This window comes from Patagioenas fasciata, chromosome 16 (assembly GCF_037038585.1).
Source record: "Patagioenas fasciata isolate bPatFas1 chromosome 16, bPatFas1.hap1, whole genome shotgun sequence".
Lineage (NCBI taxonomy): Eukaryota > Metazoa > Chordata > Aves > Columbiformes > Columbidae > Patagioenas > Patagioenas fasciata.
The window spans coordinates 8,228,838-8,373,016 of NC_092535.1; the positions used below are offsets into that span (position 1 = coordinate 8,228,838).

General features: G+C 44.8%; 1 protein-coding gene and 1 long non-coding RNA gene across 11 annotated transcripts; both read right to left on the reverse strand.

The window, feature by feature from the left end:
• Positions 1 to 17,095: 17,095 nt before the first annotated feature.
• On the reverse strand, positions 17,096 to 30,774 carry SLCO4A1 (solute carrier organic anion transporter family member 4A1). Its single transcript, XM_065849821.2, has 11 exons — positions 29,820 to 30,774; positions 28,785 to 28,875; positions 27,821 to 27,942; positions 27,411 to 27,522; positions 22,832 to 22,986; positions 21,976 to 22,171; positions 21,220 to 21,385; positions 20,451 to 20,623; positions 20,029 to 20,093; positions 19,342 to 19,490; positions 17,096 to 18,530 (listed from the first exon to the last, which is right to left on the reverse strand). The coding sequence occupies exons 1-11, from the start codon at positions 30,613 to 30,615 to the stop codon at positions 18,381 to 18,383; spliced, it is 2,175 nt and encodes a 724-aa protein (XP_065705893.1). The 5' UTR covers positions 30,616 to 30,774; the 3' UTR covers positions 17,096 to 18,380.
• Positions 30,775 to 50,231: 19,457 nt separating this feature from the next.
• Positions 50,232 to 111,166, reverse strand: LOC136108426 (uncharacterized). 10 transcript variants are annotated; one of them, XR_011741640.1, is made up of 5 exons: positions 111,003 to 111,166; positions 110,464 to 110,622; positions 53,658 to 53,737; positions 52,177 to 53,416; positions 50,232 to 51,513 (listed from the first exon to the last, which is right to left on the reverse strand). It is a non-coding gene; the product is annotated as an uncharacterized lncRNA (long non-coding RNA). The 10 variants fall into 10 exon arrangements; XR_010652391.2 differs by having other exon boundaries at positions 52,177 to 52,359; positions 53,072 to 53,737; XR_011741644.1 differs by having other exon boundaries at positions 50,232 to 50,421; positions 51,433 to 51,513; positions 52,177 to 53,737.
• Between the last annotated feature and the right edge of the window lie 33,013 nt (positions 111,167 to 144,179).

Here is a 144,179-nt window from a genome sequence, read left to right on the forward strand (position 1 = left end):
GGAGAAATAGAACCTATGAAACACAATAATTAAAATTAAAAAACAATACTAGAGTCAGTGTGGCAAAATCTGCCTCATTTTGTTTGCACAAGTTATAATTTTAGAGGGCAGAAATACACAACAGTACAAAATCAATGCACAGTGATGTGCAGTGTTTCTCCTACATTGCATATCATCAGGAGGAAAAGGGAGAAGCAGATCCAGAGCTGCTGCAACACCTTGTCCTTCTGTCCCAGTGGTATTGATCCTCATCAGAATGTGCTGGAGAAGAACTGCTCATGACGACAGTAATCATCACCGTTCTTGTTATCTTTTTTGGTCACGCAGACAGAGCCCCAAGATGTGCCGATAATGACAGCAACTCCTGGTAAGCATCTTCGATTTTCTCTTTGGGAAGTCACAAGTTTTGTTGTTGTTCTTGAAATACATTATATTAAACTAATTACAAGGCGTATTAGGTTGAAATGTTACCAGTTCATGGGGAGGGGGTGCAGACAGCCTCAGTGAGTGGCCTGTCTCCATTGTATCTGGGATCGGTGGCCGGGTCCTGCCCCATGCTGGCTCCCTGACTGCCCAGACCTGCTCCAGAAATCAGGAATTTCTCATTTTTGCCACCTCTCAGCTAATTCCAGGAGTTAATTACCAGACACCACCAATGTGCTTCAACCTTCCCATGCCACCACCTAAACCAAAATAAGTGGAGAAATAGGAGGGACAAAATCCATCCCCTTCCTCTAACTCAAGGTAAGTCTATCTTCCTGTCTTGAGCTAATTATTACAGACTGTGTTTATGTGGTTTTTTGCCAACCTAGAAAATAGCAGCAAATCCTCATGCTTGGTTTTGGCTTTGAGCAAACACCTCAAACAACATCCCTTGAAATGGTCCCATTGCTTCAGCCCTTGGGTTTGCTGACACCCTGGTGATGATATTTGGTCCTAAATGGCTTAAATGGTGTTCGGTGATTTTAAGTCACCTTTCCTGTGGCTCCAAGAGCAACCCCCATTCTGGAGTGTGATTTCTACCCTGTCACAGATGAGTGAAGTCAATTTTGTGTGATTATAAGCAAAGAAATGCTCTTGCTTTGGAATAAGGGAAGGAGTGAGCAGGCAGCTCAGTTTGCAACAGAACTGCAGGTAACCTGCTCTTCCTGCTTAGAGCTGCCATTACCATCATTAGGCTCAGCACCAGCAGTGCAATAAGGCAAATAATCTTGGATGGTATTCATAATATATGAAAATACCATACATAACGTGGTTTGGCCAACACTTGTGAATTTGGGTCCATGGTAAGAACAGCAGCTTTTCCTTTTTCTCCCCGTTTCTGTCCAGTGAAGATATAAATCCCTATGTTTATAACAAATTCTGAGCATGGGGTGAGAGGATGTTAAATGTTAAGTATTTAAACTAAACACAGGAACTTCTGCTATTCAGACAGAAACCCACTCCCTTGAGATGCTCTTTTGTAGGTGTGTTTAATGGGATCAAAAGCAACATTGAGGCTGCAGCAACACAACCACAGAGCTGAAGCTGAAGCATCTTGGGTCACAGGTTTTGTTTTGGGGTCCCAGTTCAGCCTGTGGTGAGGTGTATCCATTCCCAAGGCAGCTTCATGGTATAGAGATTAAAGTTTTCTGAAGTACTTTTCTATAATTACATGCTTCTTTTTAAATTAAATGCTTGAATAAGTCTATAAATTGGCTTGAACTAGAAAATACTCCACCTATAACCACAGTTTGCTAGGAAACAGGGAAAAAAAGGAAGAGCTCAAGCAAGTGCAACTAGTGTGAGCATAAAGAGGGGTGGGAGAGAGGAATTGAGTGTGAATATATATTACCAATAACTTACATTTATTTTACCCTCACAGAATGGAGAATCCTGAAAATAAAATCCATGAACAAATGAAGATAAATGTTCACTTTCACTTGAACAGTGCAAATACTGAAGAATATCTAAAAAAAGATTTAGATTTTCCAGGTATTCAAAGGTTTTGTAGGCACTGTCAAATCTGATTTAAGTTGATGAACAAGTTTGAATATTATATATACACATGAATCTTATAAGCCTTGTGTCCAGCCTAAAAAACAAGACATTTTTAAGCAGCAGCCTAGAAACGAGGTCTGTACAATCTTCTCACATTTGTTTTGGAAATTTGGACAAAAAAGATGTTCCCCAGGAACCGCAAGAAGGATTTGCTTGTGGGACAGAGGCTTTGCTTTGGGAATAAAAACCATGTCAAGAATCTTCATATAGGAGCAAAGAAGATTTACACAGCCTCAGCCACGGATGCACAGATCTGGTGTAAATTAAAAGACAGGCGGAATCCCAAAGTATTTTTCTTTAACCTGGAAACACAGCCGCTAGCACAACCACTTCTCTGTGCTTGTGGCTGTTGATTTACTCATTTCCTCTCTGATAACACGAAATAAATTTGAAATAAACTCTCCTTTTGTGCATCTCAGACAAGTAACCACAAAGTTGGGAAGAAACGGGCCACATCCAGACCTGCAGATCACTGAAACGTACTGCTCAGGAAGATGCAGGTAATGCAGTGGGGGTCCCTGCTCAGATGCTTCTAATGTTGTTAAGGATTTTTTTATAAAATCGATGAACAATAGCAAGACAGACTCACGGGACTGTCCGTGCTGCAAACACAGAAACAATTGGTAGGAAGGGAAAAAAATAATTATCTGATAACAGATGGTGTCCCTCTGCTTACCGTTCATAAATGAATAAAAATACCCCCAGGCTCACAAAATCTCTTGCTTTGCTGCTGTGTCTGCTGATTGACACTTCTTTGAAGATTTTATAATGAAGATTTTAGAATCAGCCTTGAAGAGGAGAACAGAGAGAATGGCTGAGCAAGCAAAGGGGTCGGCTTGCCCGTTACCTGCAAAACGCTTCCTCATGCTTATTCCTGCCATGGCACAGCCAGAGCCGGACCCAGTGCCCAGGAAAATGCCACTGGGTTATTGTCTTGCTTCTGCAGCTCCTAGTGGCTGATGGAGTATCTGGGATGCTTCAGCCCATCTGCACAGCAGCCCAGAGGGCTGGGAATGGTGTGGCTGGGCACTGGTGGACATGCAGCTACTGCAGCTTCACATCTGGGCCATCTCCAGCTCTGCTCCAGGATCTGGACAGGCTTTACCAGTTCTCCACTGCCATCTCAGCTGCCCTTTGCTACTGGGCATCGTGTCCTGCACATAGAAGGGCAGGAGGACAACAGCTGTGTTCTAAACCAGGAGCTGAGTTTGCTGCGTGATGATGAGAAGCCACATGGGAATGTGCAGGGGATGCAACCTGTGATGGAGCAGCAGCGGGACAGCGCAGCCTTCCCCAGCAGACAACACACATTTTCCTTGCAGGAGGCTGGAGAAAAAGAACCCAGGACCAGCCAGGCTGTTTCTGTTAAACCAAAGCCCTCGATCCAATCTGACACGTTTCTGTTTTGGCTCGTTTGAGAATTCAAGTGCAACCTGGGGCTGGAAACACAGCAACTGCTAAAAGGCTTGTGATGTTGCTACTGTTGAGCTGGAGGATGTTGAGAGCCCAGGGGGGTCCCTGACCTGTAGGCTGCAGTCCCCAGGAGCTGCTCGGCTTTGTCCCTGCCCTTCCCAGGGCTAAAAGGAGATGAAACCTCAGGGAGAAGTAGCAGAGCAGGAAGGGGCGTCATCCCCAACCTGGGGTGGATCTGTACGAGAACTCCAGAAAGCAAAGGCGCCTTTGTGCTCTGACTTCAGTCACTCTGCTTCTCATCTGAGAATTAGATTAATTTAACCCATACATGGCATTGCGCCATAAAAGGTGTCCCGCGGCAGCTGTGCGGTGCTGTGTGCTCGGGCAGACCTAGTACAGGCAAAGACACGTGTCCACCTAGGCTTTGTCCCCCATTTCTAGAGATGGGAAGATATGACATCAGGATTGACCAGGATGTTGATGCTATTTAATTTTCAGACTTGTAAAAGTGGTTACAAACTTGAAACTTTGTTTGACTCGTGACTAAAAGCAACATATGATTACTATAACATTTGGATCAAAGTATCAGTAAAAAAGAAAAGCAGCATATGAGGCAACATATGGTAAATATGTATTTAGAAGCACAGAAAGTAGACAAACTCATTTGGGTCAAGATTTAATCAGATAATGTTTGGTTTAGACTCAACACTAATGCTACTTGCAAAGCACATTATATTGGAATCAGTATTTAAAACTCTGTTGAAGGCAAATTAAAATGAAAAACAAGAGAAAAAAAAGGAAAAAAAAAAAAAAGTGGCAAATTTACGGCATGGTTCATTTATATTTCTTTGGCAACCAGAAGATAAAGTGTAATTAATCTGTACACACCCACTTTCTCCACATGCCTTGTAGAAAGGGCTGGCCTGGGTATGTGTGCATATGTAATGTTGTTAACAACTAATTTCCTTTTGGTTTCTTCTTCTTTATTCATTAGTTTCTGTATTCCAATGAGACCTACAAATATCATCTAAGACTCTGATAAAGCTCCTGAAATGGAGAAGGAAGGTTATGGCAATACTGGAACTCTTCCACTAAAAAGTGAAGGTCCTGGTGGTTCAAAAGGGGCTGGTGGCTCCTGTAGGTTTTTAAGCATAACATTTTCCCCAAAAGCCAATGAATCTCAAAGCACAATTAGCACTGTCATGGCTAGGGTAGTGCTTTAAGAGCTCTGTGGCCCTGGAGACGTGATATCCTCTAACGCTTTTCCAGTGACTGTAAAATTTCCCAATTCCATCACTACATGTCTTTTGACAGCCTCGATGAGCGTATGCATATTGTCACTCCAGCATTCAAAACACACTGGCCACATTCAAATCTCTTTTATTCAGGTGGAGACGATGGAGCAAAATCACTATCTGCAGGGTGTGAAGCAAATCAGGATTCATCCACAGTTTTTTCCTCAGCCAAAAAGCTGTAGCTTCTCATGAATAATACAAGACTTGTGGGACACAAACATGAGCATCCCTGAGACTCATGGTGCATATAAACTGCCTCTGTGTCCTGATGTGGTGATTCAGCTCTGTTCTCCAACACTCCTTTCTCCCCAGGACCATCACATCGTAGATGGTCCATTGTAGTGTCCAGAGCTGCAGCTCTCCCTTGCCGCAACCCAAGTCCAGCCACCAGCAAAGCCTCTCTTGAGGCTCTTTCCACCCCCTCCTAATTGAAATGGTATATACTTTGTGACTTTTCATTATTCCTCCATTTGACCTCAGCCAGGACGTGATGAAATATTCACAAAAACCTCTCCCACATTTGGTACAGAGTGCCCTATCCAGTTTGCATTAACAGGTATGATTCCATTCATTTAGTGCAAACTCAAGGGAGAACTTAAGGACATGGTAAAGATCATGGGAGAGGGCATCAACTGCATAATGGTTAAGACCCAGGACAAGTGATTTCTGAGCTGGTCTTTGAGGATCAGGTTTAAGTTAGGATCAGGCCTCTGAGGGTGTCTCTGAATTTCCTACATATTCATGACTCTACACATGAGAAAAGTTGACAATTTTTACCCTTAGAAATGGAAAGAGAACAGTTTGAGGTTTACTCCTCTCTTAACAAAGGCACCAGGTGGCTGGCGGAGGAGCTGTATGACTGAATTAGCAGCAAGCGGAGCAGAAGGCAGCGGAGCTCTCGCTGAAGGAAGCCAAGCAGATGAAGCTGCGGGATGGAGCCCCTCCAAGTGCTGAGAGGAGAAAAGAAGAGGGACCAAGCTGGTGAGAAAACCCTGGCACCTCTTCCAGTCACAGAGACCTTAAACACTCTTTTTCTTACAACTGTGAAACCATCTCCTGTCAAGACAAGTGCTTTGCCTCAGCCTCTATATTCTTTCCTAACAACTGCTACTGTCTGTAGGACAGCGATTGCAATAACTCACCTGGGAACGATAATCCATTAAAACATATGGCTCCGCTCCTACACATCTGCTCGGATATGGCAGCATCGCTTCTCACGCAAGATCCTCAGTGAAGTTGGAAATGTGCAGCAGTGGTTCATGGGTACCTATGGCTTTGGAGGAAAAAAATCCACTCTGCTGGTTTTTGAACACTCTCTCCTAATTCCATCAGATTATGGTGTTAGTGAGGATAGGGGAGCAATAAGATAATGCATTATCTTTTCAGGCTTGGGGGTATTTACTACCCTCTTTTTCCGTATATCACAGAGACACAATGTGGTTTGACATGGATATTGAGAAATAACCCTGAGACTGCGCACAAGAAGCTTCTCCTGAGTTCTGGGAATAATTAATGTGTTCCTCCATTTAAAAAAGACAAATTAAAATAAAAGACTTCTCGGACACCACGTGTTGCCTCAGAGAGTGCTGTCAATAGCCACAAGCCAGGAAAAACAATTACTAGAGCATTTTCCCTTTCCTTCTTGGTGCGGATTCAGATGCATCCCAGCAGCACCAGTGATGACTTCCATTTGCATTAATAGCACGGGATGTTTGAACACAGTTCTCAGGGCTTCACTTTCGCTGAATACATCAGACAGCACAAGCTTTTCCCAAGCAATTGCAGCCCCCATGAGCTCTTCAGGAGACCCAGAGGCTGAGTTTATCTCATGATTTCTCCATTTTATCCTCACGCGTGTACATCTGTCATGCTCACCCTTCATAGCTGCCATCTCAGACTGGGTAATCCTCTTTCAGTCCCTTTAATTAAAAGGTCACCTTCCGAATACAAGTGAGAGGAGCCCAGTGGTCCACTCTGCTGTTTCTACGAAACAAATTAGCTGTGAAGTTATGACTGGGAAATTCAGCATCTCTCAGCAATGATGATAAATAATTACCATTTCACTTTAAAGTACTCTCTTGTTCACCCATGACAGCAGCAGCAAGGAAAGGGAAAAAAATTGAGGAACTGTGAATGATGATCTTAATACAACAACGTTATTGTCAAGTCAATGAAGCCTGAGAACAAATTAACAGACTTGAAACACAAGCAGGAAAAAAAAAATGGTAAGAGGGGAAAGCTACATCTTCTTCCCAGCAGGTTCTGCTGCCAGTTCGAACTGACAGGATCAAAAGGAGCAAGGCCTGGGAATATTCTTGCATTATAAACCAGGTAACTGCAGTTTTGGGCAGGTCATTTTGAAAGTCAATCTCTCTTTAAATGTTCAAGGACCGGGTGAGCTGGCTTTGCAGGTAAACACAGTGTAGACCATACGTCCTTCATCAAAAAAATCCTGGTTACTCTTCTCCTGCCCATGTGCTACCAACCACGAAGTCTCATCTGTGAGGTCCTGGGTGAAAACGCAGCAGGTCAGCAAGCAGGGATGGTGGAGAGGAGCGATGCTTACAGCCTCTCCTTAGCAGAAATGAAGCAGGCAGAGGAGGACTACTAACAAATATGGCAAAATGAGTAGTTAAAGCCACAGGGGCAACTTCATAAAGCCTCTGGCAATTTGTTGCTGCTTGCTAGAGTTCCCTCACTGCTGTTTCACAGTGCTGGCTGATTAAATTTTGCTGTCTGGTATTGAGTCTAAATAATAACTAATAACTTACGAGGAGGTCTTCTAATAAAGCGTGCTCTGTTCCTGTGATTCACTCAGTGCAAAGCGTTGGGATCACTGCCTGCCAGACTGGGGGCAGTCAGCAGGGTCTGCTGCCCATTTTCCTTAAATTCAGATACTTTTTGAGTCCTACAGCAGGTTTTAGCTCTTCCAGCTTCCATGCCTGGTGGCAGAAGATAGCAAATCTGCCGAGAAATGGTGCAAAAATGTCTTATACATTGCCTTTTCCCAGCTGACCCAGTGGGAACCCCACCAAACTTCTCTCCCCTTCCACCCCATGCCGGGTGTATTTGAGCCCAGCAAGGGTGGGATGTTAAAATCAATTTGCTTTGATGCAAACCACGTAGCCGGTTTGTAAAGGTAGCTCTGAATTCCCCAGATTGAAACGCACTCAAGCAGCTTTGGTGCAACTTCAGCTTTGATGATCCATGATCAGACGGGTGAAGCAAACTGCCTGTTTCTCCTCCAGACTGTCAGGCAGTGATTTTCCCAGCTGAAGTGCCATGTGTGTATCCGATATGCATGAAGAGCTGTTTAAGTATCAGTTGCCAGAGCCTGCCAAACAAGAAATAGATTTGCCTTCTACATTCAAGTGAATTTTTAATTTCGTCAATCTTGCATCTCTTATAACATGTCCCCCTGTGAAATGTGTTGAATGCAGATAACCAGGCGTAATGTATCCTCGGGGATTTGCAGTGGCAAGAAAACAAGCTTGATATTCACAATGAAAAATGTCAAGTAGTTTTGTGCCACTTATAGTATCAAATGATGATGGTTTTTGTATTCTGTCTGTGGAGAGCATGACTTGGAAAAAGCTAGACTATGTGAATTTATGTACGTGTGTGTTTATTTACTGCAACCACTGATCAGATCAAGACAGCAATGAGAAATCACAAAAAAGCCTCATCATTTTCCCTACACACCCCAGGACTTCTTTTCTTTCTGTATTTCTTTTCCCCCTTCTAATTACAGTGATGATATTGCCCAAATGAGCAGCTGAGAGCACAGCTCACAGCACCACGGGCAAACACAGAGGAAAACCTTTGCAGGATCAGGTGCGATGGCAGCGAGACAAGTGCCACCGAGAACTGGCAAGGTGCTGTCACAGCCAGGAGGAAAAAACACATGGAATGTGGGGAATGTCCTCTGTTCCCTGCAGCTACAGGATTCCCTAAATATGTCATGATTTGGTTTTTTATTCTTTGTAGACCATAATCTAGCCACAGCTTGGAATTCAGAGCACCTGTGAAGAGCCTGTGTACAGGGAAGACACAGTGGGTGGAAGGTTTACCTATCAAAGGGAATTAATCAAGAGAAAAGCAGCTGAGGAACTTAAGGGTATGGATGAGTAAAAATGAGATGAGCATTTCTCTCTCAGCTGCTGGTTTCACCATGTATTTTCTGGTATTTGGTATCTTCTTTAGCAGGAACAGTACTTAAAAAGCCCAAGTTTTTGGCAGCATTTGGGTCTGATACAGTTTTAACTTAATCTACCTGGTCTTTGTGTTATATTGAGTCAAAATGTAGCTTCGATCTCACCTTGATCTTCTTCAAGGTAACTTCCAATCTGGGTCTATTTAATGTCATCATCCAGGCTTTTAACACCTAATTAGCCAGTGGGATGGCAAGAGGATGCAGTTTTAGGCTTTTCCAAGTGTTGATGGTTCTAGGAAGAAGAGGCTGTGGGAGATACATTAACCCACAGAGATATTCACAATTGCAGCATCTGAACTCCGTGTCTTTATGTTTGTAAAGGAAAAAAAGCTTCAGGCAGTGAGCTGGTGAATGCTGGAGAGCAGAGGAAGGTGAAAAAAAAGAAGAGTCCATCACATTATTGATGTCAGAGCAGCACACAGAGAAAAGGTTAACATGAGTGATATCTCGCTGGTGTCGTATTAATTGCCAGCTTTCAAGTATTCCCTTCAATTGGCTGCAGGTAGGAAAGGATATATTTTCACCACTTCCAACAGCTGCTTAGGAGTTTTAATTATATCCGGCACATTAAGAGAAGCCTAAATCAAAACACTTGGCATGGGGGAGGTTAAATGTTGCTCTTTTGAAACTTCATGTTTAGATTTATCTCTATAAACAGGATATTACAGAAGCAAATGTGGTAATGCTGGGTGCTATGTTCCTCCTTAACCCATTCCAGTATTTGCATGCTCTCAGTTACTTTCTGCAGTAATTACATTTGTTTTGTCTTTAATTCATAACTTGATCTTTCATTTAGTGTTTCTTTCTTTGTCTATAAATGTGTAAGTATATTCCCACTCACGGTTCTTGCAATGCACAATATAAAGCAAAAACCTAATGCCAGAAGGAAAGCAAGGTGGATTTTTGCAGTGAGAAATTTCCGTAAGAGGCTGACATTTGAAGAAGGATTTGGGTGCCTGAGCATATAACATCTGCTACTTTGGACCTTCTACGGTATCTGAAACATCCCCGAAAGGGCTGGAAGACGTGACAGAAAACCTTTGGGACACCCACACCCTCATGGGAACTGTGGTCTCTGAGGTTGGCTTAATAGAGCACACAGAAAATCACGTTGTCATGGCAATTATTCCTGATGTTGAGCAAATCCAGGGGATGATAAAAATCTCCTGTCTGTCTTATTTCTTTCAGGGATTTTGGGAAGGTGATGGCAAGAGCTAGTGGCCTCCTTTGTGGTGTGAGAGGGGCAGATGCCTGGGGATGGTTGTCCCTCAGTTTGGGCTACACAAAGGATGCTCTGTGCCCAGAGACCAGGGGCACCGGTCCCACAGCCTGGGGGGTATAAGCTGCTCAGACTCTGTTTCAATCTACCAACCGGATTTGTATAAGAATTCCATGAAAGTTGGTAACTAAAGCTCTCAAGAGGTAGAGGATTTGCTGTGATCCTGGGCAGGATAAGCTAAGACAGTGTTTCTTTAAATACAAAAGCTGGCATAGATGCAGGCAGGGACCCCCAAAGCCACAGTAGCTTTGGTTTAGGCTGAAAATAGCCCAAAAGATGTGTTTTGAAAGAAATGAGCCTTCAGGTCTGGGATGTTGTGCTTTTTCCTAAGTTGCAGAGGTAGAGAGAGAATTCGTGTGTTTTCATATTAATATTGTCCAAGCTCTGGGTTTCATCATGGTGAGCTCCATCACTTTGGGAATGATAACCCAGAAAAATAAAAAACAAAGATTAAACTTTCATAACACGAAACTGCTTCCTGGCACTGGGCAGCATTTGCAATGGGATCTTTCTTTAACCTGTTGAGCTTTTGGTTTCTCTGTCCTGCAAAATGGAAAGGGAAGACAACACCCAGGAAGGCGAGTGTTGAAGAGGAAATGTGCAAAATGTAAGGAAAAAACCAAAACAAAACAAATGCCAAACTAAAGTAGCAGCAGCCTGGGAAGTAGATTCATCAAGCAGTTTATCTGTGAGTCAGATCACAATACAACCAGTCTGGGTGCCTTTCCCACTGCTTCCCCTGAGAGAACACGAATGCAAAAATAATTCTGTAAATAGAGTTATTTGCAAAAGCGTCTTAGAAGTAACTTTTTTTTTCCCCTCAAAGAAACAGGAACAAAATTCAACAATGATTATGTAGAAAGTGAGCTTAAAACTCAATCGGCTGCATTTTTTTTTGCAATTTTTTTAACATGCATTTCTGAAGAACAAACCCGAGGATGAGCTGGCTGTGAGGAGATGCTGAAGCACACACAGGCTGTGCTGTTTGTTTGTCACTGTTCCGGTGTGACCCAGATTCACAGGGGATTTGTCACTGCTCCAGGGGACAAGACCAAACACCACCAGGGAAGGCAATGCCTCGTCCACAACTATGAGGGTTTTTATATCACTGGCCTCACTCTGGGCTTTCATTTGCCCTCAGGTGGGCCATGTGTAACTTGTGGACTATTTTCTGCTGCTGGGGAAAGCAGGCCCAGGTAAATACAGCTACAGTCTGCTGGGTAACATGGCAAAATGGTCAGAAAAAGCAGCCTCTCAAGCTGCCCACCTGCAGGTTTAGCCTCATCTAATTTTAAACTTATGTATAGGTGAGAATACCCATGCAGAATGGAAAATCTTTATGATAGTTATGGGATAGGAAAAAGAAAAATATCTTGCTCCCTTTTGCTGCTAATGAGACAAAATATAACAAACCCTCACTTTCCAAGACATTCTGCTTATTCTGTGCTGAGTGCTTTTCTCCTGTCATGTCCCCCCGTTCCCCTCATCACTAACAGTCATACAAAAATGCTAAGTATTTTACAAAGAAACGAGATGTGCCTTCTAGATAATGCAACATATTTGCAACTTCAGGTGCAGAGGCATTCGCAGCTACACAGCTCCACTAATGAGAGCAACCTCTTGCTTAGTGGGAATGTTAATCAATTAGACACGCAGAGCATTAATGATGTTCCTTTTGCCTAATTAGATTAGGAAAACATGGTTATAGCCACTTCTCTTTTTTTCCCTTCCAGCTCTCTAGCTCATGCCTCCCAAGGAGCATCACCCATCTGGCTCTGGGATGCTACAGAGGGAGAGATTTCCCCAGACACCACTGAGATGAGCAGAAGACCATTGTGGGATAGATGTGGGAAAATTTCTAGTTCTCCCTTCAGCTTTTCAATTTTTGAGGCTGAAGGCAGAGGTTTAGCAGCTCGTCAATCTGCTCTGCGCTGCAAGAGGGACCCCAAGAGCCCCAGCACCCCCAGAGCTGGAGCACGTGGTTCAGGTGAATCTCGGGGAGGACCAGATGTTCCCCTGCTTCTTGAGCATTTGCAGGATTCACAGGGAACGTAAAACCCAACTGGGCATTCCCATCAGCCATCCCACGCTGAGCTACCAAGATCTTCATGATAATGGTAATAACAGGGCTATGAAAAAATGAGATGAGGCTTATCTGGAAGAGAAGAGCATCATTTGATTCAGAGCTAGACAAGAAGCAGATAAGATGCAAGAAATGCTCACAAGTCCAGAAAAATACTCATCTACAAAGGTGTGTGATCCCTGAAAAACACTGATAAGGTGTCCCGGTTCTCCATCAGTTCTCTTCCTGATTATCTGATCCACATAGATGCAGGTGACACACTGCCTAGTGCTCAGTTCACCAGTGCAGAGAGAAAATGAAAGAAATATGCCTCAATGGTTAATAAGAGAATATCCTTAGCATAGATCCAAATGAAGTGTTAAAAGGATTGCACTAAACCAGTTTGCTCATTGGGAATTATAGATTATTATGCAAAAAAAAAAAAAAAAATTAAAAAAAAAAATAAAAAGCTTTAATATATTGTCAAAGAACGATTAACACCACATCAGAAAACCCAGACTGAATTTCTTTAGCAACTTTGGCCATTTCTCAGGAGAAGCGACTATTCAGCACGGGGTGCAGCAAGTCTTTAAAAGCCAGTTAGATGGTAATTCCCCCCTCTGTTGAGGAGCAAAGCTTTGCCTGAGATTTTATCGTCTTTCAAAGCATTGCTCCACTTGAAAGAGATTTTGTATTTTTAAACCAGACTGCAAGAATAGTAAGAGATCAGATTTTTTCATATTAGTTTGAACCAGGACACACTAGTATGTTGAGCATCCATGTCTAGAGCTACAGTTTCTATAGTTACTAGTGCATTAGTGTTTCACTGAACTACTGCAATATCAATTTTATAGTGGCTCTGCTTCCCCCTTACTAGAAGGGTAGGTCTGTAATGAGAGTTTTTGCGGGACTTATCCCACTGTATAAACTTCTAGGAGGTTTCTCAGGACCCGACATTAACTGACAGAACATTGGTAATCAAGCAAGCAAGATGTAATATAACTGAAATTTTTCATGTAACATGAAATTTAGTCTTCTGTGTGCCTCTAGGAAACTGGATGGAGGGTCCTCAGCCAGAGAAGAAATGCAGCACCTAATTCAAAGGAGCAGAATAGTCTCCTTTTCATCTTCTAAAATTGCTTTGTGCAGGTCAACATGAAAACTTGAGGGAAGACAAGAAAATTTTGGCGTTTGTTCTGTTCCAGAGGGAATTATTTTCACTACAGAAAATGCCAGCATACTCTTCCCCCTTGAAGTGTTGGATAGAAATCCTGTGCCATTTCCCCAGCAGAGCCCCAGCTGCCCCACACATCTCCCATCACCACGTTTGCTGGGCTGTGTCTGCCCAGGTTGGTAAAACACACACATTTCCTTTACTCTGCCACTCTTCTTTATTGCTACTTGGTTTTAAAGCAAGCCAGAGAAATTATTAATTATGAGCCTGATCCAGAGCCCACCAGGCTCAATAAAAGGTTTTCTACCGAGTTCAGCTGGACCAGAGCACCCCGGGGTTATTGCTGTGCTCCAAAACAAGTGTTCTGTGCAACCGCAGGAAAACTCAGGTAGGCTTCGCTGTACAACGAAAACAAACACGGATCTCCTGTGGGGATGTAAAGATTTCATCCTCCTGTAATTCAATTATTTTTTTCAGTTCTGTTCCTCATACTGTGTCACTTAGTTGACTGCAGTCAATTCAGTTTCTGTCTGAAGCAAGAGGAAAGTCACATCAGAGAGGTCTAACACTGTATGGGCAGAATAACACTGCTTGGTCTTGGCTACCCAAGGGAAAATCTTGCTATGGGGAGAAACAGCAAAGAAATAATCTGTGAACCCCTCTTTGTGTTGCCCGAATTGCTCTGGTGTTGCATGTATCCCCCTGTCAGCTTGTGGCAAGGCAGAGATTTCTTCCCTCCTCCCCTATCAGCCTTTATACCCTTTTTTTGCAACCCATATTTTCCAAAAAGCCCAGCAGCTCCACTGCCCAAAGTTTTACCAGTGATGAGGATGGAGCTGCGCAGCACCAGTCTCTGACCTGGGTCATGCCCTGGGGCTGGGGGGCTGGTACCCCCTTAGTCCATCACCCCCCAAACACTCCTCAGTTTTGGTTTCCAGCTTAGAGACAACACAGCAACGATGGTGCACGAAGGTAAAGGGGGAACAGCACAGGTTACCCTCCAAAGAGAGGTAAATAACCTTTTAATCTTTTTAGGGTCTGTATGATGGAGCCATGCACCACAGAGAAGGGACGGTGCTCTTTGAGGAGGAGGATTTATCTTCACCTCACGCAGAGTCAGGCTCAGGCTGACAGTGAGCGCAACTATGGTATTCGGGGGAAGAAGAAAATCAAAAAGGAAAAATATAAAGCAAGAACTTGTCTTTCGATTGACAGCTCGGATCTCTCCATCCCTGCTTGGGAAGGCTTCAAATAAGAATTTACAAGCTTTCGTAAAAATAATACAGCCGGTCTGTGTGGACCCTCACCTGCTGCATCACTTTCTGATTACAAATAATATCTATTTTTCCTGGAAAAGGTCTGTTTCCAGATGCTAAAAGCTTACGTTGGATCGATCTGGATCTTATAAAATATATTTGCGGTTTTGTTGGTGCAAATCTGAAATTCAGTGCCCTGCTCTGCCTTTCTCCTTTCCATAAAGCAACAAGAATACATCAACCAGCACAGCGATGCTGGGCCAAGCGCTGTCCTGCTGTCTCCATTGCCATCTAGTGGCACTGGGGCCATGGTCCCCACACAAAACCCGAGCGACCCACAGCGATGGGCTGAGGTCAGGAAAAGGCTCTTGACGCCCTGAAACAAAAGAAAAAGAAGGGGTTTCTTTCTTTTGATGAAATCAAAACACGTTTGGTTGGTTTTGTATATATATATATATATATATATATATATATATATATATATATATACACTCACATATATATATTTCCTTCCTGAGTTATATTACCCTAACTGTAAAAAGTGAATTATCAGTATTTGCTCCTGTTCTTGCCTATGGCAAGGCCAAGAGGGCAGGAGAAGCCAAGGGGAGACATTGAGGCTCTTGTGCACTCCCAGGTGTAGAAGAGGCCACAGCAGCAGGAGCAGGGGAGGAAGCTCAGCAAAACCATCTGTGTATCACATTCAAAGCTTTTATTTGCTGTCATTTCAAAACCTCCAGGAAGCTTCCAAACAAGGTCCACACTAGAGAAAAAACAGCTCATTGACTGTCTGGGTTTTTGTCTACAACAAATAATGTTCAGTTCTTCCTGCTTGGACTCCCTTCTGGGTGCTCATTTGTTTTTCTTCCCTGTGGCTTCTCCTCAATACCAATCAGTGTTTGTTTGTATTCTTTAACAACATGAGTCACTCCTTAAGCAAACCATAGGTGACACAGGACTTTAACCTCGTTTGTGTAGTGTAGGTCTAGGGGAAACTGAGGCTGTTGAGGGTTGGTCTGTGAATGAAGGAGGGCAGCAAAGGTATTACCATCCCTCTTCAATTCTTCTTCCCCACCAACCAAAATTCTCATTTTGCTTCTAAAATCAATTATCCTCAGTCTCAGAAGGAAATGTACGTCAGTAGGAGACACTGACCCACAGGATCTCAATGTCACCTGCTGTCCCACCAGTCAGACGATTGCTGCCCGCAGCTCCTGCATCCACGAGGGGCCTTGTTATCACCACGATTTAAGCACAAACCTAAATCCAAATGCTCCTCCTTGGAGGTACCATGACCTGTGGTGAAGCCTGGATCCCCATGGGGTGGCCCTGACCCCATTGGCAGGTGGCATGGGCTGCCCTGGCAGCACAGATCCAGTCACCCTGCCGAGAAGAGCAGCTGGGACAGGGTGACAAAACACACACACAAGTAACCTGTGAAATACTGGTTATATTTCTGTGTTTTTGTAGCAATATAATACTTCATATGAGACTGGGAAACACACTTTCAGATATTTTAAGTTACCTGTACACCTGCATAACCTGTTTACAGAAAAGGAATGCTTTGTTGCTGCTTAGTTAAATCCATGACTTACTAGTCCCACAGCAGCATAATAAATGTCCAGAAAGCCACCAGCTTTTCTTTCGCTCTGGAAACGACACACTCAGATAAAGCTCATTTTATAAACACTAAAATTGCATTGCAATATCCATCTACACACCTCTTAAGAAAAACTTCTACCTTTCATAAGTACACCATACACAAAGTATGTCCTCAAAATACATTCATGCATTTTCCCCATCCGAGATCCCTGCTTGTACCCAGGGTGTCTGTATGCTGGGAAAGGCAATCGCAGTCCTGGAGACCAGCTCGTGTTTGCAGGTGGCTCCAAACCCAGTGGGAGGTTGTGGTGAAGCCTCTGGTGTCTGGGTGATGTTGGGGTTAACTCCTGCATCAGTGTGTCTAATCCTGCCTCCCTGGAAAAATGGGGCTCTCCTGCACACTGTGCCCCAAAGCTGTACCAGTTGCCCATGTTCAAGCAGCCAAAGCCACCCTCCATCTCACACCCTGAGCACTTCTAGATTTTCCAGTGGTTACTTGAGATGATCAAGATGATAAAGGCTGAGAACTGCAGGCTTTGGAAATGGGAAGGTCACTTCCTTTGGGCTGTGCTGGAATGGGATCTGTGTATGGAAGAATCTGCTTTCTTGACCATCAACCTGAAGATGGACCACGCTTCCAGCACCACAATCCCTGTCTGCAATGGGAACAGCTTCACCTCTGCTCTGATAGTTGGTCTTCTGCTAACAAAGGAGACAAATGCTCATCCTGTGTCTGCTTATGAAAGCAAAAATATACAAAATATACAAAGTAATTCTAAGGAGCAGCTGGCACAATAGAAGCGTCAGTTTTGCAGCTCAGTAATGTGGGTCCCATCCCTAGGAAGGTGGTTTATATCTATACAGTGTAGACTCCAGGGGCCACAGCCCCTTGGAGCTGTACTGATCTCGTGGCTGTACAAATACAGGTAGACTAAGCACCAGCCTTACCTGATTTGGTGTGAGAGGGAAGCCAGACATACACCTACCCAAATTCCACTTCTCACCCTCAGAAAGGTCCCGGTCAATATTGCAAGTGCACATTCGAAGGTCGTTTTCGGAACACTGCCCTCTGTATTTGCAAGCAGGCCAGTTCCAAGTCAGCATCCCCTTTCCACAGGGCAGCCTGTCCTTAGGGTAAGCTAGCCCTTAAGCTAGAGGTCCAGAGACGAATTAAATTCATTCAGACTTTTCCCATATACCCAACTTCAATGTCTTTACAGAGCAACCGAAGAGAAGCATTGCATAGATCTGTATCTCATGTCTTCCCGCCCCCCAACAAACAGCCAGAAGTTCAAGTTTTGCACAGTGCATTACAAAAGGCGTCACCTTTAAATAACACAAGAAAAAAAATGAAGTGTCACCATGATGTAAACCCTGCGATGGAATGAGGCAGTGAACGTACAATGCTCGGCAGCTCTCGGGGATGGCTGCCTGTAGTGTATCGATGAATTTGCCTGACAAATTTCCTCACAAACCCATCTCCCAGTGCACAGGAATGTGAATTTGCATAACTAGATAACCTGCTCCTGAACAAAAGGAGCAATGCCGTGTCACAGGAAGAAGGAGGACACTGCCGGGGCTGTCTGCTTTGCATACGGTAGTTTAAGGGCCAGTTGTCCCCACAGGACAGCAGGGCTCTTCCCAGGCTTAGGAAGTGTCAACAGGAATTTTGCTACAGTTGGCTTCACAACTGAGATATTAAGGCCCAGATCCTCTGGTGGTTTATACCCCACATGTTCCATTGGAGTTACCGGTGCTTATTTCTATGAGTGGAGAATGCGGTCCTTGCTTGTCACAGACAAAGAACAAAGCTACGGCAGCCCTTTCTTTAAATAAAATTAAATAATTGCATATGGCATCAGCACACAATTTTAAATGTGCTTCTGCTATTAAGAAAATAGCAAGCACACCAGTGGTTAATTAAATTATTTATCTTGAACCAAAAAATGTTATAATATTACTATTAATTTAAAACCCCCTAGGGACTGCATAACATCTTCTCATCATATTTTTGAGACTGAGAAAGTCAATTCAACATGTGCAGCGCTATATATGCTCTTCAGCCGACAACGAAGGTTTGTGTTCCTGGAGGTCACAGTTGCCATTTTCAGACGCACCCGAGCTGCCCGGAGCTGATTCTGTTGGCGGGGGTTTGTAGAGTAAACAGGCGACTATAAAGAAGGTTGTCCCAAGTACCTGCAGCCATGAAGACATCCCGTTACTCTCCACTTCCCCCAAAACCAGGCACCCAGCCCTCATTTGGGATGAGATTTGCTGACCAAGCTTTGGGGAGGGGATGATGCTGAAGGCCAACCTGGGCAGCAGAACCAGCGCACAGAGCCAGAGAGGGGAAAAATCTGAATTTAGCCATCCTATAGCAATGGGAAAGTGAGAATTTGGAAAGGTGTTGAGTCTCACATGGACACCTGGAGCACAGAGCTCTGTGGATCGACACCACCTGAGGCATGTGCTGGAAGGCTTTTAAAGGCTCTTTGTCACAGCAACTGCTAAAAACTACTGTACAGTGCAAGTAGTTGTTCGGGAGCATTAAAATGATGGTTTTCAGCCAATAAACAAGAAATACACAGCTAAGCTCTCTTATTCTCTAGCAGTGATCCAGGAATGGTTATTTACAGCCTGCCCATAATGCCATCCCTCATCCTCAATAACACGCTGCAGTTACATATTTTACTCTATTTCTAGAAAAAAATCACTTTTGTAACTGTAGAGAGAAAAGGAGACATTTCATATGGTGCAACAGAAGCTGTAAGCCTAGAAAGTAATAGGAATTTAAGAGAATGATGGTGTCTGGAGCACCATTACCTGGCAAGAAGCAAATGGAGCTTTTGCCTTCCCTGAGAACATTTAGTGTGTGACGGTCTAATGGGTTGCGGGGGGGGGGCAGATCAGGACAACCCAACTTTGTAAAATTCCCTCCCAGAGCAAAACGCTGTCCCCTAAAGACCTGTCCCCTTTATCAGAGGGCGAAGTTCACAGGCAGCATCACCTTGTAGACCAGTCCAGCGATGAGGGTGTATCGACTCATGGCTGAGTTCTGGTAAACGTAGCAGGAACCTTGCTCGCCACACTGGTCCTGCCAGAGCAGGCAGGATTTATCAATCATGGACCCAAAGGCAATGGGGCCAGGGATGCCTCCTGCAGGAAGAGAGAGTGGACCTTCAGATTGGGCAGCCTCTATGCACTGGCTTTGCAAGATGTGAGGTGTTTGCAGAAAAGCATCAGGCCCTTCTGCCGCTACTGTGATTAAGCAAACTCATCCCACAACATCTACAGCCGTACCCAGAGCCGCAAGGTACCCAAAATACACTGAATTTCAAGATCTGAGAGTTCAGCGGGTCTTTGGACCTCCCTGACCTACATGTCAAAAGACAGGCACAGGAGCCTTCAATGCCCCTGCCCCTTTTTTCTTAAAATAAGGACATGTTTCCTGGACTTTGCTCTTCAACGCCAGCGGCGAACGTTACAGGTCCTTCATTCAGTTTGCAAACCATATGCAAATGGAATTAGGTTTTTCTGAATGACAGCAAACAAGAAAAAACATCCTCCTTTCAACACCATGTGTCCTACCCCCTCCTTTTCCAACCAAACCTGTTTTATTCTTAGGTAACAGCTTGGCACATGTTCCACAAAGCCAACAGACCATACCCATGCCCAAATTCACTCTGTTCCATACCTAGTGTTCGGACTACAATCCACTGGATCCCGAGTGCGAATGACCTTTGCCTGTCGGAGACACACCTGGGGAGCAAAAGGGGATTGTTTAAAAATACTGCCAGGCTGCATGGCACCTCTCCACCCCGCAACGCCATGTGCTTGGGTCCACCATACTTTGGACCTCCATCCCCTCTGGAGATCAAGGTTGACCCCAGTGCAGTGTCTCCCCACCACTGCCGCAAACTGGGACACACACATGGGTGCCCAATGACAATGCTAAATTTGCTTTCCCAGCTAGACAGAGCAGGGAATCAGTCCCGATGTCTCCAGGCTGTGAGTAACAAGGTGGTTCCCATCACACTGTCCCTATGGCTTGAGCCAGAAGGACAAAGAGGTGGATTCTTGCAGTGTTGGTGGAGGATAAAGTGATCCTGTGCTTACCGCAGAGTGGCAGTCAGAGCAGGAATGCTGCTCAGGAAGGTGAAGAGGATCACCACGAACATGAAGAAGAGGAGCAGGGGCCTTTTGGCACATGAGGAGGTGCATTTCCCTGCCTCTGCATCGCCAGGGCTGGGCAGGAGGGTTTTCTCAACGCAGCTACACTCCTGATAGACCTGGGAAGGAAAGGCTGGTGGGCGCTTTGCCAAGGAGAGTGTGGTGACAGTCAAAGTTTTAAAAAGAAAGAAATTCCAGGAGGGCAGGAACCAGCCGGTTTTTGTCCTGGAGCGGAGTGAAGCAGAAATCAAGCTGCATTGTTGACACACCTCTGTTTCAGAACAGGTTATTAAACAAGAGAAATTAACTTTGTCAGGCAGCCCTTGAATGCTAAATGTCACAATTACCCTTCTTAAGCCTTTGTCTATCTCTACAAGCAACATGCTGGAAGGATGAGGAGTTGCATCATGTGCACTGAAGACTCAAAATAAGCACTGTGACAGTAATTAGGTGCCTACCAAGCTCTTTATCTGTTTGGGTGATTTACCACAGATTTCAACACAGTTTGACCCAAAGTGAGACAAAACCAGTTGGACACATTGAGAGAGGCAAAGCAGGGTATCATCCCAGGTGGTGTCTGGGAGCATCCCTCCTGCACCGAGCTTTTACACTGATCTGCAGCAAAGCTCAAACCTGTGGACACTTTTGCAGAGCCAGCCAAATCACTCCAAAGATGTGTCACCGCCTTGTTAATACACAGTGCTGTCAGACATACCTTCTTGCCATTCCTGAGGTTTTTGGACACTCTTTTGCAGCCGGCATGGCAGGGAGAGTAATACATAATGTCATCGCTGCCACAGACAGGGCTGTAGGTCTCCTGTAGGCAGTGACACTCGGCGTTGCAGGCGGCTGTCAGGTTGAGGTGGCCACCAGGCAAAGCACTAAGGAAAACATGGGAACGGTCAGTGGAGAGACACTGAACAAAATTTTCCAGAAGGAAATGGGTAGAGCAAGAGGATGAGCAGAGGGGACAGCAGGACATGTGGTGGATCCCCAAGTAGCATAAAGCCAGATGTTGGAAGGGCTTAATCTCATCCAATTTTAACCATGAATAGGAATTGTATCCTGGAGCTGTCTCTTTGCAGCAGCTACCAAAGGAGTTTAAGTGACCAGCTCATAGGGAGACACCTCCACTTGGAGAGGAGATTCCCACTTTCCAACCAATTTATCCCACTGGATAGAGATGGGGGATCCTGTGAAGGAAACTGAAGAGTGGAGCATGTCACACTTAGTGCTCATATCCTCTCCCTTCATAATGGGGGAGCCTCTTCCATAAACCCCAACTAGATGCAAAAATTAGGACATTTATATTGAGTCTCAGCCTCAGTATCTGTCTGTAAGACTGACTGCACATCATCTTGCATCCCAAACAAATTCACACATGACTACCACCAGCACCGTGTATTCAGAGTTATCCTTCTATTCTGACCAGGGTCATGCAGCACAAGACAGATGGGATGATTGCTATTACCTTCCCTCGTACATCTGGGTTACTCCTGCCATCGGCATGTTAGGGCAGTGAATAAAAAAAATGAATATAGCCAGCAGACTTGACACTGTGCAAAGTAAACATAATTTGATGATTCCTGAACAGCGGAGTTTAAATTTATTCACGAGGAATCCTCCCAGGAATGTGCCTCCCCCTCCGGCTGGCACAACCAGATAACCTGAAAAAAAAAAAGGGGGAAAATAAAACATAAGTTTAGAAATGTCAGCAAGGAGTTTTTGTGTCTGAATACATTCACTGCAGCATGTCTGCATGAGAATAATCCCTTGGTTGCCATGTGGACTTTGCTACAGGAGGTGGTGCTGGTAACACCCTGGGTAACATGGTATGAGCCTGGTCAGGCAGCTTTTCCTACCCAGAGATCTTAAAACAGACTCTTTAATGAGCACATCATGAGTATTGATGCCTGTTGGACACCACTTCTTCAGTCTATAATATGAGAATTAAATGAGAATCTTCCCAGTTTGGGGATGCTGATGAAATACATCCCCCAGTTCAGACATCCCTCATTAGAAGAGACGTTTAGTTAATGTTTCCTGGTAATGCACTAAAAGGAACAGACCACAATTATTTTGCCTTCCTCTAGAGGGTAACAGATCGGTACAGAAGTGACACATTTCTTCTTGATGTCAGTAGACACAGCTCTGAAAACACACTTGGTGCAGATGTGCTGATGCAAAATGATCCTAATAGCTGAAAATAATAACCACTCTGTAAATGGACTGCAAAGCTTTTTTGTTTCCTTTCTAAATGAGCTACAGTGCTCTTGTATTTGTAGGCGAAATGGGAAAACATTGCAAAAAAAACCTGGTTTCCTTACCAAAAAAGGTAGCGGCTTCAGAGGCACTTAAACTAAACTGAGACTCCAGGAACTTGGGTCCAAATGTGGACATCCCAGCAATGAGGGTGGCTTCGGTCGCTCCCGCTAAGCAGAGGAAGATGAAGGTGGGGTTCTTCAGAAGCAGCAGGACTGATCTGGGAAGGACAAATACACTGGAATTGAACCACTGTGGCATATTTTGATTGTAGGTCTGTCCTTTATCTTCAAGTCAGAAGGACCACACGTAAGATGCGGCAGCATCCCATCATGCTGCATCTCTTTGAAAGCAAAAAAGCAAAAGCAGGTAATTGGGGTTTGAAAGAGCAGTGAGCTCCAACACTTGGGCTTATCGAGCCCTGCCAGCCTGCACAGTGTAGATGCTGGTGCTTTGTGGAGATGGTCTCCATTGCAGGAGGGGATCAACAAGTTTGCCCTCAAACTCTGCTCTAATATATAATGTCCCTCATATGCCAGCTTGATCTGGCTCTTGCTCCTACTGGGAATTGTTCTATCTTCATTCCTAAATGGCACAATACTGAAAGGACTCTACTTCTCACCAAATCTCAATGATTTCAAGGTTTTATTGATCCCTGATGGCAGCTATCTTGGGAATTCTATCTCAACCAAGATCAGGGAACAATGTTGTGTTACATCCTCAAGCACGCACATGCTACTCATAGGCACCATGTCCTCGTGAGAATAACAATCTCTGATAACTGTGGATGTTTTGTAGCTCAGGGGAAATACCAAGCAAGCCTTTCTATATGGAGGAAACACCTCCAAGACACCTTATATCTCACTGGAAAACATAAAGCAATCTTTCTCTCTCAATTTAAGCAGTTTTACTTTAAGTTTGATGTACAAGTTGAGCAAATACATTTTATTTTCAACCCACCGGGATTTAGTAGAGAGCCATAGATATGCCTGAAAAATTGCCATGTGTCATTTATATGCAGAAAGATGATCCAGCAACAATTCCATCTCTGAGACACAGAAACACCCTCAGGCACATGGAATGGTCTCAATTATCTTTTGCTCTCTCAGATATTGGACTAAGAGGGTTGACACTGCTTTGCAGGGAGTGTTTTGTAACAAGCCTGAAATTCTGCTGCATGAGTTTCCCCAAGCCTGGCCTGACCCAGTCCCACAGATCATCCCATTTCTGAGACAGGCACAAACCCATCATCCCGCAGCCATGGCAGCGACAAGGATGCCATGAGATGCTCGCTGAATTGAAAGGCACAGCCACTTACCACCTACTGCTTTGAAATCAGAGAAAACCTACTGTATTAAATGGAGGGAGAGATGTGCTGAGGCTCAGCACCAGATTTACACAATTTTACCCACAGAACGTGGAGAATTTCATTATACCAAAACAAAGAAGCTGAAAGACAGAAATACCACGGATTCTTAGACGTTGATTACAGTGGGCTTTATACAAACCATTGCCTAGCTGTTGGGATCAGTTTAATTTACTAAACTATTTTCCAGGAATGATCTTTTTGACTGTGCTTTATTTGGAAGCACAAAGCCTAATACCTTAGTGAGAAAACACTTGTCAACCTTGTGGCTGAGGGAGAAAACGTACAGTGCCTTCAACTACTCACAGTTCAAGTGAAAAGAGAGGAGTTGTCCCCTGGCAACAGTGTGATTTCATCCCTCTTGGCCAAAGGCAACAGGTTAGACTTGCAGGTAGGAAAATGTAGAGGAACTCCTTTCAATGCTAAGAATAAGAATTTACTCATGTAATTTCATCTGTTTGTAGACAGAAGATGTACTTGTGAGGAGCTACAACATATAAAACTTTACCAAAGTCAACAGGGACCTCTTCACTGCTATCAGTAGGGCTTCAAACACACCAAAAACCCACTTAACTCTTGAACAGTCTTGGCTGCCTTCAGTTCTTGCAGCCAAAGGGATTTTCAGGAGGCTCAGCACTGCCAAGAGAAGAATCCCACCATCTATAAAAGCCTGACCCTGCAAGTCTTTTCTGATATGGACACACACAGGTGCTGTGTCCTCACGTAATTGTTCTGCAACAGAGTCCGGCCACAAGCTAACGAGTCAATAACAATAGACAGGTATTTATGCAATCCTACAGCATGTGAACGGGGACATATCCAGCACATAAAAATGACACGTACTGTCAACACCACCAAGGGAGCAGGGGGCAGCATATATGTCCTGCAGGAATGTAAACCAGCCTCCCTCTGTATAAAGTAGTAAAGCCACGGGGCAAACCGAAGCCCCATCGTGCCAACTAATCCAAGAGGGATGAGTGAATTATTGCCCATGGTTTCTCATATAAAAGATCAGGGCCCAACAGACCAGTGAGTTATCCCCACAAACTCAATCCTGTAGCTCACTAGGACAAAACTTCCTTTCCTGGCACAGCTCTACGTGTCTTCTGTTTGAATCCCTCTGCACTGACAGCAGGGGTTATTTCATGAGATCAATCATATGGAACCAGAGAATGGAAAATGCTATTTTATCAGGCCTTTTCAACCCAAGAATGAAGACAGAAGTCTCTTCAGGGCAGAGGATTAAGCTGTACTGGCCACATTCCTGTAAGCTCCTGCTCTTAGGCAGCACTGTGAATACAGCAATTCATTAAGCTTGCTTAGAAAGGACCTGACAGCACAGACTAGTATTTTATTTCATCAGTATTTCTGCTTATCTTATTGAGAATTAGTGTCTGTACTGTGAGAAAATGTGTAGCACTCAATCCCTTACTAAACCAAAAGCAACAGTGTCCTCTGGCCTTGCTCTCCAGCCTGGCCCACGTGTCCCCAGGAGCCGCATGCACAGATGGGATCTCCTCTTTAATGCAAGTTTTCAGAATAGCAACCCTTTAAGGCACTTCCCTTTTATTAATCAAAAGCAGGGAACACCAAAGTCCATCAGGCTTTTGCTTCCAAACAAAAACACACTAAGGTCTGGACTGATCTGAATTATCTGATAGGAGTAGCCCACCTTCCGGTATTTGTTCTTCAGAAACAAGGGGTGAAAGAAGCTGGTCCTGGAGGAGGACTGTATCCATACCTGCTGTCAGACCCCTGTTCCTGAGGAACAGTGAGAACTTCATTCCAGAGAAGCAAGAAAAGCATCAACCACTGAATTTCCTCCATCTCTGCTACCCTGTTTGTGTTGGTTTTAGTCATAGCCTTATCATTATTTAAATAAAGGTTTTGATTTTAATTTCCGTGCAGAGATTAAGCCATGACCTCGGAAAATGGCACCCAGTCAAGAATGCCATTTAATAACAGTATTGAAATCTATTCAATGTAATATTCTTCATAAAACCGCCTTAACCCCTGGTAAACTTCCTAAGAAATCTCCAAGAATTTCAGCCCAGCGTGTAATGTGGCGCTGACACAGCACAGAGCGGCTGTTGCTGAAAAGCTCATCCTGAGCACCTGCTTCAGCCCTTCTCTGTGGCACGACGGCAAACGCCACAACTAAAGTTCAGAAGTAATTGCTGGCAGTGGCACAGGGTTTGGCAGTACTGAGTGCTTCCCTTTGCGTGGGGCAGCCGCCTCACATGGCTGCAAACTCCTCCCTAAGAACAGTCACAAGAACAATGAAAAAAAAAGAAAAATCCCCTTATTGACTGCAGGCTCTGAAAGGAATCTCTGCGACATCCACAGCTTGCACACCAACTAAATAAAGTTGTAAATAAAGCAGCACCTCTCCCCTTGCCCTTATTCCAGAATCATAAAATCATTCAGGTTGGAAAGGATCTTTAAGATCATCGAGTCCAACCACTAACATCATTGTCAAGTTCAGCTCTACACCATGTCCTCAAGTAGCATATCTACATGTCTTTTAAACATCTCCAGGGATGGTGACTCCAGTGCTTCCCTGGGCAGCCTGTTCCAATGCCCGACAACCCTTTCCTTGAAGAGATTCTTCCTTATACCCAATCTAAACCTCCACAGGTGTAACTTGAGGCCATTTAAACACAACTCAACACACACAAAATACAAATCATAAAATATTTCAAAGATCCATAGCAAATGTTTCCAGGATAAAGTGCCACATTTTATTTTGGCCACTCACTTGTTCCCACCCAGGATCCCTTTAAACCACTTCCTAACCAAACCTCCTTTGGTACCAGTGCCCTTACTCACAGCACAGAGCCAAGCAGTGGCCCTGTGATTAAGCACATTGCTGTGTCACTGCTTTGCAAGAGAGATAAGAAATAGTAACACAGAAATGGTGGCTGGAAAATGCAAAAGTAGAATAAAAGAGAAAAGGAACTGAAAGCTACAGTGCAGGATATCTTGTGCCCTGGAACTGGAACAGAGCTGTCAGAATCAAGGTATTGTTTACTCTCTTTTTTCATTAAAAGGACAGAACATGGACCTAACACAAACAAAAACAGAGGAAAGGAAGAAAAGCCCCAAGGGGACTGAGAGGAGGGGATGCTGGGAAACACCCAATTGGGCCAGGTGAAGCCAGAGACAAGAAAACACGTAGAAATTATGCTGCTGAGGAGAGAGAATGAGACCACAACGCCTGAGCATCTATCACCTCAACGCTGGCTCCCTTAACCCCATGCACTGGGTGGATTTCTCACCGAGGCAGATCTTTAACTGTTTTCCCAAAGTCCGGATCTGATGCTTTCTTATGGCTCCCATCCTTTAGCTGATGAGCCTCTGACACCCTCATAACAATGTATCGCTGGGATCCTGAAAACGAAAGGCACATGGGAACAAGGAGCATGTGAGACACAGGATGCAGATGCAACCGAAACGGTGGATTTGCAGGGGGAAAATACAATGTGACATTCTCCCTCTGCCAACGCCTGCAAGGGAAGAGCAGGGAAACAGGCAGCTGGAAAGACACGGGGGTGAAACCCATGTAGGAATTCAAATTTAAACACTTGAAGCTCTTCCTCTGCCCCTGTGTCCCCAGCTACAGGCATGCAGAAGGATGCAAACCCCAAGGTGAGCCCCAAAACAGCCCAAATTCTCTTGGGCCATGTACCTGGGAGGCGCTGGGGGTACCCCAGGATGGGGATGGAGATGAGGAGGGAGGCAGCTCCGGCCCCCAGGAAGCCAATCCACCATGCCCCCACCCACAGCGTGTTCTCCGGGGCGATGTCAATCCTGTAAGAAATTAAGCCGAAAGGACACCGGGAGAGAGGTGGCGGTTTGGAGCGGAGCGGGACAGCTCGGCATGTCTTTTGCTGAAGCTGGCAGGGGCTGGGGGGCACAGTGGGACATCAGCGAAGGAAACAGAGCTCTGGTCTCTCCCATGGTGATCTCCCGGGGATGCCACGTCCATCATCCCTCCTGCCACACCAAAGCACTGCCTGCCTTATCAGAGAGCATAACACTTAACAAGCCCCAGAAACTACATCCTTTAATTCTCCTCTAATCTCTGGCTAGCACATTCACCTCTCCCCATTTCATTTGTGCTTTGGGGCTTGTTATGATCCTTATTCCACCTCAGAGCCACCCTTTGCAAGAAAACTGGTAGAAACAATTCATTCCATCCCCTGGAAACTCACTGCCCCTTCCTAACCCATTTATCTGCCAAAGAGCCTGTAAGGAGATAAGAATAAATCACAAATACACAGAAGCAAGGAGGGACTAAAGCATCCCGGCTGGATTACCAGGAGGATGAGCAGCACTGCTGGCAGCGTTGCCTCATGAGGGAAGTCATTCAGAAAATTCACCTGCTGCTCGCAGCCTCGTTAGCGCAGGCAGTGCAGCGTGAGGAAGGATTTAAGCTGACAGGTTTGTCAGCAATTTTATTCCAGCAGCAGCACTAATGCAAACCACCCTTCCAGCCTCTGCACCCCTGCAGAAACACAGCTGAACTCCATGGGCATGTTTCCACCCAGCCACCAGGTCATTTCTCCAGATTGTTATTATTGGTTTTTTACCCCAAAGGAAATATATAGCATAAAGGAAAAGGAACAAGATTATTTTTTTTAACGACTTACTCTCTGCCAATTTCAGTATAAATATTTAGAAACATTCCTCCTACCAGATAACCCGCTGCAGGCCCAAGGATTGCAGCAGTGTAGAAAACAGCTGAAAGGGAAAACGAGCAGTGTTAGACAAATGGCAGGATTTCAGCCAGGGATGCTGCGGAGCATCACTGGTACCCAGCATCCCCCGCCCCACCGCAGCCTGATTCCTTCCTGGATTTGGGATGCTCAACCTCCTGGCGCCTCACACCCCTTACCCTAAGCCACTGAGAGACAAAGCCAGACAGTTTTAACGAGAGAGACGTTTTCATCCAGCCTGGGAATTTTTATAGCAGGGGGCAGGTAAAATTGGCTCAGTGGAAAACCATATTTATGTAGTTACTGTTTTATTCTTTAGCAGGGATGCAGCTGAGCCCACTGCTGGTGTGATGAGTGGCAGAGTCGTCTCCTCACTGACAACACGCAATGTCTACACTAAACACGGCATCACCAGCACTTATTTGGGTTCACTGCTGTGCAGAGATCATCAACTTACTGATAATCTCCTTGTGATCTTCTTCTCTCCCTGCACAGCCTTCTGATTCAACAGTATGGGCAGACTGCTAAATTTTGAAATTGCTACAAGGTCAGCACTTTCAGCAATTTCACCCAACAGGACTGTAAGCATATGGCAATTGCTGAGTGATCAGCGATACAGAGCAGAGGAGTGAAATAAACCTCTTCTCTTGGCTGTGCTTTGCACCAGCAGCATCTGAGCAGCTCTCCCCAGCCAGCCCCGTGCCGGGAGCAGGAGGCACCTTCTGATCTGCAGGGCGTGCACTGCAGGAGTGAAAATACCCAGCTGCACTTACAGTTCCTGTCTGTAAATAATCAAAATCACCCCAGCAGCTGCCACTTCCCTCTGATTACCACCTCACCCATCATCAGGAACAAAAGACTGGGAGGACTTCTTTGTGAAACTGCTCAATGTGGCCCGTTCAGTGCTAAGGCAGCTGGACCGGCTCTCCCTCCCATCGCCCAGCTGCCCCCCGCCCCGGCTGAACTCACCAATGTACACAGGGGAGTAGTTAGTCTTGACGTTTTCATCTAAATAGGTGACGCCGAGCGTGTAGAGCGGCGTGGCTCCCATCCCGTGCAGGAACTGCCCCAGCATGAAGACAAACCTGTAGCTGGAGAGGCTAGAGGCAGCCTGGGCGCAGGGCAGGCTCTGGTTCCCTCCGCACACCCCCACCTCCGCCGCCGAACGCGCCTCGTACCGGCCCGTGGTGAAGTGGGGCAAGGCAAAGAGCAGGGAGCCCAAGCCCATGACTAGTACACCCCAACCCAGCCAGCGTGGCTTGTGGCCGTTCCCCCCAAAATAGCTGACGAAAGTCAAGCAGACGCAGGCGGCGATGTCATAGGAGCTGGCGATCAGTCCGCTCTGGTAGCTGCGGAGGTCGAAGCGTCGCTCGATGGAGGTGATGACCGTGTTGATGAAGCCGTTCACTGTCATGCCTTGCAGGAAGGAGGCCACGCAGAGGAAGAACAAGACACCCTTGGAGGTGTTGAAGAGCTGTAAGCACCCAGGGGTGAATCCGCCCCAGCCACACGCCAGTTCCGCCCCTTCGGCCGACACGTATTTAATCCCTTCGCTGAACTGGGGCTCCTCCTCTCCCGGGGTGGTGGAGCAGAGGGGTTTGGCACAGTCAGAGGGGCTGGGGACACTGGAGGATGCGGTGCCATTGCTCAAGGGGGTGCCGCAGGTCCGGCCGGCATCACTGGGAGGAGGAGACAGGCGGGAGAAGTCGAGTGTCTGTGCAAAACAAAAGCCATTTTCTCCAGTCGAATTCTGGGGCATTGCCATGAAGGGGAACACAAGAGTCAAGTGGCAGGTTGAGGTGGTGTTGGTGGCTGAGGTGGCTTCGTGGGGTAGCGAGCACCTGCCTACCTGGGAGATGCAATTTTGGGCGCTTACATCAGCAGCGTGATGGCGAGAATGTCTGAGCCAGAACCATTCTGGCTGATCTGCGAAGAGAGAATTTTTACACATGCCTTTATATCAGACCTTTCTTTCTTTTTTTTTTTTTTGTGTTTTGTTTTGTTTTAATGAGTATTAGCATTTCACTGCACAGTTCAGCTGGATGTGTGCCCTCCGCCATGGGGGGTCTTGGTACCCCAGGTATTGGGCACCATTAACATCACAGAAAAGAACAAAACATTCAAGACCATTAAAAAAAAAAGTCAAGTCTAAAGGCAGTATCTGTACCAGCTGAAGCCCCTTATCCCTCCTCTAAGAGCCCCTGGCTAGATGCTGGACCCTCACAACCTTCCCCTGCAGGGAACAGCACGCACAGCTACAAGTTTCCCACTGTTAAAAGTCCTTTGGTCTCTTTTTCACAGTCTGCCAATAACAGTTTATAATTATCCCGAAAAGTTTCCACAGTCAGATTGGTTTTATTCCAAGCCCTCGGATCTGTTTACAGCTATTCAGTAAAAGCCTTTCTATAACTAATTAGACTACATGTCATTTCAGAGTGAGCTGGAGGGCAGAGGCAGCTGACTCTAACCTGATTACTGATGCCAACATGCCTTCTTTCAAACGGTTCCTGCGCATCCCAGCACCTGATCATGCCAGCAACCAAGAGCATTTTTTCTTAAATGCCTTGGCTGAAATATAAATATGAAAACAACAAGGTTCTCCCTTGAATGTTGGACTTATACATGCAACAAATGCTAGCCAAGAACCGTTTTATTAGAGAGCATCTTCAAAGCACCCTGTGTTTCCCAATATTTTTGCCAATAGCTGTTCAAGAGGTTCCTGAAAAATGTTCCTCTTGAAATGTCAACAGGCCTCATCAATAGGGAACAGGAAAAACAAGCACTTGTTTCCCCAATAAAATGAACCTTGTTCAGACCACTGTAACCTGGGAATATCGCTGCCTTTTGTGAATAAATTAAAACTCACCTGTGTGTTGCTGGGAAAACTCACTGACATTTGCTTGGTAGATAATGGTGTGCACTGATGTGCTTCCCTGTACCAGCGGCTCTCGCAGGCACCAGGGCAGGAGGACTTGGCAGAACATGATGCTTAAAGCGGCATGCAGGTCCTGCTCCCAGCCCAGAATAAACCACTTGCTGCTTTAAAGATCAGGTCAGCAGCGCTACCACAGGTCTGGCCCTCCAGGCAAGTTAAACAAATGAGATTCACCTCTCATTGGCAAATAATTCTATCTTCATTACCCTGTCTGGGGAACAGACTGCACAGAATATTTCAGGATCCAGATTTTAGTAGGAATTTGGTGATTGCACAAGGGCAGGGTGAGCTGGGCATCCAGGAGGGCACAACTTTTACAGCCCATGCTGAATTCCTCCAGGTAACTTGTACTTTTGTTGGCTGAGTATAGAGCAGGATGACTTTGATGTGTAACATGTAAACGCATAAACTAACTGCAGGCACTGAATTTTTGCTGCAGAGACAGACTGTTGTAGTACGCTGGCACAAAAAGATAACGCTTAGGATGCAAGACTATATTTTTTCACTTTTTCATCCCTCCAGCATTCTTATGACTCTTACAGCGCTAAATCTATTTCCTCATCTTTGGATGCAATATAGGAAACAATAAATAAGAGTGCCTTAGCACTCCATTAAAGTCAGATGTGATTATTAGGTACTGGATCAGGCTCTAAGGCATAGAACTGGTCATGTTACCCCAGTGTAAATCAAACACGCCTCCTGCACAGCAGCCAGCTGCACGCTCCCCATATCAAACATAAGTCTGATCTTATATTTGACCACTTGGAAACAAGGTTGCTTGGCTGACGACTGACTCTGCTATCACTGATTTTAGTAGATTAAAAAAAAGCCCATTACTGTTAATCAGCTGATGCGACCAGGAGCCAAGAGCTCCCCAACCGGGGCAGTTTCACCCTGGAGGAAACACTCCAACTGCCTCTTCACTGGCACTGTGTTATCTCCTCTGATACTTCATTAATATATATTGATACTTTAATATTACACGAGTCAAGGAAGAGATTACAGCTTTTCATTCAAGTTTTCTTTTCCTTGAAGAACCAGGAGTCTGGGCCACCAGACCCAGGTGATCGCATCATCCTCCCCTTTGACTGTGGTCACCCTTAATCTTACCCTTAGTCCTACTCTTAGTCCTAGCAGTAAACACGGGACGAAACACTCCCAAGAAAGCAACCAGGCTTTCCTCCAAGTGGCAGATGTTTCCCCTTCTCTACCCCCAAATCTTAGGTCCTGGCCATGTCCCAATGGACCTGGGCTAACAACTCGTACCCAGCAGCTCTGGGCAGGAACAGGTTCTGTCCATCAAGCTGCTTTTCATCTCTCAAAGTGTTTCTAAACCAGCAGTGACACATTCACTGGGAATATTAGCTTTCAGAGGAGCCATATGCCACTTTAGAGGACAAAATATAATCTTAAGTGAAAAAAAATCCAACCAACTTCATGCACTTCCTAATCGTTCTTATTCATCTTATTCATTTATTGCTTCCCATTCATCTGTTTTTAATGACTCAGCTGATGATTTCTTGTTTACGTTGAATCAGGCCCAATGCTATTATCTCCCTGCTATAGATTTACTCATTTTGCTGCAAGATTTTAACTCATCTATTTTTCCCTCTGTACAGCTGGTTCCAGACTGCCAACGTTACCAAACCAACACAACAAAAGTAGCAAGGCAATGAAGGCAGATGATTTGTATTTCGTCATGGAATTTGTAAAGACTTCCCCCAGCTAATATTTAGCATTAAAGCAATAATAAAACTTACAAGCTTTTCATCAGGTGGTCATTTAAAAAGTCACAGGACCAATTAAAAACATTTTGTGTCTCTGCTGAGGACTGTGATTAGATTAATGTTTCAAATTAACTCGTAACTGACATGCAAAATAATCCCATTTGTTGAAGCATGCCCAATAATAGTTAATCTTCCCTTTCATTCTATGGTTTTTGACTTTTACAGGGTATTATTGCGGCAAAAAGCATCTATTCATAACTTCTGCTTTCTATAGCTGAACACAGCTTACAGTTTATGAGCAGGCTTAATCATTTTTTCAATCCTATGGCATACATGGAGATATTTACTAAGGAGAAGAATTGGGGGATTAAAGAATGATCAGAAAATGCACTGTAAACCAGGGAGGAGCAGCCCCAGGTGATGCTCTGTAGCTGCACTGGGTGCTCTATGTTATTCTGCCCAAAGCATGAGTGAATCTGACCTTAGCAAACAGATACTTTGACTTTGGGGAAAGTCAATATCCCGGTATTAAGTTCATGCTACTTCAGAAAGGGACAAATCCATCTGGGTTTGTACATTTAATTTCTCTTGGTAACACGTACTGAATTTTTCTCAGATAGTTTGGCTTCAGAGGATTATCAGTATTACTTCTCTCGTAGCTGATAAACACCATATGGATCGAGTGTAATCCACTCGCTGCTTTAGGAATAGAAAAGCCTGCCAGAAGTGAGATAAACCCACGTCCTCGTCCTGTGAATGGGGCTTGTCCTCAGGGAAGGGAGATAAAGCACAGGGTGATCAAGTTGCTCACATACAACATTGAATTGTTTTCCTGGCAGCTGAGGAACTTTCCTCAGCTCACACTAAGTGCGAACCCTGGGTTTTTTAGCACGTTTTAAAAAAACATCCCTTTGCTTCAGCAATATGAAGGATGCTGCTGTTGCTGGGAGCAGCATCAGGACCAGCCTGGAGCCTTTCACAGGCAATTCCTGCAGCAACAGCATCATCCTGCACACACGGAAACATTTCAGGAAAGAGAAACACAGCTAAAGATCAGCAAGTTGATCACATACCCACCGCTGTCGGATACCAGGAACACCTTGACCCATCCCTCCTGTCAGAGACCTGGTTTTCCATAATTAGTCCTGCCAGACTCTGAAGCATGGATGACAGCAGCAGAAGCTGGCTTTAAATTATCACATGAGAAAGGATATATTTATAATTAAATACATTCCAAATAGTAAAGCTTAGCGCTCACAAATCCTTTGTATATTTTCCAAGTACTTTCCACTCACTGGCAAATTAACGCAATAATATGCAAGAAACCAGGAAGGTGGCTTGGATAATTTTCAATTAGTTGCTTGAAAATGCTTTGAAGACAAATCTAGCCAGATTTTCTGAGCTTACTTATTTGTTCCAGCTTATCTGTGCAAATACAATTGGCTGCAGCTGCCTCAGACCATCTTTAAAAACTCACGGTGCCAATGCACAAAGCAGATTTAACCGAGCCGCTATATTCTGCCATAGCAAAGCTTAGCCAGACAAAAGCTTCTTTTATGCTCTGATACCTAATTCCTCTCCTTAATGTCACTCTTGCTTTCATATCTTTCTCCTATCCACAAGTCTGACCAACGACAAGAACGTTTTCATGCTGGCACCGTCCTGTGCTCTCCAGCTACTGTTACTGCCCGTGGAACTGGGTGTCTCTGGGGCTCTTCCAGCGCAGATGAACCCCCAGCATTTCCCCAGCATCCAGCCCCGTCCACAGCACGCTGTTATTTTCCATCATTTGGATCCTTACAAACCATTTAAGGATGTTTAATTTTCAGGCTAATGTTTCTGCATCAGCCATTAGTAATCTTTTCCCAGTGATTACCAGTTAGTTCCTTTAGATATCCCTTCTTTGTTTCCACGCAGAAGATGCAGATTCAGGCAAATCCTCTATGATGATGAATGAAGAATGTGACATGCAATTCTTTGCTGCTTCTAAAGATAGAAGCAATAAAAATGCAAAAAATGCAACAACCTACATTACACAATGCAAGGTTGTCAACTACAGGATAAATATAACAGAATAATGCTGATATCTACCATGGTTTACAGGAACTTGCTCTTCTTCATCCTCCCAGTTTCAGTAGTATGAAGGTAAAAACCAAAAGGTCAAACCAGAGGAAATGATATCATGGAACTTTGTGAAAACCATTCCACAAGAAGGATTTGGCACAAATAATACGAGGCCTTTCTGTAGTAGGTAGTGGTTAATATAATACAGAATTACTGCATCCTCCTCATAAACAGAGGGCAACAGTCATTGCTGGAGTAGCAAAGCCTCCAAAAGCTTTTCCACTGGCTCTTCTCCTACATCGCTGCTGGATAACAGCCTTTTCATTGAGATACCTCCTTCATCTGGCTTTTTCCTTTTTCTTTTTTCCCCACTGAATGATCAATTCATGTATTACACCCGGCTGCACTCTATTGCAGGGGAATCTATTTTTGGCTTGATCATAAGAGCAAAAGCAGAAACACAATTGTGCTTGGAGCCAGAACTATTTATATCCTAACTCAGGCCACAGCCCCCCTATTCTACAGTCACCCATTCAAAAAAACCCAGAGAAATCTGCACATTTCCCCACTTGTTTTTCCCCTGAGAGAACCCGCTGGACCTGCCCTGCTGCCGATTGCGAGCGAGGAGCTGTCAGGAGTGGGCATCGTTCCTTCGCAGGGTCTTAATGCCTCATTCCTTTCAAATGGTCCAAATAGACCAAAATTTGGAGATCAAATAGAAATCTTACATCCCCAATTTCTGCTGCAGCATGAGAAGAAATCTATGTGAAATCCTGAGTCATTATGAAACTCTGTAAATGGAAAGATCTGGCACAGGGCAAAACCTCCACGCTGTCTCTTTTTCACATGCTGTGGACAGAGTTGGATCTCAATATGCAAATTACCCAATACTTCACTTTTTTTTTCTGAGAAAAAGATTGCCTTCCAGCCCCCATTCTCCAAAATTAGTTGACTTTCTGGGAAAAATGGTGTATCATGGGCTTGTATTGCTCTACCGGCCAATGACAGTCTTTAGTTTGAGCTTTCTATGACAAGTTCTCCAGTTCAACCCTGTGTTGGTGGGCTTGATGCCCAACCATTCCTCTTAAATCAAACACCACGGACCTGCAAAGAGTACAAGAAAAGAGCTAAATGCATCACGGAAGAAAGAAACTTGCTGATCATCAGCATCCTCTGCAACATTCAACATCCTCAGTGAGCATAAGAGTCCGTGAGATGTGTGGAGAGTGGCAACACATCAAGTGGAAGCACGGGAGAAACAAACTACAGGAAGGATTCAGCTGAGGGAAGAGTATTTCCTACACAAACCCAGATCAGCAAGTAATAGCTTCCCCAAAGAGCCCCCGGAGCACAAGCTCACTGGTGCACACCGCTTAGTCTGGATCTTGTTTAACGTTCAGTGATGCTCGTTAATCCTCTTAGGTATTAGTCTTGAGATTCCTGCCAAGCATGGGAACAGCACAGCCTCCCAGACAGCACTTAAATGAACTCACTGCTTGAAATGGGACATTTTGCAGGATACAGTAGAACTCCAGCTGTTCAGGGTTTTTTTGGTTAACCTCAGATTAGTACCTAGGAAGTCACTCCAGCATGCAAAATACAAAGTTAAATAACCCTGGTTTCTATATCTCAGGTAACTCCCTAGGAAGTAATTTTGCATTAAGAGTGGGATTTATCCCTCTTAATTATTTGTTTAAAGTTGAGTACCTAATTAGAGCTAGACATTCTCTTGCCCCACTGCCAGGGTATCATTACATCCAGGTTATCTACAACCCTCGAGCTGCGTCTCCACAATCACTAAATCACCCATTACTGCAGATATGATCTGGCGCAGGAACAGGCACGTAATCATATTTCTGTTGGATTAGCCAAGCATATTACTCTGAGCTTATTCTGGCCTTATGTTGGCTACCACAATGCAAACAATATTTGATCTAGCACAAAGCCAGGTGGTGCAAAATTAACCCCTTCAGCACAAATCTGATGCAGCCCAAGGGAGTTTGGACAAGATCAGTGCATGAACTTCCAACATTAACACATCGTTAATACATTTAACTTCTCATTTAGCTATAGCTTTATTCAGCATGACTGTAGATAAGGGCAGCAGCAACATCCATTGAAGCTTAAAGAACATTTTTAAAATAAGTATCAAGGCCTCATGTTCATTCTGAAATTGTTGTATTTTCAGGGAACACTAGTTAATTTAATTGTGTTAGTTGCAGCATCTAAGTTTCCAGGCACCAAGCACTTTCTATTCACCTTCCAAAGATGAGCTAAACCAAAGCATCATACTTCATCCTATTTCACCCACTTGGACTAACTACAACATCAGCTTGCAACTAATTTGCATTTGACCATGCAACACCCTAGATCTTGACACACTGTGGTATATTTTGGGATTTCTTGGAAGAGGGCACATCCCTATTGTGCAATCGAGAGGAAATGATGATCACTTTCAAAGGGATGACTTCTCTTCACTCTCAGATTCAAAATCCCCAAACTAGCACCATAACCACAAGCTACAATTACGACAACTATGAGATGAAGGGTGGGAACCCAAACCCAAAGCGAAGTGGGACAGAGCATGAGACAGGACTTTGGCAGCATGCAGAGCTGCTGACCACAGCCACCGAGGATGATGGGCAGAAGAAGCCAACCTGAAACGGCACCTTCCTTAGGAACCTCAGGTCTGTTTCAATGGTGAGTCCTCGTGCTGCAAGTTCCTACAGTGGCTACACTAATGTAGAAAGCACTGAAAATCTCAACGATGGCCACAACAGTTTGCAAACCGGCAGGCAGACCTTGGCTGCATCTTAATAAATAAAAATCCCTGCTGATGAGCAGAGATGAGATTCCCCTGATCCCTCTGAGAGATGCTGGTGGCAAAATGCTGAGCAATACTGTTCTGCACTACCAGGTCTCTGGAAGAAACCCAGCTCAGCATGAAACAGCAATCTCATACACACATAAAACAATACACATACTAATGTATAGAGAAAGGTGTGCACACAGGTGAGCAGAGGCCCTTTGCAAGCCATCCCTCTTGCAGGCTGGCACGTCCTTCATCCGACAAGGCTCAATCAAGTCCCTAATTCATTCTTACTGCCAGAGAGCAAATTGCTGCCAAATGGTGCTTCTTCCTGAGATAACGGAATAAACAGGCATATAATGTTCCCATCGTCAACCCAAAACATCTGCTGGAATTCAGAAGGGTTTTGCTGTCCATGTGCAATGTGGAAACAGCTTCTGCTTCGTACCCTCCTTTTCCTCACACGAGAGGAATGGCAGCCTTAAACACAGATTTACTTGGAAATCTGAAAATGGCCTTCAAGGAAATCCTGCTTCTATGCAGGTTTTCATTTCTGGCCTTCTAAACTTTCCTTGCTAAGAACCTATTTGCATCCTACAGCCCCTGCCAAGGCGCTACAAGAAACGGACACAGCGCCATAACCTTGGTCTTGGTTATCAGCTTGAACAAGGTCACTGAGGACTGGTTTTGACCAGTGTTCCCCAAGAAATGATAACTCAAGGGAATAAAAATTGGCTGGTTTGTGGTGGTAGGCAAGGAAGGGTTTGGTTTTTGTTGTTTTGTTTGTTTGGTTTTGTTTTGCTTTTTGGGTTTGTTTATTTTACTGCCTCTTGAAAAAAATAAGTAATGTTTTAAATTATTTTAAAACGAGAATACTGGACACAGATGATCAGTGTACCACAGGCTGGATAACTACTTTTCACTCCTTTTAATTCACTTTCTTCAGCCTCTTAAAATACTCTTTTCAAGGTTTGACCAGGGTTATAGGGGGACTCCAAGAAAACGCTGATTCTGTTGTAACCAAGACCCACATTGGGGCCTAAATCCTCCGTGAGACCGAATCCACTCCAGCAATACAAAGATGACTGTAAAGGCTGCTCTGAAAGCACTACAAGGAAATCCCTTTTTGGGAGGAAATCTTATGCTAACATAAAACCGCATGGCACCTGCCCTGTCCTCAGTGATGCTGCAGCAGTGCAGGATCAGATCGGTTATGGGGACAGGCATTAGAAAACCCTTCCAGCCAAGCCAAGATAGAGCAGCCTCCAACACGGGCTGAGCTTGTTTCCTACAGCGTGTTTAAAGCAAAAGAAATCTTTAACTGAATTTTCAAATCTGATTTATCTGGAGTACGTTAAGCTAGAAAGATTGATGTGATTTTCCAAGGAGAGGCTATGAGGGAAGAGAAAATCCAACAGAGCTGGTGTCCTTCAGATGTTTTAGGGACTTTTTAGTTCTCTGTCATGGGCTGGTACTATTTATCAGAACTCTAGAATCTAAGAGTATTTTTTTTATCTCTTTATGCTATCTAGAAAAATAAGCTCCTAACTCATAGCATACCCAAACACTTGAATTCATAAATATGAAACCATAGCTATAAAAATGCCAAAAAGTACTTTTTCTTGGATTTTTTTCAGAACATTGTGAAGTCAAAGTATTTTCTTGTGGGAAAAAAATGGTGTTAAAAAGTGTTTGACCTTGCTTCCTCAACATGGAAATGACACTCTAACTCCTTTGAACCACTGGATGATGGTTAAACAAAGCTTGTTAGTATTTAGCTTTCTTTCTTGAAGCAACAAAGACAAGCTCCAAGAATTCAAATGACTGAAGATTATTGATGCCATACAGTAATACACTTTACCCACTAACATTAGTGATCAAGTTCAGTGTTAGTGCAACTATACAGACATCAGGGGAATAGCACAAGAGGAGAAATGGGACTAGTGTCTCCCCTGCTCCAGGAATTCCAAAAACTGCTGGAAGAGGTCAGCACTCTGCTGGACAATGTGAACAAGAATAAGCCAAGTGTTTCCCAACACTAACGTATTTCTATCACTCATAAAACTCATTTACAATCTAGAAGTGGAATGCCGCTACTTTTGACTGCAACAACATGGTAGTACTGCAGATTTAGGGGTACTCCTGCCTGAAGAGAGATTTAAGGTTAGAATAATGTTACTCTGTTAACATTAAACACTTCACTGCCCCATCTCATGCTCTCGGCTGTACTAACGAGAGGTCTTGACGCAAAACCTATTAAAGTTAGCGAGTCGCTCTGAGTACTCGTCTACAATCACTCATCACAGCTACTGAAGCAGGATGGATACTTTTGTCTAAGTCTCATACACCAGATGAAATCCTTGACCTCTCTCAGAGCGTTTTCCCAGAAAGCGTCCACAGAAACTCTTTGTTCCCACATCCCCCAGTTCAGCATCACCACTTGCACACTGGGAGGTTGCTCAAGGTCAAGATGGAACAAAACTAATTCTATCACGGGGAGGTCAAGCGATGAATCAGTTTTGAAAAGGAAGAGTGGCTCCAGGATAGGAGCAGCTCTTACATCTAGAGATGCCATGGCCAGAGAGGGCTGGGACAGCTGGGGACCTGCCGAAAACCAGGCACGGGCAGAGCCGAGCTGCCATGGACCCAGCGGGCAGAGCCCCCGATCCCACCCACGGTGTGGTCTGGGCTACTGCTGCTCCCAAATCCTGCTCCCCTGCAGATAAAGTGGTTTTTAAATGTAGGAAGAAAGCACAGCACATTTTAGAGAGGCCATCGAAATCAAGACAGTAACACCAATGCAATTCAGGGCAGCCCGCATCCAAAACACCTTGTGCGTGGTTAACAGCTCCAACACATTGCTTTTACATGGCAACCTTGGTAAAATCCAGAGGGGGAACCTTTCCCTTGAAATCATACTCAGCATCTCACTCAGCAACGAGCTGTCAGCTCTGCTAAGTGGTTGCAGAGTCTTGAAAAGTTTTTCTACCATTTGCTGTTGCATTAATGGGATTCTGCAAGATGTGAATGTCCCATGCTTTGAATAATCAACTCATGGGCAGCAGCTCAAGGAACCAGGTGAGAAAGACAAGCAACCCAAATGGTAAAGCAGCATACTTGGCATAAAAGCACCTTCACCTGCGGGTAGTGACCAAACCAGTAGGCAAAGGTAGGTTTCTGAGCTTGCAACGATCAATTGAAAGAAAAGAAACCAAACCAACTGTTCAGCGATGCTTTTTGGGGCTGGACTGAGTGAAATAAGCAGTGTAAAGCAAAGCCATAATTCACTTTCTGTGCTACACCAGGGTGTAAAGCCCCAAATCAGAGAGCAGGATCCTCCCCGGGATGCTCTATGCACAAAAGAGATTGAAGCTGCCTCAAGGAGTTTGAAGTCAGAAATCATGAGGCACGGAGCAGCTGGATGCTGATCTCTCTAAGCCTGTGGATATTTCTTTTGTTAGTGGCTAATCCCACCTTCCCTCATGCCCGTAAATCTCTCATCTCTGTGCAGATTTCTAGTAAATCTCGCTCAGGTAGTTCCTGGTTTCGCTGGCCAAGAAAATCCAACCCTTGCAGCAATCGCCGCTTCCCGTCTCACTTGTCACCCCAGGGCTGCACTTCATGGTTTTGCCACTGTCAGTTTGTGGGTTGGACCCACATGTGCAGGGCGAATCGAGGCAATATCGGGGGGGGATGGCTATTTCACGGGGCATCTGGCGAAGCTGTTGTGCCCGGACATGCCAGCAGGTTTTGGCCGCAGGTGGTTGTGGTCTGTCCCTCCCCAGCGCACAGTGCTGCTGCTTCAGTTTCTCATCATTTTTGGTAGCCTGCAGGCTAGACCTCTTTGCATATAAATAACCACTTTTTTTTTTCCTTTTCATTATTTGACTAACCCTCTCTCCCCACCGTTTCATCTTTTCCGTTCTTTCTCTCACGTTTACATCTCCAAAGATCCCCTTTGTGTTCGCTCCCCCTCAAAAACTACCTTAATGCGTGTTTTTACAACCAAGTGACACTATAGAAAGTAGGAGCCCAGAAATCAAAAAAAGGAGATGCCAGACGGGGATAACTTCACGTTTGCAGTGTGTTGCCTGGTAAAACCAAACAATCTATAAAATGGTAACAAAATGCTGACACAACAAACTCAGGTGATTAATGCCCGCTTGTGCCTTTTGAGCTCTCAGAACTGAAAAACACGTTTTTATTATGAGAATGCTTTTGATTCATGTTATCTGAACAAATAGGTTAGTAGAAGTATATAGGTCAGGCGATGAAAGCCGCCTGCAACTTCCTCCTTTAACTTCAGTTACTACCCTCCTGAAACAAGGACCATTTCACTACTAACATACTTTCTACTTCTTGTAGGCATCACTTTGCCACGACACTTTACTAGCTTTTCTTAGTTTCTGCCTTTTCTCTGCTGCTTTTTAATTTCCCATAGAAAGGTAAGGTTTTGATAAAAGGGAAAGAAAAAAAAAATAAAGCATACAAGCAAGTCAGTTCTAACGAATTCCAGTTACAACGTGGTAAAAATACCGGTTCGAAGCATCACTGGAGATGACTTGCAAATGGAAAATCTCAATGACTTTGGCAATTTTGACGACTTTTTCCGCCCCCATTGAAGCAAGACGGGCTTTCCCCGCCGCGCACCGTCACCTCCTCCATCAAACCCCCGCTCCCGCACAAAGCCCGCACGCCCGGGGCCGGAGCGCTGCCCGCCGCCGGCCACCCCACCGCTTACCCGGCCCCAAGACCCCCCAAGCACCCCACTCCCCGAGCCCCCGGGCCAACCCCATCTCGGGGCTTTTCATCCCCCCGCGGATGATCCGCGCCCATCGCCGCCTCCTCGGGGCTCCCCGCGCCGCTCCCGCAGACACGTGCGGCACCGCCCGGTGTGTCCTGCCGGGGTGGGGGGTGGCTTTCCCGGGCAGCCCCCGCCCCGCCGCGCCCCTCCATCCCTCCCGCAGCCCCTGGTACTGGTACCTGCCGCCCGCCGCCGCCTCTGCCCCTTTCGCCGCCGCCCCCGCGCTCCCAGGCCCCCGCCGTGGGGGCGGGCATGCCTCCCTGACGGACGGGTGCTTTGTCCAATCGGCTGCGGATACGGGCACGGACTCGGCCAATGGCGGGGAAACTGAGGTCAAAGCGAAAGTGGGGGTAACGCGGTGGGGGGGAGAGGGAGATGGGGAGGGACAGGAGAGGGGTGGGTGGGGGAAAAGGATGATGCCGGGGGACACAGATGGGAGCAGGGGAGAGGAAGGGCAAGGAGAGCATCCCATGTTGTGGGGGGAAAAAGCGGGGAGAGGAGCCCTAAGGGGAGGATGGGGAGAGGGATGGGGGAGCGAGAATAAAGGGGTAAGGAGAGAGCAGGGCTAGGAGCAGGTGCATCCTGAGAAAAAAGCCAAATTTCCCATCCCGCTCTGCACCTGGGGCCTCACAGCTCCCAGGAAGGGCTCGGGCTGCCCCCTCGTCCCGTTCCCCTACCCGGGATGCTCAGGGAGAAATTCTGGGATACACCCACGCACCGGACCCCGGGGAGAAGCCGTGCTGAAAGGAGCCACATCCGCGGCTGTGCTGGCAGAGAGCAATGGCGAGGATTTAATCTTTACTTCCAGCTATTGCAACGAGCTGACCTCGCATAAAAGGAAGAAAAAGTCCAAGAGCAGATGCATGGGTATTATTTTATCTGGGGCGTAAACACAGATATTGTGGCATTATCTTTATTGGTGCAATATAGCGCCAGACGCTATCGGGCTGGGCACATTCAGGTTAATGATTGCGGAGGAAGTACAACTCACCTAACACATCAGTGTGTTATCAACATTATTCTCATCCTAGATCTAAAACACAGCACTACACCAGCTTCCAGGAAGAAAATTAACCCTATCCCAGCTGAAACCAGGACAAGGAGCTGTGTAGAAAAGCTGTGGGAACACACCAAACCACTTTGATTTGCATTGACACATTTGTTTGGGCCCTTTTTCTCCGCTCTTCAGGGACTTGGTGTCACAGTGGTTGGTTTATAGGCACAGAGGGGGCCCTTGGGTGGTTACACGGATGAGGGTCTGGACCAGCACCCACACCTGAGCATTCTACACCCTTCAGGGTGTAAATCACCCTGGCAGGAAGAATCTCAGCAGATGTGACATGATCATGCAGCTCTCATGTGCCTACCAGAGCAGCTTTTGCAACCCCCTTTGCATTTCTTAAAAGGGCTGTTTCACGTCACTTGGGAATTTGGCCTGTTTCTGCATGTTCAGAGATAAATAATTCAGGCACTGTATGTCTAGCTCTTTAAAGTGCAATCAGCTATCCATTATCCAAAGTGCACGGGATAACCTGGCTAATGGATAACCCCAGCTAACACCGCACAAGGCAGTGAGGAAGGAAAGACACAGCCCAAGGTGTGACATCCAGCCACCACGCTCAGCCCTGCGGTCCTTGCCTCTGTTCAGTACATGTCTGCACTGTCCCCACAGCTGCTGTGGGGGCTCAGGGACCCACAGGTGACCATGAACAGGAGCAGGAGCCAAGGCAGAAGCAGAATCTGCAGTTCGCTGAGCCTCGTCCCAGGCTGTGGCAACATGCTGCTCATATCTTCCTCATCATTTTGTCCCGTTCTTGCTGTGCCCCTTGGAGTTGGAGGTGGCTACTTGCAGGTTTTGCTTTCACTTATTGTGCTAAGTTGTTGAATTAGCTTTTAAAGCAAAATTACATATGGGAGAGCCTGCTGCTTGCAACATGCTGCGGTCAGGAAAAGCAGGAAACATTTTCTCCATGGACACACACTGGTGTTGCTTTATTACGTATGAATAGCTTCCTGTACACTGGGCATTGTTTTCACTGGTGCTGTACAATCACTGATGAGTAAGGCCCTGTTTCAAACCATTTCTATTTTAAATAAACAGGGTGGAAAAGAAAACAAATGTGCAAAGGTGAAGCAGTGCACCAAAAGCATCCGAGTTGGGGAAACCCCCCATATTTCCCATCCAGCCCTGCCAAGCTGCATTCATCTCCAGCTCTAGCTTCCCTGTCTGGGGCTTGGTGGTGGGCACAAAGGTTTTGGAAAAGATGAGGCCACCTCTACCCTGTCCATCCTTAGAGCTGAGAGTGATCAGGGCAGTGATGGTAATAAACAATGACAAGGAGACTCTTATCATGCTAGTAGTATAACTACTAACATTATTATCACTATATTATTGTTATTATATGGGTTACTATTCCGTCAGGTTTGGGAGGCTCTGATCATTTCAGTTTGACTGAAACCCAGATTTTGTGGGTCATGTTAACACTTGCAGATACACCTGCAATGATTTTCATTCAATATTTCACACCAGGGTGGATTTATGATGTGTTGTACCTCTATCAGAAACTTTGGGAGTGTCAGGAGCTCTGGGCTGCCATTTGTTATAAATCTCTAGAAATCATTAAAACTCTGGTTTTAATGAATGCAAATTTAGTGCCACAGAAGGGAAGTCAGTTGGCTGGAGGCTCCCTCAGCACTGGAATCGCTCCATCACCAGCAACTGCTGAAAGATATTTCTTCAGGTTCAGTCCTGTAAGTCACATGGGGCCTGAGATGATCGTGACACGCTTTGGGCTGAATCTGTGCAGATACAAATTGCATGAATGCCCATCAAATGCGATGTAAGATCCACAGAGCTGACTAGGAAAGAAGGGCAGTTCTTGTATATTCATCATGTAAAGTCTGGTTGTGGGAACATTTACATTTTTAATATAGTTGAGTGTGCATGTATTCAGAAGATTAGGTTAGCATAGTATTAAACAATTTCTTTAAAGACATAATGTCTAATACAGGTTTCTGGTGCCTGAATGATGATTTCCTAAGATCGCTGTTATAAATACTTCCATGATTCACATCTCCTGTTGCAGAACAAGCAACAGATCTCCAGGAAGGAAGTACAGAACTACTTTTTATTTCTGAAAGAATATTTTTTTAGGTTTTTATTGTAACTTTAATCTGAGACAGAAATTCATCAACAGGAAATATATAGAGCAGTGGCCAGTGCTGGCTTGCAGTGGGAAATGCGCTTCTGAACATCCTCCCTGTGATTTTTACCAGATTTTGTGTTATTCCGCCTCGGTGAGACCCTGTTGGTTTTGCAGACTGGAGCATCAGAACCTGTCCTGCTCAGCGCTCCAAGCTGTATTTATTATTGTGAGAGCAAATGATCCTGTAGATGAAAGGACGAAGTGGAAGGCTTAAAGCAAACTCATGCACAGCTCCTGATGGAACAGTGGCAACTATTGCTGGAGGGCATTGCAGAACTGAAAGTGTAACTATTTGAGGAAGGATTAGACAAATTCATGGGTGACACATGCTCTTGTGGCTGTTAAACCAAATTGTCTCCATGCAAACCTCTAGTTCGGGATGTCCCCAAGGTGCTGATGGCAGTGATCCCTCCCTGCTTGTCCTGCTCTCACCGTGTTATGAACCAGCCAGCAGCAGCACTGCAATATGTACCTCTGGGTTATCGGGAAACGGGATTAGGAACTTCACTGCTGAGCATGCACAAAATGTGATGTCTTAATTTTAAGAGAGGTAAGAGAGAGCCCTAGCTACTTTTTGAAAGATTCTGGAAGGTCCTGAACTCTTTTTTTCTCAGGTCTTTTCCACCAGGCGATGTGCAGACACCACAGCCTTTCCCTCCTAAGACAGAAATAGAAGTGATTTCTTGCACTCCAATCAAGTTTTATTTGAATGAGATATGACACCACATCTGCAAGAATCGTGGAAAAGTCCAAAGATGGCATCATCGGAAGAGAAAGCAGGTTGCAGCTCAGTGCAGCAGCTGCAGGTGTCTTCCCATCAAGTCTGAACAGGACGTGGCATCTGGCAGCCCTGAGTTTGCATCAAGGTCAGTTCAGGCTTAGGAGTTAAAAGGGATATTTTGACTGTAGTGATGATAAACACAATATTTTTGTAATTGTTGCTTTTTGGCTGAAAGCAGCCCAGATAAGCAAAGCCACACCGTGGGAGTGCATGGTCTAGGTGCAGGTTAGGCAGTGATTTTACCATAAATAGCCCCCCGGCCGTGTTAGGTTTCAGCTCTGCCGCTCTGGGCTGGTTGTCACTGCTCGAGGGGCTCCTTTCTCTGTGCCCCCATACTGCACCGTGCACAGGAGCTCCTGAGCTGGACATGGGAGTCCTACAGAAATGCAAGCAGTAATTTATAATAACAATAATTACAATCCAGACTATTACATGGGTCATGCCTAGCTCAAAAAATTTAAATTCTTTGAGCGTAATTAACCTGCTAAGTTCTTATTTAGCAAGGACTATAAATTGTGGCCTGTCTCATGAGATGAGGGTTAGGAAAAAATACACTCTGCACTTTCATGGGTCGCTAGACCCAGAGCTCTGCTCTGGGATGATGATCACCAGCCCAGAGAGCTGTGGGTGCAGCTGCAGGAATCCCCAGGCTTGGAGAGAGCAAGGGCAGAGATGTACCCCCATCCCACTTTTTCTCTGCTCAGTTCGCTGGGCGGAAAAAAGCTATGAAGAATAATCAGATAAAAAAACACATAAAATGAGAAAAAAATCTTTCATGGGCATGTGACAGCTCAGAATTCATTGCTTGGTTGTACTAAGTAGTGATGCAAGCGGGAGCATGGAGAAAATCGCCAGCACTGTGGGCTTTGCTTCCTATTCACTCACTGTGCTTCTGCACCGTGTCTGATGGGGATATTTACCCTTCATTTAGCAGCAGCACGAACTCCACCGTGCCAAGAAGAAGCACGCTGAGCTCTCGCAGGGCAGGACAGAGGAGGCAACGACTCAAATCAGGTCCCAGCGGCACCCGTGGAGCACGGGAACTGGTGTAGAGCGTCAGCACAAGGGTTTGGGCTTTAGCTCCAACCGAGCTGCCACAGTCAACACAGCGTGTTTGCACAGCAAGAGGAGATCATGTTCATCAGAGCAACACCCTTCCTTTTTACATGTGTTTTTAAAGTGCAATCGCCATCGAACTACCCACTTAACCTTAGTTCACTCTCGCTAAGACACTAGAGAAAGGTTGTTTTCAGTCACCAAAGGTGATGAAAACCCAGCATTATAACTGAAGCATGAACTTTTAATGACTTTATTTCATAATCTTTTTGAAGATACCTGTTGAACTAACCAAGTCTTTCAGCTCTTTTTGTTGTTGGCTTTACGTGCTGGCACTGAATGTTGCTCCAGATCTCACATCCTGTGCTAATTGCTCTGCCCAATGCCCCCTGCAGATTTGGGTAAATATTGTCATTGCAATGTGATGAAGTATAAACACTTATTGACAGTGTATATAATCTGCCCATGTAGCCTGGGAGATGGTGATGAACATTGTGTGTTTGTGAAGAATATACTCCAGCATGATATGTAGCATGCTTAGTTAGCCGTATTGGAAAGATTTCCACATAGCTATTGATTTTCCAGTGCTGTAATTAGTCCAGAGATTACAAACACAGAAAATACTGCTCAAAAAATTGATTTTTTAAATTGTTCGTAGCACCAAAACTACGTCGTCACTGCGAAGCACATCACATGCTTTCTGCAGAGAAAGACTTTGAACTTCGGAAAAATGTTGCCCCTGTAAACACGGAAAACAATTCATGTGGGTAATTCTGTTGCTATATCAGGTGAGGCCTGGATCCCACTAGTTCTGGCTGACTTTGAAAACCCATACCTGTTGTTCCTCTTGCAGGATCAAGGTCTAGAGGAGAGATCAGACTCTGCACCTGCAAGACCGCATCGTGTCCCCACCAGAGCTACCCATGTGGGTCAAGGTCAGAGCAGGTGTCACCCATCCCTCGTGGTGCAGAGCCCTCCATCTGGGGGTGCCCCAGTGTGCTGGGGCCTGTGTTCACCCATGTAATAATTTTTGCTTAATTTTTGCTCTTAATCACTATCACCAAGGTCCACACGGATGCTGTGAGCCAGCTACCGAGAGGCTCTGCCTGCATCCTACATCGGCACAACATTTCTGAGCATGGCTGCACCAGGATACCAGTTGTTTTGTAGTCCCTCTCCCCAGTTAGTGTTTTTTTTCTGGTTTTTAATTCTCTTCTAGGATGGCGAGAGGGAGATTAGAGAGGAAGAGTTGTAAAGACCAGCAGTATAGCAAAGCAGGTCCTGAGCATTTGAGATTTTTTTCCCCAACACTTGCTTACCCAACGTTTGGCATCTGAGGAGCACAGGGAGCAGCAGGTGTCTGGCCGAGGGCAGGAACTTCTGCCACAATTGTCCATGGCCAGAAGCAAATATAGGAATAACCATCTATTAGAGACAACCTATGGCTGCTCACACCTTCATCCCACAGAGAGGGAGGTGAGGACCAGCCCTGGCCCTGCTGCAGCAGGGGATGTTCCCAGATCCACTGTCCTGATGCTGCTGTCACGCCAGGCTCTGCCCAGCACCCAGAAGCTGCATTTGTACAAGAAAATAGATCCTGAACCTGCCAGATCTGGAATGCCTATTCTTTTTTATCATTATTATTTTTTATTCCAGGCAACAGATGTCTTTTTTCTTCCTTGGAGGGGTTTTTGGGTCCTCCCCAGTGAGATGCACAAGCCAGACGGTTCTTTGTGCTGGTGACTCAGTGACCTCATTGCACACACACAGGGTGGGGTGGCTGTTGCTTGTGGAAAATTGGAGTAGTTCTGTCCAGTAAAAAAACCCCAAACCAACCAAGCTTCCTCTTCCAAAGAAGCTGTTATTTCTCTCTAACAGGATAATGACAGCTATTTTCTGTGAAGGCAAAGCCAGGAAACCCCATCAGAAGCAACAAGGGTACTGCAGTTAGGGAGTTTATTAGAATTATTTCATCTCATTGCCCAACTGTGCCGGGCATTAAACAAATCAGTTGCATCACTTAACCGAAAAGCTTGCAAATTAGGAAGGTCTGGCAGACAACACCCTCTTCCCCCCCCACTCCCCCAAGAAGATAATTTCCAAATTACAGGAATTACATATCCTGCTGTATTCACACAGGCAGTTGGAGAATTTGGCTCCTATGAGGTTTCTTCCAGGACCTGTGAAATCTCAGGAAGGAAGAAGAGATTCATTTTTAAAAGACCAGAATCTTATAATAATAAAAATTCTCAACGTGGGCAATCTGATTTGGTTGAGAAAGTTCTTCTGCAATTATATAATTTCCAAACATTCCCAGTTACAGTAAAACCTCAGGAACTGTCTCAGGAGATGGGAAGTGCTGAAGTGAAAGTAAATTTAACAAGATTTAGTGAAGTAGGTGCCTTCCCCTCCCTCACCTGCAGCAGCTCCCGAGGCGACTGGAGTCAGACCAGGCACAAATTCTCCTCCTGCACATGCAATCATTGCACCAGCCCGTTTTTAAACTTTGCAGGAAAATGGTATTGCTTGGAGTACCATTACACAACAGTCCTATAGGAGAAAGGAGTGGAAGGAGGAGGAGGAGAAAATGCTGCTTTATTTTTACCTCCCATAAAAATTATCGGGGTCACCCACCTTCCTGGGAAGCAGAACTTGGGGTGTAGATGAGAGGAGTGAATCACAAGCGCTTTCACCACCTCCCTCTGCTCTACAACAGGTGTACATGAAAAAAAAATGAGGTATTTCACCCCAATAATATTTCTAGTCTTTGTATAAGTGTTTCCCCCTTGCAATAGGGCAGAGGGCTACTGCTGGATACCAGTAGTGAGGGAAAGCACCGGACAAGTGTTAGTCTCCCCTAACTGGGCATTTTTGGGGTGAGGCAATAACTAGAGATTTTGGGGGTTGCCCACGACCCTCCCGAGGTGGGAGGATTTGCGGGGTGACCTGCGGGCATTTCTCATTTCTCATCTCCCTTCGGAATTCCTACCGGGATGAGGATGGGAGCAGCTGTGTTAGCCCAGTCTCACTCTCCCATCTAGTGGTAAAACGAGGAAAAGTGGTCCAGGCGGGGGTGGGGGGGAGTGGGAACAAAACAGCTTTCTGAGGCTTTTGGAGAGGACATTATTCATTATTTTGGGTTCAGTAAAACACACCTTCCCCAGCATGCTGGGATGCTGGGAGGTGGGAACATCACCAACCTGATCCAGAGAGAAACAACAAAGTGCAAAAGTGTCTCCGAGTCCTTCCCTGGGTTCAGTGGGGCTTGGGGGGCCCTGCTCCTGGAATAAACCACAAAGAAGAGAGATCTGCACACTGACGAAAACACCCCAGGTAAAGTAGTTTGGACCTTGAGCAAAATAATGTCTTCTAATCCTCTCATGATGGGTGAGAGGCAGAAAGCTGTAGAACAGCATGAGAACTGCATCTTCCCAGAAATAACCTCTTAAGTTCAAATAACCAGCAGCTCCGTGCAGCTGCCCCACAGCCACCCCACATATGAGCCCCATGGTCTTCCCGGAAAGGCCTCTGCGGTCCCCCCGAGATAGTGAGGGGGAGATGCAACCTGCAAAGGCTGATTGTACAGAGGAGGTTAGGAACCCCCAGGCATCATGCTCAGGAAATGCCCCATCAGAAACGTGAGCTGGGGCTGTGCTGGCTGAGCCGGCGTGCAAAGCCCCACATCTCAGCCATGCAACAGCCTTTAAAACCTCTTCTAGGAGGTGACCGAGGGAGGGTGAAGGATGGCAATGTACATTGCTTTGAGATCTAAAGCTGCGTTTTGTTTCAGCCAGACAAGCAGAACTGTGTGGGAAGGGTTTCACCTCTCCCACAAAACTTTAAGATGCTCAAGGTGTTTCAGGCCCAAGAAATCCCAGTTTTTCCATGAGGAACTGATGCAAAACCAGCTCGGCCATTGACTAACCCCAGGGGTTGTTGCTTACCCCATGTTGTGGGGCTCAGGTCCTGCGGTCCTGGGTTCAGGATGCTGTGATTCCCACACTGGTGTCCAGAGCTCGGTTTCAGAGACCTGAGATGCAGAATGGATGCGCTCTTACAGAAGATTTGTGTTCTCATGTCAGATTGAAGAATCGTGGCATTTCCTGGGAGGTTAGATGATGTTTCATCTTCAGCAAATAAGGTCAAAAGCAGAAGAGAGGGAAAAAAAAAGTAATCTTTCGTAGATCAGCTGTTTACAAACCCCAGGGGTGCAAGTGCTTGGCTCACGTTGCTGTTCACACAAAAATGCTTTCCTGGAGCAGCACGATGCTAAAATGGGCTTTCCCAGAGTGTCACCCTCATAGCCTGCAGCGTGAACAGCCTCAGCCAGAGAAAGGTGAGTGTGGTACTCATTCCCAAAGTGTCAGATTATAAAACCAGAAGGTGCTGGGCAGGTTTGGGAGGGCAGGAGTCGGTCGGGTGAGATGGCAATTTTCTCTCCAAAGCAACACAGTGCTTGGTGGGGGGGTTCTTCAAGCAGCACCCACATGCTGCTGGAGGGGGGTGCAGGTTGGACCCAGCATGGGCAGGAGCCAGTGATGGGGCCAGACCACCTCGAAGGTGTGTGGAGCCCTGTTGGTCTGTGCTCACTGGGAGGGGACGTTGTTGGGGTGTCCACAGCATGGCTGGGACCAGGCTGGGGTGCAGCTTAGCTGCTGCATCCCCCTAATACTAGGAATGTCGGGAGAGGGCAGCCTTGGCCACAGATGGATGCGGTTGGGAAGGCGAGAGGCATCTGAAACTAACCGTCCTGGCCCAGCCAGAGCCGTGGTTTTACAGAAAAGCTTAAATGAGAAAATATAAGTGATGTCCTGTGTGGTAGGTAGCTGAAAAATGCACCTTTCACTCATGAAGATGCTGCTGCTGCCAGGGGTTAAGTGCTGTCCTGCCTGCACCATTGAGGTTATCCCGGGATGGGACTCACACAGCTGAGCTGATGTGGTGAAAGGGCTCCTGGAGCAAGGTTGGCCACAACCTGCTGCTCCAAAAGCTCTCCAGAAGACTTGTAGATACATATCATGTTTCCCCTTTTCACTGCAAACTCCTTTTCATGCAGCGCAGACCAGCAGGCTCATCCATTTGGCTGCAATAGCACCACGTGTGACCAGGGACCGGGATGGGACATCCTGGGCTTGCATCTCCAGCGGTGGCCCTGCAATCCCTCCCTGGAAAGCGTGTTCCCTGCTACAGCAATAAAAAAAAGGTTAATGAAAAGACAAGCTGGAAACATGGAAGCACAGTTAATGCTGCTGCTGTGATGCTTCATTTGAACTGTGAAGAGGAGATAAAGTTCTGCCTCCCATTAGAGTTGTCACCGGGGAAAATTATTCCTTCCTTCTCTAAATGGCATTGCGTTGTTTCTTCTTTTAAGCTGGCTGCTAACTTGATGTCACAGTCTATGTTTTCATGAAAATAATCTCGTTACCTGGCAGTGGTGGTACTCTTCTTCCAACCTCACACCCCCAGACAAGATCAGTACAAAAAGATATTAAAAAACAGATTCACCTAGGAAAGAAAAATAAACAAGAACTGCTCTTAGTATGTGAATAGGTAATGAAGACCCACTTAGCAGTCTCTGCATACTCATCAGCTCCAGCAGATGATCCTTGATTGTGTGTCTCCAGCTACTTTATTCTTTGCTCATTATACCCAGGTCAAATGAAATGCACACAAAACCGTGGCAGAAATGCTAAGAACCGATGGAGATGGCCATAATGGCGACCCATCCTGACTGGAAAATTACCAGTTTGGTTTTTTTACAGCCCATTGCATGGAGCTATTTCATCAAGCAGCAAGAGGTACGTCACTTCTAATCACCAAGGCTGAGATCCAGCTTATCACACTGTCCCATGTCTCTTGTTAACAAGAGATGGGTCTGAACAGCCATGCTTGAGAGACCCCTTGGATAAACACTGGGCACACATTTTGGGGGTTGTTTAGGATTCATCACCACACTGAGGTGCTGGTGTTGCCCAAAGGACACGGGGATGTCTGCAAGGGCTGTGGCTGAGGAGCGAGGAGAGTGGTGGGTCTGCTGAGCACACAGCTCCTGGGAGCAGCTCTGGCAACAACTCCTACCCTCACCAGCTTCTGCACCTCCCTTCTCTGCCCAGAAGGACTTTTCCCTCTTAGGAAGAGGTTTTCAACCAGCTGTTAGAGTCCTGTGAGGCTTATAGCAAATAACATACATAAATACACTGTAAGCTATATAAATATAGGGAATCCTCTAACAGGATTTTCTTCTTAAGCACCGTAGGACACCGGTTTCTCCCTTGCCTGAAACCAAACCTGGAGGGCTCAGGGACTGCAAGGTGGATGAAGTTTTAATACTGTGTTTGCTAATAACCTGGAAAAGAAGAAAAGGAACAAAAAAAAAAGTGGACTCTGCTGCAATCTGGGTTACAGTGCTGTAAAACTACTTCTGTTTCTAGATGTCTGATCCAGCCCCGAGACCTCAGTGCCGATGGTTACTCCTAGACCTTTCAGTCTTCTTTCCTCTTATTCCTAACCCAGTAAACCATCCTCTTCCCACCAGTTCTGGGTCAAAAGAAAATATTGTTATTAGGCTACCTCTGGTTTATGGTCTTTTAATTATTTCCACCTCTGTGATTACACTGATGAGCTAACTGGTTTCTAAGGGCTGTACAGTAGCTCGCATTAGGCTTTCGTTAATCACAGCCTTAGCTAGTCTTGTTAAGAGCCTCTGATTTTTTGCATTATGATTTGAAATTATTCAATGCGAAAGTAATCTGAAGGGGGAAAAGAAGTCAATAGATACAGACACCATCTTCTCCACCAGCTTGGCAGAGCGCCTCTCTGATATATTTAGAAATGTTATGATTTACAAGAGCCCACCAACCATTTACTCAGCATTTTAAAAAAAGTAAGTTTGAAGTTTCCAAATCACAACTATTAAAGGCTCCTTGTCACTTTCTTTGATTCGAGGCAGTTGACTGACACATTCAAATAGGATTAAAAAAATGAAACAAGTGACAACACATCTCCTTCATCCTGATATCTGTATCCAAGTACTTGCCACAGCTACACCGTCTCTTCATCACATTGCAAACCCAGGACAACACAGAAATAAAGATCTAAGAGGAGGTTAAGCTTTTTCTGCTGGAAAAAACATTACTCTGACAGCTCTTAAGACCTTCCTGTAAATCCTGATCTATGGAGACTATTTGATGTGCTAAAGGACTTCTTAAAATAATCAAAATTAAGAAAAAAGCCGACCACATTGGGTAGCTTAAATACATGCACAGGAGAGTGTTTGCCACTGTGGTTATGATCAAAAATAATAATAGAAACTTAACTGGCCTGGAAAAGCAGTTCCCAAAGAAAAGGGCACAAACAACAAGCCAGGGCAAACACAGGAAGCTACTAAAGAGTCTACAGGAGAGCCCTACTAAGTCAAAAAAGGTACTTAAATGCTGTTACCCAGGCAGAAATCAGCACTTTGCTCAGCTGTTTGTGACCTTCATCAGCACCTTCAGCACAGGTGCTGCTGATACCGTTGGTGAGCAGCTGTGTACCCGCAGTTATCTCACACTGGTGTTCAAAACAGGACAAACTCTGACTATCCTGCTTGCTCATGTGGAGGACAGGATAACGGTACCACACCGGCATTAACTAAACCAGACCTTGAGCAGCAGCTGCAGCATCTCAGCTACTGCAGGAGGCTGACCATTGGCTCCTGTGGATCACTTTTTTTAATAGCAGAAACCTCTCTATTTACTTATTTTCCATCTTTTCAGTCTCCAACCAGTAGTCTTCATCTGCTGCAAAGCTGAGCTCTGAAGGATGTCTGGTCCAGCTGCAGCATGTTGCCCTTCTGGCATGTCAACCTGGGCTCTGTGTGATGATGCAGAGAGAGGCCAAGGCCCAGTTCAGTGAGATGCTTCAGTGCAGTATAATTTTAGCGAGCACTAAGCAAGAGTTTTCTAACAGAGGAGACAAGGGTGATGTTGCTCTCGCCTGCCAGGGCTGGCTTTGAAAAGGAGGGAGAAGCAGGGAGCCTTCATTTCCTGAAACTAAGAGGCTGAAGAGCCCCTATGACAAGCAAACCATTAAGAAGAAAAAGTAACAATAATGCAGAGCAAAATATTGCTTCAGGGAAAAATTTCTGCTTGGTTTTAGCACAGATGTTGATATTGCACACTCAGAAATGGCTGTGTGGAAACACATTTGCAATGTGCTATTAGATGGTGCACAAAAGCAAGAACTGTGTTTGCAAGGGAGAAATTAAAGCATTTAAAAATTAAAAGACATTTAAAAAATGCTTTCTAAAAGGCAGTTTCTTCTCTGAAAGAGAAGTTATGAGCAGGCAGACTGAGCTTCCCCAAATCACAAAACCTTAAAACCTGAGTCTTTTGCTACCTTGAAACACTTGTCCAACAGGTCTCTGCAGACAGGAGCTCTGGTAGGAACCAGCCACCGCCTCTGCAACCCGCTGCGGGAGCTCCTCTGCAACCCAGCCTTGGCTGGGGGCTCCTGCATCACCTCATTTGCAAAATGTGCATTCACGTGTTCGGGAGCAAACCTGGAGTGGGGGGAATCTGCAAGGTGCTAAATTTCCCCAGGGCAAGCCCTTCCCACGCTGGGAGCAGACACCCATCCTGCCTGAAGTCTGCACCGCTGGAGATGCTCCATGTGTAAATTCAAAAGAAAGTGGATCCATCCAGCGCCCTTAGTACCTCCACATGAAGATCTCACAAAGCATAAGGGGGTGTTTTTCAAATGAATGAATGTCATCATTTGCAAACTCAAAGCCCTTGGGAGGGGGGGATCCTGAGCCCTGTGGGATGAGGGGCCGCAGGTTGAGGCTGAGCAGAGTCTTTTGGGCATCGCGCACCTGAAGACAGCACACAGCAAAGCTCGTGCGCCACATGGAGGTGATCGCTCTGTGCTTTGCACATTCCCTATGTGCACCGGGCTGGGATTTTTCATTTCATCCATAATTCATATCTTGCTGCAGCGATTCTAAGAGGCACTACAGGACCTCAACGCTGGTGAGAACAAGGAAAAGAGAGAGATGCTTTTCATCACCAGACGGTAGAGTGTGGGTCCAATGAGCACCTTCACTTTATCCCGAACACCCTGTAGGTAAAGGTGTAAATAGACAGTGAAATAAGAGCTGTGATTTGGGGCAGGATGATTTGTTGGTGCTGAGGGGTGCAAGAAAAACCTCTGCATTGCACAGGGCCAGCCCGGCTCAGAGCTGTGCATCCCGGCAGACCTTTGCTTTTGGGTTGCTGGGAGCCGAGACTGAGGATGGCTATGAAGAAGGCTATGAAGATGCTATGAAGATGGCTACTGCAAATCCAACACAAGCCCCTGTTCAAACCTCCTGTCCTGGCTCTGTGTGCAGCCCGGACTGACTGTGCACGGCAGCTGGCAGCACAGAGATGCTTATTCCTACAACCCCGCGCCTTTTTTATATGTGCAAATGCCACCGCTAACTAAACTCAGCGCCAGATGCCCATGCACTGTCTGGGGCCAGGCTGCTTTTCTTTTTCCCCTGGCTCCAGCAGTGCTGAAGGGTGACAGTCTCTGCTGTCACTGTGGATGGGGAGGTCACCGTGCCACTCCGGCCGGATCACGTACATCAAACAGCCTGCGCTCACTCCCACAGCTATAAAGCTTTCTTCTGTAACCCCCCTGCCTTTCCTTTCTGTAATACACAGAAAAACCCAGTTTGTCACAAATGAAAGTGTTTCGCAAGATTAAAATGTAAATGTTGTGCTCGGCTTTTCAGGGGAGGTTTGATATTTTACTTGTGACTCTGCGAGAAAATAGATTTTTGATAACTGCGTGGAACTGCTGCTGCCCGGCGCTGCTGCAAACAGCCAAACCTTAATAAATAAACCCTCTGTCAGCCAGCTCTGAAAAACCAGCTTGCTGGTGGTTTGGAAATTCAAAGCAGCCTCGCACAAGGGGACTTGTAACTACAGCAGCATCTCTGTGACACCTGGATATGAGAGGAGCGGGGCTGCAGAATGTTCTGTTTGGCACTGCTGTCAGCAAACACTGGATATTAACTTTTTATTGTGTTTATTGACTTGAAAATTTGGGGAAAGGGCCACGTCATGTGTCATGCTTTGCACTGTCACCCATGAATACCAGGATGGGACACTGAAAAGGAGTGTGAAAATAATTCACACAAAATTCCTGCCTGGTTTGGGTCCGGTTTGCAGCTTTGCCTGGCCGAACCCAAACCTAGGTCCCGCCCAAGACAATGTTCTTCCTTATCTTTCCATGAAGGATCCAGATCTCTTTTCCTCTGGTCTCTGACTCTGCAGAAACTCAGACCTCACTCACCATTCACAGCTTTGGCTACATGTGAACAAATACACTATGGTCTGTGAATTATCCGGACACCTTCTTCATCCAGACTGATGGAAGCACTGATGGACTTCAGGAAAAAAAATAATATGGAGTGTTATTTAAAAATAAAAATTAAATAGGAGTTAAAATAATAATTATAAGATCAAAATAATAATAAAAATATTAAAATACAACAAATAATTGAAAATAATCTGCTGACTTTCTGCTGACCATCAAAGCTCTCCCACCAGTGTGGCTGGAAATGAGTTACCTGCATTTTTGCATCCCCAGTTAGCACACATTTAAACAGTTGAACCTTGGTAGGAGAAGGTCTTGGCTCACAGCTCTCAGTTGAAAATGATGACCAATATAAATATTCACAGCTTTGTTACCAGAAAGCGTCATGAGTTTAAATTAACCTTTCTTGCATAATACGTGTAATAACCTGAATACAACTGCTGCACAAATTGAGCAGCAGTGCTCGGAAATGATCAGTAAGTCACGAATCACTCATAGGATTAATTTAGAAAATAATTTCAAACAATTGAGATATATATGAAAATGAACAGACCACACATTAGTAGAGCTTGAGCCTGATCTGTAAACTTAGCTACTCACTTTTTATCCCTTAAGTAAACTAGGAAGAACAATGTATTTATAGCCTCTTGACGTAAGTAGCCTCAGTGAAATATTGTATGTAATAAATATTCTGCCGTCTCAGAAAGCCTATAGGACAAAGCGCTACCAAGGTGCTGCAAAGGCAAACTCTGCGTGGTTAATGTGTCTTGATGAGCTGCCAGCCAGCTGAAAACATTGAGAATGAGCGAAAGCAGTGAAAACACAGACTTTATTAATATCGGATAGAGCTTTATTGAAATAACCACAAAGCAAGGTCACTGAATAAGGTCTTTTGCCTTTCAGCTTTGCGTGGCACCTTTAGTCGTTCCTTCCAACCATCACCTTGCAGTTTGGTCAGCCTTATCCCAACGTTTTGTTGTTTGTCAATCATCTTCTCCATTGTTTTTTTTCACCTTTTCATTTCTAATGTAAAGATCATAAGATCTCGTCACTTTTTCCCTGACCCATGCTGCCAGCATTACTTTTTATGGAAATACAAATTACACGCCGCATCCGCATTAAAACAAAATGTGTTCATCACCATTTTTAAATAAGGATGTCATTTGTAAATGCTTTATTAATAATTAATGGAATTATTACTGGGTGCAGCCACATTCTTCATCCATGTACTGTAAGATATGTTGTAAAGTGCATTAGTAAAAAGCTTTATAGATGAGGATATGACAGCCCGACTGTGAAGCACATTATGTGATGTACTGTAGCCTCTTGTAAGAATCTTTATGCAAGATTTTAAGCTATCAGTCAGCCAGGGGCTGATTGATAGAGTAAATGTTAATAATTAATAATAGGATAATGTTGATAACTAATTAATAGTAAATGATGAGTATGGATTTTTTTAGTTAGTACTATGCTAATATGCATTATTCACTGAATCATAAAATCTCGTTAGAGATGAGAAAGTCTCTCCAGCTTTCTCTGTGTGTATCACTGATGAGTCAATGCTGCTCTTTCCTACCATTTCTGAAGCAGCTCTTTTCATCCAGCTTCCTGCATGAAATCTATAGGTTAAGAATTATATTCTAAACCAAATTCAGAGCTCTGAGGATGTGCTTCCCAGAGTGATGTGTAAAGTCACGGCCTTTGGGACATGAGTACAACAAACCTGCCTGCTTCGGGCATGGGAGACCTGTGATCTGAGGGATCCTCTGCTACATTTACAAGGAAAGAGTTTAAACTGAAGGATTTGCCGCTGAAGATTTCTTTCACCTACATATGGCATCCTCCAGCAATTTAAAACCATCAGGCATACTTACCTTACGGGAAGGTTCATGCACTGAGGAGCAACCGGTAAAACAGGTGGGGTGTAAAGATGGAGAAAGTTCTGTGGAGAGCTGGAAGGTGGCTCAACGGTGATGTCATTTTTTTTTTCAGCTGACATCACCGTTTTTTGTGTATGCTAGACAGAATGGAAATGGGCGCTGAGTCACGCCGGGTGAGAAGAATATCTGTTTGCCACCGGATGCAGACTGCTCAGAGGATGTGAAATGCCAATAGCTGCCTCAGAAACCGGGATTTAGAAAAGGATATTGTGTAATGGCCCCTGGGATGTACTGGATTCAAACATTCCCAGCAGGGAGATCTCCCCTTCCCCACCCTGGCAGCAGCTGTCTCCATCACCCGTCTCACGGCTGCCCTCGCAGGACCAGATATATAATTTTGCCTTCTCCGGTTTCAAAGACTAAGATGCAGGAGAGCTCCTTCCTGGTACTCAGCTGGTTTGTAGATAACCTAAGCCAAAGGCATCAAATATACGGAGTTCACAGACATTTTCCTGTCATCTTGGTCTCTGATGAGGAGGGGTGTGCTCCATGTACCCCCTGTATTGATGTTTTGATTCCTTAAACCATGATAAAACCCACCCATCTCTCTGATAGTCTGCAAACACAGCTTATTGACTAGTGTGAGAGTGATGTTTATGCAGAGCTAAAAAGTGATAGTGCTGGAGCTCTTGTGTTAAGGACATTAATATCAGGAGCTTTTTCCTAGAGAGATTAAGTCCTCAGAGCTGATCCACAGATTACCTTTCCCATCCTTCCTCCCTTCCCCACCTCTCAGATTTTGTGTTTGGCTTTTCAACGTTTTTAGTTCAGAGAAATGCGCAAGCACATTTTCGGGTGGATGTCACCAGGATCCACTTCCTCCCGGCCCACAGACAGTCTGTCTCTTATCTCACTTACATTAGTATCAATTATTTACAGCAGGAATGCTAAATCATGAAAATGAAGTTGCAGCAAAGCTCTGCCTTGGCTAAGTACCCCATGCTGGTTGCAGTTTCCCAAGCCCCTGTGCTATTTGTACTTGGCCTTGTAGAGCACCAGCCGTTAATTCATTCCCCCTTTCACAGCCGCAATGGCCATGGACCCACAGCCCAGGTTCTTCAGGGGTTAAAAATCATGTATGGGGTGTGATGGGCAACATGTCTATAGAAAAAGCTTTTCCACAGTGATTGGGTTTTGGAGCAGCACAGCTTCATGTACTTGCAAGATTTCTTTTTCTTCTTTTTCCTCCCATTTCCACAGAGATTTTCTGACACTGTGAAGTGACGTTGGGAGGAAGGAGACTGTCTGTCCATCCAGCTGGCAGGTGATGGAGCTGATGCCCCAAAGCAGGGTGCAGCCAGCCTGCCAGGGAGTTCACCACCACTTTGCTGCACCGCACCAGTATTGTTACCATTTCCCTCCTCCTCCTTCCCACAGGTATAATCTATCTTCTGGGAGACCATAATTTTGGGGAAGAAGCTCCTTCCACACTCATGGCAGCCAGTGCCGGGAGGTTTGAATGAGCTCTTGCATTGGCACACAGTCAGCGCTGAGCTCCTGAAACGACTGAGGGCAGAAGGTTTTTTTTTTTGATGAATAGTATTTAAACATGAATAATTAAAACCTCAGTTAAATGGGGATGTTATACAGCTTAGGGCAGTATAAATACAAGTGTCTGGGCTCTGTTCTTATCTTTACTCTTTGGATCCAGAACAGCAGAAGTACTTTACCTCTGTTGGTAAGTGCAGCACTAAGTGAACTGATGCTTTCACCCTTGACCTTGGAACAGTGCCTACATTTAAATTTCCAGTAATTCTCAATATTTTTCAGATAAATCCCTGCCTGCACCAGAGAAGCTGTCCTTTCTTAGTTTTGGTTTGACTGCTTACCCAGCACATTCCCACTCTGCTAGTTGCAACTCAGGAAAGTGAAAAGAAGCCCCGAGAAAACAGAAAGAACAAATACACTTTTTGAAACATGATTGTAAAGACTATTCAGAGAGCAAGGAGTGCTATTTTGGGCAGATACAGGGTTCACTCATGGAAGAGAGGTATGAAAGGGAGAACAGAGAAAAGGAAAGGTGTTTTAATTTTAACCTCCTGTGAGTCACTTCATTAGTCCTGAACCTGTTTGACTTTTTTACTGTTATATCCACCCGTTTATTTTCCCCATAAAACTAAAACTAGATCGATTGCCTTTGTCTCAAAGCCCTTTATGTGTCTTGGCGCCCAGGAACAGTCCTACCATTAGCAACAGGTCTAATTCAAATTGAATTTTTGGGAAACAGGAACAGTTTGAAGCAGACACCAAGCCGACCTCCCCATCTTCCTCCTGTTCCCTGTTTAACCTTCATCTATTACATTTAAAAGAGAAATTGTATCTATTTATTTTGAATATAAATGAACAATGCTATCTATATATATATGTACATTGTGTGTCTCTGTTGTATTATGTATCTACACACTCAATAACCATGTTTTGCTGGGGATTTAAATATTAGTCTTCAAAAATCCAGGTCTAGAGCACTAGATTTATTTGTATGAAAATATACCCTTTCTTGCTTAAGGAAGGATATTAATTATAGATGCAAACCCATAAATCTTCTGGCTTTAGGTGAGATATTTGCTGGATTATAAATATGAATTGGAGATGAAGGTCTTGCTCTTATTATTATTACTATTATTATTACTTACTGGTTATTATTTTCTATATGATCAGTATCTTCAGGTGGGTCAAACATTGCTGGGGAATGGGGAGCTAAACCTTCAAAGGGTGCACACATGTTGAATTCATTAAAAGGTTTTCTATCCCAGCCTTGCTCTCTGCTGCATTTCACAGTCTGGTGAGTCATTAAACACCCTGTTCAGGTCTCTTTCCCTCCTCTCCATCCTGCTTTTGGTACCTCATTTCATTGTACTGCTTTTGCCAGATCATATCAAGCTCCCTAATGTTTATTAATGATGTCCTGTGCACCCTGTTGACAATGTGCTATTGTTTTCAAGGTTCTGCTTCAACACCAGCCTTGGAAAGCAGCCAAACACGGAGCCACCGGGGACCCCAATATCATCCAGGGCTTTGTTAGAGGGGACGATTTTCTTCTCTGCCATTTATTATGGTAGATCTGGGAACATCAGTAATAAGCCACAGGCGCTTGATTGTCCAAGGAACCGAGCACCCAGAATACCAAGTGGAGGATTTGCTTCAGGGAGGATGTGACAACTTTGATGTGACAACTGTGGACAGTCCTGATGCTGCAGCACCTCCCAGGGCAGGGCTGGTGGAACCTCACCATACATCACCCCAGAGCTGGAGAACTGAATGTCACCAGTTAAATCAATACCAACAGAGACTGGAATATGTTGCAGTGGATCTCACAGACTTTACCAAGTGCTCCAGAGCCAGGAACACCTGTTAGTGAGAGTTAAATTGAAGATTTCATTGAGGACCTCAGGGATTGCTGCATTTGCCACTGTTTCCCTGCTGATCTCTGCTGCTCCAGCCACGTCGGTTGCTCTGTGGTCCATTGAGGACCAAACAAATCCAGGTGACAAACACGAAGGGCTATTTGCTTATAAGCATTAGTAGAAGAAAAATGGATGGAGTTGGGATGATGTCCACCAGGAGGGATTCCTATAGGCAACTCTGGCAGATGGCTGCTGACCAAAGGAAAGCACATAATGGGATTTCAAACTAAAATCATATAGCGCCCTATCCTGAAATTAATAGGACCTTGTATGTCTGAACTGTAAAGACAGGGCACTGTGTAAGGTCTGCTTTTTTTGAATTAGACTCCTGTGCTTAAATAAATTAAGCAAGCTGTCAGTGTATTAAATGATTCAATGCCTTCTTTGGTTTTTCAGTAGAATCCTAATGAAAACACTCTTCAATATAAAATGCTGGATAAATTAAATGGTGAAGTGTTTTAATAAACGGTCTATCGTTACAGTGAACTACATTAAACTAGTGTTTATCTCTATGGTAATGATGTTGCCCTGGCTTTAAAACAGTTTCTGCTGGTTCAGGTCTTTTCTGACAAAACATAAACTTTGTGCCTAAGTTGTTCAGTTCAAAAGCATCTGCACATTTCCTGAGCCAAAACCTGCAAGCAATGGAAATCTTGTTGTCTGGCTAACATGGACCTGGATTAAAGGCATCTTGCAGACTGAATTGGAGCTGCTGAAGAAGTTGCTGCTGATGCCCTCTGTCCTGAGCAGGAGATGCAGAAGGAGGCACAGGGTCAGCTACTGTTGTCAGCAGCATCCTCCAGCACTGCCTCCTCCCCATTAATTAATAATCTGGAGGATCAGGTCTGGCTCTTGGGTGCTGGTCACAGTGGCAAAGGTGGCAGGTGATGGGGACAGCAACGATGGCTTGAATCATGCCAGAGCTGAATCCTGCCCAGCTCAGGACCCAGAGTCCTTGATGTTGCTCAGCATGGAGCTTCTTGGCATAGGCAGCAGGGGCGGATGAGACAAGGTCCCAGCCTCCCAGCTTCAGGTACAAGGACCAAAACTTACAGCTGGGTAGATTTTGCTGCCAAAGAACCAGAGGGAAATCACAAATCAGCTGTGGAGAGGCTTAGAGTTCTTTCTTTGCTGATCTCATTACAAGTTAATATAACAAATTACATCTCTTGTATATTCTTTATATAAGGTAAAGACCTTCTTTTAAAGGTAAAGACATTCCCAGAAGATAAAGTCACTTATATATAAATCAGTTACAAAACAACCTTAATTGTCCTGCTTTGGGATATCAGTTCTTATCTAAACAGCTTCACCCATCACAGTGTTTCTCTGGAAGGAAATTTTTTTCCTGACACTGTTTCCAGCACTTGAAAACCCAGAAATAATATCCACATACCCAAAGGAAAAAAAAAAATAATATATATATATCTATAGATAGATAGATAGATAGATAGATATACCTGTTTGGTCCCCAGTGCATCTGGATGCACAGTAAGATGTCAGCTGGGGCTCACAGACCAGTCTCAGGAGAAATCAATGGGCGGCTCCTGGAGCTGCCCAAGTGAGGGGTCTGCACCCAGAGCTCCTGCTGAAGAATTGCCATGAATTTCAAAGAATTCCATGACTTTCCAAGAATTTCACCAGCTCCCAAAATAGAGAGATGATGTGTGGGGGAGCTGCTGCAGAAAGTCCCACCATGCAAGATCACGTCTCTCATTCTGCTGTTTCCTGGGCTCAGATAAGCCTATTATCAAACTACACATTTTTACTTACAGTTTTAGTAACTTTTAAGGAATACAGATGTGTCACATCCCTGAAAAGTCTATCAGACTAAAGCAACAGATGGTGATCAGCAGTATTTAACTGGATCACTGGATCCTTCGTGTATTTGCTTTTGGCTGCTCTCTTTGGCACTTCATTTTAGTTTTTTTTTAATAATGGAGGGGTATGTGCTGAGTTTGCTGGTTTGATTTTATAGTACTTTTCCAGCCTTTCCACTGGCAAAGATGAAGCCATAATAACCCTGAGGTGTCTATGTGAGTCTCCAGCAAGGCCAGATCAGTAACTCTGAGAAAAGGGGGCTGTCCCACTCAGTGCTTGGGGATGATGACTTAAATACTTATTATTAGGAATGCTATAACACCAAAGACCACCCCATCTGTGACATGTGAGTTCCTGTATGTTGTTTCACAGTGATCTTTAGTGGATCCAGAATATGACACAAACAAACAAACAAACCCAACAACAACAAAAACAAAACAAAAAAATCACTATTATTTTGAAATGGCCAGTGGTAATGAAACTGTCTGTTGGGAAGTTTCCCTGATGTTACTTCTCCCAGTTTAAAAAGCACACCCTTTCCAGTCTGAATTTACCCATGTCAGCTTCCAGTCACTGGCTCTTTTTATAGCTCTGTCTGTTAGATTGAAGAGCTCTCTCTTTCTGCGTTTCTGTACCCTGTCTGAATACATCTGGATTGTCATTAAGCCATCCCTTAACCTTCTCTTTGTTAAGCTAAGCGTATTGGGGTCCTTGAATCTGTCACTATAAGGCATGTTTTGCAACGCTTCAGTCATTCTCGTGTGCCCTCTCCCATTCATCACCATCCTTCTGGACACGCAGACACCAGAAATAGCTGCAGTGTCCCACTAGATGTTACACGGGAGATATTTCACTCTGCTATTTTATCAAGTTTCCAGCGTTGTGTAAGAGGATCCCTCCTCCCCCCCAGTGAATTCCTGCTTCCTAGAAGCGTGGCTTCAAGTATGCCCACATTAAACTTGCCTGTATCTGGTTTATGAAAGATGCAGATCCGAGGAGAAGCCCAATCTGCACGCTGACCGTGGTCCTACTCCAAGTCTCATCAGCAAACTTTGATTGTAATGAGTTTTGATTTTCCAGCGTTTGCGAAAAATGATGAACTGAAACAAAGCCACTTGGGATGATTCTCTGATATGTTTAAACATATCAGCGGGGTTTTCATCCGTTTAGCGCCTGCAGTGTTGATTTTACATTGTTTTAGCTTCCTAATAAATGAGGCAACATTAAGTCAAATGCCTTGCAGAAGTCAAACGTAGCAGTGTTGATGAAATGTGCTAAATCAATCAAATCTATAATCACATTCTTGAAAAATTATATCAATTTCATTTAATAAGATCTATTTTCCATTAACTCATGTTGATTGTAATTAATTATTCTCCTTAAATTGTTATTAATCAAGTCCCTTATCAGCTCTTTCATTATTTTTCACAAAATCAACATCAGACAATCAGATTTATAATTACACAAGTCATCCTCCTCATTGACGTTTGTGCGTTGGCACAAAGCCAGAGCTGCTTCGGGCTTCTGGAAAACTCCTGGCCCTGCAGACGCTGCCGGCCCAGGATGGCTTTTAAAACTCCCAGGCACTGAATATTGATGGCTGCCTATCACCAAAATTCCTCTAGCTGTAGTAGCGGCTGTTTAACATCCTGAGTCGGATTACATCAGGTTACATTGCTACTTCACTTAGCTTTTTTTGTCCCCAAATAGAGAAATTAAATATTTAGCGTCTGCCTTTTGTGCATTCTTTTTTTAATGTCTGCTATTCTGTCTGGACAACTACTTTTAGTCTCTTATATCTAAAGAGCACTCCCCTACTGCTCTCAGCTCTGCTGGCCATGGGTTTCACCTACCAACCTTCTGCTTGGGGCTGGTTTTCATTCCTCATTATCCACTTTCCCTTCCTTTGGGTGATTTTAAACTACTCTCACTCCCCTTTGAACTATTTTTAACCAGAACAACCTCCTCTTTCTCAATGCTGAGGCTTTACTAGATTCCTGAGAATCCAGAGTGCTTTTAAGCAAAGAGTTGCCAAATATCATTCATGTTTTCTGTTAAAAATCCTCCAGGTGACCTGGCTTATGATGCTGATAACCAAAGGGACCTACTCCCAGCTCAGGCTTTCTGCTGTCTGTGCCCAGCACGTATGACTGAAATGGGGTCACCTTTGTGCTGGCTGTAGCTAGTTTTTGGATCTGTGATCAGTTCTCCAGTTGCCCTGATGATCCTGAAGAGGATCCTCCTGGTTTTGGTTAGGAAATCACCTTCTACGACATTTAGAAATTCCAAAAACCATCAGCGTGAGCCCTCCAGCTCACATCACTTTAGGTTGATGTTTTCTAGGACAGCACAGGGAAATTTTCTTAATTGTTACATAGATGTGTGACTAAGGAGTCCATGAGATTTGATGGTCTAAAGAAGCATCTTTCGGCTTTTATTTGTGTTTGAGGTCCCTTTCTCTTAAGTTTCTAGCAGTGCCTGGAACACGGCAATGTCACTTTTGATATTGATTGCTCCTCCTGCACCTTCTTTGCCCACTCAATTCTTTCTAAATAGGTTACAACTATTGATTTTAATATTCCAGGCACATGGATTTTCTCCCCAAGTTTAAGTCATGCTCTCCATATAGAATTTGCACTCATAAATTAGTCGTTCCCACTTATTTTTTTTTATTGCTCAGACTCGCTGCACTGCTGTACAGGCAATTAACGTTCTTGTCCTCGCTTCCCTTCGTGTGTTCATTAGCTCATGTCTCAGCATCTTCATTTTCTTCCTTGTGTCAGAGATGGGGATGGATTCTGATGGATTTCCATGCTTCTCCATGCTCTCCAGTGCCTGTTCCAGCCCATCAAGTCCAAGTTTCTCTTCCTCCAGAAAGGCCACCAGCGCAAAGAACTAGGAGGAGAAACACAGCGGAAGGGAAAACCTCAGCACAACCACCACCAGCTTCAGCCCAGGTGCATCCCAGGGTCATCGTGGCAGTGGATGTAGAATGATTCAGAAAACAGTCTGTCATACGTCTGCTTCAGACGACCTCCAACTTCCTGATTTCTTCTGGCAACCACTGTCCATATTTAGCTTGACCTGCTATCCTGTTCCCCAAGCACACACAAACACTTTTACTGGGTTGCCACAAAAACATCACATTTGGGGAAGAATCTCAATTGCCTTTTGTTTCCTGGGGTGATTTCCAGCAGCTTTTGTAAACCTCCGTGATGGGGCCTAAGCCAAGAGAGAGGAAGGACTACGCTTAGGGCACCAGTAGATGTGGCTGGAGATGTGAAGGTTCCTTCTCATCTCCTGCCTTTGCCATGTACTTCAGGCTGGTGTTGGCTTAAATCCAGCCCAGGCCAAGCTGTGCTGACCCCAGAACACACCTGTGCTCATTTTAACCATTTCTGTTGGAAAGCAAGAGAAAAACAATCAACCCTTTTCTTGCAAGCCCTAAAGAGTTTGCAGCCAAGGGTTGGAAGAGAGACTTCTGATGGTTTTGAAAAGTATCCCGCCTCCGTGTTTTTTTTACAGCTGGTGCATGTTAGAGTATTACAATTACAGAATCACTGTTTCAGAGCAAAACCAAACCACAGCTATTCTCCAGATTCGGCCCCTGGTGGCCTCAGTGACTGTGGATATGTTTGTCCCTGCTCTTGAAAATAGCCCCCTCCATCTTCTTTGATCCGACAGAGTATTTAGGGCCAAATCTGTGAGAAGTGGAGAAGCATGAGAGAAGAGAGCAGAAAGTCTGTAAAATAAACAAGGTACAAAGTGCCTCCAGGTTGCTCTAAATTATGCATCCTTCCTAGTTGGAGTTGTTCAAGGTTGCCTTTTTCTTTGAACAGCTCCCCTCCTGCAAACTCCACTTCGTTTTCTGGGATAACTCTGCTGTGGGTTTATGGTTGTTTTCCCTTTCCTTTCCCTGCCTTTTAAGCAATTTCTTGGCTACCTTTTAAAATTCAGAACATGATGAGTGAGGTACCCCCTCAGCTGAGCAATGGGGGAATGGGAAAGGGATAAGCGGTTGGTAAGAAGTCAGTGCCTGCTGTGGGTCAAACGTCATTTCAAGCCCCTCACTCTGGTTTCCCCCTGTTTGAGCCCAGGACAGACGGACGGTGCGATGTCTGCACGGACCCTGCTCCATCACCTGTGCAGAGCCAGGAGCTTCGCTGGGACAAACTGGACAAACTGGAGCTCCCTGCCTCTTGCCAAGAAATGTGGAGGCTGTTCTGGGAAAAAGCCTGAGCTGCTCATTTCTTTAATGCGATTGGCGCTCGGTCCAGTTATGAATTTCATTTTAAAATTGTAGCTTCCTTTTTTTTTTTTTTATTGTTATTAAAACCTCTAAATTTCATTAGTTTGCACTTACAAAAATAAACCTGGCATCAACTAGTGAGCTCTCCTGAGATTGTGTCATCAATTTAACCTGCCACTGAAGCAGCCCCGTGTCACGCCTGGCACGGTGACAGCACCCAGCTTCAATACTGCGGCTGCCTGCAGTCACCTGCCCTGGTGGGCTTTTTTCATTAGGAACTTTGGTTTCAAGGTTCCAGGGGGAAAGAAAAAGAAAGGAAGTTGATTGTAAATTTAATTCCTGCATCTTAGTCATTTCTGAATCATGGGTCATTACCCACACATTAGTACTGCTAGCAATTTTTCACAGGGGCTGCACCAGTGACACGGAGTGCGGCTGCTGCTTCCTGGAGCATCCTGCCTGCAACCCGTGGGCATTTTGGGGTGCTGGGGGGCGCACACAGCCTGTGGGCTTGCTGGTTTTTCATCGGGTAAACCACAGAGGAGAGACAGAACTGTGGCGGCCCTGAGTGCCAGTGTAGCTGATAGCATATAAATGTCCTGGGAGTGGTGACTTCTGCTGTATTTCACATTAAAACACCTTATTGTGTTATAAAATATCCCAGCTCCATTTCTTATCCTCTCTGCATGCTCCTGTTCATTTTTAACCCTTGCATCTAGGCAAAGCTTCAACACTTTCAGGCTTCAGACATGTGGCCAAGGACTCATCCAACCCTAAGAGAACAAGTGCTATCTGTCGCAAGCCTAAACAGAGGTTTTCTTTTAATGGAAAAGTCACGTGTGTCTTGCAGTATAAAAGATAAATCTGTGAGCATGTGAAAAACCTGTCCTGAGAGGTGCTAGGCTGCCCATGCTCAGCATCAGCCAGGGTCGCCCCAACGCTCGCGATGTCAGTCTGTCCACAGGCTTGACAAACAGCCCGAGGAAGCTGGCTCCTTTAATAGTCTTCAGGGTTTGTTATTTATAGCCCCTTTGAATAAGTGCAGCTGATACTTAAGATCGGCAGATTTAATGACAGCGAACTGGCAAAAGGCCAGGTCTGCAAAGAGTGCCACTAAAAGTCTTCTCCGCCATAAAATTTGTTTAATGTAAGAAATCATGCCGTGCAGGGTTTTGCCTGCCATTTTTATAATTAGCAGGTGAAATCTCCATTTCATTCCAAAGAGCAGCCAGCACTTTATGGGGATGTGGTTGTCTCTCAGTGGTGGCTTCAAAATTTATCTCCACATTCGGAAGGGCTGGTTCTCTCTGTCCCGGGGGAAGGGGACATTTCCCACCCCAGATCTCCTTGTGCTTCCCCAGAGATGTGGGAAACAGAGAAGAGCAGCAGAATCCTTGTTGAGGAGCTGCCAGCCCATGCTGTGACAGCCCTCATGAAATTTGACCAAAACCTCATCAAACTAACCAGAAAAGCAGGTCCTGGTCTGGACAGATGGGAGCTGGGCAGTTTGTGATCTACAGACACGCAAAATGCATTGACACCACCACACTTTTATCTCACCTTGTTGATATTCGCTAACTTGACACCTTTCACTAAAGGGCCATGTTAGATTTTTGCAGCTCTTCCCACTTTCTAGAGACGTCTCTATCATATACAAAATCCCCAGCAAATTACCTCAAATTTAGGGGGTTTTATTCCCTTTTTTTCCTTCCTGTAATAGAACAGAAATGAGCATAGTGGTTTTGCTTACTAACCACAGGTTTGCTCTCTCAGAGGGATCAGTACCTTAAAAAGCTATGTATTTGGGATAATAAAAAGCAAGTAAAATGCTAGCAGAAATCAAAGGGTTGGAAATCCCATCAGGTTTTACGTTTAGCTATACAGATGCATTTCAAGAACTCTCTGTCTGTGATCCAGATACGGCACAGTAACAAGCTGGTCGCCCACTTTCTCTTCACTGTGGCCACCCATCCAGCCTCCTCTGCCAGTGGAAGAGCAGAGAAATGGGTCTTTGCTCATCTTATTTTCTGAAGATCCCTCTTGAGATTTGTCCTCTACCTGCACACCTCCGGAGCAACCGTCACTGCTCGCCCATGTCCCCCATCACCTCTGTCCCGTGGTGGCACATGTGCCTGGAGGAAAGTTTGGAGGAGACAGGATTATTCTGGGCATCTTTATGGAAACAGCTTTCCCTGGTGTTTGAACTGTATATATCTTCTGGAGCTCCTGCCATCTCAGCTATACATAGATTTTGGTCCAGCTCCCTCCCATTACAAAGATTAACTATGGGAGAGCCCCGGCCAGCTCCATGATTTAGATTACCCATTTCTGTAATAGACCGATCACTTGCCCGGCTGCGAGATGGGCTGATATTTATAGACACACTCTGGATCCCAGATAAAATGCTGTGTCTTTAGCTGAAGATGCGAGAGATGATGAGTGTCCTTCCCGTGGGATGTGGTTTAAAGTTGAGATACTTCAGGAGTGTCTTAATGTCCTCCTGACATGGGACCTACATTCGGAGGAAGCTTTAAAATTAAAAAAGGCAGAGGAAGGAAAATAACTGGGTAGATTGTGCTGAAAAGGTACGAGGTATGGCTTTTCACTCTGTCTTTTTTTTTATTTTATTTTTAATTTTTAGGCTTTTCCTATCACATATTCCCTCCAGGAGGATGAAAAATTGAAAGAGCCCAGCACACAGTATCGCCTCCTCAGATACAAGCAAGAAGTACAGATATAGACATTTATTTACTGGCAGGAGGATAACTCCATCACACAGAGAAGTGAATGTGTCTCATTCTATTGCCTCTGTGCCCACAGGGCCCAGGAAGTTGCAGGGGGAGCTGCCAGCATGGGGGGTTCCAGCACTGGGAAAATGAAGCTTGTGCCCTTACAAGACACCGTGTGCCCTATTTCCAGGTAACAACCCATTTTGAAAGAGGCACCTTGCTGGCTGTACATGTATTTAGACCTGAATTTCACACTTCGTTACTCCTAGTGCTCCCTGGAGGGTCCTTTGTGCTGCTTGGGGGGGATTTGACCTTGGGAGAGGTTTGCTGGTGCTGGTGGGATGTCTGCAGGCTGTGGCTGGTGATGTCCCCTGTGACGGCAGGATCCGTGCAGTGCCCGCCGGGATGCTCAGCCATCGGCTAGGATGCGGCTGTGAAACCCTTTTTGGGACAGGTCGGTGCTGCTCAAGTGCAGCCAGTTTTAGGCATTTAGGAGCGATGCTCTGGCATGGCTGGTAGATGGACTCTACCCTGACGCATCATGGTTCACAGGGCCGGGAAGCTTGGCTTTTCCCGGAACACCTTCCTTGCAAACACGAGTGAGAGGTGTTTGTGGTGATGTGATGAGCAATGGAGGCTGGCAGCAGTATTTTGAGCCCCAAAAATGTCTTTCAAGATTTCAAAATCAACTGTCAAAATCCTCCAAGAGACCTGACGCCCGAGCAGCCAACGTGTAGCAGCTTCGGCTACCTTTGTTTCAGGACAGTGACCCTTTCTCCTGCTCACAGTTAATGCTACAAATCCAGAGGCTTTCCCCCCCCCAAAAAAAATTACTCAAGTGAGTTCCCTGCACAGGTCTCACCCATGATCCAAACCCAGTGATCAGGAAGGTGTTTTTCCCACTCCATGTGCCCTGGAGCGACATGAACCAACCTGCAGTTGCTCTGGAAGGGACCAGGAGCTCCCAAAAGCATTTCAGAAGCTTTCTAGGGTGCATCCCACATCCTGTGCAAGTCACTGACGCAGTCTGAGTGTTAGAGATAAATGGCTGCATCAAAATAACACATTTGCAGACCGAAAGTGATTTTGCTACAAAATCTACAATTTCAAACAGTAGCACCTGATCAGAGCATGTTATGCTTTGCTAGCATACAAATTATGAGCAGAAGAGGGCATTTCACTCAGTAAAGCTGCAAGGTTTGAAATAACCTGCATTTTTCTGGCCCAAATCACTAATTGCGAATTATTCACCCAGTTCTGGTAGGAAGTCCCAGTTTTGCTGAACTAAAACCAACTGTATAATACCCTCTTAGCCTACTGGGCTTATCTCCAGAGCTCAAAGCTGTTCAGCTTCTTTGTCTCTCTTTTCCCTCTCACTTATTTTCCATATGATAAATAATCATAATAAAAAAATTAAAAACAGAATAGGACAGAAATTTTCTCTTTTAGTGAGCAGTTTGTTGGGGCATGGGGGGAAGGCTGAAGAACCTGAGCTATTCTCAAGAATGCCACTCAAATTACAATATAATTGTCTGAAAAAAAAAATAATCTGGCAGCTAATTCTGATTGCAGCGCACATTTCTGTGCCTGTGACAAATGATTTCTAAAGTTAGACTCAAGGACACCAAGCTTCCAAGAGGTCACTCGTCTATGGTGTTTATTTTATTTGCCATACCAAAAGAAGTTTCAAAAAACTTAATTTAAGGGGGGGTGGTGGGGTGGTGAAAAAGGAAGAAAAGCATGGATGATCTGAAAAGATTGAAGTGTTTTGTTTTAAAAGGACTGATGCTTGGAGCCATAAAGTATGAAATACAGGAGGGAAAGCAGATTTGGGGCTAACCTACAATATCACATTAGACTTTAAAGCTGTTCCAACAGACTAAGCATTTGAGAAAGGATCGGAGCTGTTTGTGATAAGTTGCTTCTCTTATCGGCAAACTGTCATCTGTCTTGAGTGAGAACATTTTGTCCACCCTACCAAAACAAGTCAGAAAAACTGGATAAAAACAAAAATATAAATCAGAATGGTAGCTGGGAGCAGAACTGAAACGATGGCAATTTCCTGGCAAGGATCGCTGTACAGCTAAATGTCAGATGTGGCAGAAAGAATTATACTTTCGACTTGAGGTCAGGAATTATGTGTGAACATTTGGTAGCCAGAGCCCCGGCCAGCACAGCCACCGTTGGACCCACGTGGCTGCTGGTGACAGCCATGGTGGCTCCATGGCAGCGGTGCTGGTGAGCATCGTGGCTGCAGCGCCCTGCCATCACGGTCCTGTTGGAGGTTTTGCTCCTTCCCTGCCCAGTTCCATGTCACAAAATGCCCCCTGGTTTTGGCAGGGTCTGCGCTGCTGCCTCAGAAGCAGAAGGTCGTGGTCCCTGCAGCTTGCTGAGGGTCTCAAGGCATCTTGGTGAGCAGAGCTAAATATTGCCAGAGCCACCCAGCCCTTTGCATGGCTCCCTGCCAACTCTTTTCCATGGGATAAGTGGCTTGCAGATAATCAAGAATTAAGTGCCTCCCGGGCTCTTTCTAAATCTGATCTGCTCAGGTCAGGGAAAAGCGCCAGGGTACGACCTGCACCTTGGCAGCGATGACTATGGACAACCCTGTGGTCCACCCTCCCCTTCTCAGTCCCGCATGGACAGGCATTTAGCTGCACCCATAATTATTAGTGTTTCATGTCCTCAGGGCAGGGGGACAGTGCACGGGGATGTCACTGGTACATGTGTGCCTCTGGAGGATGGAAAAGTTTATAGGGACATGGGCACGATATCACCGCAGCACCCTGGCATTTGAGCCGGAGGCAAAGCAGGGTGTCGGTGTTAATCATCTCCCAGGCAGAAGTTCTGCAGCCCGGGAGGGCAGACATTGCTTCGTGCTCCAGGCATGCACCAAATTTAGACAGGGAGCAGCGGGAGGCCCAGGGACCTCGATGTCCAGGGCAGCACGGGTGGAGGGGAGCCAAGGTGCAGCCGCCAGCCGCTTCCCCATGCTGCACCTGACGCTTGCAAGTCTTTTTCTCCTTCACTTCAACACATTTAACACCGTGTTCCCACTGCAGCAGCCAAGCTGATATGACTGAAGGCAAGACCTGAATCAGATCCCAAAAAAATCAGCTATTTAGATGCACCAGAGCTGCTGCGTTCTCGACAGCAGTTAAACCACAAGACACCCAATTGCAGTTTGGAAACAGAGGTACAAGGAGGGGAGATTTGGAGACACACTTTTACAAAATCACCGAATGGGAAAAGACAGATCCCAGGCAGAAATGAGGCGTGTGGTCTGTCATGTCGTGAGTGGTAAAGACATGGCAATGTCAAAGGCTTGGGCAGCCTGGGGTGGGGAGCAGTATCTTGAAAGCAGGCAAGGAAGGAGACTTTTCTCTGCCCCTAGTAAATCAGCAGCTAAAGGGAAACCACTGGAAAACTCCCTCAAACCCTCTGCAGGTGGGGAAGGGGGAGCAGGAGTTGTTGAAAGGGCTCACAACCCCTGGGACCAGCTCCCTGCCCAAGCTGCCCCAAGGTCACAGCACCTCAGCACCCAGCAAACCCCTTCCCCTTGAAATTTAAAAAATATTTATTTTTCATTTTGCAGCAGTTTGGTACTCAAGGTGGTTTATAACAATGGGACTGGGATAAGGGACAATAATTTGTTCCCTTTTAGAAATATCGCAATGGCAAGGGCATCGAAGCTGCACTTTAACCAGAAGCTGCTGCGAGGCTGGTACAAACTCATGTCGTAAGATTATAATTTAATGCATATTTTGTTACAAGAGGAGGGGCGACTCAGGCAAGGGTTAATCAAGGCTGTGCTGTGCACCCAGCACATATACACTGCATTTTCAGCAGTGTGGGTGCACATATATATATATCTCTCTCACATACACAGGTATTTATTTATCTATGGCATGTGGGCTGGGGAGCAGACAGGCTCTCCTCTCATCACAGTGGGGTGTGGGATGCCACACGAATTCTCTCCATCGTTTCTCTGGAAATCCTGGCAAGCCCAGGGGAGCCTGCAGTTAATCAGCACCCTGTCGCTGTGCACCGCTGCGGGCAGCCAGGCTTCACTGCGGCGTTTCAGGAAACCCTAGAGCTGCCATAGCACAGACAACCACATTCCCCTCAGCGTCCCAGGGACATCTGAGCACTCAGCCCCTCATTGGCTTTGTCTGCAGGGTCCTGGCTTTGTTAATGAGACCTTCTAGTCCCATTTACAAAAGCTTTATTGGCTTTTTTTTTCCATTTTAATTTCCTAACATCATGTTTGGTGCAAAAGAGCTGGAAGATCAGCCAGGTCACAGCCGGTCCCTCTCTGCCATCAGAGATGCAGCAGAGCTGAACTTCTGCTTTGGTTGCTTTTGGTTGTGTTGTTTATTTGCCTGAAAGGATTATCATATTCCCTGCTTGTATTGTACCACTGACAATAAATCCAAAGCAACCAGCACCCGAATTTTTGAAGAGATTTCCTGAAGGGAATGTCAATTACCTTTCCCTTCCAGCACTGCCGACGTCCTCTAGCACTTACAAATCCTAGTTATATTTTGAGAAATGCAGCCACTTGCTCTAATTATTCAGCCTACACTCTAAGGTGAGCAAAAGAAATATTTAGTAGGTGAACTTGAAAAGGCGAGGGTGGTTTAAATTGGTACGGCTCTGTGACTCCAGGCATGAAGAAGCACAACTCCTAGCAAAGACAGTCTCTGTGTATGTGACGGTTTGCATGTGAAGAAGAGCACTGTAGACTGACTCTTGAGGTCTCATTTTGGGTGAAATTCCCATCTGTGGCAGCTGGGATTGCTTTAGCTGCTAGGGATTTTATAGAGAAAATAGTGCCATGACCTGGATTGGTATTTCTCCCTCTGCCCAGAACAGTTATTATATTTGAGCCCACCGAGAGCTTTCCTATCAGCTTTGGAAGGGGAAACTCCAGAGCTTTTGGGTCCAGAAGAGGATGGAGGAGACACTTCCTTCATCACCACAGGGACTAAAGGGTCATCCTGGTGCTGGTATAGAAATGCAGGGAATTCCCTGGGGAGGAACTGTCCTCTTCTGCCCTTGGGTGACATGTTGCCCTCACAGCCTTTGTCCTCCAGGTTCTTTGTCTCACTCCATCCCAACCCCTTCCCCAGATCTCTCTTCATGGGCTGCCATGCTCCTTCCACATTTAGATGCCAGTCTGTCCTTGCGCATTGCTATTCTCCACCCCTCTCCTCAGCTCAGTGTGTTTCAAACACAAATGGTTTGTCAAGGTGCCAGGATCCCCTAGTGGAGGTGAAGGTTGGTAGATCAATGCCATGAATGCCTCCCAGAGCAGGAGCATCTCTGCACATCTTGTGCCTGGACTGACGGGCCAGCTCCAGGACTCGAATGTGCCGAGGACCTTCCCTGCAGCAGCACTTCAAGATTTGCCGCACCTCGTCTGTCAGCTTTATTCCGGCACTTGGCTCTCCCCTGGGTTCATCAGCTCAGCTATGAGCATTGTGGTGTTTGGGAGCCATCAGCCTTAATTACCTTTTAAATCTCATTACCTTCTTTCCTATGATCCCCTCTTTGCTCCTCCTTCCATCCTTCTGTGTCTGCAGGCAGCAGAGAGCTTTGCCTCTCCATGCAATTCACTGTAGGACCATCACCTTCCCAGACAACTTGCACATGAGCCACACAGGATTTTCACCTAAATCACCCCAAAAGCAAGGACAAAATCCAAAGTTCATCACTCCTGAGGCCTAAGCAGACCACAGACAGTGGCACCAACTCAAGAAGATGCAAATGCTTTTGTAGAAATGCCTCTGCCAAGAACATGCCCCATTGCTGACAGAGGGGTCAAGGGATTCCCAGGGATTTCCAGCCTGGTCCCATGGGAGAAAGAAGTGCTGTCACCCTGACACACTGAGTCTGGCTCTTGTGGTTCGTATTATTTGTGAGGAAATCAAGGAGTCCTTACTGGGTGTCATTAGTCTGCGTTTGTAAAGTCATACCCAGACAGCAATCCGGCTATCTGCAGAGAGATGAGGAGGATAATTTGATTCCATCTTTGGAAATGTCAGACTTTATGAGTGAATAAAATACATTCCGTTTGCTTCTGTTTATCAATATTGGGTGAAAAAAGAGTAGAAATTTCTTATAAATGGGTAGTGTCAAGAGGGGCAATCTATTTGTTACCCCTAGCATATACCCAGCACTGCCACAGCCACAGCTACCTCTGTGTAGTGTGTAAGAACCACATAAAACAACAAAACAAGGCACAGACGGAAGAAAATAACCTCTCCATTTATAGTTACAGGTAGGTCTGAGACCTGAAGTCAATAATCCGGAGTCACACAAAATAAGATGGTCTCAAGCCACTGCAAACTCTTGGTTTTGAAGGGAAATGTGAAGAATCTTGTAAGGATGTGCTCACCTGAGTTCTGAGCCAAAGGCAAAGCAGAGACCTGAGACTGAGGAAAAGGAGCCCTGTGCCCTGTGGAGCAGCAAGCCCTGTGGCCAGGGCAAGGGGGACAGATGGGGCTGGTCCATGGACGCACAGGTTGCTTATGTGCTCGAAATGCCGAGCTCAAGCCAGGTAAAAATCTGGGTGCACAGAAAGGATGCAGCCCTTGACATCAGGGTAATGGTTAAGGGAGAGGTTTCAGGGAGGAGAATAGAATAGCGGTGAATGAACTTTTCAGATAAATTATAGCTAAAGAGGAATGAAACATTATAGTTTCAATTACCGCTGTGCCCAGCCACGCAGGTAGTAATTCAAACAAGAAACAATTGGTGGATTGTCACCCTCAAATCAGACACATACCATTTAATTCCATTTACTGAGGGTTCACTGACTGTATTTTGAATCAAATACAGCCATTAATGTGCAAAGATCTGAAAAATGCATGTGTCCCTTCTACAAATGTGACAGCGAGACACTAATTCCCGTAAAACCCTTTTTCTTCAGGTTGGGCTGTTCCTATTGCCTTTAGTTATGCAGATATTACCTATTAAAAGTTTTAGTATGCCAAGCTTGTTCTTTTGAAATCACTTGTGCCTTTTTGTTCAGGGCAAAGGAAAAGACAGCCAAATCCAGTCTTACATTCCGTCATCCAAACTTAGCAAATTGACTTGAATGCAGAAAAATCTACTTTCATTAAAACAATTAAATCCTTACTATTATTTCAGTATCTGGCTATTACAGCACAAATATGAATCATCAGTTACAGGAGCTAAAAGCTTTCGGATAGAATTGTTCTAACATCTGTCCCAAGCAATGGGCAGAGGACGGATGACGTGCACTGGGCATCTTCATGGGCAATGCTACTGCCTAAATAAAAAACCTGTTGTGGTCTTAAAGTGAATATTGTTGTGCTGCCTTGCAAGGGGAGTGGGCAGCATGGTGCTTGGGATGAGAAGATCTGGCACTTTCCCCAGGTGATGCCTTGTCCCCTGCATGGCCATTACGGGGTGTCTGTGACCCTGCCTGGGGTTTGCATCATTTGAACCCTGCAATGGCACCCCAGAAACGTAAATCTGTGCCCTCCCTCATCCAGGAAACAATTTAATGAGTGAAGTGTCATGATGTGGTGGAATGTTTCTGGCACAAAGATTTTGGGGATCATCTGGAGCACTTTCGCTTTCCTTTTTAAAATAAAACCTGCATGTATCCTGTGTGTCTGCACCGTCACACACTCTTCATCAGGCCATGAAGTGTGTTGCCTAATAAAACCAGACCTTTTCATGAAACTGCATTTGCCCTTCTGATCTGGTTGAGATTGCATCAAAGGGCAGATTGCTTAAATATAATTTCACTGGTTATTGAATGCAATATGAAATTTCAAAGGCTTTTCTCCTCCTGCTCTTCACATCGTTCCAGGTCACACTTCCCTACAGGTGCTCCCTGGTGACTCAAGGACACTTCCAGGCAGCAGAATATCAAAGGAGCAGGGATGGACAGGCCAGCTCATTCTACACATTTTAAATTGCTTAAAAAGACCCAGAAGCCGTTTTGCAAAGAGAGTCTGTGGCAGGGACTGAAATCAGAGCTCAGCATGTGGCTTAGACAAACACAGTGGTCATTAGTGACTGTTGTCATTGTCACACCCGTGTAGACTGTTAATTCAGCACAGGAGTCATTAAAAACAAGCCTCAGTGGAGAGAGGGTTTTTTGTAAATGCTAGATGAGTAGGCAAAAAGTGAAGAAGACCCTCAATATCCTACATTGCCCTGCTTGTATGTTCAGAACAAAAACTCATAGGAATTTGCTGGGGTCAGGATTAGGCATGAATTATTTTCCTATGCAGAAAACTGTTAAAACCCAACCCTGGTTTTCCTCACCCTGTAGCCGAGCTCAGCTCACCAGCCATTCAGGAGGTCCCTCTCCTCCCAGAGAATGTCACCATTTCCAAAGCTTCCACCCCAACTTTTCTCCTGCGATGGAAAGGTGATTTCCCTGTCCCCAGTGCTTCTACCAACCTGTGCCATCAACTCGGGGGGACATTCAGCTCTGTTACATTGAGTGTGACTATTCCCACATATCTGAGAGCACAAGGATCAGTCTGGTCCCAGCCTGAGCCTTGGGGCTTTAATTGCCTCTGAGCTCACAATTAAAGAGCAGCATCCGCTCTGCTGCATGGGTGTCTCTGGTAGAGTTCCTCCTACCAGGTGCTTTTAATTTATTTGTATTTCCAGCAGCGATAATTGAGTTATCAATTTTGTGCTCTTTTGGGCCAGAAGCAAGGAGATCAGAGAGCTATTTTATACACCTAATTATAGATTATTTCCCATAGGTATAAAACCACAGAGAGGCAGATCCAGAAAATGTGCCGTGAGGTGCTCTGTGTCCTCTTCGTCCCTACTGACTTGTCCCCATTACTCCCTGAGACTCCAGTCTGAACATCCTCAAGACAAAACAGTAGTCAAAAGCAAGGGATACTTATTTCCCACGGGACAATATCTGTCCTGACCCTAGAAGAGAGCTGCTTAAAAATCAAATTCCACTTAAACAAACTGTTGAAGCCTTTGGCACCTCATAGAGTTAGGCTGAGATTTATTGCATTTCCATGCAGTTTGGGTATAATCTGGCTCATAACAGCGACCTGCGGTCCTGCTGAGGAGTGAAAAACTTGATTTTCTTTCCCATTTCTGGTTTTTGGGGGGTTGTGTTTGGTGTGGCCCTTCATGACCTTATTACGTCCCCACTCCCTAGGACCTTTGCAGTACTGCAAAGCCATCCTCCATCCGTCCCCGGAAGGTCCCAGCTGCCTTCAGCATCCGCAGATCAGCCAGAGCTGCCAGGAGCACATTGCAGTGCACAGCGAGCACTAAAGTCCAGCAGATCCTATTTTTATATTTACAGAAAGAGATGGGAATCGTCTGTGTGTTGGTATTAGGTTTCTGGTGGTGACACGAAGAGGCCATCCAAGATGTATGAACCAGCAAATGTACTGCAATGCACACATCACATTTGTTCTCTGAGTAAATAGATATTGTCTAGGGTACATTACATCTGTGCTTTCATGTTTAATTTAATGTAAGTGAACCGCCTTAATTTCTCTAAATTGTAGTAATAAACATAATGTTAACAGTGATATTGCTAATAATTTATTTTGCAAGTGATTAATCAACAATGAACTATTTTAATTACCTGTTCCGAAATGCCAAACTCTAAATGAATTACATGTCATTATATGAATTCATATGTGTATAGATATATACCCACAAACTTATATGTGAATTCCAAGGCTAATTAAAATGAATAAACCACTGGATTTGGTGAATTCATAGAGCAGAGGGGGGATCTGCACTCCCCTGTTCTTCTGCCTTTTTGCATTGCATCCTCAGCACAAAGGGAATTAGATTCCAGCACTTTATACAAGTCATTTGTGCTCCTGAAAAATATATTGCCCAGAGAAAGCAGCCAAGTTCTTGGGTCCCAGCCCGCAAACAGAAACACTGGTGCATGGCGTGGGGAGGGTGGTGGCAGAGTGGGGCTGTTCAAAGTCATCACTGTGCTGGACCTGCAAATATTAATAAAGCCAAACGGGAACTCAAATGGGGGAGAAGGGGATGACGCAGATTCTGTCTGCTCAATTGCAACATTGTTCAGAGGGCAATTTAGGATGAAATTTACAGATTAGGGGCACAACTAAAGAGCTTTCCTTTTTTCACCTGGCACTGGGGCTGCATCTAGAGATGTTACAACGCACAAAGCTGACGGCGCTGGGGTATTTAGCAGCCAGAGAATCCACACGTGCCCCAAGACGAGGCTGGGCAGAAACAGGAGGCCACCTCTTTGCATTAAGACTCAAGCACAAGCTCTGAACCAAGAAGTGTCCAGGCACCCAGCACTGGTCTGACCAGCACCAGTGGTCCCCAGCGGGTCGGTGGTCCCCGTGGCACGTGCAGCACGGAGGGGCAGAGAAATTGCAGAGGAGGGAACCTTTAACTGAGGAGTGGGGAGCCAGACAGTCCTAAGGGCTTGTAGCATCAGTTTCAAGAACAGGATGATTAATGAGAGCAAAGGCATGAAGGAAGCAGAAACTAAGTAATGAGACCTTTATTTGATACATAATACTGCTGGGGTCTTCTATAAAGAGAATACCAGACGTAGGGCTAAGTTTCACTGGTTTGGGAATGCATCGGGAAGGGGGAAAGAATTGCTGACTTTGCAGGCAAACGCCTGGGCTGTGCACAACCGGGGCTGCAGTGCTGTTCAGAGTAAGCCTGGGACATGCTAATTTGGTCGTATATTTTCAGATGGTGGAAAGACACCCTGACTTTTGATTTAGAGTGCTGTGCAGATCTGTGCAATGTGTTTAAAATGCGGCGTCCAGAGCCTGATTCAGTCACCTGATGGTTGAATTCCAGCTGGGAGATGAAGAAGCCATTATATACATAACAAGAACTTCCAGCCAAAAATTACTTATGTTTTCAATTGAAGGAGAAGAAGTTGCTGATAGTTTAGGTATGGATGTCAGAAACACAGCAGTTAACAGCAGAGATGAATGAGAGACTGGGAGGTGATAACTTAGATAAATTGGTGTCTCATCCATATTAAGGAGACAGCTCATCCTCTGTTGCTGCTGGATGACATGAACAGTGGAGCGTCTGTGGCTACTAAAATACATTGGTCTTAAAGTTAAATCCCCAAGAACCATCAGAAATAAGTCTCAGAAGCCGAAGCGAGATCTGATGCACACTGCAAAAATATGCAGTCTGTCAGAGCACGCTGCTCTCTCCATATAACTTCCACCATTTGTGGGACAATTATAGAGAAAACGATACTGTGATCTGTAAAGCAGTTCCTGGAGTGGTTTTATTCACTAACTCAATGCTATGCATAATCATTGCCAGCAACATCTCCAGAGGTGTGTGCATAATAGAGAGACATCAAGTCAATGAGTCAAAACATCAGAAAATAAAATTCAGATGAACATCGCATTCAAAAATTATATCATCTATCATTTAACACTGTCTGAAGACCTCCTCATTGAAATAATACTTCTAAATCAGAAGTTACCCCAGGCAGTAATCCCATATTGCACCGTGTTTGGGGTCTCCCAGGAACTGGGGTTTTCTGCAACTTGAGCTGGCTGCCAAAGAAGGTGAGCTGGGGGTATAAGCCCTACGGGGATCTTTAAATTGAAGCACCCAAAAGTCTTGCAGAGGGGAAACGCAGGGCACTGGGAGGCTCTGTTCCTCTCATGTACCCACTTCAAAATCTGCCAAAGTCATCAGGGGCCCCCTAGAGTTACCCATTTCCCTTGCTGTGTGGATGCATATAATAATTTTTATTTTAAGACCCAAATTAGCCTCTAAAGAAGGCATTGTATCCAAATGCAAAATTAATTCGCCCTCACTGACATTACACTTCACTGGATTAGATCCTTCATTCCTCATGTTCCAAAGAACCCATCGAGATAAGAAGTTTCCCCCTTTGAAAATGCAGGTCTGGAAGACCTTTAAATCCCCTGACTAAATTCTTATCATGCCGTTTTCCCAAAGCACCATGTATAGCTTTGTCTCTGCACTGCAGCTTGAAAAGAACAATTCCCTGCAGATGTGCACATCCAAGGCCAGTAATATCTGCTCCTGGATATTTCGACAGAGATATCACAGCATGGACCATAAGGTAAGTATATATACACACACACACACACACACATATATATATGTACATGTATATATATATAAAAAATATATATAAACACATATTTTTTTCTAATATAGATACACACATGTATATCTTAGAAAACAAGCCGTTTTTTCTAGGCTTGATTTTCTCTTAAACAGTATGAAATCACAGTCTATCCTGTTGTACTAAAGAATGGTAAAAATTTACCAAGTTATTTATAATACCCCACAAGTTCCTAGCCGTAGGCACAGGGACGATGATCATTTTGTTCCCTGCTTTTTGCTACCTGCCTGGATCTCCACAGCGGCAGCAAGCACGGGACCTTGGTGGTCCCAGCTCACGTGCAGGCAGGTGTGGGTGGGAAGAGCCAAATGATATGTAATGAGTGCAAGTTGCTCCAGGGTGTGAGAATGAACTACGAGCATCTCTGCTGGAAGCAGAATCAGGAACCTGGGTGAGCTTTGCCACTTCGGCAACAAATCACCGGGTGTGCTCAAGGGTTCATTTTTCATTGGAAAACACGGCTGAACCGAGTACTTTGCTGGTTATCTCTTTATTGCTCATCAGGGTTTCTTTGCCCTTCATTTCTTGGAAAAGGCATAGTTCTTAAGTGGGTTGAAGGGTGAACTCTATGAAAAAAACTAACCCACCTCTTTAATCCAAAAGGCTTCAAACAGGATTCATTTTGCTCTCTGGGAAAATCTCCGTCTTCCCAGCTCACTTGCCTCCCTCTCTCCCCAATCTATCTAGGTTGCCTTGTCTGTACCCGAAGGTATGCTTGCCATCGTTTGAAGAGGTAGTCTCCTCTGAAAAATCAATAGTTAACATTGTCTTTAAATAGTCTGACATTTACCTTTACTGCAGTTTTCATTTCTTTCTGGGGTTGCTCAGACATTTGTATTACCCATGTACACTCCTTATTTCTCTCCTGCACTGACCAGGAGCTTTTCAAGAACGGCGATCCTGGTGGTGCAGCTCACAGCCACAAATAAGAAGACTCTAACAAGATAATTGAGAGGACTGGAGCTCATCTTTAATTTATGGAAAACATCAAGTGAGAATAATTACAAGCAAAAGGGTAGCATAAATCCCTGAAGAAAATATATCTTGAATGTAGTTTTCCCAACAAGCAAATCTGAATGCTGGCCCAAAGGTCAAAAATAAAAGACTCTGAGCTTTAACCTCCCAAGCCATCCACCTTTCCTTTCCCCTCTTGTCAAGAAATTGTCTGGGGGTTCATTTAGAAAGCTGCTTGTTCAGAGTAGGGCCATTTGCAATCTGGGAAAGTTAAGCAAATTAGTGGAATTATTAGGTAAGAGGCAATTCTCCACAGCCTGCAAAGCAACCACTTGTTAAATTAGCTCACACGAGAGAGTTGCACTGATCGAATGATGCTTGCAGTGTTTGCAGAGACAAGGCTGTGCAGGCGTTTTCTTTGAAATAACATTGCTGAACTCCAGCTGAAAAATAAAAACAAAAAAAGGGGGAGTTTGTGCAGATTCCTTGGCAGGCTGAGGCAGGCTCCTTGCACAAATGTACTGGAAGATGCCTTTGTCTTTTACATGAATTCCTGCTACACAGTTTCTTCTGCAATACAATAAGAAAACTAACGAAGAAGAAAAACCCAATATCTTCAAACTAGCTACTTCTAAAAATAGGAAGGGCTGCAGGAGAGCTGATGCCATGAGACCCCTGGAAGCAGGTGGCTCGTTATGCCCGCTCTCCTCTGGGACTTGTAAGGACACCTGGAGTTCTGCAGCCTCGCTATCCTGAGATGATTCGGGGAATGAATCTTTCGGCAGCAGAAACAGAAATCAGAGTCCCCCAAGAAGCCGAAGGGAGGGTGGATCACACATGGTTTCTGATCACCCAGTCTCATTTTTATACACTCTTTGGCTATTGATTTGGTAGTTTTATACTTTATGTACTGCACTTAGTGCAAAAAAAAACCCCAAACATTAACCACATAAATGTACTTTATTAGTGGGTCTCTGATGGAAAAAGTATGTCAGTTTTCCATTTAAAAGATGCATCAAATTAATCCACTCAGGAATTAATTTGTCCATGCTCGAAAACCTATTAATACCCCACATAAAAATTTCCAGTGTCAAACTGTGTGCTGAACAATCAAAGTTTTAAAATGAAGAAAACATAGTATTTGGAAGTCTTCAGCACTTCCACTAGAACGGAGCATGAAATGCTTATCCTCAAAGTGAAGTGGGGTTGTTACACCAGGGTTAACTCCAGCTTTACTCACTGGAGGTGATGCTGTCTTGGTAAAGTCATGGAATTGCATGCATCAACATCAGCACAAGCAGCAAACTCCTAGGCTTTTCCAGCCTTAGCCTGGCTCTTCACAAGTGCCAATCCTGACTAAATCATGGCCCAAGACACCTGCCAGCCTCTTCCTCACTGCAGCACAGGGTCCGACAAGATGTTATGAGCCCAAAGACCTGGTTGTGGTGAGCGTTGACCAGGTCCTGCAGTAACTCCACCAGCAGATCGATGGGGAGACTCCAGCAAGCTCCGGCTTCTCCGCAACCCCAACACGGGCAGAGCTCCCATGGACATAAGGGGTCATTTGCCAGTGGGTAATCTGCAAAGTCAGGCTGTGTGTATTTACTAGATGAATCCTCTGCAGTTGCTGGAGATGGACCTGAGCCACAATGCAGAAGCTCTGGATCCATCTTCAACTTTCCTCCAAGGTTTAAGAGGTAGGGGGTCTGGAGTTGGGTTAAATCTCTGCCCAGCTGTTTCCCTAAATCCCCTTTTTTGATTGACTGCTTCACACTCCATCATCTGCTTTAACATGAAGAAGGATACAACTCTTAAGCCTCTGCAACGGTAGTTTTGAGGTCAGGATCATTGGACTTGGGAAGGGCTGGCACAAATGCCCTGTGCCACAAATGGTGCAGTTATTGTTTGGTTTTTTCTTTTCCTGATTCTTTCTGGGACTGCCCCAGCTCAAGGGGTTGTCCCAGGTTTTATCCTTCACAGCCTTTTTTTGCTCATCAAACCATGTTCCTCACCACAGGAAGATGGATTATGCCTTTACTTTCAAGGTGATTCACTTTTCCCCCTAAATACTTAACAACTAACATGTTCCACTCCTCTTTTCTTTGTGTAAAAACCCCAGACTGTCTTGCAAAGATAGATGGGGCAAACTAAGTAGGATTATTGTCCATCTGGGAATATCGCTGCCATGGTATTAGACAAAAGTCTAATTATATTTCATTACTGTGTTTCATTACTGAAGCACGGAGCATGCTGGAATTTCACAAAAGAGGAGTTTTAGCACAGGAAGGGAGAAGAGGCCTCAGGGTTGGAAATTCCCCTTTAATTCTGCGGGAGTCCCTGCAATGGAAATCTATTTTATTAGACAGCTCCCAGCCGTTGGCACTTGGAACCAAAGCGATGAGCAAACCTCGCTGCAGCAAACAGGCAGATCAGCTCAGCCCAGGGCACTACCAGCCCTGTTAAACCACCCTGCGAGGGGACACAGCTGCTTTTCCTACTCTTTGAGTAAAACTATGATGGCACAAAACCAGGAGCTTTGGCAGCCGATCTGGGGAGCAAAAGAGATAGAAAGGAGGGCTGTCATCTTCAGAGCAGGTTTTTAGGGAAACATGGACTCGTTTCCACCCACAGCCATGGGCAGGAGCAGACAGTGTGACCTGACTATCCTGCCATAAATTGTCCGGTAAACGAGTGTCCCTTAGCGAGGGGGTGACAGATGCTGGGGGAAGGGGAGCCCAGGAGCAGGAGAATGGGCTGCCTCATGAAAGGGGGATAGAAATGAATTCCTTCCACAATACTGAGGAGGGACTGCAGGATAATTCATTATTCGGTCCTGTGTGGTTGCAGCATGGGGACACACACCTCTTACCCCTGGCAGGATATCAGCTCATGGCAGAACATTTGCGCATTGGGAAATTGTTTCAAATCTCTCTGTCTCTCAATCTTAATCTTCACCCCCCCCCGCTTAACAGTGAAAGGAGAAAGCAGAAGTGATCTGTCATGCACTGCACAAAATGATTTATGGAAGGGGGAGTGCAGAAAGAGCTGGAGGCAAATGTTATCGGAGGGAGGTGCTAAGTGATGTGAAATACTTGTCTCACATGGAGGTGGAAAAGAAGTCCTTGGTGTTCAGTCTCTTGTACCTTCAAGAGAAAAACTGGCCGTGCTCTGCCTCCATCACTCAGTTATTCAGCCTGTTGTAGCCCACCTGTAGCAGATGGTGCTTTTCTGCTCAGCCCCAGCTCAGTGATGCAACCCTACTTTGCAGCCCTGGGATTACACAGAACATCACACTGTTTATTTTTGGTGTTGTACAATAAGACAACTACCTCTAGACAGCAGAGATGCCTGGGTATACATTAATATCAAGAGCATAAGCAGATGAACATTAATATAGGATGTCTGTCTAAGCCAGGTAGATCAATTACATAAGAAAATAATTTTCGTGGGGCATTGACAAGGTATTTCCTGTATAATTACATTCTTCCAAAAGGAAGAATTTTATGCCTTGGGAGAAAAAGGAGGACTTATCTGCACCCAAGGCTGGGGTGTTACTACAGCTCAGCAGTGCCGCAGTAACTGAAGTGATGCAGGAACCCGCCACATGCTGTCTGGCCACATCAAACACAAAGTAAAGGACGTTTGCTTAAACCTCAGCCAAAGAAGTGCACATGGACATGTTTCATCGTGTTGTTGCAAATAGTTCAGGCTTTCACCATTGCAGAGCTCACTGGGGCTGGGCAGCAGAGGAGCAGCCTGTGCATGGGAGCCGAGCATCCTTCTTCTTGTCTTGCTCAGATGTGCAGAGGATTCCATCTTCCAGCCCTTTATTCCTTTGGAAAACAAGTGCAGCACATCTCAATGTTTATGTAATCCACACCAATGTCCTACGGCTATCATATGCATGATTATGTCAGTCATTTTTAATTAGGGGTTGTGTCAATAGTATTGACATTTTCATCGCTTTGGGGGGAAGTAGAGGATATTTTCCTGCAGGTGAAGTCCCCTCTTTTCAATTCTCTATCCCTCCAGCTGCGCCCACTGTACAAAAGGCCTGTGCAGCTTATTAAAAAACATACAAGAGTATTAAGCCCATACTCTGTGCAAGTAAATTACAGCGACTTATGCAGCACTAGACTCAAAGAATGCAGAACTGCAAATTCCCTCCATCCTATGGCAAGATTTACAATCTTGTTCTGAGTGCAATATTTATTATTAACAGAGACCCTGGTAGGACCTGGGAAATGCTGGTGGTCCTGCCATGAAGAGGGTGCATTCCATATCTTGCTGGGAAGTGGAGTCAGACATGAACAGCTCAAGCGAGTCACTGCACTCAGTGATAAACACACTGCAGGAGCCATCATTCACCCAGAAAACAAGGGGAAGGCAGATCATTCCATTTATTGGTCATAGTTTTTCAAGAGTCGATAAAGACCCACTAGAAAACGCCTGGTTAGTAGCAGGATTATATATACTTTTTTTGTCTATCTCAAAAAATACTGTTGGCTATACATAACACCAGTAGAAGGTCTGTCTTCTGCCCAATACGTCAGGATTAATCTTCTTCCTAGATGATGATCCTGGTATAGATGGTGCTCACATTGTACAGTTTTTAATGTCTTTAACCATCTTTAGCTTTGTATCCTGATAGCCCCTTCAGGCTATACGTCAATGCCATCTGGGAGGAAAAGAAGAGACTTCTGCTCAAGCGGTAATGTGGATCTCTTGACTAAAATTGTGCTTCCTTTACTTGACAAACTGTCAGCACAGAACAATTATCTGCCTTTTGGTTTGCTTGTCCTGTCTTTTCTCTCCTCTCAGAAAAAACAAAACAAAACAAAACAAAGCAAAACAAAACCAACAAAAAACAGATGAAGGAAACGGATACACGTCATAAAGCTCCATGGACAGAATCCAAGTGACCTGGTTGCTCCACCCATAGATGTACTTGCAAATGTATCAATGGTTAAAGAGGGTCTTTTCTTTACCACCTCTTTTGATACCTCCTTTTCCTACATTTGACTGATGAATGGACTCAGGTCTTTGGGATAGATAATGTGTCTGTTTTTATCTATCTTAAGTCCTGTATAAATACGGTGGATATCAGAGTATTAGTGTATTTAGGCTGATGTGTTTAGCAGCTCTAGATTATGAATTGCTCCTCAAAATAACGTTTGCATTTGCCAGCTAAGGTCTTTATTACAGAAGAAGGTCAAGCAAAATGGATTATTCCTGCTAATTATTCGCTGCTATTTAATATTTGCACAAAAGGTTTGCAGGTCTGAGTCCTCAGGATTGCCTTGTTTGAGAAGCTAATAGGGTTTCCAGGAAAGTAGCAGTGGCTGGTGGGCCATCAGAGCAGCCTCTCAGAGGATACGGAGGACAATTAGATTTTATGCAGTTAAAGGGTGGTTGGCTAAAGGCTTATAATGACTTAGCCAGGACCTGATCCTGAGGTTTTCAAAGTCAGCGGTAAAACTTTCACTTAGAGCTATGCTTTAAAGGAAACCAATTGAAGCAGATCTGATTTTCAAACCATGGGCAGGTTGACGACCTGGGCAGCTCAATTTGCTCCAAAACCCTGCTGTGGCATCAGGAGGGACTGGCAAGTGAGCAGGGCTGAAACACGAACTGTTGGGAGGGATATTTGTTATTTTTTGGCCCTTGCCTTCAGTTTGTGCCTATATGTATCAGCAGTTCCTACAAAGTTCCCCTGCAGTCTACCTGCTTGCCTTCTGATTAGGCCACAATAGGCTGTATTGTTATAGAAATTCCTTGCTAAGTGAATTGAGTTTCCCATTCCATAAACATATGTTTAGACAATAAAACTATTGGCAGAAATCTTCAAGCATGGGTGCCCGAAGGTAGGATCCACATTTAAGCAGCTAAATACACGGCCCAACTTTTGTAGCCCCTGTGTATTCATATTTCCTCTGGCTTCAGGAGAACGGGAAACGTTCCTGCTATTCATGGCTCAGGTGGCTTTGGGGGTACCTAAATACGGATCATGCTTCTTTAAGGTGAAAAACATTTACATTCCACGGTTTTGTTCAAGTCACGATGCCTCCAGCTTCCTCATTTGACATTTTTTAGTAACTTAATTACCATTGCCAACGAAGAATTTTAATAATGGTGGCGCTTACTTTGAATGCAGCCCTGGGGAATGAGAGAGAATAACCCAGATTGCAGGAGCAGGAGAGAGGAGCGTGGTATTTTGGAAAGCCAGGCCACAGCCTGCTTGAAGCATCTGTTTCTACTCAACCTTTTCCTCTAGAGTCCCGATATCATCCACAGCCCAGACTGCCAGCAATTAGGGACTTGTGCTGAGGATTCCCTTTCCCTTGTGCTTTCGTCTCCATCCTCGTTCATGAATCCTGGGACAGACAGCCACAGCATCAAGGTGGTGCTTGTGGATGCTTTCACTTGATGCTTCTGAGATGGCAATTAGGAGGTGGGTTCGGGTAGCTCTCAGAAACCAGCGCTGCTAATTGCAAAGCAAATAATTGGCAGTGATAGAGTGTGCCAAGACATGGGCCAGCGGCTTGTAGCTACAGAGGTGGTGGCTACTGGGCTATTTGGCCAATGGCAGAGCTGTGCTGTGTGGCCACAGCCGGAAAGCCCCAAGCATCCTTACTGCAAACTGGCCCCGTGCTAATGCGAAGAGTTGTTGGAGCTATTCACTTGCCTCTCTTTCCAGGCACCAATGTCAGTAAATGCACATTGCAGCATCTCTTCTGTTAGGTTAAGTCAAAGCCCTTTTGAATTTATTATTGGGTGTTTGGAAAGAGGTTGTGCTTGTGAAAACTAAATAAAAAAAAATCGTGATGTCTTATACATGTTTTGAAGAAATCAGCTGGTGGTATGAAGGAAAATATCCAAAAGTTAATTTGTTGTTTCCCACTTTTGCACCCAAATTAAAAAAAAAAAAAAAAAAGGAGGAAAATTTCTGATCAGTTCTGAATACCATAGCCTCTCCTTGTTGGTGTATTTACACTTCAATACTGACAAACCACAGAAAAGGCAGAAAGTAACAGAACAACTTAGAATCTACATCTTCCCAGCAGCTCCCTGGAAATGTATCTGTCGTCACTGTGGTACAGACCCGGGCTCAGCAAAAGGGGGTTTCACCATGGAAGATGGTCTCGCTGTGTGGCAGCTATAGGGGCACTAGTCACATTTAGTGAAGTTTTGACATCTTAGCAAACTTTTCAGAATGAGCATTGATTGCTGCATCCTGAAAGAAAAAGCTGGTGAGCTGAGCTCTCAGCTCTGCACATGCTCTTCAACCTGGATCTGTTCTCAGGCAGAAATACTGGGTACATGCCTGATCTAACTGAAGTATGTGGGAACAGATAATTAAATCATTTTTAAAAAATAATTTCAAAAACCCCAACCACGTAGACTTCAGTAGGATTTCAGCATGGATGTTTATGCACTGTTGCAGTGCAGAAAAACGAGCCAGCAGAAGCGAGTAGGCACCGTTTTCTTTTTAGCCAAGGAAAGGTGCTCCTGCAGTAACATTGCTCCTGATGTCTTTGCCTTTTAAATACCCAATGGCATTAACATTAGACGCATGTTAAGCCTCAGATCCAGCAAATAGCTCCTTATCTTAAAGCACACGAATACTCTCGGCCCTAGTGAGAACAGTTAAATGGTACCTAAAGGACCAGAGACATGGAGTCAAGTGAACCAAATTTCTGGTGTGTAAAAAGAGGAAAATCTCTGCACCGTCTCATGCCAGGGGTTAACTTGGGCCAGCTGTCGTTAAGAAGTAAAGACGTGAGTAACCTCACGTCAGACTTTTGCATTCAAATGGCTCATTATACCAGCAATATTCATGGCTTGTGATAGTCCTATAGATTTACAATGGTTAGGAAAAGATGACGTTGGGCTTACTTTCCCACCAATCATTATTACATGGGAAAGTAAGTGATTTTCTTTATGTCCATTAGCATGACATTAGTGCTTATAAGCATCAGACTGGGATAGACACCTCACAAGTCTTTTAGGTCAATAAAGTCAAATTGGGAACCCTTTTTTAGGATCAGAGCTTTTATCTCCCAAACAAAACAAAACAAACAAACAAACAAAAAAAAAAAAAAAAAAAAAAACAAACAAAAACCAACACATTGCTGGCCAGTACAGGCTGTGGGTATTTGCAATTTGGGGCAATTAGGAAATAGCTGTTATTCCCAACTCATTTTCTGCTCTAGTAGCCCCACTAATCCCCATTTCTTCACTAGAACTTATTAAATGAACAGCTCGGCGCATGGTATAAAACACAAGGAAGGAACTTCAGATCAAAACCTTTATTCTTCTTTGCAGCAGATGAAACACTGAGGCACAGGGCTCCTGGGTGGGTGTGAGTGAATACATACGAAAACGCACAGCATTTGCAGTTGAAATACACAGTCCTGAATTGCAGCTGAGATCAATATAGGAGGATGATAGAGATTATCAATCTTGAGTGGTCTCTGTTAAGGCAGAATTAACTGGTGACCACATAATGATGCAGGCTCAGCCCACCAGTTTAGAGCACAACTGATAGATCTGCAGATGCCGGTCATCATAATTTCCTTATCGGCAGCATTCACGTGGCCATTTGTCTTCTGCTACCTGAGTTGCCTCCGTCTGGTTCAAGTGTTTTATCCTCCAAGGTGCATCTGAGAGATCAATGCACAGCTACAGCTGGTTGAAGGGGACCAAATCCATTGAACAGTTGATTTGGTTCCATTTTACCAGCTTTAGCAAAGCATTTGGCCTCACGGGCTGCGGCCAGTAAAGAAGGGAATTCCCTGGGGTCTTTTCTTTCCCAGCCGCCGGGACCTCTTCTGAACTTGCTGCCTGACATTGCGCTGGTTCAAATGGCTTCACTTTCAGGCAGTCAGGATTTATTTAAGCTTCTTAGCAGCTGCAGCTGAAGAGCAGGTCTGAATTAAAGAGGCAGGTTTAATAGCAGTGGAATAGTCTGCAGCAGTAAGCACCAGCCTCGAGCATTTTTAAACCCGATATTTGGCTTCATCTGCTTTGAGACCCACATTGCTATTGCAGCATGACATAAGTAAAGGCTATTGTTTTAATCCAGATACTTTAACTGTTATATCCTGCCACCTTCCTTTCAACCTGTTATGGTCTGCCATCCTCCACGCCTTGTGTTTCGGTATCTGAAGTGCCACCCAGCATGTAGCAGCAGCAGGTAAAGCCAAGAGATGCTCCTTGTTAGCACCAGCCCAGCCCACAGCCAAGTCAGTCTTGCTCTTCTCCCTTTCGGGGTCTCCTTGGCAAATGGGAGGAAAAAGGCTGAAATCCCTGAAATCTTTTTTAGCGGTTAGCAGGCTCAGCCTCCCTACCCTGTGTTTTCTTGTCTGGAATTAAAACCAGTGGTTTTGAGATCTGCTTGAGATAAGCAATAGTTGTATTTGCCATCATCAGAAACCAACAGGAAAGGGTGGAAAGAAAAAGAAGGGGCAGGGAGGGAATGGAAAAATGACTTTTCTTTCTTGCAATCTCATAATCAGGCAAAAAATGAAAGCAAGCCCCTGCCAGGCAGTCCTGCCTCACCGCCACTGCCCAAGTCAATGGTTTGTGTTGCAGCACTGGGGAGCTGATTCCTCCCGGAGAGCCCTGCAGTATGACCACCCCACTGCTAAAAATAACTCCATAAATCAAATTTAAAAATCATGGCAGCTCTGATCATTTCTGCAGTGGGAGCCAATAAAGTTAGGCCTTCCCTTCTTAACCTAGAGCCACGAGCAGATATTGCACATCACCATGTGCATAACCTATTTAAAGAATTTATATGCGTCATAAGGCAAAGGTGACTTTTCCCCCATCTTTCCTGCAGCCCACCACGCTGCAAGCTGATCCTAGGAAAAAGCACCTGCACTTATAACCACTGTATGCAGAAATATTGCAAGTGGACCAGCATTATAGCTCCCCAAGAAATACAGGCTTTGCATTGTAACGGTAAGTACTGCAGATCACTTAACTGCCCAAACCTGTTATTCTATGCTGCCTATAACTAAATGGAGAGAGAGAGACAGTGAGAGAGAGAATAGCTTCTTAAAAAGAGCTCTACAATTAATTTAATCGAGTTATCTCTAGGTACCTTTTCAAGAGACAATCAAACCATGGAACTAAATGGAAACTTAGACAGTGAAGACCTGGAAGTATTAAATCCATCCTTCGGTGAGTTATAGGAGGCAAAGGAAAGTAATTATTTACCGGTGATTGGGAGGAGGTGGAAGTGCCATCGGTGACCGATGCTGCACGGAGCCTGCAAGTTAAACCCTGCCGGGCACGTGGATTTCAGGTTAGCGTGCACCAACCTGCCTGAGCATCATGACTGCAGATTTAAAGCACACTCTGCTCCCCATGAATGCTTGCTGGTATTCTGGGGAGAGTCATTTGAAAACGGTGCTGTGGGAGAGCAGTGTTGGGGTTACTCTGAGCATCTTCTGACAAGCGCTGTCTCCACTCCCCCCAGCTTTGCTTCAGGGACTGCCCAGGAACACATTTGAAATCAATGTGAGTCGGCGTGAATGCTCTGTAACATTTTGTTTAAATTCTCCACAGTGAGTTATGGGTGAGGTTTTCCTTTTTAGAAAATTAGTTTTTCTCTTCTGGATGCCATTAATCAAAACTAATGATGTCTCTCTGGTGGTGAGGCTTTCCCAGCAGCTGAGAAAGAGCAGCCTACGCTATCGGCTGGAGAGGGCTGCAACACACCAGGGCTTGTAGCCCCCTGGCAGGGAGAGCCCAGGTCTCCGCCAGCCCAGGTACTGCCAGGCTGGGCTCTGAGGCTGTACAAACCATTGAGCAAGATGAATTACAGAGTCTTCAGCAGGCAGGATCTGGTGGGAGAGCTTTGCCTGGCCCTAACAGCCACACAAGGCTTTGGTGTCACCCTCCCTTCTGGCCTATGCTGATGTTGCAAGTGCCATCTGCAACAGCACCATGTCATGGATTCAAAACATCAACCACCCGACACCACCAAATTTAAATTTGCTGTCCACAGTGAACCTAGGTCCAGCCGTTTCCTCCTGCAATTTGGTCTCATACTGGAGAGGTCCTTTCTGGCTTCTCTGTCCCCCAGGGCCAAGATCAGGTGCTGGTGTCATCCTTTGCAGGACCCTGCTCCAAGCCCATCACACCAGCACATCCCCAAGCTGGGCACAGTCCACGCGTGCTGTAGGATTGCATTGGAGAGCCATGGGCACACAGAGCAAGCAGCACTTGTTAAAGGCAAATCAAAGCCAAGATAACATCACCTTTCCCTCTCCATTGACTGTTAGGTAGCACCTAAGTTTTGGTTTGGCCCGGGTGTCATTAGCAAACCATTGCCATGACAAGGAGGATCAGTAGTAGGCGATGTAAGAGGGTCTGGTCAGAAGACCTTTCCACTTTAGTCTCAGTATTCTAATAAAGACGTGTTATAGACAGTACAGCAAAGCCAAAGAATTTATCAGCATTTGTCGATATTCCTAATGAAGCAGAAGATTCAACATGCAATAGAATTAGCCTACAATGAACCCTTGCATAGGGCCCATCCTTCTGAGTCCAGAAATCTCCTGCCTATTCCAGTCCGATACCCTTTTGAGAAACGAGCATCCCTCCAAGCCATTATCATTACAAGCTAAAAGGCCAAATGAGACAAAGTACCGTTACTCTTCATCTGAATAAACAAATCATTTTTAGATCAAATGCATTAACAATTTATCATCCTAAAATCCAATCAAAAGGAAAAAACAACAATACAGAACATTGATTTCCTACAACTTTATCTTAATGAAGTACACATTCCCTTCGTAATTAGCTTTGGAAGATTTTTTTCCCCGTTCCTCAAGCTAATGTGTTATTTGATTTCCATCCAAACATTACTAAATCAGAGGAAATTTCCCCAAAATGAAGTGGCTTTTGATAATACAGGAAAATGTCTACTCCCTCACTTTGCTATTTTTTCCACCAAAGAGCCATACTTGTACTGTAGATGATTCAACTTTATTGCATGGTGTCTTTGTGAGGATGCTTAAATCAATGCCACAGTCACTGTATTCTGCACAATGTGCCATTTGTAAACCAGAAAATACAACCTCGCTGCTTTTATCCTTTCCCTTACAGACATCAAATATTAATTTAACTTATATTGTTATGGGGAAAAAGTGGACTGTGTTTTATTAACATCTCTAAAATTATAGATATTCAGCCCAAAAAGTAGACTCCAGACAAGGCTTGGGAGCCTTCCGCTTGGATTTTATTTGACTTAATTAAAAAGCACTCAGTTCCTTTGTGCATTAAAGCAGTTGCTGACATTGCAGTAGCCACTCAGTCCTTCAAACCAAAACTATTACCTGAACTTAATAAAGTGTCTATTTAATTTATACACCCACATGAACTCACCTGTCTCCCATGGGCACAAGGTGATTCGTGCTAATGGCCAGAGAAGGCAGCAAGTTGCTGGCAAGCTCACCAGCACCCCGGGATAACGCAGATGCCCCATAACATAATTTCCATCACCTCTTATCTGCCTTCCCTGCCATTAATACCATTATCCAATATCCATGATCCAATGATCCACCGTGCATTGCTGGAAATGCTTTTTGCCAGGCCACCTCTCTGTTCCTCCCCTAAATCTCTCTTATAAATCTTTTCTTCCTTAAATGATGTTGAACAGAGAACTATTGCTTTCATCCTGCTTCATTGAGTATTTGCTGAAATGCAGTGGCTAATTTGATAGTCTAGTTTTATTTGGATGTATTGCCGAGGTACATGGCAATATCTATGATAGAGAATAAAGCCTCAAAACCCCACAATTATCACCTTATTCTTTAGATACACAGAAAGTCAAAAGTAACCTTACCAAAATCTTAGCTCTCAATATCAGAATCTCTGTCTTAATCCAAATTTTGGTCCTAGGCCTGTTGTAAAAATAAAGGTCTTATATTTCAAGCACGACCTGATCTGTTCCGGTAATACAGAGCATCAATACCTGGAAGAAGCTGCAGATGCTCCGGCTCCACACGGGACCAAGACCGACCCTCCAAAGCTCTTTCCCCGAAATGCAAACTCTGAGCAGGTCTCTGGGAGCTGCATCTCCTGAAACCAGCGGTGGAAATAGTTGTGGGCTTGGATTTTTTCAGCTCACACACTCAAAAGAGAACAAAGCCATTCCCTAATACAGTTTGTGCATTTTATGGACCAAACAATTAAATAGGTTTTAAAACATCTGCTGACTGCATAATTCCATACAGGGAAGTGTACTCAGCATTTTTAAACAGCAACTGATACGAGATACCACTTAATAGTACAAAACACCAGCAGTCCCGTTAAAATCAATAGAAAATTAGGCGCTATGAAAATGCAATATGTGTCCAATTAGTTATAATTGGAGCAAATGGTGATGCAGATAAACTCCTGGAGAAAGACGTATTTGTCCAGAACGCTCCCTGCCTGCTTTCGGCACGGCGCAGTATCGGCAGCAGTGGGCTTGGCTGTGTCCTATGGCATGAATGATGAGCCATCTAATACACGTATGTTAACTGTTATCTAATTATGGAGTTGCTGGGAGCCTGCAGGACTGCTTTGGTGCACCGCTGTGCGTGGTGAAAAATGATCCTCTGTCACACAGAAACCTCCCTGTTGGACTTGACAAATTATGCCAGCAAACCTGTTTAAGAACTAAAAAATCCTTGGACGCGGTGACAGGCAGAGAAAGATGCTGTTTGGGAACCATTACTTATTTATTTATATGGCAGTGTTTAAGAATTGTGGCTCAGTCCCACAGATACTCACTTTTTTTCCCTGTCTGTCTGTTGTTCTATCAGTTCAAAATTCTTCTCACCGATTATTTTTCAGCCTTCTTCCAACTCCTGAAAACTCAGCTGCACGGCAAAATGGGAACTAGGTTATGTGATTCTAACGCTTTATTTTTAACCTCTTTGGTGCAACATATTGGCCTCCTCTTTGTTTCATCTTATGACTAAAGAAAAAGAGCAAGGATCCCATCTCGCAGCAGCACCGACGGTACATCCCCAACCAGGTATCGCCAAGGGCCAGCGCTCCAACCCCTTCACACCCTCACAGTGGATGGAATCACAACACTTGTGATACAACAAACATTATTAATTTGGGGGGCATTTTTTCATGTCAACACTAGAAAGTATCAGTTATATTACCAAAACTACTAACTCAGAATTAAGAAGCAAGAACTTTCACCAGCATTCACATTTTATTCCCATTTTAAGTTAATAATTCAAATTATTAAAAGCTTTTGGCCACACACTCAACTCACCGCCCCCCAAAAAAAAGAAGTCTCATGTTTACCCAGACTCAAAACCTTTTTGCACTATTGACACTGTTACTTACACTGTTAAGGGTACTGTCTCGCAAGAAATGAAAAAAAAAAGCGGCAGCTTTTCTTTGTTACGCTGACTCAGCCAAACAGTGGAACAAGAAACGTTAAGACCCAATCCATAACTTTTGTGGCCGCTCAAAGGACATATTCTTCCTCGACACTGATAAAAGTTTAATACGTAGTTGCCCAGGTTTTTAATAAACTTGTCAACAAAAGAGCAAGGCAAATTGATGGGGACCTTCCCTGGAATAAATTCAGCTTCAAATAGGCCAAATGAGCGTGGAGGACAGGGAGGGGAAGGCATACGGGCGACTTTTGCTGGTCTTTGCAAAAATGGCACAATAGATTTTAGTGGGTGCGGGTGCGTCTTATTGTCTCAAAGACAAGGCCTTAGGACAAAGCTGGCTTAATTTAAAGAGAGCAAAGTGGTGCTGCTCCCTGTGCATCACAGCCCTGACACCGGTGAGGAGTGGAATGGACAAAGCCCATATATAAACCCCTGCATCCCAGTCCCCGTTCCGCAGCAGGGACGAGCTGCAGCATCACCCCCTGCTTTTTATCCAGAATGCCACATTTCACATGTTCCAGGACATCACCCCTGGGTATCGCCTCCTCCGCTCAGCCAAACTGTACCTGTTACCTGTTCTGTCTTTTCCCTTCAAATACTCAAGGCAGAGCTTGATTCAAGCAAAACCCAGTCCTTTCCACTGCTGTTACAGCAGCTGGGTCACACTCCTGCAACCTATAGATACATGTATCCCTCGCATATAGGGAACAGCTATATTGCATCCACAGAGGCATAAACTACATGCACTGTCCACCTTCTGCAATGTTAGGAGTGAAATCACTCTATGGGATTCATTATTTTCTACTAGCCTCAATCAAGTTGGTGCCTTAAATTATTAAGACTTGGGGTTTTTTGTTAATTTGTTTATCCGAAGTAAACACAAATATTAAATCAGAGCTTCCAGCAATCTCACTGCCAGCAAATTAACCCATGTTGTCCCAGAAGAGGACACCAATCTCTTCACCTCGGCAACTCCTTGTGATGCTTTGCTTCCCGCATTGCCGCCTCCCTCCCAGGACCTTCCTTCGCTTGCGCCCAACAGCTCCAGCAGCCGAAGGCCAAGTCCTGCCTCCAACACCGGGTGACTTCCCAGATTGGAAGCACTGCCGCGGCCATCGGGGTGAATTTTATTCTTGACCGCTCTTAGGTCACTGGATTCCTTCTCTCATCACTTTATCCAACTCCCCAAATGCCAGGGTTGACTTGCCTATGTAAGGGCTTTGCAGGGCTGGCTCCTGTCCTTACAGCTGCTGGGTGACTTCTGCAGTCGGTGGTCACGAGTCCCGCGCCTCTTGGCTGCCCAGATGTCACCTAATCCGGTCCCACCAGAAGGGCAGCTGAGAATGAGCACTATTTATAGCAGCTGTTCCCTGGTCCTCCCCAGGCTCATCAGGCTGCCTGGGGGCTTTTTGAGATAGCGGCACAGGTCCCAGCACAGGCCATATCTGGGCATGGTGAGGCGTTCACAGGCACAGCCCTGTGCTTCATGAAGAAAAAAAAAGGTAAAAAAAAGGAAAACCCTGCATGTGTTTACGTCAGCTGCCCTGCTTCCCCTGAGGCCCGGCATGTAGCCTGCCTCACTCCAACTGCTCAAACCTTCGGCTATTAAATTCTGCTTTATTCAAGACATATCTGTATCTGAAAGCCTTCCACTCGTGCACAAGGATATCCACCACTATCTTCTGCTCCTTTGTACAGATTGCTTTGCAAAAATACAAACTAAAGCAGGGATGCACACTGATCTGCCTTAAACAGCGTGAACAAAAACGTCTCCAGAGCATCATGGAGCAGAGCTGGAGCATCCCAGGGACCACATTGCCCAGCTCGCTCCTGCTTCGATGTCCCCCAAGCAGACACAGCTCCATAGGGTCCTGGTTGGAGGTCCAGCCTCAGCACCTCACACCCTGCACCCTCTCAGGGATGTTGGGGAGTCCAGACAAGTCTTCCCATTTCACCACAAGTGCAGAAGGGCCACAGTGCCATCCCCCCCAAAACATGTGCCAGGCATCACCGTACAAGCTGATGCCAAAGCAGGGAGGTCCTTACAAACCCAGGACCAGCTTGTCCTTGGGCAGTCACATCAACCTGGCTTGGCCTCCTCTAACTTTGGCCAAACAACAGCTTCAACAATTACATGGTGAGCACCTACTCTGGTTCTGGGGGAAACTGAGGCAGGTGAGCTACATTAACTGTCTGCAAGCCCAGTGAGGCAGCAATGGAGCCTGTGCCCTTGGTTCCCATCCTTGGAGCTCTGAGATGCTCTCTCCATCCCACATCCCAACAGGAAAGCATCTCGCAGCATCGCTGCCTGCTTGGCCGAGGTCAAGAGTAACTTCAGCAACAAGCAGCAAACATTGAAGATATCGACTTCACAAACTCAAATCAGCCCTGTGCTTTCAGGGGAGGGATTGGAGCTGAGGAGCGAGGATATTTCTCCTGCAAGGAACACACCACCCCCTCGCCCACAGTCACTGCTAAGTGCAAGATGTGGTGAAAGTCTTTAAAAATAGATATATTCCCAAGCAATTCATGCTGCTTGCATCTGGCAGGGCAAACCTCACATGGAAGCTCTTGCTTACTGACTAAAAAGGATCGTTAGCAGCTTGAGGCTCGTGCAACCTTGACTGTCTCCTCCTCTCTTCAGGGCCTTCTCTTGTTCTTGGCCTAAACCAGTCCTGGGAAACACAAGGGAAGCCCTGCCCAGCTAGGCTGGTGTCAAAGGCAGGGAAAGATACTGCAGTGCAGTGCTGATCTCTTCTGCAATCGGACGTGCAGTCTAGCCCGAATGCTGAGTCAGCACAATTTCTTTTTTGATTGGTTGATCTGAGTAACATACTTTCAATGTATGCTAAAGGGGCAGCAATTAATACATTTCCCCCCTTTTCCCACCTTTCCAACGGCTTCGAATCAAATGCACGAATCTCACACCCAAAGTCACTTGCTGGTCCTAAATATGCTAAGGTTTATTCATTTTTAATTTAGGGCGTTAAATTTTTTTTTTTTTTGCAATCTAAGCGATGCTCACTTTGATCGACTTGTGCTGCTGCAGCTAAAATATCTGTCCTGCAGGTCAATCTAATCATGCTTAATAGCAGTTTATTCTTCAACGCAACATTTTTCACGTTGGGTCGACAGTTTTAAATGAGATTGCTGATGCACCCCTTTACTAATGCTTTTACCAGGGCCAGCACATCCCTTGAAATACTTGTGCAATAAAATGCTTTATTGCTCTTGATGAATGCACTATTAAACTTGAATTGCAAACATGCTCCCCCCTTTTTTTTATTTAAAAAAAAGAAAAGAGGGTGTTGGAATTTATGAGACCACCTGTCTTCTAATATTAAGTAATAGTAACAGCAGTAATAATGGATCATCAACATAACAAATGCACAAAACTGAAAAAAGAACTCGCTGGGGAAAACCGCATGGCACAAATTTGTCCCTGTGCTCTCTTATGCATGTGCAAAATATCCATCTTCTACCTGCTGGTAGTTCCACTTACATGCGGAGAATTCATCTTGAGAACGGCTGGATTTTGTGAGGCATAGAATAGAAAAATTTAACTAATTTGGTCCACTGGATTTATGGCTTTTACAAGTCTCAAAGCTCCTGTTTCTGCAGCCGGCACCACACAGCCCATGGTTTGCAGGATGGGTGGGCGCTCCCGCATCCCGGTGCTGCCGCACGCGGCAAGGCCAGCACCGACGCTCCCGCCGCAGAGCTCAAGGTTGGGAGATCTTCATCGCTTTATAAAGAGTGAAAAAAGAAGTGGCTTAATTCTAGCTACCAAATAGAGTGGACCTACTGCTGTGTAACAGTCACACTTTTAATCCAAAAAGGTATAAAAGGGAAGAGGAGCTGCCGCCAGGTGGAAGAAAGGCGCAAACTGGTTGATGAAGGCCAATGGCCATCATCAGCTTCCATCAACACCAACAGCGAGGGGCTGCTCTGGGTCTGAGGGGGCCACACATTTACTCCCCGTTTAATTTTTAACATCACCCAAGCCTGCGTGCCTCGGGACACGTACCACAGCGAAGCCTCCCCTGCCACCTCCACTGCCAATGCTGTGAGACAGCGCTCAGAATTATGGCTTTGAAAATATTTACATAAAAAATAAATCTGAGCACTTAGTGACTTCCTAAAGTTAGCAATTCTGTGTGATTAACAAGCATATTAATTCAGAGGAGGGGGGGAAGGAGATTAAAAATTGCATTAGGAATGCAGGTATCTACTGTAAATCAGACTGCGAGCACCTTCGTGAGAGCAACGCACAGCAGCACAGGAGTTTTAGTAAAACCTGGGCTTAGGAAAGAAAGAAAGGGAAGAAAAGACACAGGAATGAAAAGAGAGAAAGACAGAAAGAGAGAAAGAAGAAAGAAAAATATAAAGAAAAGAGAAAGCAAGGCAGAAAGCAAGCAAGCAAGAGAAGAAAAGTAAGCAAGAAAAGGACAAGGAAAGACAGGAGGAGAAGCAGTCAAGCAAAAGGTCAGCAGGAAGGAAGGGAAAATTTATATATAAATTATATATAACATATAGTTTTATCTTATATCCAGAATGGTGAGAATTGTCCTCATTTTTCATCCTGAGACTCAAGCTAACTTTGGTGATTTACAAGGGAGTGAAACTGCAATCCTGCTTGGGCACTGGAGCTTTCCTGCTCGAGCTCAGCTCATTTCCCAATATTCAACAGTGTTTTACTTAAATCTACCCCTAAAACCAAGGCTGGACAACCACAGGACCCATCTTCATGGGGACCGTCCCCATGCAGGGTGGCTGCTGGCAGGGCTGAGCCCAGGGGGACGGTGTGTCCCTCCAGCAAAGCCCCAAGAGATCCCACCACAATCAGCTGCGAAAACCCCAACTTCCCAGGGCCCAGCATCGCCAGAGCATCCTAAAATGCAACAGGGATGTCGTGCAAATCAGCCATCCTTCAGCACAAACCCAGCCTTCCCAAAGCTACCTGGCAATGAAAAGGCCTCTCCTCCATGAGGAATGGGCTCAGCACTTCCCATACCTCCACCAAACAAACAAAAAAAGCTCTTAATAAAGCCCACCAATTCCCAAACGTAGGAAATCTCCCTGATAACCCAGCCTGCTTTTTCTAACCCGCTATTCACAAGCGCCTGCTTAGAGTTAAATCCCCTTTGGCGTACGTGTAACAAGTGATGACAGCGCTCACCCTGAATAGAGCTGGATAAAGGCTCAAGAAATCCAAACTCCCAGCCTTGTCCATGCCTGGCAGAGGATGCTGTGCTGGGTGAGACCTGATGCACCTCCGCGTGGGATGCTGAGGTATCACACCTACCAAAGGATGCCTTAGGAGCCCATTAGCCAAGCCAAGAAGGATGTTGTGATTGCAGGGGAACTACTCAAAAGCAAAATGTTGCTCTCAGCTGCCCCATGGAGATGGGAAAGTGAGTTCTGGTAGCTGGGGAGAGGCTTTCCGGGGAGTTCGGTTTTGCCCGTCATTACAGGCAGCGCAGATGCATGACGATGTTTGGGCTGGAAGTTTTACACCCTTGGACATGACTCCTACCAACACAGAATGTTAAACTTGTATTTAAACCCAGTTTCTTTCATCTTGCCTTATTATAGGATCCTGGAAAAATGGCCAATTACTTTACATTGGAAAAGATTAAAGAGGAAAAGTGAAAGCTGGAATTAAAGGAGCTAGTTTTTTTTATTTTCCTTTGGAAAAATAATCCCCCATATTCAGAGCACTCCGCTGGCTCTAGCTGGTCTCGATGGTTCCTCACACTGACAAGATCTCCTCTCCAGTTCAAAGCACAAAAAGTTTTACGACAGGAAAGATTTGAAAAGTAGAGTTTTCACACTAATTTAAAGCTAGAACACTGCACGCCCAAATCACAACTGTTGTACCCTGTTTCCGTCTTTTCTTCTCCTGCCATCTATCTCCTTTTGATTTTCCTAGATTTAGAGATCAGCCAGCTCTGTTGGCTATCTAGCCTTGACAGGGAAGCAAGAAATAGGAGCGCTTGGCCTGCATCCCTGTTAAAACCCGGGAGTGGACAGCCAGCCTTCCTCTGGCATCGCCTTTCAAAGCCCATGCCGCAGTCAGCATATTGAATATTTAATGTCCTGATGAGCATTTCCACCTGCTGACACAGGCAAAGTGACAGAACAATACACGCGCTGGAACAAGATCATCAATTGACTCCCCAGTCGGTCTGTCAGGTCAGGCAGTTAAAAAAAAATATACATATAAAATAATCTGTCTGTCTTTCTCCCCTCCTTCACCTGGGGTCACACATCGCTCCTCTGAGAAGGGTTCCCACCTGAAATACATACTTCTTTACATTCCATAGCTTCCCAGGTTCATATGGGCATATAAAGAAGTATGTCTCTCAAGCAGGTAGTTTCAATATGCGCATTTATATGGTCACAGGAGGAAAAATAACGCTGATTTACAATTTACATCCTGAGAGTGAGTTACGGCTCAGTTTAAACCAGCAGACTTTCCTCCTGCCCAGCCCATGTGCAGACACACACACACCCCCCGGATCCTACTCCTCGCTGGCAATCCGGGGCTTTGCCCTGGGTAGGTGATGGATTTTGGTCCCTGGGAAGAGGAACTGGATAATTCACTGGACACAAAGTGGCAGTGGGTCCGGTGGCTGCCCTGGCAGGGGCTCTTTGTCACATAAGCGGCACAGAGTAAAAGCCAACCTCCCGCTCCACCTAAAAAGTAGGTGTTTCACTTGAAATCATAAACTTTCAGCAATTAAAAAACACCAAAAAGTGGTTTAGTGGGAGGGATTTGCTTTGCATGTATATAGAGATAATTTCAGACAAAGCCATGTGGGGGAAAGTTAGACATATATTATTTCCCAATTGACTCCATCCTCCAATTTGGAAACAGAAAGCCAATTTGTTTTCAGAAAGCCCCAAATCAAATGACCAGCTACTGATTTACAAACCGACACCAGGAAGGACTGCTCCATTCGCCAGAGTAAAAAGACTCATCAGCTCCAGACAAGCAATTGCTTTCATCAGTAAGTAGAGATTAAAGCATAGGAAGAAGAAAGCGTCTTACCTAGTGAATCCAATGATTCTTCCTCTGCTGGTCACTGGGAGAGAGACACTACCTCGCAGATAAGCAAACCCCAAAATATAATACATGCCTTTTGGGGAATTCATGGTATTTAAAAAAAAAATAATAAAAAATTGCTTCTAATAAATCATCCGGCTGAGCTCCACGCCAGCTAAGGGTTTTTAGGGAGACACCTGCAGATATGCAACATAAAAAGCAGCCAAAGCCAGATGCCAGGAGCTCGGCCCAAAGTCTTTTTTGAGTTATTCCTGCAGCCCCCGTGGGATGTGCACCCCTGCTCGTCACTTCTGCACCCGTGGGGCTCATCCCTGTGCGCAGCCGCTGGCTGTTCCCCTCACCTCTTCACAGCCCTGCTGAGCTTTAAAGCTTCCCGAACAATGTGGGGGCCGAGTGGCAGGGCTGCGAACGCTGAATAGGAGGCTATTATGGGCAGGATTTAGGCAGGGAGCGCCGGCGGAGGTCACGGCGGGCGCTGCCTGCGCTGCTGCCTGCTCGCTCAGCACGGCCGCGCTCACCTGCACCCACCGCCCCTCGCCCCGCCGCCGCCGCCGATCGATACCAATTTACAGGCAAATGCAGAATGGCCGCCTTCCTACTAATGAATTTTGCCGTTCCTCACAGGCTTCTAATGAAGCCTTTAAAGAGGGTTTAAGTAAACTTAGCAAGTGGCAAACTAAGCACTTTGGAATACCTAATTGCATCGATGCTTCGCCACTGCTTTTTAAAATATCAGTGCTGGCTGGGGAGGAAATATTTCCCTGCTCCCCGTTGATTTCTAGCACCACTGAAAAGCAAAGGCCATGTGAAACTGGGGTGTAAATACAGTGCGCTCAGCCTCTGGCCCCCACAATGGCTTTACACCACCCAAGCAACACCAGCACATGCCTCAGTCCTGGTCTGTGCAGCTCCCCTCCTTATTCCTTGAGTTTGTTGGCCCTTTCAACCATCATTATTTGTTTCATTTCGAGGCAAATTTCAACCTTTAGTTTGGTTTAAGGGGAAGAGAGATGGAGCTGTGGCACCACTGTAATGCATGACTGCAGTGAAATTAAAGCAAAGGGAAAGCTGAGGAGTGTGAGGGCAAGTCTGAGTGCTTAGTATCCAAAAAAAACCAAAAATCGAAGTGCTGGTCGGGGGTTTTGCACAGCCAAGGCACTCCATGGTATCGAATTTCCTTCTAGACCGACAACAGTAGAAGAGCTACTGGACTTCTTGGGCCCTTGAACATCTGCAACTCATATCCAATTTGATTTCTTCAAATGCGTTTGACATAGGCTGTCCTGAACAGTCCCCAACTTCTGTAAATGAATGGGACAGCAGCTGCCGGCCACTGAAGAGGGACTAATTAAGAGTTGAGAAAATGACCTTCTAAGTCCTTACTAAAACTGAAGACAAAAACACAACCACGGCAGCAAAGTTCATCCTGGAGATGTAAATCTGCTTTGAGGTTCTGCATGAAATCATGACCGTGCTTTCCAGGGTTGTGCCTTTTGGTGGAGGAATAGATAAATGGCCTGATGGGGCTTTTAATGGTGATGCCTGAAGCACCCTGTGGTTCCCATCCTGCAGCTGCCACCAAGAGTAATTGGTGGTGGGTGAGCATCATCCAACGTTCTCAACCCATCTGGGCTTGCGGAGCTGCTGGGCTCGCTCTTAGCAGAAAAACATGCGCAATAAAATTGTGGTTGTTCAGAGGAGAAAAATTGATGGAGACTTGGATAGTGCAGAGGCCAAGGGACAAATAAAAAGGAAGAGCCTGAGGTGTTACCTGGAGGAGGAGGCAGGAGTAGGATGGTGGGAGGGATGGAAAGCAAGGTGCTGTGTATTATATCCCTGCTCTGCCCCAGGCTCCAGGTGCTGCTCAGCTTCAGGGGACAAAGTCAAGCTGGAGCTGTGCAGCACAAAACTTTGGGGACTTTGGAGCCAGCCTGTATCTGGGGCCGGGTGCTGGAGGAGGGAGAGGCAAGCGGAGCAGAGGGGCTGGGCTGGACATGGAGCTCAGTCCTTGGGAGATACAGACACAACCATCCGCTCGAGAGAAACCAGTAATTAACCTGACAGCACAAACCACAGATTTCTGCCTATACAATTACACATGATTGCTGAGCGTACACTCTCTCCGGCAGAGACATATACATGTATTCCTACTCTAAACACAGCCTGGAGATGCATTGTGTTTGGATGATATGTTACACCTGCTTACATATAGCATTTATATCCCTATGTATAAAGATGTGTAAACCAGACATATGCATGCTGTAAAACACACCCAAATTTGTGTGCATGTGTGTATGTACCACAGTATCCATCTCACAATATTGATGTCTATATATTTATGTGACTAGGTATCACCACTATCATATAAAATATAATGACCATAGTCAACTCCAAGCTGCTGAAGCAACAACAGACAATTGATGTATGAAGTGTAATCTGAATTCCAGACCCTTGCAAGGAAAACCTAACTTCTCCTCTTCATATTCTCTTCCTGATCAGCCACAAACCATGCACCTGTAATTAATGCTCACTTCTCGGCATTTTAACAGTTAATCACCGCAGCATTGAGATCATTGCAAGTTAGGCTAAGTTTAACCACATTTCACCCTTTTGCTCTGGCTGGTATCAGCTCATAGCACTAGTTCGTTGCAAATAAATAAATAAAGCCCCAATTCCCCCCAGGTGTCATTAGCCAGCCTGTATCTGAATTAGGCATTTAAAGGCCGGTTTAACCTTGCAGAACAGTGGCATGTCAAAGTTCTAACATTTCAGTTCAGATTATTCTAGTGCACTGCTTGCTCTGCAGTTTGTTAGGGGTTTTTTTTCTTTCTTTTTTAAATGCAGAGTATGCCACAGCAGAACAAAAAAAAAAACGGGGGGGGGAAAGATCTCCTAACCCATCCAGAGATTAAACACACACCCAGCACATCCCTGCACAGACACACACACGACACACACACACACACCCATTTGTCAGATGCAAAAACCCACATTTAAGTCAGCGGGTAAGTTGGGTACTCCTGCATTGGCTAGAAAAAGTGTTTAAAACCATGCTGAGCTGGTAGCGGTTAAAGGCAAGGCAGAGAGAAGAAGAGGGGAAGCGGAGGGGGGGGTGGAAAAAAAAAGACATACCAGTTAGGAGCTTCTGTTGCAGCAGAGGACTCACCAGAGCACTAGCTGAAAGCTGAATCAGCTTTCGAGAGTTAGGGATGCATAGAGGAGGGTCATGGAATCACAAGGTAATAATGCGCTTCATGCTGCAGCCGTCAGCCTTCTCCTTATAGCCAATCTCTAATGCAGGAAGGGAAAAAGAGAGCAGGCCCAGGAATGGTATTAGTCCTCACTTGGAGGAAAAAAAAAAAAAAATTAAAAAAAGAAAAAAAAAAGAAAAAGAAAAAAAAGATCAGGCAAACCCTCCCCTCCCCATCCACCCTTACCTCACCCCTCCACCCAGCACCACCACAGTTACAGCCCCGCTGCTGCATCGCGGCTCGGGAGGAGCGCGGGGGGAGGCGGGAGGCAGCGCGGTACCGCGGGGGCCGAGCGGCGGCGGAGCGGGGGGGAGCGGGGCTGCCCCCGGGGCTCCCTCCGGCCAACCGGGCTCCGGGCAGCGCTGCCGGCGCGGCAGGAGTTAAGGAGCAGCAACCTTGCCCGCCCGGATTGCAGCACACCTTGATGTGAAAGGGCTGCGCCTGCAGAAGTGCCCGGTCCCCCCCCGCTTTTCTCCTCCTCACCCACCCCTCCACCACCCGGGGGTTAGCCCGGGCTGGGGGGTCACAGCACACACACGTACACCCCGGGGGGGGCTAGTGGAGGGGAAGGAGGGGGAAGCACCGGTCAGAAAGCGAGTCCACCTTTCCAGTGCTTATATACCCAGCGAAGCATCCGAAACACGCACCCCCGGGCCAGCGGCCCCTGCTCCTGCTCTTCCCTCCCTGACCATATTTAGTCAACCACGGCAAAAAATAGCCCGTCAGCTGGAGGCTGCTGAGCAGGATTTGGAGTTCAATCGCTCCTCGCAGCCCATTGACTACTGGTCCTGCAGGGTCCTGACTCTGCCTTTTTTTTCCCCTCCGCTATTTTTAGCTAGGCCAAATAAAGAGGGAGCTCATCTTACTACTCTCCATCAGCCTGAGGTTTCATGGGGCCCTGGCTATGTTTGGTAAGTGCCGGCATTGGGAGACATGGAGTGAAGACCTTGTCCATGCCAGAAGACCTTTAGGTCCCTCCCGTATTTATTCCTTTCCTCCCTTTATTTCCTTTAATTTATATTTCTTCCTCCGTGGGAGAAAAATACCCAGATAAGAAGGTTGAGAAGAAGTTTTAGTAATCCTGATTTTCACCTTACAGAGGGAAAAACTGGGACTCAAAGACTTTGTGCTGGGTCCAAGTCCCCCACCACAAGGTCCGGGGTACTCCCTGGTCCAGCCACCTCTGTTCTCTTGTGTCTCCAAAGATGCTGTGGGCTGGGAAGATGTTGGACCTTCTGCTCTACATGGGGAGCACTGGGAAGCCCCATCTCCAGGTGGGGAAACCCCTCTTGCCATGGTGGGTTAATGTGGGTCACCAGCACATCTCCTGGGCCTTGAGGCAGTACTCCAAGAAGGGACAATTTTGGCAGCACAGGCACTGCCTTTGGCTTGCAGCTAGACAAGCAGGTGAACCGCTCTCGAAACGCATGTTAGACCTGGCTTCCAAGTAAAGATGTCCAGTATAACAGGGGTTTACCTTTGGAAAGTGGAAAAATTATGGCAAAAGTGACAGTGGTTGCATTCAGTCAACCTGTTTTGCGTGTTTGCAGCAACCCCCTATCCTGGAACATCTCCTGAATCCAGCAGCCCCCCCACCCTGCCCACACCAGGTCTCCACACTGTGGACACCTCATGCTTCTGATGGACCACTGGCATGGGCAGGCTTTGGGACATCAGGGCTGGAGGGACTGGTAACTGGCAACACGTGCTTGGGTGGTGGTAGCTGGATGCAGAGCTGGGGCGGGAAGTTGGCATGAACCCAAATGAGATGCCCAACACCCTCTGCTCCCATCAGCGATCCATAAACATGGAGCAACCTGTGATGGAGACGCCCATCCATGGGGTCTGTGTGCCGCTGCACAGAAACCCAGCAGTGCCGATCCCAGCAGATACCTCGACTTGTGACATCCACGTGAGCCTGTCAGGCAACACTCATCTGAGGTTGTTGCACTTGTTGGGAGGTGATAACAAGTCATCTGAGGATGGGAAATGCCTGTAGGAATCACCTCATAGTGACACGAGGTGGGAAGGGCTCCCTGGAGGTCCCAGCGGTGCCTCCCTGTTCCTGGTGTCTGAGCTCCCCAGCTCCAAGGACGATGCCAGAAATAGCCACTACGGCTGACGTGTCTGCTGCCTGTCCTGGGCTGCTGTGGCTCTTTGTCTCAGCTGATGGATTTCCTGAACCCGTGCTGGGAACTTGGATTTCCCTCTGTCCCCTCCTAGTCCTGCGGACAGGCTGTTCCACACTGTCACCATTCAGACAGCCCAGGACAGGGTGTGTGGTAGCAAAACCATGAAATCTCATGTCCCCAAGTTCCAGAGCCACCTCTGCAGTGGCCACAACACAGAGCAGCCCTTGGGCTCCCCACTCCTGAGCACCAACATGGTCCTTGTGACCACCAATGTCTGCTTTGCACCTTCAACTCATTACACTGCAGAACAGCCTAGAATTTCCTGCACTGGAGTGAACCCCATCCGTTGGTTTTGTCTCCTGTTTTTTATCACTCCAGGGATGTCCAAAATGGTCCCCTCGAGCATCAGATGGGACTTTTAGTGCTTTCCCAGCCTATACCCTTTCAATAACTGAAGCCACGGATCCCTTTTCCACCCTGGCTTACCCCAGGGCCACTCCAAATTCATCCAGAAAGGCCTTTACCCCAAATATCATCCCAGTTAGCACAGAGGGAATTCTTTGCCTGTTACCTTCTTGGGAACATATTGGGGTTTTTGACAATCCAAATACCAAATGCGACAGGTTCTCATGCTGTTTTCAGCCCTATCCAAAATCATGTAGCCCCTGGGAGGAGCAGGTCCCTGTGCCCCAGCAGGATCCAGCCCTGGTGGCAGAGGAGCTGTGAAGAGCCGCTCGCTGTCACAGGCACAATCCTGCCCTTCTTCGGATTGAGTTGTTATCACAGCCCTGACAGGTTCCCTGGGGTTGAGAATCCATCCCGACACCAAGATATGTTGGGAACAGGAGCAAACTATAAACAGAGATGAACCAAAAGCAAATCTCTGAGATGTGAATTAAGAGATTGTTTAAATCCCAAACCCGCTTTTTTGCACACAGGTTTCTTCCCTTCACTAATTGATTTATACCACAATCGCGCTTGAGCTCGCAGGGACTAAAATATCTGTGTTGCTCTCCAAAATGTGTGGAATCGTTTTACCAGGACTTGGTTTGGAGCTTGTTCCACGTGGCAATAGCGCTGGAGTTTGGCATGCAAAGAGTGCCAGGAGAGGTGGGTCCTGGAGGTGCAATCACACAGCCTGCTAGACTTTATATATTCATATATTTTTATATTTGCATACACACGTACATATATACATATATATATATGTATGTGCGTACGTAATAATAATGCATCTATGCGTGCATGTACTAATTCTGCATTAAATCTCCTTTAACTAAAGAAAGAAGGAAGATGCACGGCAGACTGCAAAACTGAACCAGTTCAAAATGTAGTGTGAGAGATTGCAACACTCCAAACAAAATGCAAGATGTTACTTTAGAAGAGGCAGGCTTGGGCTTTTGAATTTATGTAACCTAAACTGATTTTGTCTGTTTGAAATTGTTGTTGCGTGTTGGGAATCTCAAACAGGCGAGAAGCAAAGCTGCAGACGTTTCCTTTGGAGTCCAAGATTACAAGCCCCTTTACTTCTCCTTGCAGCTCCAAAGCTGTTAATGGTTTGCTTCATTTTATTAACAGCAGACAAGAAAAAAAAGATTCCTCCTCGGAGCATGTGTGAGGTGACAAGTTGGATAATAACAGCTCCTTTGGAAGCTTTTATAGTACATTAGGCAAACATAGTGAATGTTTATAGACTTTTAAAAATGCTGATTATATAAAAATGCATTTATAGCCTTCTAAAATACCAAGCTACTGTAATATAAATATTTCCAATCTTAATAAAATGCAGATTACTGACCCAATTAGAGCAATTTTTAGTTGATTTCTGGTTTTCTTTGGGCCAAAATCTGATCTTGAACCAAAAGACTGGACAGTGCCCTGAGACAAGGATCAGGTCACTCAGGCTTTCACACCCTGCAGAGGATGCTGCACTTTCCTGGGATGAAGCCAAACCGAGCAAACCATCCACCCCATACACTCTCCCATCACCCCCGGATGCTTGAGGGAGCTCCTGGAAAATCTGGGCATCTTGCAGCAACCTTCTGGTGCAGCCACTTCCCACCTCGCTGGTGACGAGGAGGTTCTTGGTCACCCGGGGTTGGTCCTTCTCTGTTCTGCATAAGAACTTGTATGAATAATCAATTTTGTATTGGCACAGAAGCTTGAATGTGGCTCTGTCCTGCTCCTGGCTGATAAGGTTGCTGGGGATGTGCTTTCTCTCTTTTTTGTCTCTTTTTCTTACTTTGACCCAAAAGTCCATCACTGGGTGGAATTAGCTTTTGCCAGCAGCAGTTCTCTCAACACAGATAAATTGTTTCAAAAAATTAAGGTCTTGACAAATTGGCACATCCCTACCAAAAACCAAACACTGTAAACACCTAGTGAAGAGATGATCTTTACTTGGCTTTGTCTTTTATTAATGACATGAGAAAGGTCAACTCTGAGCTTTGTAGCCACCTGCAAAGTCTCCTAAGTCAGCACCAGATCTGGCTCTTACATCACACAACTGTAACACCTGATCTATAGTTTGACCCAAAAAAGAGTGTTTATTTCAGTATCACCTTTCTGAAGCTGATTTTCTCCCTTTTGGTAATACAGGTTCTTGTTTTGTTTTGTTTTTTAATAAAAAGCACCTTTTTTGTTTGTTTGTTTTCGTGCAGGGTCCCACCTCTCCATTAACTGAACCTGTTGCAAAATTTCACATTACTTGAGAATATCTCAGCCCCATGAGCAAAGACAGACCAAGGGAAGAAGCTGTCTGTGACTTTTCCAACAGATGAAAGCAGCAGCTGCATCCCCATTTTGCAATGTAATGGTGCTTAAAAACCCCACATCTCCTAACTTCTCCCAGGGGCCACCTGCAGACTTTTCCAATGCACATGGATGCAACGTGTAGTGTGGCATACAATTCATGTGGATATTATGCACAAAGTGCTTTTTTTAAATTATTTTTTTATTTTAATTTTTTTTTTCCTTCTGTTTGGTGTTTCTGACAAGAGGAAGGAAACAATGTTTTCAAAACTAATGACAAACAGAGGTGGTGCTAACACCCTTTCTTCTCAAACCCCTGATGTGGGGTACAGTGATGTGATGCTCTTCCTTTATTAATAGGGAAACTGAGGCAGGAGAAGGGATTATTTTGCCTGGGGGACAAGGACAGCCCAGGGGTGCTGGTGGGCTGCTTTCCCCCATCTTCTCTTATCAGCATCTTGCTGTTGGGGGATGAAATGGTGACACTAGAGATAACCAAGCCCATTACCCACCAGCTGACTTGAGCTAATTCACATGTTGAGGATTTTCTTTTTTTTAGTTCAGCAAGATGTAAGTGTTGGGTTTTCTTTGACTTTTCAGAAGTTGTGAAATAGAGCTGTCGGATACTGTCGTAACCATGAAATACGGCTGTTTCACTGGCTGGCTGGGAGATTTTCCGTATCTCTGTATGCACATATACACAAAAGCAGCACGTTGCTTCTGCAGTTTTTGTGTGTAATTTAATGCTCTTTGTTTTGGAAGATATTTCTCCGAAGACACTAACCACCTCACCTCCAAACACAAATGTTTTTCAATTATTAGAGATTTTTTTTTCCCCCTGCATTGTTAGAGCAATATTAACAATGGGCAAAAATGCAGCAGAACAAAAGATTTTCATAGCGGTCTATCTGTTTAAGTATTTATAAAGCACCAATCTCTCAGGTGCCTGGCTCTTACTGTGGTTTTAAAAGATTATTATGCTATCATACTATAAAGGAAAGAACAAAGGGCCACTCATAAATTTAACCAAAAAACACCTATTTTCCAATCTGTGTGATCTCTCTGAAACCTGGGATCTTCTTTTGTGTCAGGGACATTTATGTCTTCTCCGATGTCCTTCCAACAATAAGCATTCCGACAACAGAGATCGCATTATATACTGTGGTTTTGTTTGTGGCAGAACAAAATTAAATGAGTACATAAATTACTCTGCTCCTGGAATAAAGAAACAAGCAAAAGATTTTTTTTAAAGTGGCTTTTTTTTTTTCCCTGATAGGATGACTTAGATTTCCTGAAACCATGTGCAAGTTAAAAAGTTCATAGGTCAGGCTTATTGTGAAAGCTAAATCTCAGCCTCATTTTGAGAGGCGGCGTATTTAGGAAGACGCATTTGGATTTGTATAAGAACTTGTAATTGGTTTCCCGCATCTTCCTCCAGCAAGCACGCCTCCCGCTCCCTCCCAGATTAACTGTGCTGGTGCTTATCAGCCAAAAAGGACACTCATGGTTTGGTGCACGCTACGGAAATATCTCCTGATATTCACATTCCTCTGCGAAGACCCACTACCTCTAATAACTCATCCCCAAAAGGCAGCGGTGCGCTTTGCACCCCCAAATGCAGCCTGCTGCAAGGTACCATCCTCAGCCAGGTTTTGAAGAGCAAGAAGAGCACCCCTGGGGAGATGAGGGCTGCGGCAGGAACACCAGTGGAGATGATCCAAGAACTCCACCCCACCCCACTGAGCACAAACCTGCTCTCAGGTTTCTTATCAGGCTCCTCCACTGCAAATCTCAGGCCACTGCTGGTGATCGGTCAGAGCCAGGGCTGTGCCGCACTGGTTTGGGAGCAGAGGAACTGGGGGAGGATGGGAGAGAAACCAGATCAGGAGCTGACACCAGAGAGGTGCAGACTGGTGGGAAAAACAAAGTGCTGGCAGGGCTCCGTGCTTTTTTACTTAAGCACTTTTTTTCTATGCGTACAGGGTAAGGTAACAAGATGCATGATTTATTTAGCTCAGAGAAAGCAGCTGTTCGGAGGAAGTGCAGGAGTCTTTAGGTAATCATGTTCAGTTCCTGAGGATTCCCATTTACAAACTCTCACTGCTTCATTTTACCCCCCTCCCTCCCCGTTTTCTTACAGTTATCTTCCCATCAGGCTGTTCTGCACGGATACTTTAGGCTCTCACTCAGGTTTTACTTCTGGCTTTACTTCAATTCCCTGAAGTTGTCGGGATTGTCTGGCTTTCGGGGTCACCCCACCACCTTTATCTAATCCCTGAGACTGTTTCTGAGTCTCTGACAATGCCTGAGCCAAGGAAATTCTGCAGCATTGTGTCAAAGGTGTTAAAAATTAGCAACCCACTGCAGCTGGGGGCATCAGTGAGGGTCCCATCCCTGCCCAGGAGCAGGTGGGATGTCCTCTGAGGGACTTTGTGCCCAATGTTCTGCTGAGCTAAGCCCTTGCCCAGATCAACCACTTTCTACAAGTCCACCTTTCCTACAGAATCTTTCCTCCCCAAAATGCATTACAAAAGACTTGTGCTGCTGGATGGAGTTGACCTAAGCCATAACATTGATATCTCCTCCTCTTTTGACCAGGGCTGGGAACAAAGCCACATCACTTGGAGATCCAGTGGTGGTACAGAGATCCCCAGGGCTTGGGACTCACCCTGGGAAGCACGGCACGTACCCTCAGCCCTTCTGCAGAATTTCTAAGCAGTCTGGAATTAACTGTTCTCCTGCAAGTAACTCACTAATAGATGTGATTAGCAATTAAGAAAAACATTATTATCTGTCACATGGGATTGAGGAAATATTCATTGCAAGCCTGTGCGTGACAGCAGTAGGAAAAGGGTCCAGGAAGGCTAAGAAAATGTCAGTAAGACAATGTCAAGGAGGTTATCATAGGCAAAGATATAATGGTGGGAGATGAAGCCAACAAGATGATCCATGAAAGATAGTAATGCACAGCAGTGCCAGCCAGCAGAGAATGCCCCGTGTTGCACTTACAGGAGAAGGTAATTTGTCATCAGATATGGGTATAAATTCTTCTGAAGGATCCAAGAATGCTTTGATAAGTCAGGAAAAGAAACATCACCAAAAAAAATATGTAGGGGAAGCAATGAGCAAAAATAATTTAGCAAAACAGCATGCTCTGTACTCATTGTGTTGACCAGCTCAAAAAAATCCCTGTTCTTCATCTCTGCCTTGTGCAAACCTTCCACACTGGTCTAGAATGTCTGAGGAGCTTTTAATGCAGTCCCTACCCCTGCCAGACCTTCAACGGCAATTAGGCACCAACCCATGCAGACAGATATGTGCTTGGTAACATTTCCAAAAGCACAGGCAGTGAATTAGATGCTTACTTAAGGCAAAGCACTTCTGAAATTCAACTGAACTGCCTCCCACCTCTTAAGAGACCCGAATACCTTTGGAAATCTGCTCCTTCCAGGCACTCTGCCATGCCTCCAGCTCACAAAATGAACCTGAGCTGGTTTTGACCAAGTCAGTTCTGGAAGAGCCATGTCAGAGATGCCATGTTGAGAGATGGTCAGATGGCATTTGGACCACCCCTAGGCCCTGGTCAGATATCTCCAACTGGAGCTTCCCCAGACTACTGGGACACAACAGTTTGATGGGAGCAATTTTGTGCAATTTTTCCCTCAAGCTGCAAAAGTTAGGTTGTTTTTTCATGCTCAGACTGCATCCGAAGGCAATATAGTCAAGAATAACTAATTTCCTCTTGGGATTGTTGGAATAATTGTAGCAAAAGCTGCTCTTTAGGAAGAACACAAGTAACCCTCGACCATGTTCTGAACGAAAAGGATCATCTCATCTAAAATCACAAAAAATTCCCTTCTGGAACATATCTGGAAATTAAAGCGCTAGTGCAAATCTTGTTGAACTAACTGGCATCAGAGACAGACCTAGTTAGGCTGGGTTTTGTTAGGACGTACTCCTTGTGAGTCATGTCGGTTGCACCGACAGGCTTCTGCCCACTCCTTTTGGTCATGCTTCTCTATTTATTTAACATTAGCCAATTTATTCAAGTGTAAGTTAAGAACCAGTGGATTATAATAAATATTTATTGAAGTTTAACAGATCTGTAGGACCTGTATGTATATTAATCCTCATTATAAGTGCTGTCAGTTGCCACTTAACCTACAGTAGCTGTCTTCCAAATTTATTATATTAAATACATATTTGAGATGACTGATTTACAGCATTAGCAGAATACATTTATGTCACATCCCATATTCCCTGCCTTTGTGGGCTCCTCATGGAGAATCTCTCAGGAACTGTCCAACATGCCCAAACCTGGCATTTAGATGAAAACTGTGAAGAGTCCATTGACCTCCTTGTAAACCAGGAGTCCTGAGGGAAGAAAACCCCAAACCTGTGGAGGACACTGCTGAAGCCAAGGGTCTTCTCAAAGGTTGGATTGGGGAGCAGATGCCTTGACCTTCATGGGGCCATCAGGAGTCGATGCCTTTGCCTCAGCCATGTGTTTTCCTGCAGGCTGCTAAAAGTAAACGACCTTTTGTCTGCTGTTCCTCCCATGAATGCAGATGAATTTGGCCTTCAGGTTCAAAACTTACTTAAATACCCACGGATCATGAAAGCCTAATCTGCCTTTTTGTAGGAATCCCTGTTAAGAAACCTGAGGGTCCTGATCCAAAACTCCCTGTAGTCAATAAAAGGTTCATTTTTATGCCATTGACACAGACCCAGATTTTCAAACAAGCGCAACCACTAACAGCGCCTGTGGTTTTTGCACACATCTGAATTGGGGCTGCAGTTTTCCAAGCAAGTACTGGATCTCTCCTTGATTTTTGTGCTCGAATCAAGTGCACACCACAGTGCGTGTGCAATTAAGTGTGTACCCATTGGAAGGTGGAGGTGAGGTGTGTTGTTCTGCAGTAATGGCATGGTAACTCCATTAGAAATAATGGTAATTATATTGTGACTCACCTTAACGCTACCACATTATATCCTAATGACTGTTCGGTTAATTCATTTTTATTGTCTGTGTCTTGGAATGGATCTTCGGAGTTTGCCGCTAATGCCTTGGAAATTAAGAGTGTATGTGGGCCTGTGGGGTGATTTGTACCCAGTTGTGTATTTGTGCTCCTGCCTGTGGCAAAGAGATTGTGAAATCCAAAGGTATTTATGCAAGGAATAGGAAATGCAGCCCTGCCACAGGTCCATCAGCAATGTCACCCTTGTCAGGAGGCAGCGGGAAATGCAAACGCAGATCCTGCTGCCAAGAGCTCCTGGAAAACTCTAATGGGTGTCACTGGATGCAGGAAAAGGAGAGCAGCAAATGAATCATTGCCTGTTTTGTAGGGGATGGTGACTGTGGGAGGTGTGCTAGGACCTTCTTCATTAACCTTTGCACTAATGAGAGATAATGACAGCTGCTGGCTGAAGCTGGAGCCTTCCCTCCTGCTCCTTTGTTTACAATGAAAGGACTCTTTTTGGCTCGTGTCTTTGTGATTCCTTATGACCTTAATTTACTTGGAGACAGTGTTTTTGCAAGGTGCAAATTACCTCCCTCCAGGCAGAACCTGGTTTCAGAGCCCAGTCTCCACCTTTCCAGTTCGTAGCTCTCCAGCCATCCAGACTGATCACCGCAGGTATTTTTAGAAGGTCATTCTGAAGCAGTAATTTCATCGTGTGATTTTATCTTCTGCCTTTTAGCAAATATTGTTATTTCAACCCCCCCCCTGCTGCTTCAGATGGTGACAGGTTTTAATGTCAACATCAAATTACTCCATATTTCTCAGCCCGGTTCCTGAGCCAGGACCTCTGCTGACACATGGAGTCACGCTGGTTGTCATTCTCAGCAGAAGGACCAAGACCGTGTGAGCCTGGGTGAATAAATTTCCTTCTTCTCTTTAGAGGTGGTCCCTCGAGACCGTTTTTTCAAGCAGAAGGATTTTCCACTCTGCAGGACAAACAGTGCCATTCATAGAAAAAATATGTTAATGGAAGGGAGCTTTGTGCCAGAATCTCTCTGTGTGTGTATCAGCCTCAGCAGCAATGACAGTGCAGCTCCAGCAACAGGCTGCGAAGCTGCAAAAGGAGAAACGACTGTGTTTCTATAGACCCAAACAAAATAAAGAGCATTTCTTTTTCTCTTTTGATCTGAATCTTTTATTTTGATTTTTAAATTTAATTGCAGGCATCAAATTTGCAAGAGCAGAGTGTCATTTTCCTCTTAAAAAAAACCCCACCAAAACAAACAAAAAAAGGCGTCCAGGTTTCTATCCCATTTAATAACAACTATTTTAAGGTAGGTCAAACCTGTGGCCTGAAAACCCTTGACAGTGTCCCTTCAATATATTCCATTAGCCAGCAAAGGGTCTGATGTAAACTGACATACAGCTTTTAAAAGAGCAAACTGGATTGAGAAAGCTGATAATCTCATTTTGTTGAAGGACTTCTATCATGTTACTGAGCAACGTGTCTTGGTGTTGCTTTACCCATGCACAAGGTGTCCTGATGGAGACCACGAGGACTGAAGAACATTGTTGGTCCTTCCAGCAGCCATGAAGTCAACAGGCACCACTACTGGCAGCGACAGCTCCTTACTCCATGTGGGGCCTTGTAGCACCACAAAGTGGTTTTCATGCCACTAATGGGAGATGCACCGTGGTCCTGGAGCCTTTTCCCAGTCTTTGGAGCACTACTAACAAATAATTTTGTCCAACATGTCCTAAAGGTATTAGTTACATCTACCGTTCTGCCAAATAGCTGTTTCTTTCTGGTTTGGCACACAGCGTCTCATTCAGGAAAGAAGACAACTGCCTGGCTCAATAGCTGATCTATTTTCTACCCAATGATGGTTTACCTTTTTGAAAATTGATGATCAATCAGTTACATTAAGGATCAGCAGGCGTAATACGTTTACCACATATTATATTTATTCTAGTGTGGGAGGAATGCATTAGGCTTCATATCATTCAAAGGGGATATTTCTGATGTAAAACTGTGCTGTATTAATGAGACTACCCAGCAGAATGGATGGGTCAAACTAAAATAGAACAAGTTGCAGACTCCTGCTTGAAAGTCCTGCTGGAATCTCCAGCTTACGTTATCTGTACAATTCAAACTAAGCCTATTTTTGTCTCAGACATGTTTACATTCACATTGGAAAATATATTAAACCATGTTTAATTATATTCATGTAAAAGGTTGTATATTTTTTTTTGCTTGATGCCACCCAAGACAACTGAACCTCAAGCTCAGGGCTTTCAGATTCTACTGTAATGCAAATACTGCTATTATCTCTGCATGTGCACGGAAGCAAAGCCTTTCCTCTTTTCCCAAAGAATAACTGATTTAGGAATCATTTAATCTCCTTTTGTTACGTTTCAAGTTTTACATTATATTTTAATAAGTCTATCATACTGTACAGACAAAAGGATCTTCAGCTTCTACCGTAATTAAAGAAAATCACTGCAATGGATAACATCATGTCAGCAGATTTCAGTGATCTTGCTTTCACAGCACCTTGCAGACTGAACTAAACCAACTCCAGCTTCTAAAGACGGGCACTAAGTCAATCATTCAGAGTCTCACTGCAGGATAATTTGTCCCGTGCCAGCTTAGTCGCCTGTGTTAAGCCTATTAATTTCTGCTGTGCCATCTCTGGGAGCAAACTAGGTGGGAGGGTGGACAACATGTCTCCGTCAATGGAAGAACTTTCACTTTGATGTATCCCAAGAAAATCCCATGGGAGAATTATGCTTCTGGTGCTCCCATTAGCATCCCTGGCTGGTATCCAGAATTTCTACTGGAATTTCAAGCTGCAATCAGCTTGTTAGACCAGACCCACTCTTGTCTACAATGACCATCACCCGGAGCATCCCACTGCAGATGTGGAGAAAATCTTTCCAGTGTTATATTTCATAGATTTAAAGAGCCAGCAGAGGTCTCCTTTAAGATTTTACTTCTTCCTCTCCCTTAGACAAGTTGGCTGTGGAAAAAATCACCTACAGTTTAAGTTAGTCCATTGGAAACCGTGAATATTATATTGCTCTTTGTGCAAGAAAGAAATTAAAGAGATGAATTTGGCCTTGATTTTTTCATTTGAACTTCTCTGCTTGAGTTGCACTTTTCTATTACCTCTGTGACTCTGCCTTCGTTATGTTATTAAAAGAAAAGTAATTTATGATTGCCAGTCTTGCAGTCTCTAATTATTTCTGGCTGTGCATCACAATTATTAACTTGAGTATCCATCCTTTTTCTGAAAGAATGAAACATCTTTTGGGTGAGTTACTCCTAGATAGTCATGCATCCATCCTTGCAAGCCACTGTGTCCCATTAATAACAACACTTTCTTACTTTGATATGTTGTCTATACTTGGTGCAAGCCCAACATTGGATTTACAGTGAAGATGAAAGACAGTCACTGGTTACTTGAGGCTTGGGTTTAGTACCTGGGTGTACTAAAGCATCTTGCACTGTTCATAGTTTCATTCAGACCAGGCAATAGAGTATCACTCAGTTGAAACTAGAATATCAACATATCACTGCTGTTCTTTTTTTTTCTTTTCTTTTTTTCCCTGAGTTTCACCGGTTTTCCATTTACTTCTGGCAGGTAATGAAGACATCAGTTCTGATCCCAACAGCTCTCTGCAACTTGCTTTCTGAGAAATGGAATAGCACTTTTTCAGTGATTTTGATCAACTGAGAAAATACTGCCCTGTATTTATGGAGGTCAGGACAGTCATTATATTCAGGACATTACTGTGTAAAGTCTGAAGGAGTGGACGATGAATTGGAAAATCAGATTTCTGAAATGAGTTCGAATACCCTGGAGGTGTTTCACCAGATGGGTCTTGGGCATGAATGTCTCAAGCAGAAATGCCCTGGCCAGGTGTAGTGTTCGTGGAAAGCAAAAAAATTCAAAAAAGGCTGGAGAAACCCCCACCTTTCACAGCAGAAACCCCAAAGCCCCTGGGGAAATGCATTTTGTGTTGATGAGGTTGTATCCCCAGTCCCCATGGCACCCCAGCCCCTCTGCTGACTCACGCTGGAGTCAAATCCTGGGATGTGCTCTGTTGACTTCCAGATTTCATCTGTATCTATCATTTCCCCATGTACCAGCACAAAAATATGCTACCTGGCCCAAATACAGCAATCGAAGTGCTCCATGCCAAGCAACACATCTCCATGAGTGAAGCCAGCCCGGACTGCTTTTTGGGTTCAATCTCTCACTCTTCTGTAAGAAAATCATTTGTCTATAAAGCACACCTCTTTTTTATCTTCTTTAAGATAGCCTTTATGGCAGGTGTAACTACATGCAAAGGGAAGCGGGGGGGGAAACCTTTAAGTATTTTGCATTTATAGTTATATGTATCTTTATTTCATAGTCAGTAAAAATCCCTGCTGATTATGTCATTGCTGAGGCAATCAGGTGCCAAAAATATATATTTTTATTTCATCTGAGCAATAATCATTTTCTGCCTGAACAGTAGACCCAGTTATTGTTTCTTCCCTTATGTTTTCATTAATTAGAAGGAAGTGGAGAGGTAACAAATGACTCCCTGGATGCTGAAGTGTACATTTTTCACTGTCAGGTTATAAGAGGCAACGGGCAAAGACAATATATCCTGTCAGATGTGAGAGTACTTATTGTCAGCATGGTTTGTAAAAATAGAAAGTGAGGTAGATTTTCTGGATGGAGTCAAAGCTATCTATGGATGGAGTTTAATCTGACTAATTATAACTAAAGGCTTTGGCAAACAGCATCATGTAGCTGTGAGAATACTGGATGGTGCTTTTTTTTCTCATCAAGCCCGTGTGAATGTTAATGTGTGTAAGTGTAAAATCGACTTCTATTAAATCTTCTAAATTGCCATGCACTTCTTCACCCGCAATGCCTCACTTCTTCATAACTGCGCTGCGGAGTTACTGGTAAAAGTATTAAAACTCTTTGAAACAGTCATATATCTTCTGGTTTACAGGAAATGCTTCAAGTGAAGAAAAAAAAATAAAAAGAAAAGAATAATTTCCGAGGAGCACTTCTCTCTTGCAGCAAAGCAGAGAGAGGAGGGCAGTTTCATCCACAGCTGAATGGCTCCAATTTCTCGAGCAGCTCCCAGCAGGAAGAAGGCAGCACTTCTGGAGGAGATTATGTTTCCTATCAAAGAAACACCAAGGAGCAAACCCTGGGACTCATGTCTTGGTTTAGGAATTTTAGGGAACTCAAGGAGCTGAATCTGACCCTCTCTTGCCAATACTGGGGACACAGAAGTCCAAGACAGCCAAGGCACCCCAGCCTGACCCCAGCCTTTGCTCTTGGAGCCAGGAGTCAGGCAAGACATGCAGATGAGTGATGTCCTCCATGTGCTGAGTGATGTCCTTCATGTCCTGAGTGTTGTCTCAGCTCCTGCACCACCTGCACTGCCCTTCCCAGGGTCATGGCACTGCTTCTGCTAGGTGCTCTCTAAAAGCTGGCAAGAGAATGCAGAACATGAAAACAAGCAAGTAAAACCAAGCTGAAGTTTTTCTGGCATGCAAATGACAAGTTGAGCTCTGCTTTTTTTCAGCACTGTTGAATTTTATATTAATTGCATCCTGGTGCAGATGCAGAACGCTCTGTAGCCAGATGATCTGTGTAGCCACAACCATTCCCATCTTCCTCAGCCCAAATACTTTGTTAAAATCATCTCGCCCTTTGCTTTGGTGAGGTCTGAGTGACCTGTACAGGACAGGAACAAGCTCTTCTGCATGGTGTGAGCTGCCTCATGCTCTTCTCAGACCACTTAGACCACCCCAATGTCCAACACCCTGCAGTGCAGCCCGTTTTCACAGAGGAATTATTGTCTCTTGTGAAGCTGGAGTACTACAGGCATCTAGAAATCGAACAAGCTGAGCATTTGCAATGCAAAGCACCATGCCCTAAACCCAGCTCCAGGCCTGGGGAGAGGAGGCAGGAAAGGAAATCTGTCGTGCGTCACAGATGTGAGCTGCACTGCACAATGCACTTCTGGCAAGGTGCGCATGCAGGGCTGGTGAATAGAATAGAATAGAATAGAATAGAATAGAATAGAATAGAATAGAATAGAATAGAATAGAATAGAATAGAATAGAATAGAAATCATTGTATGGCATTATTGTGTTTCAATCTGTGCTTTGCAGTTTAGCAGCTTTCCAGATATGTCTCCCAGATACCCATTTTTAAGACATCCTATTTTCTGTTCTAAGACCAGCAGCCATGAAATCCACTCTGGATGGCCCAGGAAGAGGATGATGTCTAAGCAACCGAAAAAATCCTCACTTCATTTTATTCTGCTGATTCACTTTTCCTGTCTGAGATGGATCTGAGACCTTTTAGTAGTTTCCTAATTAGCAGATAGTTACTGACTTAGAAGCAATGTTAATATGCAGGAAAAGAGCAACCACGTTGCAACTCAGATCCTCACTGGTTTAGTTTGACTTTTCTTTGCTGGCTTCAGTTGGGTTAGAGATTAATCCAGACAAAATCTGGCCCAGCTTTCTTGGCAGTGTGTGTCCATAAATGCTATGGTAATGTTTGCAGTGTAAATCTGTGGGTATTTCACATCTCAGAACAACTGTGATGACTGCTGAGAGCATTTGCTTGATGGCATTGCTGCTGCTTGGATGGCTCTTGGAGATACATGCATTTAAAAAAAAATAAAAAGGAAGAAAAGAGAGAGTATGTAGTAAAAAGAAAACCAAAATTTATCTGAGTAGAATGAAGATTTTATCTTCCATTTTGCCTAATTCTAAATGTGAAAGGTCAGTAATGAGGGTGTGCTATGAAAAGGAAAAGGCTGTGGGGCTGGCATAAAGGAGACAACCAGTAAATTGCAGCAATTTTACATAAGACTGCGGCTCCGGAGTGGGGAATTAGGTGACACCGACCTGAGGGGCAAAGTCATCCTACACGATGATGGGGGAAAGCCTGGGTTCAGGTCCCTGTGCCGCCCCCAGTGCATCCTGTGCCTGGGGATGGAGTTTGTCCCTTGGGTCCTCCCACACCGGTCCTGCATCCCCCATAGAGCATTTTTCATCAACGTTGGGGAAGCCCAGTATGATCAGAGAGAGACCTGTCCTTGCTGTTATATCGTAAAACACCTATAAACTGAAGGAAGAAGAAAGAGAATAAAATGAGGGAAGTGGCATTGTGTGCAATTGAGCCTTTTGCCCGCCTGTGAAATAGTCTTTGGAGTTGCCTTTGCGCTATGGTGGTGGGTTTTGAAATGAATGATGAGGACCAAGCAAAACGTGTGACCATCCGAGCACTCTTCGCCCAAGGACATCCCTCCTCCAGCCCCCACGCACCGCTGGCAGCTGCCAATCACTGCGAATAAGATATTTTATGGTGACAGAAATATGAGGTCTCTTGTGACACTCTGCAGTTTTTATTTCTCCTTCCTGATTCTTGGTGGCTGTTAAACACGATGGACATTGGAGGGTTTTTTCCAGCGCATGCTCAGCATTATGGCTCCCAGAGTCAGCACTGCCTGCAGTAATAAAAGGTGATTGTTTCCAAAACTGAATATCCCCTTCATTTGGGTCATTCTTTGAATTGACTTCATTAATAAAGGAAAGGCCCTATTTAAACATAACTTTGTCTTCCTGGCAGAATATACGCAGATGTCATAAAGAAAACAACACGCGCTGTTTTAAACGGAAAACTTTAATACCAAATTGCATTAACTAATAACATAAAAACACCAACCATCTGGCTTTTTGGTGGGAGGACTCTAATTCCATTAGGGCTTTAATAAATGTACTGCACTGTAGAGACATTTTACTTTGATAGCCTGGGCAAAAACGAGTAGCGTTTACAAGATTAGTATATGCAGCAGCCCCAGGATCTCTCCCTTGGAACGGCTCTGGCTGGAGCCAAGGGGACATCACTGAAGGACAGAGATGATGCAAAAAGTGCTGGCACTGGGAGATATATTTGGGGTGCCCACGTGCCTTTGGGTGTGATACTCCAGCGTATGAATGTGGCCAGGGAAGGGAAAATATCTGGTGGCCCTTGTACTGGTGGGGAGTCCAGGATTCAACGGAGTGGACAGAAACAATGCCAGAAAGAAGTGGGTTGCTCCAAACCCTGACATTTTGTTTCTTCTGGGTGACCGCTGTCACATGAGAAAGAGTAAGCAAACAAGGCAAAGAACATCCACGCATCTTACTATAGATATTTTTAACTGATTCTATTAACGATGGGCATGTTTGTGTTTTTTTGAACAATATGTATTCCAAATTGGTCTTAATGTCAGCTGACCCTCGTGATCGCTTTGTCACAGTAATTACTAGAGCTTCTTTAAAAGGCAACCTGTACCCAGAAATATCTGTGAGTGAAAGCACATTTCCATGTCGGTATCTTTGGAACACAATGTCGATTTGCAAGAAGCCGCAGTGTCAGATGAAGCTTTTAAAAAGTTGGATGTCTTCCAGATTTTAATTTACATGATCATTAATACTGACTTACTCCAAATATATCAATCAGTTTAAAAAACACCATGTCTCACTCACGGTTCATGAAAGAATCCTTAACCAGGTGAATGCTTAAGCGCTTGCTTAGCTTTAGGCAAGTGCTTAAGTCTTATTGAATGGCTCAGTGTTAAGCACATTTTCCATTGATAGAGGGTTGGAATTAAGTTTTCAAAATGCAACATCGAGACCTTGTTTGAGAACAGATTCCCTGGGAAACCCCTGCATGGGGCACGGGTGATGCTTTGCATCCCACAGCCCCCGAAATCTGAGCATGAACCACCCTGGGGCCAGGCGGAGAATTTCCAACAGCCTGTTTGAGCTCGTGTTTAGACACATTGCTACAACCCAGCAGATGCAGCTCCTTTCATTAATGCTCCATATTACCAGCTGAAATAACATTTCCCTCTGCTGCCAGCATTTGCACAGCACGGTGTTACCATCAGCCGGGAAACCCCGCAATCCCTTTAACCTGCCAAAGGATGAACCTGTTGGTTTTTGGTTTTTTTTCTGACACTGCAGACATGGAAAGCTATAATAAAGCCATCCAGAAAATGACAGGTTACAGGGCTCTGTGATTTGGAAGCTGTTTCTATTAAGTTGCCCTATCTAGTGGCGGCGGGAGGGATGCTGATGAGGATCTTTCATGGAGTTTTGCTGGGACCCAGCCCAGCCCGCGAGTGCTGCTGCAAGAGCGGCTCATGCCCTGGCTCTCGTGATCCTTGCACTTCTGGCTGTTAATGCCGGTTCTCTGTAATACATTGTAAAATAAACACCCTTTGGGTTTTCTACCTAAATCCACAATACAAAAGGGGAGTTGACTTGAATTGCACGGCTGAATCATTAGAAAATGAATGCTTTGGGGAGGAAAAAAAAAAAAAAAGAAGAAAAGAATTACATTAGCGATCCCCCAGCTTGCCTTTGTGTCTCTTCTCTTTCAGAAATCTCTCATGTTGCTGCTCTCTGCATTTTTCGCACAGTATTGATACATGAAATAAAGCATAAATAACCTCCCTTTCTATTCTTAAGCCTTCGATCCCAGATCACTCTGAGCCTCTTGCCGATAAGACCATTTCCAGCATCCGCTGGCCTGGAAGTAGCCGGTGATGGTCAATGAGCTTAGGAAAAGGTCTGAATATTTGCTCCGTCACCATCCAGGATGTGCTGTCATCCCACCAGGCATTTCTTTGGTCTCCTTCCTGGTGGACAATGGGAATTTTTTTATCCACAGAGGAACTATTATGGGATGCTCTCAATATTTTGGGGGGTTTCAAGGATTTGGGCCCATGCTGATGTGTTGCCAGTGGGTTTCAACACGACGGCTCTTTTGCTATTGCTGCTTGTGCTCTATCGACTATCGACGGGCCCATTTTGGTGAACAGATGCAAATTAGTGCATCCCAGATCTCCCTGCATACATGGCTAATTTTACATTCATTGCAATTTATTTTGCTCTTACACACAAAGGTTTCCACGTGCAGTAGGGTCGCTGGTAGGGCTGTAAAACTGATTGTATATAAAAGGGGAAAAGAGGCTTACTTTGTCCATCAGGATTTTAGTGCTGTCCACACTTCTTGGTGTTCATGTGGACTTCCCAGAGATGCTGTTAGTCCTTCCAATGAGGTGATTGCAGGATGATTGCTTTTCAAGGTCAACAATTTAAGTTTTACCACTCTTTCTCTGAAAGGACAAAGGAGCAACCAGCAGGTAGGCAGAGATGCATAGATTAAGCAACATGATCAGCTGTTAATTAAAGTCCTTTAGGAAAAGGAAGAAGTGCTTTAACCCTTCCCATCACCAGGTGAATCCCTTTATTAGGGGCAGAGCGAATTTTCCTCTTATCTCTGTATGTCAAAGCCTCTTATTCCCATGCAGTCCCCAGTAAAACGTTTCTTGTGCTCTGCTCCTCAGTTTTCATTAGAAATTATCAGACAGAAACTTTATTTTTACTCAACGTTTCCTGACCAGTTCAGTGTGTAATTGGTTCTCCTCTTCTCTTTTGGCGACCGAACAGCAAACATTACAGATTTTGTATTAACATAAATGTAGACATATATATACAGTGTGTGTATATATTTATAAAAAACCTGAATACAACTGGAGGAGCAAAAAGACAGAGACCCATTCGGAGCTCCTTCCAGCAACTCCCTTAATCAGATATAACATTTCTATCCTGTTTTTTATCCCCCCACTGCTCCCAGCATGACACTGGATGTTGCTTCTCAGTCCCACTGAGACTTGGACCTTCAGCTCAGGAGGAAGAAATCCACAGACCTGTAGCTGGGAGAAAATGTTGCATCTTGCTTGAGTGAAGCCTTGTAGACTCACAGCAGCAACCACTTGCCCCAGCTTTCTTGCAGCTTGAATTCAGTCCCTTCTCTCTGGATGGACCAGTCACAGCTTTATTTTTTTCATGGCTTTTGGGGCTTTTTTCCTGTGATTTATATGCTTGAGAAGACCACTGTGCTCTGGTTCAACTAACATCGGGGCAGTAAATTAATTCTGCAAGGGTCCTGTCCAAACTTACATTGATTCTGATTTTGCTGAAAATCATCCATTAGCCAAGAATTACTACCAGTGTTAGTGGAAATGCTGTAGTGTCATTAATTGGAATTAATGGATGGGTAGTTTTTATAGGAGATTTGAATGAAGGCAATATTCCTTTCAAAAACCATTTTATTAGAAATTTGCTTGCCAGCTGTAAAAGGCAATGCCACAACAAGCCATTTCACAAAGCTTTATCCATGGCTTGATGTGTTTTTAATTAAGGGAAAGCAAAGCACTTTGAAGTGTTTTTATTAAAAAAAAATAGCCATATAACAGATAGCTATTTATTTACTGCATAATGGGCAACCTGGACCAAGAGGGGCTGGGAAGGGTCACAGCAACACTGTCCCCATTTATTTACTGGACTTTGAATATTCTCTTTCCTCTGGGTATTTGAAAGGATTGTAGGTTATTTTTGGTGCCTTATAAATTGTTCCATTCCCACACTTCTCAGATGTGAAAAAGAAGAGGATAATCTGCTCTACCTCTTTTCTAAGGACAGGTTATAACCCCACAGCATTAATACTGGAACTGCTGGAATAGCCCCAGTCCTGGCTGAACTGGTTCAAGCCCAGCTGAGAATGTCTATTCTCCTGTTTTATCCCCACTTGGAAAGGGCAGAAAATGGGTCAAACTGATGATGCTCCAGAGGAGCTCTCCTAATCCATGGTGTGTGAAGATCTTCTGCCTTGCCCTTCTCACCTCATAGGACTAGAAGATATTTTATATCCCTCTTCCATGGCATTTGAAGTGTTTACCAAGGCAGGATAAGACTGCTGTTCTCCCTTTGTACTTGAGAAGGCAGAGATAGAGGAAGTTAAAGGTCTTGGTCGAGACCACAGAGCAGGAACTCTCTAAGCTTATTGCAGAAAAATTACCCTCCCACCAACAGAATACGTGAAGTTCCCTATAGGATTTATTTCAGCTTTTAAACCAAACCAGATCTATTTTTTTTAACAGTTTCGATGCTACCACAGCTACTTGCTGTCTTCCCTTGCCTCTCTTATTGACTTGCTTGCGTTTTCCATGAAAAATCTCCACTGGCACAGCATCGGCATCCTGTACCTGACACTGGCAGCACGAATGCAGGTGTGTTTTGTATGACCTCCATGAAAGGATGCTTTTTTCTGTGTTTCTTTTAAATAAGAGGAACTGTGTGTTTGAAATAACAAAGAGTTAAGAGAATGCATCAGGGTATTGCAGAAGTCATGGTAGCAGGGTTGAGGAAGAGGTAAGGACAGGCTGGATTAAACCTTGTGTGTATAAATGGGGAAACTGCACTTTAAAACAGTTTGAGATAGCAGTTTGCTCATCATTTGGGTGAATGGCTCATGCAGATGCAGTGCTCACACCTTGGTCCCCTCATCTGGAGCAGTTGTCCCCAGACTCCTGCTGCACATCAGTGTTGTCAGGAATCCTTTGCAGTCATGGTCAAGGGCACTCCACACAGCCAAGCCTCAGAAATTGCCTCATTCCCTTTCTCTTCCTACCGAACTATATAGTACTACTCTCCGAAAAATCTCATTTCCCCCCTAAACCTACACACAAATGTGCGTTTTAGTACAGAGCCAGGAGCAAATAGCAGCACACAGAAATCTGCTCAGTTCCCTGTTGTTAGAAACAACATTTTCTGCAAACACAGACCTGCCACAGACTTCACACACAGGAGGGGCTCAAAGGACACGCTGCCTGTCCTTGGGTGATGCGGTGGCTGTGGGGTGGCCCTTCCTGCTCCTCCCCTGTGCCACCAGCCGTCACCATTTCCACAAGAGCTGGGCAGGTTACAGAAAGCCAAGGGGAACCACAACAGGAATGAAATGGGGGTTGTATGATCGGAATCCTAATTAGGGAGAAAATATTGGAAATATGCCATATTAGAAACGCTATTACGATTAATAGTGACAATACCACTCATGGGAAATGGGCAAATTTACACAGTAGCTATACATAAAATTTACTCTAGCATATTCCCCTCTCTACCTTGTTTGCACACTGTGATAACAAATTGCTTGTATACTGTGTGATGGTATTCTTTTTATATTTGAATATTTGAGCCAGCAATTCATTTTGTGAGGAGCGAAAGGTATGCAGAGGTCTTGGAGCTACAGAGCGCAGTAAATGATGTGCTGTGATATATTAAGCAAGTGCTAATGTGAAAAACACACACACGCAAAATAATAAAAAATAAACAAACCACAAATGCATGTGGACAGGAAGGTAAACACAGCAAGGAAGAACTTAGTTTGGGATTTCCCTAGCAAGAAAGACGAGTGATCCTGCATGTAAAATGTGAATCCATCAGTCACGGTACCACATCCAAAAAGTTATTTTATCCTTCAATTCTTCTGTTTCGGGGAAGGTCGGTGTAGTCTTTGGATGGTATTTCCACGTCTAGTAGTGGAAAGTATTTTTTGTTTTATCATTTGGATCAACTATAGATTACCCTAAAGGCTTTAAAACCAACAGTTTGCAACACCAGTACAATGCCTATATACTGATCATTCTAAAGACACCCACCTTCTTATTTAATAAAGCCTTTCAAGTCTTTTTGTATTTTATTCATAGGAGCTGTAAAAAATCCAAGGACCTGGTATAAAGAATCATTTATTCTCTTCTACATAGCACTATAAATTTACACTGCATTTGCAAACTAAGAGCCCATATCTTAGGGCAAACCAGAGCTCCAAAGTGAGAGCAAGAGTGGTTTTCAAACGGCCAATCTGTCCCAACTAGAGATTGTGTCAAGAGCTAAAATTTACAGCCACAAACCCTGGAAAATGAGGAGAAATTATCTATAGAGATGGTCTGGTGCTTTTTTTTTAAAAAAGCACCTTTTACTAGTTTGCAAACGCAGAGCTGTTTCTGCATTCATCCTTCTCATGCATACAGCAAAGGGAAATAGGACTGGAAACGCTTTATACGGAGCAGAGACGCTGAATGTCCAGGGCCATCGGGGTGATACCCATTGCATGCTGCCTTGCATCCCCTGTGCACCAGCAACACGTAGGTGTAGCTGGAGAAGTCATGATGTAAACACACCAGGGTGACTTAGGACACAATTCACTCTTCTTCCTCCTCCCCCTCACTTTAAGTCATGAGAAAGTGTGACCCAAGAGCCACATGCACTGGGCTCTCCAAAGGGAGACATCTTCAGCCCCCAGCCCTGCTCTGCTCCCTTCTGTCTTCAGCTCCTTGATGGGCAACGGGGATGTTTCCAGTTGACTTGTCCAACAAAGCCACCAATATCTCATGCAGATCCTGGCTGTCCTGTCTCTCCATCAACAACCCCACTGCATCCATGAAATTCCCCCAGTCTCTGCTGCTCCCAGCTCTCCCCGTCAGCTCATTCAAGTAAGCCACAAAACGGCACAAATCCAATGTGATCAAATGCTTCCTTAGTGTCAGTCTTTTCTCTCAAAGGACAGAAAAGGAAGGGTACGCAGTGTGATATTTATGAGCCTGTCAAGCTCGCTGCTCTCACCAGAAAGCGTTCTCAGGTTTCCTTCCTCACTGGGGAAGGGACAGAGCAAGCGCTGGGGAAGGGCAGCCACGTTCGTGGGGGCTGAGCTATCATCTACAAGGTGTCTTCCTATTCCGAACAGGCACGGTGGCATCATGCAAAGTCACCTCCAGCTGTCAGCCTGGCCCCAGCACTGACAGGTTGCAAATTGGGGTTTTTTTTTGAGCAGAGAGGGTCTGGGGACATGGCAAGTACCACTCCTACCCTACGTTTAACCAAACAGTTTTCTGCGGGGCAGAAGGAGATGAGTCTGAATTTTGTCCTGGCAGCTTCTTTTTCCCACTCACCTAGAAGAAAAATACATTGTGAAATGTCTCATATTTGCTTTCTTTTTTAAGGTAATGTGCCACATATACTTGAAAAAACATGAGTAGGGGACTGTGCTTCATTCTCTGGTGGGAAGGTGGTACGGTTTGCGCGGGGCTGTGTCTCCTAACTTGGCGAGTATATGTGTCCTTGCTATAAACCAACATGCTTAAATCTGTTTAAAAGTGTGGAAAATACTGTTTGCTTCTTCTCATCCATGTATAGATAGTTTGCCGTGCTGTTTCCCTGCAGGAAAATGATTGAAGCAAATTACAAGTGGTGTCTCTAAAACCGAAGGCCAGATCCTCATTGGCCGCACATCAGCACAATTCCTTTGACTTAAACACACATTTGTAACTGCTGAGGAGCCTCCAAAAGGAGAGGACTGTAATTACAGCTGTATTATAATGCCTTTTCCCACATCAAATGGAGGGCTATTGACAGCAAGCAAAGACCTGAGAAACACTGATAAGAATGAACTGCAAGTCCAGTCTTCCGATGTGATTCCCCACAATCCTTGATTTATGAGGCCACATTACCTGCCTCAATTTCAGGAGGAATTGGCCAAGAGTGGATTTTCTGGGAATGCTGTGCCAGGAAGATGCCAATATCATATGTGTTTCTGAGGACTATCTGACCTGCCATTGATCTATCAGGATCACAGGTGTCCTCCAAATGATTTCCTTTAGGTTCAAGGAGAATGGCATCATTTGCTATCATGATGGTTGTCCTGCTTGCTCCTCATCCGAGGATAAACAGCCACTCCTTTAGGGTCCTTGCTGGGACACATCAGAGCCTCACCCTCACCCTTTTGACCCGTCATCTGCTTTCCATACTCTCGGAGAAGGAGGAAGGAGTAGTTTTTTCAGCAGTTCTGTTGTGTTTTTTCACCTAAGAGCTTGTAAGTGCACCGGATCTCTTGGCCAGCTACAGTCTCGGGCATGTTGATGTTACAGTTCATGAGGAGATTAGAAGATGACTCCTCTGGTCTGTGGTGGAAGCTCACAGATCCTCCTCTCGGATTATCAGCAATGTTGAATCTTCTCAGTCAATTATAGGGGCAGAGGAGATCTTCTGAGATAATAAAATCAACAGTTATATAGTTTGAATGAAGAGAATGATAGTAAGAACTTTATGATGAGTGGTGACCTTGGACACTGAAATTTTCTTCTTTTATCATTCAAAACCATCTGAAAAGCTTGGCCTTGGTTTATCCCTCAAGGTTTTCCTTTTCCCTCCATTTTTAAGTAAAAGGGCAGCCAAGCCTTAGTTCTTACATGCTGGGGAAGTAATAGCTTGTCATTTGAAAGAGGTTTATGAGCTAAGATTAGTGACCCTTTCTGTATTGTACATGTGCTTAGGGGGAAAGGCAGGGCTTCATGTGGTGGCAGCAAAAAGGCTCACATTCACTTCAACAGAACTGGCACTGTAGTGTTAGAGGGGAAAAAGCAAAACAAATAAAAGAGACCCTAATCAGTTATTCAGCATGTGACTATGCTGAGAAAAGAGTCTCTCAGAAACACAAAGAGCAAAATTCCAAGATTTATTAATGCGATTGTGCTTTCTCTAAAAGGATAATCGATGTACCCAAAGTCTCTGAATCAATATTTGTCCTTCTCAAGCAGGGTATGGTAAAGAAATATTCCCGAAAGCACTCACTTCTGAGATTTTGTTTTGTTGCATAAAATTTCAGTCAACTGCAGAATGTCTCCGTTAATGATGATAAATAAGTATAAAGCCCTACAGTGGTCTATCATATAGAGGAAGTAAAATAGATACCCTGTGGGCTTAGTAACAAAAGCTCAGTCCCAAGTAGACTTGACCTCATGATCTTTTAAATGTATGGCAAAGACTTTATCCACTAGATTTAGGTTAACAGCTTTGGGAATTTGCAGGTGTTAAATTAACCATGAGAGACAGTTTCCTAAGTGCAGTAGAAACACACTGAGCATGATAAGGAATAATAATTAAAAATTGAATTAAAAGGTTGTAGAGTTTGAAGAAAGGTATGTGGCTTTGCTCTTATGAAAGTGACACATACTCAGGAAATAGGTCTGGGCAGTAGTTCAGGTGTAACTCGTTCAGCTTCAGCAGAGACCTGGCCATGGACCATCTGCCAAGGCAAAGACCTCTTTCACCCAAGAGATGCAAAATCTGGAGCCCAGGGTCCCCCAGCTGCTGTCCTGGAGGTGAGCAGCTCCTGTGGGTAGAGGACTGGGCTCTCTGGGCAACGTGGGCTCCATCTCACAGCACAATTCTTCTGCAGTTCAGGCAGATCCAAAGCTTTAGCTCCTGCCTCCTTCCTCAGAGCCCTCACACAGAGCAGGACACACACCCTGATGTCTCTTAGTTATTTACTTCTTGACCCATTGACCTTGTTTCTAGGTTCACTAAATATACACATAATAAAATGTTGTTTCAGTCCAAGCATAAAACCTGAAGTATATTAACACCTCCCAAATAATTATTCATTTCTTCTTCTCACCCACACAGCCTTCTTGTTTTCCAGGTGTACCACTTCTTGCAAGCATGCTCAGCATGAGAGATTAGACATTTATGCAAGTTTTGCCAAGATTTAAGCTTACAGATATTGTCCGGTGCTATCCGCTGAGCTGTAGCACTACATATATAATTATTGCTTTAGCAGCATGCTGAGTAAGGCTGGATGGAGCTTTTCTTGCTCTTGGCTCATTGCTCGGTTGCTGTAAAGCCATCAGCCTCAGGCACACTCAGGAGGCTGAAGCCAGGGTCAGGATGGTTGTTATTGAGGAGTATGAGGCATAAATACAGCCAGAGCTCCAGGGATGAACTTCAGCATTTCTCCTCCTGTTGGGCAGAATCATCTCCAAGGGTTGGTCATGGAAACCATTGTTTGAGGTGTTTGAAACTAGACTGGATAAAAACTGGAAAATGAACTGGTGGAATGGTGTTTGGAGCTGCCACATCAGTCTCCAGTGTCTGTGATTCATGTGGACCCAGTATATAATAGTCTCCTGTTTCTGGTAATCACTTGGTAACCATATTGGAAGTTGCCTGGTTATTGAAGTCATAATTACTACATAATTCGCAGCTGTAAGATCTCATGATAACCCTCTCTTGCAGAGGGGAAAAAATGAGCTGGTATTTTATTTACCCTGTCAACACGTGGAACTTGCCTTAGAGTGTAATTACATGGTTGGTAGTTACATGGCTCTCTGGTTGATGGTGTCCTGTAAACAAATAAAGACCCACAAATTCTACCTGTGGGGATTGAGGCACTACATAAAACAGACAGGGTTTTTAAAGGCTTCTCAGTGTGTGCAATACTGCACCCACGAAATGCATGTCCGATTCTTGCTCTTTGCTCCTACATGTGCACAGAGGTTTTGTGCCAGGCAAACAGTCCCTTGCAATACCACCTAATCAACATGCTCTGTCCCTCGGATATTCATTAGCATTACAGCATCACCTTCGGGGCCCAAATCTAGCTCAGCATCCCTCTGTCTTGCACATCTATACCCATATTATAGAATCATAGAATCTTTTAGGTTGGAGAAGACCCTTAAGATCGTTGAGTCCAAAATTGTGTGTGTATTACACACAAAATTCATTTGCAGCCTCTACCACAGCAAGCCAACAGCCTGCCTCGTTTATTCAATTTACTGATGAGGAACAGAGTGGCTCCTTTACAGCCCCCAGGATACTCGTAGTAGAATTGGAATGAGAAGTTGAGTTTCTAGAAGCCAAATTTAACATCCTGACCCCCAAATTCAATCTTTTTCTCTGCTAGGATACTACTTTGGGTGACTTTACTCCCTGCGTTTGAAATCTTGCTTTGTTGCACAACCTGAGAATGTGCAGCAGGTGTCAGGGGGAGGGCTGAGATAAATACAAAGAGCTTTCTTGCTTTGTTTATTTATATGACCTTAAAGATGATGTTTGTGCATAATGTTGAACATGACGGAGAGCAGCTGACAGGGCAGTAAGTCCTGGCTACTGCAGAGCAAAAACAAAATTACAGAAAAATATCAATTGTAAAATTACTCAGATCCATTAGCTTAATTAGCATCGTTAATCAAGGCAAAACATTTGATCCGTCATGTACTTTCACCAGAGATAAATGAGCCTTTGATGAAAACCCAGCAGGTTGCCCTGCTTTTGGATCTGCTCGTGGCTGCCTGGACATGGAGGTGAGGCTCAGCAGGGCATGGGATGTGCTGGCAGCTTGGTGCAAACGCCGTCCTCTGAGCAGGTTTCCAGCTCAGCAAGGGATTGGCACCATATTTGGCCAAATCTGGCCAGGGTTTAATATTGTCAAGTCCATCTGCAAGAGTATAGAACTGCCTAATAGGTACACTCATGCAATATCTTCCCCTGGTCTTGACTGGTTTTGAGACTAGGTTAGCAAGGATATAGCAAGGTTATTAATAATTCCTGTAGCAATTACAGTAATAAATTCAAAGACTGCTACATTGCCTTCCTTGAGAAAGGGATGTTCATTGAGCTGTTGCTTTTCTTTCCTAGGGGAATCTCTGGGGAGAGCAATATTTCTCTATCTGTAAACCCTTCCAAGGAGAAACACTATAGAGATCTTGATAGCACAGGACAGCACATCTGCAGGCATCCTATGCCCAAGATCGTGGCTGTCTTAGGGAATACTCCAGGCTCTCATCTTTCTTTTTCTCTCTATATTCACGTTGTTGCGGTCAATCAGATCTCCGGTGTGCAGTTCAGGGAATCAGTGATCACCGCACGACTTTCTTCCCTTTGCATCAGGACTTAGATGTTGCTCATCCCCTTTCCCCGTGTTGTGGCACATAATTGAATCTTCTCTTAGGCTCCTTGTAACAAGACCCAGCTACAAAGGCTAAATGCTTTATTCCCAAGAAAAGCCTTAGAGATAAGATTCACCGGCTGTGGCAGCATGGTGCAGATCTTAGTAAGAGAAATAAATGTCCCTTCACTCCCCGACTGTCTTTCCAGCACTTTATCTGCAATGGGCCCAAACACAGTCCTCAGCTATTTGTATTGCTAAATATAATAAAAGAGAAGTCAGCAGTTTCTGAGGGATACACTTCCATAAAAAACAGTTTGATGGCATTTTCTGCATTAAACACGTTATTCGAGGGCTTTTCTCCTTTCTAATATCCAGTTTCTGCTGGGTATACATGTGGCTAAACCTTCCTTCAACACATAAGACACCCAGGTTGTCGTTGAACTGCAAAAAAACTTACTCCAGTGGAAAAGCTGGAGTTTGATTTATTAATCTAATTTGAGGATATCCTGGACAGTAATCATCTGCATAGTGATTGGGAAAGCAGGAACTGACTGAGAGTGTTTCTGGCTTGTTGCTTATTTGCCTTTTTATTTTCCTGACCGGGAGACTGTTCGGATGGGCATGGCTGGAACCAGCAAGCAAAACCAGTCTGCAGAAACACAGGGGTTTTAAGACTTCTGCTTCAGCCTTGCAGGCAAAAGACCCACGTGCAGTCTGTCCAAGAAGAGCTTTTCTGACCCCCCCTTACTACTTCCCCAAGCACAAAGGCAAAGCAGCTTTTCTCCCTTGCTTGCACCTGCACTGGTGGGTACCAGTTCAGTGGTGGGTATCCAGGAAAGGACACAGCTTTGGGAACAGTGAGGATCAGTTCTGTTTTGGGTACAGAGATGAGATCTGCATCTCACACAGAGCCCAAGGAGTGTTCTGAGAGCTGGAGGCTGCAGGTACGTGCTCCTCTGCAAAGGGCATCCCATCCCTGGCAGGTTTGGACCTGGATCTGCAAACCGTTTCTGGCTTGCAGACATCAGCACTCAGAGAGACAGATCGGTTTTGGCCTCTGCATTGCACATTGATGTATACACTGCGATGATAAAGTAATCAAAAATGGGTATACCCAATTGTAAGACTAAATTAATTATTAATTAAATTTTATTAACCTGCTAGCAAAACTGATTGTACCAAACAATGTATAAAAGGGTTGTAGTCAAAGCTGTGAATGTATCACTCATTTTTATGTGGAAAGAAGGCTCATAATGTTCTTGAGATGGCCACTATGTAAGGATTTCTCCTTGCTAAATCAGTCTGGCCATTTTCCTACATGCCACTGATAAGGAAGTATTTACGAATTTATTCCTAAATTCAAAGTATACTTCAGGCCTTAATTTACTGTCGTAATTATACCACTGGCTCAATTAGTCCCCAATAAAAATGTTATGCTATTGTATCACAGAAATGCAGTACCCTTGAAGTAAATGGATTTACTTGCAGAGTAAGAAATCTTCCTTTTTATTGTGTTTTCTTATCTGCCACTTATGGCCACCCTTGTCTTAAATCGCCCTTTTTATTCTGTTCCTTGCAAGTGCATTTTGCACCTGAGCTCTGGACTCTCAGTGAAATTCTCCTCTCCAGCCTTGGGGCTGCATGGGGAAGCTTGGTGGTGGTTACTTCATCTCGTTAAAGCATCATTTGCATGATGATTTACAGGTGCAGCCTCCTATGTTTGCTCTGCCACACAAAGGTTAGTTGATCTTCAGGGTTTTTTCTTGACTTCTCTGCTTTGTTTCCTTCTTGCCAGTGATGGGACCATGTTATGAACTTTAAGGAAATATGGCTGTACTTTTTGTCCTATAGATTTTCTCCCACTGCGTTTGACAGGCACGCGTAGCGACCTTGCCTCGCTTTACCTACCCCAAACCAGTTGAGACCTACAGAGAAAATAGTCCCCAAGGTCCCTGCAGAGAAGTCACTGCAGGACCCCAGGTGCATCCGTCCGCACAGTGTTCGGATCGGGCCAGAGGACAACGTGGACCTGCAATGGATGCAAAGTCCTTGTCTTGGAGAGTTCACCCTCCAGAAAGGGTAGGAAAAATGGTCAGATTGGACAAGCGGTGTGTCAGAGGGATGAGGTAATAGCACAGCAAGGAGAATTTGGCAGGAAATCTATGAGCTGGCTAGACAGCACAGGACAGAGATCCGTCTAAGAAATGGGAACGCGTTGCCGTGAGCAGGGTTCTTGTGGACACGGAGCTCTCTCAGACATCATTTGGCATCACTGCCTGTCCTCACTTCGGCAAGCCTCCGGAGGCCCCTGGCTTTGATTTTCAGACTCAGGAACTAAAGCACCATCCAATTATTCATCTCAAAAGTTCTTCAATGTATCTTTAATTGACTTCTGAATTTGTGATACCAGGACACCCTCCAGACCAGAATCAGGCTCAAAAAACAACCGTAAAATGAGCACTTTCTGAAAACCTCCTCTGAATCCAGAGCTCTGAGCTGGGTGACCTTGGAGGGATGTATCCCTGGGGCAGCCACTACTCTGAGGTTTGCTACTTTCCACTTCTAGCATAAAGAAGGAAGGTTTTGCAGTGAGCCTGTTAAAAGATGATCCTCCCTCACAGGATTGCATCTTAATTCTGGCCAGTGCTGGCTGTGTCGTTTCTTCATCTTCTCTCTAGCAAATGCATCTGCCTGTGGCTCAAAGCATTTTGTGTGCCAGCTGAATGACCAACCAGTTTCTCCCAGTTCTCGACAGTGAATGCCACAGGAACACCAAGCCAAACACCAAACTCAAATTCCTCCTGCTCTCTGTATCATCAATACAGTTTATTCCCAGATTTAGCTGGGTTTCTATTTTATCCATTTCTGGAGCTGACACATCAAGAGTATCATCCGTCTGCTGTCCCAGTCATATTAGTGGAGATCTCCAGCCAACTTCTGTTGTTTAATGGAAAGCTACTCCTGAACTCCTGCAGAAAACAAGGCTCAAGTCCCAGGTTTCCCTGTTTATCCCTAAGAAAGTCCTTTAAAAATGGTGCAAAGGTTTACCCACTGGCAGTGAAGATATAATGAGGGAAAAGTCCCATGTGCAAGTGCACGGTACTTGAGATTAATTCTTCCTTTATTCTGCTTAACAAAACCTACATATTTGACACTAAACATTAAAAACTCCAAATATTTTAAACTCAGAGTATATCTTCATCTCCTTTTCATGTCTTTAAGGTAGATGAGATTATTGGATTCTACCATTTTCCCTCACCTTATATAAAAAACACTAAAAAGCAAAGTCAAAAGAAAGTGAGATTTCTCTCCATCTACTGTATTATTAACATCTGACTTATTTATTTCAGTTGACATTCTCTGTGCCCAGGCCCATGACTGCTCTCTGTGTGCAACCTGTATTTATCCAGGTGGCTTTATGTCTATTAAAAAAAAAAGGAATGTAGCAAAATTAATGTATCTTTTACAGCAGGAGAGCTGAATTTATTGGTCTCACCACGGAAATTAATTTAGCACTCCCAGCTCTCCCTCGCTGGACAATAAAGACATGAAATTAAACTGCCACACAAAGTTTTGACAAAATTCACAGTCATATGAAATAAAAAAAAAAAGGCCATGGGTAATTTACCACCAAAACTGAATCAGCCTTTTATACCAGTGATGCACTAGTGATACCATGAAGGGAATTTCTACCCAGTGACCAAAAACCTACCTAGATGAGTAAATAGAAATATCAGATGGAAAACAAAAAGGCTCCTAAACAGATTTATCTTAAAATTTTTCATTTTGAAAAATAAATGTGGGTAATGAAGTAGACGCTGGGGTTTGTGCAAGGCAGAATCCGGCCTCATGTACCCATCAGTGAGCAAACAGGACAATGATGGGTGCATGAGGCCAAGGGATGCTGCACGTGGAGGTCCCGCAGTGGTGAAAACCACAGCTCAGAGGAAGCAGAGGTTGTTCTACCTCTCCTCTGGTCCCACATCAGGAAGAATTAAGCCAGCACATCCTCCAGACTGATATATAATTTACATGTCGGTCCCCATCTATCTATCTACAACCTTGTTTTAATATTTCCTAAATATAAAAAAAATCAAATATCTA

Coding starts and splice junctions, on each gene's coding strand:
- SLCO4A1 (XM_065849821.2), bottom strand. CDS start 30,615: ATGGCAATGCCCCAGAATTCGACTGGAGAAAATGGCTTTTGTTTTGCA. Junction 22,172..22,831: donor TGAAGCCGCTACCTTTTTTG/GTAAGGAAACCA, acceptor TTTTTTTTTCAG/GTTATCTGGTTGTGCCAGCC. Junction 19,491..20,028: donor GATTGTAGTCCGAACACTAG/GTATGGAACAGA, acceptor CTCTTCCTGCAG/GAGGCATCCCTGGCCCCATT.